Here is a 144179-nt window from a genome sequence, read left to right on the forward strand (position 1 = left end):
ATAAAATTTCCCAAGATTGTAGAATGTAGATGCCCTACATGAAATGGTTTAGCTATATTGGGTGAACTGTAAAACAAAGATGTAAAAGATAGATAGGTACAATGTAATTTGATGCATGAAATTCATCACATTCTACTTAGTTGCAATGTTATTATCCAAATAATCTGTTATTATAATACTTTTGTTCTGCAGAGGATTGGCTGTTTAGATTCTTGCATATTTTTTAATTTTCAGTTTATCAAAAGGCATCAAAATGAATTTTTTTCTGTTTGTGTTTGGAGCCAAATGCTTTCAGAGTCTGTGAGAAGGACTTCAAGTTGAAACAAGCCAACAGTGAGGCTAATGTCCCCCGCAGAAATCCCAAAATAAATAGACGACACATTTATTAATCGCACATTTATTATTTTCAAAAGTATCAAGCAATCAAACTGAAACTACCGGGTATACACTAAGTTTCATCACTCTCTATCAGATAGAATCAAAGTTTTCTTGTCCCAAAGCATCGACCAATGAAATTACTTAGCTCAGCTTAGCTTTAGCTCGAAATGTTTATCATGGAACTCAGTCAAGACAACACCTAATGAACATCTACATCAAGTTTAAACATTCAACCTCTAAAGCAGAGTTGTTAGGTTCCAAAGTTGCTTATCGCTCCTTAGACTAAGAAGAAAATTCTCATTACCGAACTTAGTCAAGGTAATGATATAATGAATGTAGCCTATACTCAGAGTTTCTTCACTCTCACTTAATTATAACCAAAGTTAGCGTGCTGCAAAGCATCAACCAATCAGAATGCTCAGCTCTGCTTACTGTAAGCAGATAATTGTGTTCCAAAGTCTTGACCAATCAAATTGCTTATCGCTCTGCTTACCCTGAATGGAAAATGCTCATTATTGAACTTAGTCATGGTATTGATGTGATAGAACTATACACCAAGTGTCCCAACTCTCACTTAATTAGAACTAAAGTTATCATGTCCCAAAGCATCAATCAATCAAATTGCTTATCTCTGCTTACCCTAAGCTGAAAATGCTCATCTTCGAACTCCATCAAGGCACTGACATAATAAACGCCCACACCAAGTTTGAACATTCTAGCTCAATAAGAAGGAAAGTTATTGTGTCCCAAAAAGTGTGACGGACAGACAGACATTTGGCTAGCTAAGCTGAAGACAATAAACATTATCTGTGCATGTGGATATTAGATTTCATTTAATAGCTGAATTCGTAATATGCACAGACAACGCCATGCTTGTACATATGCTGTTTATATTTTTTATCTTATTTTAAATTTAATAATATATACTCTTCAAAAAACGTAGGGGATATTCAGAAACAATACAAAACTGCGGAAATGCACTGCTGTTTTTATTAGAGATAACCAGTGTATGTTAATAACAGGCCAATTGCCTACACATGAACATAAACAGTTCATATGGGTGGCTTATCTGACGCGCCCATTTCACTCGCAAAGAGATACACTGTCAAAAGTGAAAATGGAAGTTTTTGATTTTTATCTTAATAATGAGTAATTGCTCCACCAATCCTCAGACATTCAGAAATTCGTTGCGGCATGCTCCTAATCAACCGTCCAATCACAATTTGGGGCAATCCGACCCACTCCTCTTGCAGTGCCACGGCCAATTCTTGCAGTGTTGTCGGTTGACGTTGACGTCGACGAACACATCTCCTGATCATGTCCCAGACATGCTCTATAGGGGAATGGTCAGGACTCATGGCTGGCCAAGGCATATGGACAATATGGTGACGCTGGAGGTAGTCATTCACGACACGAACGCAGTGGGCACGGACATTATCATCTTGAAAGATGAAATGTCGACCTGCACATTGAGCAAAGGGCAGAAACATAGGTGCCAGGATGTGGTCATGGTAGTACACACCAGTGACCCTTCCTTGAACAGTTCTGCCAGTCATGGTGATTCCTCCCAACACCATAACAGACCCACGCCCGAATCTGTCATGCTGTCTGACGTTAACGTTAGCATGACACTCATTTATACGCCTCCAAACGCGAGCACGCCTATCGGTGAAATCCAGAGTAAAGCTGGACTTATCTGAGAACATTACATGCGCCTATCGACGATTACCCAAATTTCTATGCTGCCTTCACCATTGACACCTGTTTGCCATGTGCTGGTGAGTTAATGGAGGCATAACAAGCAGTCGTCGCCCATGCAAATGGGCTGCATGTAGCCGATTTCTAATCGTTTGGGGTGTAACTCAAATTCCTGTAACTTGGTACAAGTTTACAGAAAGCTGATTGGCTATTGTCCTCAATTTCGCAGGACCTGTGTACGAATGTATCGATCCTGGGCTTGTGTAGTGGCTCTAGGATGACCTGAACGACATTGTGTGTTTGTTGGTACTGGTTCCACAGTCTGCTGATAAGTTCTACATCTGTGAACATACTCTCAAAGCATGTCAAGTGTCCATGGCTGTTTATCATATCACAAACTCCATAGGTATTTGCATTTCAATATACCCTAACAGAATTTCAATGTCATTTACAGTTAATACAATATACCTATAAGAGAATTTCAATGTTATCTAATACCTATATTCAACAACAACATGTTTTTTTGGAAATTGCAGAACATCATAACCATATCGTTTTCCTAATCTCTGTACAGTGGACAATACTTTCTGGAAATAAAATCATGTACTTTGGGAATAGTTAATATAAAATAGTTTCAATATTTCAAATGAACATAGATCAGAAAAAAAAATGTGCAAATTGATTTGGTTAGAAAATCAGAGGGGTGCTGGGACCTCCACAGGAGGGTAGGCAGACCAAACTTAGGGCACACTGGGGGAGGGGGGAGAGGGGGGCAGGAAGTGTTTGGTTCTGTGGCACAGGCTAGAATAGATTTGACGTATATCTGAGCCATGACATACCGTACATTGACACTTGGTTGAGGGATCATGCTCAAGTCCTGCAGATCTAAACATGAAAAGAGTTAGCAGCAACCAAGAATTAAATGATCTACGAGTACATAAAACGGGACTGATATTCCATATAAAGGGTTTCATTTGATTCTGTTAGCTAATGCGGGAGGAGTAGCACTTAAGAGTAAACTGACAAAACCCCATGAATGAGAAGACCGGCTATGGCATCAGTGTAAAAAGTTAACTTTAGGACTGGCCAAGGAAGTTACTGGTCACATAATAAATGCTAATAGGGTTCGTAGTAACGGTTAGAGTATTGGCCTTCGGATATGCTAACAGCTAAAAATGTTCCCGTCACCCGTGTTGCAATTTCCAAAATATTATTTTTTCATTTTCTAAATTCATTAGCATAATAAATGAAACAAAGACAGATTAATTGATTCTTAATATTATGGAAATATTGATCTGGCTCTGAAATCTAATCTGGAAGCCATCAGCAGAAATCAGGACCGGATTAAGCTTCCATGGGGTCTTGGTCATTGTCCATCACACACATAAATGCAGTTTGTATGTCAGTATGGTTGATAGATAGGTTTATTTGGCACAACATAATAAATAAAATCATCAATTGTTTTTTTTTTTAGATTGGGGCTCACTGGCTGAAGCCCAGCTAGCACTTCACTTAATCCAGGCCTGCTGGAAATGGATTTGATATTTGATCACGAAATAAAATTTAAAATCGCTCAAAATATTAGCCCACGTCATTTCCTCCAGAAATTTGTGCCAAACTCCAACACTTATTGGTCCTGGGGAATTTGTCCTAATGATAAACGTGTACAGTTACTACTCATCTGTTTTCAGGAGTGGATTGGGCCTTGGACCGCTAGACTTGTTCCAGGGGCCCCAATTGGAAAAAGATAATTTGAAATATATTTTTTTCAAAATAACTAAAATTCATCTTCATATGCACTGAAAAATACAATGGCCTCAATCCGAGGCAAAAAATACACCCACAGCAGCTAAGTTGCCCGGGCAGTCAATAAGAGTTGTCACATATTTTTTCTTTTGTCTTTAAGGAAACATTTATAATACACTAAAATCTTATTAAGAGTAACAACTCATTAAGTAATGATCAGAAAATCATTAAAATTTGTTTGGCTTCTAGTTCTATCCCATGCTGATGTTTAGTATACAAAATATTTAATATTTAGCTGTTTAAGTTAACAAAAATCATTGAAAATCAACATACTTGTTCGTCTCAAGACCTTGTATCAATATAAAGTCAATGGAATGATCACTTTGGCTTGTAGAGCATCCACAAAATATTTCAAAGTGATCAAGTACCATAATTCTAGCACTAATTATTGAAAATTGTTGAAAATCAATAGGCTTCTTCGTCTCTTGACCTTAAACACTGTGTATAAATCTTAAGTCAATCAGATATTAACTTTAGCCTCTAGAGCGTCCACAAGATATTTAACCATAGGTTGCCAGGCAAGATATGCCCACATTTTGCAAGAGATGGATAGACAAGCTAAAAACAAAAGCGATTTTTCGTACAATCAGGGGTTATAATCCAGACAGTTATGGTCTGAAATGCGCAAATATCGAAAAGGACTGTGATGTTTGGGATATAAAGATATTTGATCAAAATAGGATAAAAATTGTGACCTCTAGAGGGTCTAGTGTTTGCCTTTGCTAGTATTTCAATTATTTGGTACCTTAGATAATCGACTTTACCACCTGGAGCAAGTTGATGTAATCCTTTCTCAATGTTGACATCGCTCAGTAATAAGCAGTAATTGTATTCCATAGAATTGTGACCTGTATACTCCAGTTCAATTACTAAATGCCATTGAAACAATTTAAATTAAATACTGTACTACTAAATAGATTTAGAATTTTTTAAAAAAATACCTATATTCAAAATCTTTACCTGTATAAAGAATTCGTTGTTGATATTTATTTGAAGCTTGTTGCTTTTGTCAACATAACAATTTTCTATAACATCATCCTGAAAATAGATGATCATTTTGACATATGCTAAACAGCAAAAAAACCTCTGTAGAATTTCAAAATCAGACAGGCACTTTAATCAAATCATTCTAGAAACCGACTTACTAAATGGGTCAAAGCAATTTTTTGTGAACAGTATGTTGCCACATCAGTGATTGATTCATCACAATTCCAAGACATTACGAGAAGGTTTAGAGTCTGTACACAGTCTATACATCATTATCTGGTGTATCCACCGCGAGTGTCAATAACAGCAGTGGACCAGACGATTGATGAACGCCATTGACATCTGGAACCACACTCTCAGAAAAGCCTGGCGCAATCCATCGGCTGTGTTTGGTCTCGGTACAACGTTATTAAATTTCCTCTGAATTTCATCCCAATGATGTTCAATCAGGTTCAAGTCCGGACTAAGGGCTGGCCAGTGCATAACGCTGACACCGTTCTGCTGTAGAAAGACCCGAGTAACTCTGGCAATGTGGACACAGGTGTTTCCATGCTGGAAAACGTTGTTTTGATGATGTGAGAAATGTGGTATGGCGTGGGGTCCGAGAGCTTGATCGATGTAGCACACTGCTACACTGCTGTGATGCCGCCTCCTCTCCCTGGAACAACACAGGACCCACTCTCTGGTTCAGGCTGATTCCACCCCAAACCATTATGCTTGGACCTCCCCGTGAGTCTCTGGTGAGACGTCGGCGCACTGTATCGGTACTGATGGGTCTTCTGTGTGTTCTCACTGTCTGATGTGCTGTCTGAGATGCCTGTGTGAAGGGATTCTGCATGTGCTGACACACAACATGGCGGTCTAGTCGCCTTGTAGTAACCCTTGATCTACCAGCTTGGCGGTGATCATCCATGGTGTTGGTGACCCGAAAGCACTGCTGAAGCCTGTAGATGGTCTGAACATTGACCTGGAAGTGATTGGCAATGGCTTGGGCAGTGTGGCCAGCATCAAGTCTTCCAAGCGCCATGTTCCTCTGAGCTGTCATGACTTGTGGCATGCTGCTGACATTGTAGTGTGAATGATTCAACCAGGTATGGGGGTGCATTTTTATTCAAGCTATAAGATATTGTTAAAACATAAATCTATAAATATTGTACCTTAAAATCTATACTATCTTTATCCAATACAAAACCAATTTCTTTCAATCTTGATCTTGGTAACAGAAACTGAGGTAAATCTGATCTATAAGATAATATAGAGACAAGAAAATAAATGTTTATAAATATCCAATCCAATTCAAATTAAATGTTTTTGAATTTGTTTTGTTTTGTTTTTTTAAATATTTTATTGGACTCTATTTACTCCACATCTGACAAGTTTTATCATTCCTAAATTCACCAATGCCTTGAGCGTAACAACAGTTTTTCTGAACAAGTGTTAGGCTTTTGTAGTGTAGTATAGGGAGATGGAGAATCTAGCATCCACAAATAACAAACTATATCATTTCGGGATGAATATAAAACAAAATTTTCGTCCATAAATAACTAACTAGATCATTTCAGGATGAACATAAGATACAATTTTCGTCCACAAATAACAAACTAGATCATTTCAGGACGAACATACGATACAATTTTATTTCAATAATTCTCTTGCAAATAGGGATCTTTAGCAATGAGAGGAAACTAGAGGCCCCAGGGAAAACCCACATGGTTAGACAGGAGAACCTTCTCCTTGCCAGTTAAATAAAAATACACATTGAATTGGGTTGTTAAATTCCATAACCTGCATATATTGAGAAGATGATTATAGAAACAAATGATCATACTTTGTATTTTTTGAGACAGGGTTGACTTTCAGTAAATGTAACATATCTACTTCTAATTTTTCAATATCTGCCACATTTTTCTCTCCATTTCTTCTTAAAGATCGAACAATCTGTGAATAATTTAAATGATAACAAAATTAACAAACTAAAGACTAATATAGTTACTACACCTGAAAATTATTTCTGTCATATTAAAACATGCAGTAATGTATTTATTGTGTTAATCCTGCTATACTAACTACAGTATATGGAAATTTGATCGTTATCAACACCACATGGAAAGAATTTAAACTTTCATACATACACTAGGCAAGAAATGGTAGAGTAATACCAGTATTTTAGGAAATAACAGTTTTAGTCAAAACATATACGTTACTACCATCTGTCGAATTCTCATGCCTTGAAACAATAGCATCTTGGATATTGGAAGTATCTGGGACTCCCTAACCTGAATGACGAATGACAACCGAATGATGAATGAAAAGAAATTTCTAAACAATAAATTCTCCAGTTAGGACAACACGATTAAATCTTTTCATGGAATAGATTCAATGAATATGGAATTATTAGTACCGACCTCAAGATCTCCGCTCCTCGCCCAATGAAATTTAGATTGAGGAGATCTCAATCAATCTAGAAACTGTGTTCTTGTAACACTAATATTATTTGTTATTTTCCCATATAAAAATAAAGTCAAGTATGATTACATTGGTTCACCAGACAAATGACAAAGAGAATGACAAGGGTCAACCAGACGAATGGCAAGGAGAATGGCAGAGGTTCACCATACAAATGACAAAAAGCATGACAGTGGTTCATCAGACGACTGACAAAAAGATAGGTTGCCAGGCAACAAAACATATGCCCACAGCAGCTAAATCGTCCGAGCAGTCGACAAGGGTTGTCGCATATTTATTGTTTTGTAGGTAATTAATGGCATTTAATAGACAATTTCATACAGATGACATTATTATTTTCGCCGTTTGAGGGTTCACAAAGTTCTAAAAACTAAAATAAGGGCCATAACACTGGAAGCAATCAACAGAAATTGTTGAAATTCAACAGGCTTGTTCGTTTTACTAATTCAAATAATGCATATAAATTCCATACAGATCAGATGATAACTTTTGTAGTTCTAACATTCACAAGGTTCAACAAAGTAAAACAAGGGCCATAACTCTAGAAGTAGGCTTTTTCCTTTCACTAATTTAAATGATGCATATGAATTTCATACAGATTGGGTGATAACTTTTGTCGTTCGAGCGTTCACAAGATTCAACAAAGTAAAACAAAGGCCATAACTCTAGATGTAATTAACGGAAATTTGCTGAAACTCAATAGGCTTGTTCGTTTTAGTAATTTAAACCATACATATAAATTTCATATAGATCGGATAATAACTTTTGTCGTCAGAGCATTCACAAGGTACAACAAAGTGAAACAAGGGCCACAACTCACGGCGTAATTAACGGAAATTGCTGAAATTAAACAGGCTTCTTCATTTCATTAATTTAATGATGCATATAAATTTTAAACAGATCGGATGATAACTGTTGTCATTAGAGCGTTCACAAGATTCAACAAAGTGAAACAAGGGCCATTACTCTAGATGTAATTAATGGAAATTTGCTGAAACTCAATAGGCTTGATCGTTTTACTAATTTAAACCATACATATAAATTTCATACAGATCGGATAATAACTTGTCGTCAGAGCATTCACAAGGTACAACAAAGTGAAACAAGGGTCATAACTCACGGAAATTGCTGAAATTCAATAAGCTTCTTCTAATTTAAATGATGCATATAAATTTTAAACAGATCGGATGATAACTGTTGTCATTAGAGCGTTCACAAGATTCAACAAAGTGAAACAAGGGCCATAACTCTAGATGTAATTAACGGAAATTGCTGAAATTCAATAGGATTCTTCGTTTTACTAATTTAAATGATGCATATAAATTTACTAATGAGATGATAATCAGATGATAAATGTAGTCTGTAGATTGTTTACAGGAAATTGTGGACGACGGACGGACATAACTCTAGATGTAATTAACGGAAATTGCTGAAATTCAATAGGATTCTTTGCTTTACTAATTTAAATGATGCATATAAATTTCATACAGATCAGTTGATAACTTTTGTCGTTAGAGCGTTCACAAGGTGCAACAAAGTGAAACAAGGGCCATAACTCCAGAAGAAATTAACGGAAGTTATTGAAATTAAATAGGCTTCTTCATCTCACTAATGAGATGATAATCAGATGATAAATGTAGTCTGTAGAGTGTTCACAAGAAATTTTGGATGACGGAAGGACCGACCGACTGCCAGACGGACGGGGGTGACGGCAATATATGACCACATTTCCATGTGGGCGTATAAAAATGATAAAAGCCTCAGAAGAGGAATGACACAGGCTAAATAGATGAATAATAAACATAATGACAGTGGTTCACTAGACAAATGATAAGCAAATGCCATTATGTGTCATTCCTTTTATGAGTCTCTGTAATTCACCAGATGAACCTTTTCATTCTCTTTATTATTCACCTAATAATAAACGTCTGTCATTCCCCTGGGGCTTGATCATTATGTTTGACATTCATCTAATGAATGTCTGTCATTCCCTTTGTCATTCGTTCGGTAAACCTCTGTCATTATCTTTGTAATTCATCTGGTGAACCTGTTATTCCTTTTGTATTCTTCCAGTGGGCTCCTGTCATTATCTTTGTCATTCATCTAGTGAACCTGTTTTTCGTCTATTGAGTCTCTGTCATTCCTATATACTTGAGGTGACCATTCTGTATAATCTCCATACATTATCTAACAAAAATTATTCATTGCAATAATTAAAAAATGTTGGCCTAAGGAGACCTTATTGTTTCAAAATTTCTTGTAATTCGTCATTTGGTTTTCAGTCTGATACATTTGTCATTCAGGTTATCATTACCCAAAGATGGATCTATAGTGGGGGGGGGGGGGGGCACACCTTGTGCACGCCCCCTCCTATCTGGATGCAGGGGGTGCACTTTAGAACCGGATTCTTGTTTCCGATCACTGGAAAAGGCATTTCCGGGCTTCTAGTTTTCGAAATTTTCCGGGACAAATGTGGGATCCAGGGGGCACACTTTAGAACCGGATTCTTGTTTCAGATCACTGGAAATGGCATTTCCGGGTTTTAGCTTTCGATTCGATATTTTCCAAGGGAAATGTTGTGATCTTGACGCCTTCGGCTTCACTGACCGTGCCTCCACCCCCCCCACATGGTCTCTGGATCTGCCCTTGGGTACCGACGTAGTTACTACTGTGTGAACCATCGTAAATTTAAAACGCAATTGTTTGATTATGAACAAACTACTTAACTTTCGTTATTATAAACTTAACTGTGAGTTTGAAATCGACTCCCGTTAAATAAAATCCACTGAACAACTAATTATCCCAACGAATAAAATAGTTCTCTCTTGAAAAATTGAATTCCCACAAACTTTGACACAGAAAAATACCAATATGGAAGCTGATAACGTCACTTTCGGGAGATATCATTTCGTATAAGGGGTGACAGCATAGCAAATCGGCACTTTTACGACAATTCAAGTTTGGTTTAAGAAAAAGCTACAGTACAAATCTCGGCTCGGCATCGGGTTTGGGCGTTCACACACAAAACTGTCCATATTCTTTTATTTTGTTGCCGTCTTTTACATTCTAGTAAAATCTCTGCAAATTTTATAACTGTACATCTTTTGAAATATTTTGTTTTAATTATTTGATTAGCTGCTCGGATGAGATAATTTTCTTTTGAACACACATGCTGCACAACAACAATTACATTTGTTTTACGGGCCTTAAATATTACCCATGATTATCTTTAATATGAGAAATTAATAACATATTTTTAGTTTATATATGACTTAATTTTTATGGGTATCAGTGATATTTTCATTGTGAATAAAATTTGATAGACTGGCAATCAATGGTTTCAACATGGACCGTGTATATAGATGCACAGGAAATGTCCACGAAGCCTTTAGAATTCTGTGCCGCAACAAAAAACTAGACCGGACAATAAAATAAAATTGCTACTCTTTTTTTCTTTGCCACCCATACATAGATAGACTACTATAAATGTAGTAAATGTATCAAGACATCGTCTTTGTTTGTGAATTCGAAAAAAACATGTTGAGTTTTCGTTAAAAACAAACCTACTATTACATTCTTTTAATTTTTACTTCTGCACAATTAATCATCATTCCGGACAGTATTATTCCTGAACTTTATTTTCATAATTTTAAAATCATTCGTACATGCGTGAATTTGAAGTATTTAGCAAAACCAAAATGCTTACAAAAACTACGAAAATATTGAAATCGATCATTCCACAATTTTCAACTGCTGCATTTGGAAATTCCAAAGTTATAAACTGGAGAAATTCGGATAGGAATACTTATTGGGTTGAAAAATTACCATGTAACTATAAGAATACTGTAAGTTCAAGAAATTATTCTGTATAAAATCCAGCTATGTCAAATATCACATCGCTTGATTTGCCGTTGACAATTGAGATCTCGTCATGTCCCGAGCGAGCAGCAGAGAATCCAACCAACGGGGCTATACGGTCCATGGTTTCAATATAAATATTCAGTTGATATTTTCTGTCGCCCAAACTCAAACGATCGAGCTTTGTTTTCATTGCAACAAGTGGTTATCAAACTATCTGTCAAAATTAAACCACCCCCAAAACAGCTGCAATGGGGTCGTCCAACACGTGTAACGAAATCATTGTTGTCGTCTACTCAGTCGAAAATACAAGTAAATAGTCAAATTTGTCAAGAGAGAACTTTTTTATACGTTGGGATATTTAGTTCTGCAGTGGATTTTATTGGACGGGAGTTGATTTCAAACACACAGTTAAGTTTATAACGAAAGTTAAGTAGTTTGTTCGTAATCGAAGAAATGCGTTTAAAATTTACGATGGTTCACACAGTAAGTTAGTCTAGAATGGCTAAATCATACCCTAGAGGTCATGCTCAAAGTCAAAATAATATACCCATGACACATTCAATTAAAGTTAATGCGAAGAAGACGCTCATAGAAAAAAAGTGTGAATGTAAATAGTGTAAAGTTCAACTTATTAGAGTTAATTTTAGGCTGTTTAGAGCTCTTTTATGTTTTTCAAACTAAAAATTTACCCGATTAACAATTATCCTTCTTAAACAAGCTGACATTCTTATTTATCTTTTTAAATTCTAATAATTCAATCATTTAAGTCTTAAACATTTTTCTTCTGCAACAGGGCGCAGACATCTTGGGAAGGGAAGTAACTCCAATACTATTGAGTCTCCATCAGGAGGCAGACCACCATTAATTTCCCCATGACTCTGGCCTCTTTGCCTACTTCCAAATTTTCCACAAATTCTCGTTGGGCTGAATGCTTTCCACTATAGACAGAGGAACAAATGGTCTTTGCACTCAAATTTGTATGAGGTTGACCACTAAAATTTTGAGATACAAGAACTTGAAGAAGCATACTAAAAACATATGTAACTAGTTGCCCTACATATCACCGTAGCCTCCCTGATAACCCCGTAATACTTCCGCCTCAAAATCATGAATATTTACCAAAACCTGGCAGAAAATGTTAATTCAAACCCCATTCGTCCATTCTAGACCAAAATATCAACAGAGAGAGAATTGCTATAAATAGACCGAGATGGTGAAAATTAATGGTAACAGTAATTATATGCATGAAACATATGGTATATATAGCTATAATATATAGTGCAATAAACAATTCAATAGGCCCTATTATATACTATTCAAAAAAAGTAGGGGATATTTGATTTTGGGGGCATAATACTAAAATATGCAAATGACTACGAAAAAAGTCACTATAGAACCTAACAGAAGAAACATTTCCAGTTACATGTGACGCCCAAACGCACCAATAGCTACCGCATGGAATGCAGGTGATGCTTGGGATCATCATGGGGGTCCAACCCAAGATTTGCACGACTCTGACTTTGAATGTTACAGTCATTGTGGCATTGAATTCCAGGGTGGAAACATCAGTTTAATTGCTTTAGTGACCAGAAAACAAATTTTGATATGCGTCGGCTTACCCAAAATGAAAGGTTACGTGCCCTTGGCATGCTATAGATCGGCACAACACAGGCGGTTGTGGCGCGGACGATGAATGTTTCTCAGTCTGTCATAAGCAGGCTATGGTCCAGATACCGTGATACACAATCTGTACAGGACAGACCACGCTCAGGTCGACCAAGGGCGACAACTCAAGCCCAGGATCGATTTATCCGTACCTTGGCCTTGAGAAATCGTGTCATCACAGCAAATCAGATCAGCGCTCGTCTTCAAACAGACACTGGTGTGAGAGTGAGTGGCCAGACGATTCGGAATCGACTGCATAGGGGTCACCTTCGCGCCCGACGTCCTCGCGTGATCCCTTGTTTGAGAGATCATCACATTCAGGCAAGACGTCGTTGGTGTAGGGATCGTCAACACTGGGATAATCGACGCTGGAGCAATGTGATGTTTTCAGATGAGTCAAGGATCGTTACAGGTTACCTCCAACAACAGAACATCACCACATTACCTTGGCCAGCACTGAGTCCCGACCTCTCCCCCATCGAGCATGTCTGGGACATGCTTGGACAGAGGTTACGTCAACGTCAACAACGTCCTGCCAATGTCCAAGAACTTGCTGCTGCGTTGCAACAGGAATGGGACAATCTGGACCAAAATGACCTTAGACGTCTCATTAGGAGTATGCCACGTCGGATCAATGCTTGTTTGGCAAACAGAGGAGGATTTACCCGTTACTGACTTGGTTGTGATGCTGTGGTAACTTTGCTGTTTGACCCCGGGTATCATTTTACCCTAATAATGGTCAGTCTGTGCCTTACTTAGTCTAACGATCATTTGGAATAAATCGAAGAATGTGAACTTCATTTCATTTTGTCATTTGTTTCTTCGTCAGTTTCATTAGGTGACTTTAATAACACTTAAAAATCAAATATCCCCTACTTTTTTTGAATAGTATATATATATATATTTAGGCCATTTTCGTCGGTCTGGTCGATTTGTCCGGTTGAATGGCAGGGCGGTGCAACTCTTCCTTGGGGCTTGTTGGTGAGTGTAAGGCCTGGACCATTCTTCCTTCCATTTGGTTTTGTTGTCCGGTATGGTGGTTGATTTCGTCATTATTTCTGTTGTTCATTCCTTTGTTGTTGGTTCTCTGAAGGAAGAATCCAGCGCCTGAAAAGAGAAAGCTAGAGAAAAAAGAGTAGCTGGTCTTGTGATGGTTTTGTTTTTATTTCGTCTAGTAAGGCTTCGGGGGGGGGGGGGCTGGGGTTGGAGGAAGAAGAAAAAAAAATGCATTTATGGCAAGTTAGTATGATATACATTCAATCAAAATTTATTAGGAGTTAATAAATACAATAATACATATATGGTGGCTTAATATGATCTACAATCAATACTTATTTAGTCAAATAAATAAAAGTGTAAAGAATATTTCAGGGTGTGTAGCGTTTCCCTCTTATGGGGACATTTTTGCGCTATCACCCTGATTTATTAATTAATAGTTTTATTTGTGGTGTAGGACAGGTGGCGATTCCCTCTAGGGGACGTTTTTTCGCTTCATCCTACATTGTATAATTTGATTTATTAATTTTATCGGAGTTTTATTAGTAGTGTAGGGCGGTTTACGCTTCCTTCTAGAGGACATTTTTACGTTCCGCCCTACTGTTTAATTGATTAATTTTATTATTTTATATATTTGGTCATCCCTATATTCTCAATAAAATTCCAGACAAGTTGTGATGTCCAGTCTCTATCGTCAGGTTGTGGAGAAAGGAGAGATTTGAGACAGAGAGTTTTTCCCCTCTCTGCTAGATTCTCTATTTAATTGATGACAGTTATGACATTTAGTAAACTTGGATTTAATATATAAGAGTTCATGATGAAGCCATCTACAAAAATTAAATAATAATAACATTAAGAAGTAAAAGATTAAGCAAAAACAACACAATATAATAGACCCACGGTCCAACCAAAGGATAATGTTGACTAACAATGAATGCCTTCAACGGGAGCCATTGGGTGAAACCATATTACAGTTAATGAGGTGATCAAGATCAGACTATTCACCAAGAAATACAAACACAACATAACCCTACATCCATTGTCTAAATAAACATGAAAAATATATGCTTACTAATTAAGCAATCCAGGAAATAAATGATGTTAAACAAATGAAAACCATAACAAAATATGAATAAAACAGTATGAGGTGATTAAACATGTACAGGTTGGCAGGCTGATTGTGAGAAACCAGTAGAGTGATATATTAAGTAATGTAGGCAGTTTGTAATATTTGAGGTAACGACGTAAAGTAAAGCCGCTGAGTTGAGGAATAAGAATCCTTTAAGTGGTATTATTTATCCTGATAACGTGATCATATGACCTTGAAATGTGAAGCCCTGCGTCCCTGTTCAGTTCTGGTGAGTATCTTCTAATGTTAATTGCTTCTAGGATTTTCCTGGTTTTCTTGTTCTGTTGGTTGGATGCAAGAATCTGCACATCGTTCCATTCAACTCTATGCTGCGGGTGGTTTCGAAGATGCTCTGCTATGACTGAGATGTTGGTAGCAGCTTTGGATCTGTGTTCCGATATTCGTTTATCTAGGGGTCGTTTACTTTCGCCAATGTATGAGAAATCACAAGAGCAGTTGACTTGGTAGACGACTCCCTTAGGCTGAATAGGTAGGCTTGGCTTTAGTTTGCCATTCGCTTTCAGTATCTGTTTTAATGTGGTAGGGACAGAGAATGTGGTATCAATGTTGGACTTCTTGAGTAGGTTGCTGACTTGGTATGATAGGTTGCCATAAAATGGTAAAATTATTCTAATCATCTCTTTGGGCTTTTTTTGTTGTTTTTTTTGATGTTTTTTGTTGTTTCTTTGATTTGTTTCATGACTAGTTCTGGAGGGTAGTTGTTCAAGTTGCAAAACACATGACGTAGATGTTCCAATTCATCCTGCAGAAATTCAGGTTCACTAATGCTTATGGCTCTGCGTGTTAGGGTTGATATAAGGGCCTTTTTGATGTAGTGGGGGTGGCTAGAGTTGTAATTAATATACTGATCTGTATGGGTTGGTTTCCGATATATTTTGGTTTTCAATTGATTGTTTCACAACTTGAACATCTAAAAATGGTAGTGCTTCATCTTTTTCGGTCTCAATGGTGAATTTAATTCTGGGATGCTGTTTATTCAGGTGATCTAATAGGGTCATTGGTTCATCTTTTTCTTCCAGTACCACAAACGTATCGTCGACCTTGCGCAACCACGTAATTGGAGTATCAGGTGAGGTTCTGAGTGCGCGTTCTTCGAAGTCAGTCATGAAAATTTCAGAAATTAACGATGTTAACGATTGTATACAGTTAAAAGCCTGATTAAATAAATGTGTTTTAAGTTGTTTTTTAAACGAATATAGAGATGTACAACATGGTCAAGATATAACGCGACAACCCGACATCACGACAACCCGACACCACGACATTTTTATCCGACAACACGACATTTTTACCCGACATTACGACATTTTTAGTGTCGTAATGTCGGGTAAAAATGTCGTGATGTCGGGTAAAAATGTCGTGGTGTCGGGTTGTCGGGTTGTCGTGATGTCGGGTAGAAATGTCGTGATGTCGGGTTGTCGCCTTTCATAACGCGACATTACGACATGATACCAATCAGCCACCATAATGAACGGATCCCGATATACAAGCTAAATCCTTTAGTTTGGTGAAGGGGATCACGTGGCTAAGTGGGTAAGACGCTAGCTCGCTAGCCTGGAGGTCGGGTGTTCGATCCCTGCATTGGCCGAGAAAGTTCATCCAGATTTTCCGGCGTGGTTCTCCCTTGTCAGTGATGCAGGACGGAGGGGCTGACAAGGAAAGCTGTCTAGTCGTTCGGATGGGACGAAAAACCGAGGTCCCGTGTACACATTGGCGTGCACGTAAAAGATCCCTTGGCAGTTGGAATTTGATATAAGAGTAGGCCGTAGTGCCGCTGTCCGGGCAAAATTTCCCTCATAGCACACTGTATGGCGTATGCCCGTCTTCATTAGCCCAGGTTAGGAGCAGAACAGTAGGACGTTAAACCCCATTTCATTTTAGTTTGGTGATTTATCATCCAGTATACCAGATAAAAACAAAATCTCAATTATTCCTTAACCCCTTCATACCCAGCGTATCAGATATGCACACCTACATGAGATACATATTATTGTAATCCATTTGGAATATTTTAATTATTTACTGTTATAATATGAATTATCACTTATTCCCTGTTAAATAAAAATCGGTCACCGGTTGCAGCTGTATAACTTCAAGGACCCTGGCCTCAAGTACCTGGGACTAACTCTACACTTTCTGAAATGTCAATAAAAGCTCTGGAATGATTTCAATTTAAAAAAATAAACAGTAAGCAAAACATCGGAAATAAGTGGGGACACAGTATATCATGTCCCCACCACTAAAAATATTGGTGGGGACGCGTCCCGGTGTCCCCACCGGGATCTGCGCCCATGGTGAGTCGTGTCGTGGAGCGACAGACTGTATAACTGTTATTTCTACTCTCACAAAACAGGCGAAATTGACAGACAGGCCTCAAGATTCTGCCCCATTTCTTGTCCACTCGTTAACGAGAATTTGGTCCCATTTGTCATGACATTGACTAAAATTGTCAGGCCTAGTCCCAAAAAATTAAAAGCTCAGTCACATATCTGAAATGTTTTCGCGCCTAAGGCACTTAGATTCCATTATTCTTCCACTCCTCTGTAATCTTATACTGTCTCAGCGCTATCATATTCACTGTTATACTGAACTGCCCAGTTAGTAGTGCCACTGGTGTGTGGGTCGTGGGGGGGGGGGGGCTCAGACTGTACAAATGTTCTGTCAACTCTTTCAAAACCGGCGAAATTGACCCCGATTCCTAGTTATCTTGTTCACAATATTTTGCTCCCAGCTCCAGGATAGTGATTCACTTTTTTAAAATTTTCTCAGGTTGCTTAGTGTTATAGCCACTGCCCCTAGGGTTCGCAATAAAAAAAAAATCAATAACAATCATCATATTATGAAATGAACTTTATGTCACCTTAAAACTGCTTTCCGATGAGATAACGATCGTTGAACAACTATATACATGTATATAGGCAATACGATCAATGTTCTACCGGACGCTCAGTGTTAAAGTCAGTATTTTGTTGACTCATAGTGGGGTGGGATTGTGGATGGCACCCCCAACCCTTATTCCTAGCTTCTAGATCCGCTATTGGCCCCTAGAAAACTTGCACCTGTGGTGCTCGGCTCATGACTGTGTCACTCGCATTAGAGGCATGTGCATCAGTCGGTCGCATTTTTTGCTACCCCCCCCCCCCCAAAAAAAAAAAAAAATCTTAATGTACACCCCTGCGTATGTCCGTCTTCATTAGCCCAGTTCAATCGGAGCAGTAGTACGTTAAACCCCATTTCATTTCCATTGGGGCTATTGATCACGCTAAACTGTCTTGTTCGATGAATAAAACTATAGCCTCCATCGCGTTCACAAGCCAATGTTCGTTGGAGAGTCAATGTACATTAATCTTTGGTCTAGTTTACCTTCACCTGCTTATCTTGACTTGGCCTATATGATAGATAATGCATATCTCCGAGATTCTGGCATAACATTAACAACACTATGCATTAAGGTTATCACTTAATCGAGAAGTGTTTATAGTTTATGAAGGTCTGTATCTCAAACGACTAGGATATCAAAATGGCAAAAAAGGCCGTCTTGGTTGCAATGGATGGAAGTTCCCATGCTACTCTTGCTTTTGAATGTAAGTAAAATATAGTCTATGTAATGGGATGAGGTTTAACCTCTCGTTGACACATCGCGTTGGTCTGTTTAGACTGACGAACGGTAATTTTTATTTCTATGGTTACGTGTACATTGCGAGCAGAAATTTGCCTGGATTGCGACATATACACATAGGGCCTACTCTTCGAATTCCGACCACCGTGGGATATTTTACGCGCTCTAATGGAAGGTACATTTATCCTCACGCAGACAGTAGCGGATCTAGAAGCTGTGAATATGGGGGGGGGGGGCGCCATCCACAATCCCACCCCACAAGGAATGTCAACAAAATACTGGCTATGTCTGAGCGGCTCGGTGGAACATAAGTATTGCCTATAATAGTTGTTCGCCGAAAAGCAGTTTTATTCAAGTTGACATAAAGTTCATGTCATATTTTGATTATTGATTTTTGTCAACCTTAGAGAAGTGACCATATATTACTGAGCAACTTGAAGGCGGGGGGGGGGGGGATATAATGGAATCTATAATATAATGGCGCGAAGAAATTTCAGACAGCTACGTATAATATTTATGTAACTATGAGGTTTTCGCGCATTTTTTTTTAGATAATATGTAATTTGGACTGGGTCTGAGGGGACTTTGTCTCACGGGGGCGCTTACTTGGTCTCATGCCCCCCCCCCCCTTTCTAAATCCGCGCCTGCACGCAAGGATTCGAATCTGGGATATTCAGGTCACAGGTACTTGAATGGATTAAAATAAAATTTCTTACTACTGTTTGACTCACTAGTATTACTAATAACACAAAGTCAATCACCCACCATATTGTTTTGAATCGTTGAAGATATTTCGTCTGCTATCATCTCAGAATACTCACTAGTTCTAACACTTTCCGTCTTACTTCCGGTCCGTCGAAGATACGAATAGCCAAGTGATCACGCTTCAAGTTTGATTTGTAATTAATAACGCTGTAAAATGACCAATTTAATTACATTGGAAGGTGTATAATAATCAAATAAAGTCTCGTTGGCAATAAAAACGACGGAAAGTGTTAGAACTAGTGAGTATTGTGATACGATAGCAGACGAAATATCTTTAACGATTCAAAATAATATGGTGGGTGATTGACATGGTGTTATTTGTAATACTCAGTAGTAAGAAGTTTTATTTTAATCCCTTCAAGTGCCCGTCATTCAGGTGGAGTAACCAGACATACATCATGGCCCCAAACCTACAAATAGATTGGTCTGCTGGGTAAAATAACAAAGTCAACATTTTGAGGAGAGCTCAATGGAACTGTATAGTTTTCTTGTGTGTTGGGGTCTATAGCAGTGGTAGAAAACAGCGAGGTTAGCTAGCTGACCTTATTATTTGTCATCAACAAGACTAAGATCGAAACTACCCAACTTCATCGAATGAACCAATACCCCCCCCCCCCCCAATCTGGTCTTCTTGAATATGACATACAAGAAACGAATTGTAACCATCCATAAATTAAATTTTTAATGATTATGTTTATCCAATTATCATTTAATATATCAAAGCCCGCGGGAAGGTCGTGTTATAAATATGAAAAATACTATTTGTCGGTCCCACTAAATGAAATGGGGGTTTAGTGTTCTACTGTTCTGCTCCGACTGGAATAATGAAGCGGGGAAAACACCATACAGTGTCCTATGAGATAAATTTTGCCCAGACATATCGAATTCCAACTGCCATGGGTTATTTTACGTGCACGCCAATGTGTATACGAAACCTCAGATTTTCGTCCCATCCGAACGACTGTTACCTTGGCCCTCTGAGAAAGGGGAAGCACGCCGGAAACATAGGGATCGACCATGGGACCTCCAGGTGAGCGAGCCAACGTCTTACTCACTGAGCCATCGCGACTCCCCAGTCCCACTGCTCACCGACAATACTGGTGTATTTATGTGGATTTTTAGGGATTTGAATGAGGATGCATGTAATTACATTCTTTATCGATTTTTAGGGTTTGTTAAAAATATGAAGAATGATGGGGATGTTGTATTTTTGGCATATTGCCCACAGTTTGATTCTCTAACAAGATCTTCTTCGGGTAAGTTTATCCCAGTGCGCGATATTATATAAGTAATTTTATTGTATACCCGCATTTCACATCAAATGCGCCAGTCGGACCACATGGAATACCAAACAGCTCGTTATTCAGCATTCTGCATATTCTACACAATGACAATTGACATATTTGTAAAACAAATATTGATTTTAAGATACACATGTTAATTTTAGAACGGGGGATCACGTGGCTAAGTGGGTAAGACGCTGGCTCGCTAGCCTGGAGGTCGGATGTTCGATCCCTGCATTGGCTGAGAAAGTTCATCCAGATTTTTCGGCGTGGGTTTCCCCTTGTCAGTGATGCAGGACGGAGGGCCTGAGAAGGACAGCTGTCTAGTCGTTCGGATGGGACGAAAAACCGAGGTCCCGTGTACATATTGGCGTGCACGTAAAAGATCCCTTGACAGTTGGAATTCGATATAAGAGTAGGCCATAGTGCCGCTGTCCGTGCAAAATTTCCCTCATAGCACACTGTATGGCGTATGCCCGTCTTCATTAGCCCAGTTCGGAGCAGAACAGTAGGACTTTAAACCCCATTTTATTTCATTTCATTTCATTTAATTTTAGAACACAATAATTATGTCTATATACGGGAACAAATGAAGAAATAAGAATTATAAAAACTGGATAAAGAACTGTTCAGTCTTCAATTGAGTCGTACGATCAACGTTTCTTGTGACGCGTTACACATTTGTTTCAAATTTGCAGTTATTGTTTATTATTGGTTATAAGAAAATTTCACCGCAACTCTATGGGATCGTTCATTAGAGAATGACTTCGTGTCGTAAATTTGGACCGCGATTTGCAGTGTTATCTTTCTTATCAAGTCTTTTTTTTAAATTTTAAAGCTTGTGAAGCAGAATATGCTCCTCGTTGGAATCTTTTAGACCAAGGTGGATTTTACATTTAGGCCCGAGGATTATATTAAACTTCGGAATATTTCTACCGGAAATCGCGGATATAATTGTGTATCCGAACTATCCGAATTCATAATATTTCCACGGCACTGTTGACCAGCCAGTTGTCCAAATGTTTACAGTATCACAATACCCACAACCCCACCCCACCTTTCCAAAAGCTAGATTTTCTCATGGTGAAGCATAATTACTTGATCTAACCAGTGGCTTATCTCCGGAAAATCCTATGGCGAGCACTGCCTGTCATACCGAAAATCTAACATGACACCCGTAACATATCCTCTTGTATATTACAGTTCGTTGAATATTTGTTAAAACATCACTTTGTGTTAAAAGTATAAAACTTGATATCGAGATAAACATAGATGAAATGGGGTTTAACGTCCGAATTTTCTGCAAAAACCGGAATAACGAAAATGGACATATACCATTAGAATTCCAACTATCAAAGGTTCTTTTACGTGCGCGTTGACATGTACATGAGACCTAGTCGGTGTTGCGTCCCATCCGAACGACTAGACACTGTTCCTTGCCATACCCTCCGTCCTGAACCATTGACATGTGGAAACCGCACTGGAATATCCAGGGACGACCTGGTTAGTGAGCCAGAGTCCTTCTGAGCCACGGCTGCTCCCAAAGTAAAAGGAAGTATGCTGAGCCAATTAAAATCTTCATTTTTAATAGCAAAATAGGTGCCAGTATACTGTATCGCAATGTTGCAAGCCTTGGAAAACCCATTAGGGTCAATCAAATGGAAAAAATATTTTATCTCTGAATTTCGACTTAACATCTCGTGATTACGAGTTAATATCTCGTGATTGCGAGTTAGTTGTGGCGACATTATGTCGTCATTAAGATGTTTCTGGGGTGGTCAGCATGCACATGAAGCTGTGTATACTATATAATGTCTGCCAAATTCATACTTTTAACACAAATTGAACAATTTTAGCACATATCCGCAAGACTATATAGTTCATGATTTTGCAGCATTAATGGCCGGTAGTCCCGAATATATGTCTAACATGCTTGATGAAGAAGAAAATGGCGTTAAGAGATTAATCCAATCGTTTGAAGACATACTTAAAAAAAAATCAGTAAGTGAAACACAAGTTCAAAATTAATATGCGTGATTTATCATAAAGAATAATTTCGGCATGGTAGTGTGGCTTAAACTTCCCATTTCGTTTGTGGGCTGAAGCCCTAATATTCCTGTGACCATTCAATTTTGGTAATGAGTGTTCAATTTACAAGCGTTTAATTTCTCGATCACTGTTAAAAAAGAAACAACCCAATTGATTATTGATGTATAATGATTAATTTTTGGACAGTGGTAAGGAAATTAATTACTTGTAAATTGGACACTCGTTATCAAAATTAATCAGTCAGCTTTTAACTGGACACAAGTACAAGTATCTTACATTTTCACGGCAACATAACAACACCAATAATATGAATAGAATTATGGACCAATATTGAGTTCTAATTTGTGTTTTTTTTAATTTCGAATATTATGGAAAATATTGAATTAGAGACTTAGCTCCTTTAAACAATCGTTAATGCGATTTTACCGTCGCATTTATTTTTTAAAACTTATAACAATCGTTAAAGCGATTTTACCGTCACATATTTATTTGTTAACCTAGAACAATCATTAATGCGATTTTACCGGTGCATTTTTTTATAACCTTATATATAGCAATCGTTAATGCGATTTTACCGTCGCATTTATTTCTTTAAACCTATAACAGTCGTTAATGCGATTTTACCGTCGCATTTTTTTTAACCTTATAGTAATCGTTAATGCGATTTAACATTCGTATTTATTTTTAGCGAGAGAGCCAAATCCAAAATAGAAGACTGTAATAAACGGAATATTTATATGCTGTAATCCGGGTATCATTTAATCTTGTGTATTTAGCAGTAATTTTTTTCACATTCAATATCTAATCCTTGTTCAAAAATTCGTAAATATCATTTGAAATCACCAAAATTCATCTAAATGATACCCGGGTTATATATATCTGTGACATTCCTACCAGTCGAAAATTGATAACGGTACCCCTGCCCACACCTTTTGATCATGCGTTACCCGTATTCATGACAAAAGATAATTCGTGATCAGTCCATGATTTAAGCTGGTCATGATTATATGATTATACTTAAAAAAAAATCAGTAAGCGAAACACAAGTTCAAAATTAATATGCGTGATTTATCATAAAGAATAATTTCGGCATGGTAGTGTGGCTTAAACTTCCCATTTCGTTTGTGGGCTGAAGCCCTAATATTCCTGTGAAAATGAGATAAAAAAAAGAAACTACATGTACTTCCATATCTGATAAATGTCATCAAAATGTCGATATATTATAAATTGGACAGATTCGCTGCGGTTAAAAAGATGATTCTTACTAAATAGCTTTTTATTCACAAAGATACTCAATGACTGGACGAAAAGCTTTAATAAATGCATGATAATATTTGGTCGTTTCAGATTAATGGTAGAGTGTTGCGACTGTCTGGATCAAGCCCTGGTCATGCTATCATAAATGCTGCCAAGGAGCATCATGTTCAACTAATTGTAACAGGTTGTAGGGGGGTGGGAAGGATTAGACGTACCTTGCTAGGCAGTGTCAGCCAGTATATCACACATCATTCCCATGTACCAGTATTAGTCTGCAGACATACATAAACAAATATTTATTTTATCATTAATTTTATACTATTTCTTTGAAATAGAAATTTGTTGGGTTTTTTGGCATTTTTTTTTCTATTAATTTTCCCAGAAGCTGTCTCAATCCGGCACGTTTCAATAACAAAATGTTTACTGGGGATCAAATTAGACTCCACGGTATCTCTTACAGGTAGTAAAAGATGCCCGGGGCCACAGTTTTATCGACAAGCTATCTCATTTATAGTTTATGCATCATGACGAATACGACTGACGTATTTTGGATGAGGGGCAAGATCCGTTGTGGGGCACCAACAAAAAACAATATTTATATTGCTGTTTGGAGCACGATATAAGTTTAACGCTGATTGAAATGTGGTAAACAGTCAAGCAAAATTAAATGGCTTGTAAAAAATTCCTGTATCCTAGAGTCATTTTCTGGTATACCTATATACTGGATTACTGGATAGCTACTCCTGGCTACATGGCTCTACGTGTATATGGGGATCATTGGAGAGGCTACTCACATAGCTCTATTTTGAAGCATGCGGGATTACCTATGAACAAAAACTCAGAAAAGCAAAATATACCTTTTGTCGATCACCTTTAAAAACTGATCGGCAAACGGAGTCCCGTGTCACTGCGACCATTTGTAGCACTATACAATAAACAGAACCGTATTAGATTTGATAAACTTATAGCATTATATGAATCTAACCTGTGTTTACTTCCAACAGTGAATCTATATAATATTTTAAAACAAATCATACCAAAAAGCAAAGCCTACCCAAAGCATTGCAAAAATGGTGGCGGTGTTGTATTTGCAAAATAAGAACTACTAGTACTGATTTCGACAAAGGAAATGAAATGAAATGGGGTTTTACGTCCTACTGTTCTGCTCCTATGCTGGGCTAATGAAGACGGGCATACGCCATACAGTGTGCTATGAGGGTAATTTTGCCCAGGCAGCGGCACTATCGCGTACTCTTTTATCGAATTCCAACTGCCAATGGGTCTTTTACGTGCATTCCAATGTATACACAGGACCTCGGTTTTTTTGTCTCATCCAAAGGACTAGACAGCTGTCCTTGTCAGGCCCTCCGTCCTGCATCACTGACAAGGGGGAACCACGCCGGAAAATCTGGATGAACTTTCTCGGCCAATGCCGGGATCGAACACCCGACCTCCAGACTAGCGAGTCAGCGTCTCACCCACTTAGCCACGTGATCCCCTTTCGACAAAGGAAAATTGTTGGACCTGGTTCCGCATGCATACATAGCTTTCATTATAAAGGTGTCGCATAATCTATTAATGAAGTGGTAAACGGGTTATAAAACTTTGGAAGGTTGATACCCAAAAATGTAATCCAAGTAATTAATTAACCTCAGAACAATCGTAAATGCGATTTTACCGTCGAATTTTTTTTTTTGGAACTATAAAGGGGTCTAAAAGCACATATTAATGTAATATGAGGGTATATAAAGTGATTTATATTAAATTTTTAAAAAAAAACCAAGCAAGCCAACAGTGAGGCTGATGGCCACCTCCGAAATCCCAAAATAAATAGATGACACATATTAATTAATTGCACATGTATTTTTTCCAAACAATAACTATACACTAAGTTTCATCACTCTCTATCTGACAGAATCAAGATTATCTTGTCCCAAAGCATCGACCAATGAAATTGATTAGCTCTGCTTAGCTTCATCTCGAAATGTTAATCATTGAACTCAGTCAAGACATTCACGTAATGAACATCTACATCAAGTTTAAACATTATATCTCAATTCAAAGCAGAGTTGTTATGTTCCAAAGTCTTAACCAATCAAATTGCTTATCGCTCCTTAGTCTAAGCAGAAAATTATCACCATCGAACTTGGTAAAGGTAATGATATAATGAATCTATATTCGGAGTTTCATCCCTATCACTTCATTATAACCAAAGATATCGTGCCCCAAAGCATCAACAAATCAGATTGCTTATCTCTGCTTACCGTAAGCAGACAATGTTCATCATCGAACTCCATCAAGGCAATTACATAATAAACACCTACGCCAAGTGTGAACATTCTAGCTCATGGGAGTTATTGTGTCCCAAAGTTTCGACCAATCAAATTGCTTATCGTTCTGCTTACCCTGAACAGAAAATGTTCATAATCGAACTTAGTCAAGGTATTGATGTAAACAAAGCTATACGTGTCCTCACTCTCACTTAATTAGAACTAAAGTTATCGTGTCCCAAAGCATCAACCAATCAAATTGCTTATCCCTCTGCTTACCCTAAGCAGAAAATGTTCATCTTCGAACTCCACCAAGACACTGACCTAATAAACACCTACACCAAGTTTGAACATTCTAGCTCAATTTGATTGGTCGAGACTTTGGAACACAACAACTCTCCTTCTGATTGAGGTCGGGGGGGGGGGGGGGGCGAATGGTTAGCATGGGCGCGCTGTATCATAAGGACTGTCATTGATTCAACTGGCGTGGTTTCGATTCCCCGGTTGTACGTGACAAGGAGTAGGGTCGCCTGTCCAACCTCGTGGGTTTTCTCCGGGTCCTCCGGTTTCCTCCCACTGCTAAAGACCCCTACAATTATTGAAATAAAATTGAACCATATGTTAGTCCCGAAATGACCTAGTTTGTGTCGAGTGGACGTTAAACCCCATTTCTCTCCATCTCTCTCTAATTGAGGTAGAATGTTCAAACTTGGTGCAGGGGTTCATTAGGTGAATGCCTTGATGGTGTTCGAAGATGAGCTTTTTCTGCGTAGAGTAAGCAGAGTTAAGCAATTTGATGCTTTGGAACACGATTACTTAAGTTCTAAATACGTGAGAGTGATGAAATTTGGTGTATAGTTTTATTACATCAATACCTTGACTGAGTTCGATAATAAACATTTTCTGCTCAGGGTAAGCAAAGATAAAACAATTTGATTGGTTGATGCTTTGGGACACGATAACTTAAGTTCTAATTAAGTGAGAGTGATGAAATTTGGTGTATAGTTTTATTACATCAATACCTTGTCTAAGTTCGATCATGAACATTTTCTGTTCAGGGTAAGCAGAACGATAAGCAATTTGATTGGTCGAAACTTTGGGACACAATAACTCCCATGAGCTAGAATGTTCACACTTGGCGTAGGTGTTTATTATGTAATTGCCTTGATGGAATTCGAAGATGAGAATTTTCTGGTTAGGGTAGGCAGAGATAAGCAATTTGATTGGTTGTTGCTTTGGGACACTATAACGTAAGTTCTAATTTAGTAAGAGTGAGGACACTTGGTGTATAGTTTTATCACATCAATACCATGACTAAGTTCGATAATGAGCACTTTTTGCTCAGGGTAAACAGAGCGATAAGCAATTTGATTGGCCGAGACTTTTGAACACGGTAACTCTCCTTCTAATTGAGGTAGAATGTTCAAACTTGGTGTTAGGGGTTCATTGGGTGAATACCTTAATCTAGTTCGATGATAAACAATGTCTGCTTACGGTAAGCAGAGATAAACAATCTGATTGGTTGATGCTTTGGGGCACGATAACTTTGGTTATAATTAAGTGAGTGTGATGAAACTCCGAGTTAGATTCATTATATAATTACCTTGACTAAGTTCGATGATGAGAACTTTCTGCTTAGGCTAAGGAGAGATGAGCAATTTGATTTGTTAAGACTTTGGAACATAACAACTCTGCTTTTAATTGAGGTAGAGTGTTTAAACTTGATGTAGGTGTTCAATTTCACTGGTCAATGCCTTAGGACAAGATAACTTTGATTCTATCTGGTAGGGAGTGATGAAACTTAGTGTATAGTTGATAATCAGTTTGATTGCTTGATACTTTTGAAAAAAATAAATGTGCGATAAATTAACATGTGTCATCTATTTATTTTGGGATTTGGGCGGGGGACATCAGCTTCACTGTTGGCTTGTTTATTATTTGTGAATCAGCCATCACTATTTACTGTCGCATTGTAATTTAGGATATGTTTTTCTTTGTTCATTGATTTTGCATCGAAAAGATATGGTACACGACTCGTGTACCACATATTAAAATGTTCATTGTGTCTTAAATATTGGATATTAGGATGGACCAATAATGAATTCTAATTTGTGTTTTTAATTTCAAATATTATGGACAATATTGAGTTAGACACTTAACTCCTTTAAACATTCGTTAATGCGATTTTACCGTCTCATTTTTTTTAAAAATCCTATAACAGTCGTTAATGCGACTTTACCGTCGCATTCATTTTTGAAACCATATAACAATCGTTAACGCGATTTAACACTCGCATTTATTTTTAGCGAGAGAGCCAAGTCCAAAATAGAGACTCTGATAAGCGCAACATTTATATGTTGTAATCCGGGTATCATTTAATCTTGTGTATTTAGCACTAAATTCTTTCACGTTTATTCATCATCAAATCCTTGTTCAAAAATTCGTAAAAATCATTGAAAATCACCAAAATTCATCTAATTTGTACTTGTGTCCAATTTAAACTGACCATTCAATTTTGGTAATGAGTGTTCAATTTACAAGCGTTTAATTTCTCGATCACTGTTAAAAAAGAAACAACCCAATTGATTATTGATGTATAATGATTAATTTTTGGACAGTGGTAAGGAAATTAATTACTTGTAAATTGGACACTCGTTATCAAAATTAATCAGTCAGCTTTTAACGGGATCTTACATTTTCACGGCAACATAACAACACCAATAATATGAATTGAATTATGGACCAATATTTCGAATATTATGGAAAATATTGAATTAGAGACTTAGCTCCTTTAAACAATCGTTAATGCGATTTTACCGTCGCATTTATTTTTTAAAACTTATAACAATCGTTAAAGCGATTTTACCGTCACATATTTATTTGTTAACCTAGAACAATCATTAATGCGATTTTACCGGTGCATTTTTTTATAACCTTATATATAGCAATCGTTAATGCGATTTTACCGTCGCATTTATTTCTTTAAACCTATAACAGTCGTTAATGCGATTTTACCGTCGCATTTTTGTTTTAACCTTATAGTAATCGTTAATGCGATTTAACATTCGTATTTATTTTTAGCGAGAGAGCCAAATCCAAAATAGAAGACTGTAATAAACGGAATATTTATATGCTGTAATCCGGGTATCATTTAATCTTGTGTATTTAGCAGTAATTTTTTTCACATTCAATATCTAATCCTTGTTCAAAAATTCGTAAATATCATTTGAAATCACCAAAATTCATCTAAATGATACCCGGGTTATATATATCTGTGACATTCCTACCAGTCGAAAATTGATAACGGTACCCCTGCCCACACCTTTTGATCATGCGTTACCCGTATTCATGACAAAAGATAATTCGTGATCAGTCCATGATTTAAGCTGGTCATGATTATATGAGTCTGGATATCACTAAGTAGGCCTATTGAATTATTATGTAATGGACATTGCTGAACATGAACTTTTATTAATTCGTTATAAGTGCTGATTATATTAACTTGAACATGACATGTATTTATTACATGAGATAAATGGGGGTTTATATCTATAAAAACTGTGTTGGCAAATCTTCCTAAACTGGTATATAATTCGCTCCATTTCTGGAAAATCTGGAATTTGTTTTAATCAAAACTGGATAACATACCTACCAGCACCTTACAAATACCACTGATAGAAAATTTAAACTTTGTTTCGACAACAGGGGCGTAAATGTGGGGCCGGGGGTAATCGGTCTCAAAATAAGTCCAGTCGGTCTCTAATATTAATACTAGAATGTATTTACTGTAAAACGATATTGCCAGATGGTCAACTCGGTGAAACACAATATGATTAGAACGCAGCAGTAATCCATGTAAAATGTCAAACCGAAAATTTCTTGAATGTGGAGCAAAACGTTCTCAGTGTAGATGAGCTAAGTTTATTCGAAAATTAACTTGGTAATAATAAGCCAATCAAATAAAGTCTCATCATTAATGGTTTGGATATTTTCATAGAAATCGTTGTAGCGTGAAGCAGTCCAGTTTGTTAATTGTGAATTGTCTTGTACCACTAACGAGACGCAAAAACACAGGGGTCATAAAATTTCGGCTTATTCGTTACTGCATGTTTATTCCTTAAATCAACACTGACGTGTTCAGTCGTTATTTTAATAATTAATTTGCAGTAAGAAAAGCTTCGGCCAGGGTATCAGGGAAACAATCAAGGAACTGCGACTGGGGGGGCTCGTGATAAATGAACACGACCCCCCCAGTGATCGCCCCTTGGACGCTCCCTATACCGCCGGTTAATCCGAGGCGTTTTTGTGAGTCGATTAGATTAGGTTTTGATTTGCTAGTACGATTTGGTATGATTTCGATTTGATTAGCTATGGTCCACAAATGTGAAATTTGATAATTACGATTTGGTAAGATGGCTGCCATCACGGACACCGATCAGAAAAAAAATTGTCTCTGCTAACATGACGAGGGGGGCGTGTGTTTCACGTGTAGTCCAAGTTACCTACAGATTACAGTGACACTGCTGGCACCCAGAGGGCCAAAAATTGCTTAGAGCCAGAGGTGATCCAACATTTTTGTGGACTATAAAGTTAACATTAAACACATCAAATGCGTTTTAAAAATACATATTTTATGGAGAAAAACAACAATAAGCATTAAAAATTACTTACGATGTCGAACATTCCGCCATTTTGAAAACGTCAAATCTAATCGCCTAAACACCTCCTGGGACGATTAGGTCGATTTGCCTAATCAGTTGAGTTAAATCGTCTCACAAATGTAACGATTAGTATAATCAACTTGGTTCACAAATGCGTATAATAGCTAATCGGTCTAATCTAATCGGTTCACAAAACGCCTTAGATCTACTACAGAAAACCGACAAGAAAAACAACCCCACTGCTGCACGTGCTTTCTCTCTAGAACACCTGGAAGACAACTGGCCGTCTGATGACTGGGACCATGTGTACACGGATGGCTCACGCAATCCTGAAAGGGGCACCAGCTCGTTTGGAATATACCTGCCAAACGGGAACAGGGGATAAGCAGGAAACTGCCCAATAACTGTTCGATGTACACTGCAGAGCTTGTGGCCATTCGTGACGCTATATCATGGATTTCCCATCAAAAGACTAGTAAGTTCGTCATTCCAAGCGACTCTCTGAGCAGTCTGATTTCAATCCAAAATGACAACTCGGACTCAAGACCAGAAGTCATTTTGGAAATCAGGCAGCTGTACCAGAGGGTTTTAGAGAAGGGAAGCAAAGTAGAACTCGTGTGGATTCCATCACATGTCAACATTAGAGGAAACGAGGAGGCAGATCGACTCGCCAATGAAGGTCTCAAGGACACAGCACCACTCCGCACCATAGACTACAGCACCACGGAAATCTACAGTATGGTCAAAAGACACGTCAATTCAATCTGGGAATTAAATCTCGTTGAACTTGACACATACAGATTCCGGCTGGATGACAAGATCTACACAAAGACAACACTCAATCACCCTAGAAGAGATATTTGTAGACTTATATCGAAGCTAAGGGTGAAAGAGCGGCTGCGAGACTACAAACACCAAGTCATCATCTGTGAGTGCGGAGAAGAATGTACCGCCAACCATGTCCTGGTAGACTGCGAGGTATACGAGGAGGAGAGAAGGGAACTAGTGAGAACAATGGAGACCAACAACATACCATTCAACACTAAGAACCTACTCTTCCCGAGACCAGATCTGAAACTGCAAATCTTCGAACAAATCCACGCCCTAATGGACACAGTTGGACTAAGTAGAATAGTGAAGTAAGAGGGGGTCACGGTTAGACGGGCCCGGCATCTAAACACTAAACTACATAGGGGATTTATACCAAACTGGCAGGATAGTGGAGTAAGGGGGAGTCACGATCAGACGGACTCGGCATCTAAACACTATTCCACCAAAAACAGACACCAAACCTACAGAGTGGGATAGTGGAGTAAGGGGAGGTCACGATAAGACGGGCCTGGCACCTAAACACAAACCCCACAAAGATGACATCTACCAAACTAGCAGGATAGTGGAGTAAGGGGGAGTTACGGTCAGACGAACTTGGCACCTAAACACTATTCCGCAAATAAAACGGATACCAAACCCAGAGAGTGGGACAGTGGAGAAAGGGGAGGCCACGATAAGACGGGCCTGGCACCTAAACACTAACCCCAAACGATGACATCTACCAATCCAGAAGCAGACGAGATCATCTACCAAACGATATGTTTTGTATTAAATAAAGGGAAGAACTTCCCACTAAACCAAATCCATGGCCTAAGGCCAAATGGAAAGATTGCAAAATCATATTCTAAAAAACAGGAATCAGCTTCGGCTCTCCTATGTCTTGTCTGCGATATCACTTATGTGGAAGCAGACGTTAAACACCAAGAACGAACGAACGAACGTCTGTAAGGGGGGGGGGGTTACGGTCAGACGAACTCGGCACCTAAACACTATTCCGCAAATAAAACTGATACCAAACACAGAGAGTGGGATAGTGGAGTAAGGGGAGGCCACGATAAGACGGGCCTCCACCTAAACACTAAAACGATGACATCTACCAATCCAGAAGCAGACGTAATCATCTACCAAACGATATGTTTTATATTAAATAAAGGGAAGAACTTCCCACTAAACCAAATCCATGGCCTAAGGCCAAATGGAAAGATTGCATAATCATATTCTAAAAAACAGGAATCAGCTTCGGCTCTCCTATGTCTTGTTGTTGTTGTTCTTAGCGTTTAACGTTCGCTTCCACCGAAGGTGATATCGCAGACAAGTTCATTTTTAATGATCTTAGCGCACGCGAAGGGGTCTTTGCTGTGGGAGGAAACCGGAGTACCCGGAGTAAACCCACGAGGTTGAGAAGGCGCCCCTATCTCCAAGCCACATACGCTCACACCTGGGATCGAAACCACAGCCGCAAGCCAGAGGTGACCGGCCAACTAGAGGTCGAAGCGTGACACTCTAGACCACTAGGCCATCCCAACCCCCCCTCCTATGTCTTGTCTGCGATATCACTTATGTGGAAGCAGACGTTAAACACCAAGAACGAACGAACGAGTGGGTATGAAGATCAGATTTATGTTTAACCTTTCTGGTGACAGGGCCATTTTCTTGATTGTCTCTAATCATAGACAGGAACTTACCACATTGTTGTAGAAATCTGTTATAAATAACAAAAATATCTATGGTGGCTGACAGTGGTCATGTTAAATCTCGCCCTTTTCATAACGCGCCAACACGACATCACGACAGTATTCTGTCGTAACATCGTGTTATTTTTGTCGTAACGTCGATATGTCGACTTTTGGGCTTAGTCTTTTTCCACAAGTCACAAAAATACAGCTGTATTCATTACATCATATAAGTAGCAGATTAGAAAAATGAAAATAAGACTCGTGCAAAAGAGATAATAGGAAAACGTTGATTAATTATTTGTTTTCTCAAAATAATGAAACATTTTGCGTCCAAAAGGGAATTATATTTCGTATTATATTCAAAAAATCTAGAATTACAATAGCTGCTTGTCCTGTTATTTTGATGGAATATCAAGTGATAAATATTGGTATTCATCTGGTATAAAGAGATTGTCTAAGGTAAGTCATGCTACCAATGCTGTTGTTCTTAGTGTTTAACGCCCGCTTCCACCCAAGGTGATATCGAAGACAAATTGTATTATTTAAATTTTTATTATCTTAGCTAATCTATAATATGATTTAATATATTTACAGCGAATATCTTTATATTTTTACGTATTAATACAAAATGGTACTCATCTTCACCTCATCATTATCACAAAATTTACAAAATCTGTTATTTCTAACAATACTTTTGTATCTACCTACTTCTATTTGTTATGGGCAGATAAACGGATTTTTGAAATACAATTAGCATATTGACATGGAATGGATTTGGTCAAATAATATTGTAAGTTAAAATTAGGACTGAAATGCTGATAAATATAGGTTCTACACATAATTGTTTTAAAACATCTCAAATTCTATGCCTAAAAGTTTTGAAATATGACGAGTTACAAGATTTTCACCACATATGTCGAGTAGTCTCCATTTAATGATCACAATATCGGATTTACGAATCATATTAAATTTAAATATTGTCATTGTAAAAGGTGACAAATCACACACAATCATAACATAATAAACTATGATAACATGAGAATAATCTGAGCAGAGGCAATCAATTGTCAGCGGTACTTATCTAAATTGATTTCATTTATTTATTTCAAAACAAGTTACGATGTCGATGACCAAAAGTGACAATCGTCACAATTTGCAATTATAAATAAATAAATAAATATAGATATACTATTCAAAAAAAGTAGGGGATATTTGATTTTGGGGGCATAATACTAAAATATGCAAATGACTACGAAAAAAGTCACTATAGAACCTAACAGAAGAAACATTTCCAGTTACATGTGACGCCCAAACGCACCAATAGCTACCGCATGGAATGCAGGTGATGCTTGGGATCATCATGGGGGTCCAACCCAAGATTTGCACGACTCTGACTTTGAATGTTACAGTCATTGTGGCATTGAATTCCAGGGTGGAAACATCAGTTTAATTGTTTTAGTGACCAGAAAACAAATTTTGATATGCGTCGGCTTACCCAAAATGAAAGGTTACGTGCCCTTGGCATGCTACAGATCGGCACAACACAGGCGGTTGTGGCGCGGACGATGAATGTTTCTCAGTCTGTCATAAGCAGGCTATGGTCCAGATACCGTGATACACAATCTGTACAGGACAGACCACGCTCAGGTCGACCAAGGGCGACAACTCAACCCCAGGATCGATTTATCCGTACCTTGGCCTTGAGAAATCGTGCCATCACAGCAAATCAGATCAGCGCTCGTCTTCAAACAGACACTGGTGTGAGAGTGAGTGGCCAGACGATTCGGAATCGACTGCATAGGGGTCACCTTCGCGCCCGACGTCCTCGCGTGATCCCTTGTTTGAGAGATCATCACATTCAGGCAAGACGTCGTTGGTGTAGGGATCGTCAACACTGGGATAATCGACGCTGGAGCAATGTGATGTTTTCAGATGAGTCAAGGTTCACTGTTGATTTTTGGGACAGACGTCGGAGGGTGTGGCGTCGTCGAAACGAGCGCTTCCAAGACGTTAACGTCATCAGACATGATCGATTTGGGGGTGGTTCTGTTATGGTGTGGGGAGGCATCACTGTTGCTGGAAGAACGGCTTTACATGTTGTTGCAGGGCGTGTTACAGGCCAGTACTACCGGGACAACATCTTGGCAGTCCATTTTGTGCCGTTCGCACGACGTCATGGCCGCCGTTTCATCTTCCAGGATGACAACGCAAGATGTCACAGGGCCAGGATCGTTACAGGTTACCTCCAACAACAGAACATCACCACATTACCTTGGCCAGCACTGAGTCCCGACCTCTCCCCCATCGAGCATGTCTGGGACATGCTTGGACAGAGGTTACGTCAACGTCAACAACGTCCTGCCAATGTCCAAGAACTTGCTGCTGCGTTGCAACAGGAATGGGACAATCTGGACCAAAATGACCTTAGACGTCTCATTAGGAGTATGCCACGTCGGATCAATGCTTGTTTGGCAAACAGAGGAGGATTTACCCGTTACTGACTTGGTTGTGATGCTGTGGTAACTTTGCTGTTTGACCCCGGGTATCATTTTACCCTTATAATGGTCAGTCTGTGCCTTACTTAGTCTAACGATCATTTGGAATAAATCGATGAATGTGAACTTCATTTCATTTTGTCATTTGTTTCTTCGTCAGTTTCATTAGGTGACTTTAATAACACTTAAAAATCAAATATCCCCTACTTTTTTTGAATAGTATATATATAAAAACCTAATTATCCTCTTTTTCACTAATCACATTGTAAATCATTGCACCTTGTATACATAACATGTTATTGTCTGCGATATCACCTCGGTGGAAGCGGACGTAAAATACAACTAACTAACAACATAAATGTCATTGTGCTTGATAACGATAAGAGGATACTTGTCGAAACGTCGTGCTATTAGAATAAAACCAGTGATTGTTTCCCATAAAAATTGTGTTCTGTTATTGTGTACCCCAATCACTAAATGCCACTTAAAGATTATTAATCGTTAACATGTTCATAATCTTGTTGTTTATTTATGATTTTCCTAAGGCTAAGCAATCATAAGCAATTTGATTGGTCGATGTTTTGGGACACAATAACCTTGATTCTAGCTAATTCTGAGTTTGATCATGAGAGAGAGAGAGAGAGAGAGAGAGAGAGAGAGAGAGGGGGGGGTTAACGTCCACTCGACACAAACTAGGTCATTTTGGGACTAACATATGGTTCAATTTTATTTCAATAATTCGCTTGCGCGTAGGGGTCTTCAGCAGTGGGAGAAAACCGGGGGACCCGGAGAAACCCCACGAGGTTAGTCAGACGACCCTACTCTTTGTCATGTACAAGCTTGGGCTGGAAACCACACCACTCGACTCAATGACAGACACACAGACAAGGGCGGCTTCATAATATGTTCACATTATGAAATGAAATGGGGTTTAACGTCCCACTGTTCTGCTCCGACTGAGCTAATGAAGACGGTACACATTATGAATGTGGACGTATACAATTGGTTACGAATGCAACTCAAACTGCACTGTGAGTGTCATAGGCGTACGTGGCCGAACTTGTTTGGGGGGGGGGGGCAGCATATTTTCCCGACAAATATATTTCTTTAGAGTCCGCTAGTTCTATTCAGATGGCGTACGTGTTCATCATTGACTGGACTGCTTTCTTTCCGCTTCCATATTATTAAAAATATTCAAAACCCGACAGACGGCACGACGCTTCCCGACAAACTGAGCATTCATTCCCGACAAGACCATAGCCTTCCGAATATCATCGTGGCCGCTTATAACATTGATCATGAAAGTCGACAACCCGACAACCCGACACCACGACATTTTTACCCGACATCACGACATTTTTAGTGTCGTAATGTCGGGTAAAAATGTCGTGATGTCGGGTAGAAATGAAATGTCGTGATGTCGGGTAGAAATGTCGTGATGTCGGGTTGTCGTGTTGTCGGGTAGAAATGTCGTGATGTCGGGTTATGAAAGGCGACATTACGACATGATACCAATCAGCCACCATAGTTCATTTCTAGATTTGCTGCCATACTAAATAAACGTATTTTTAAAGACTGGTTTCTATCTCTCTCTCTCTGGGCAATTAAATCTAAAATTTAAGACTCGAACCCTCTATTTTTTGGAGTACAGTAAGCTTGGCCTAGAATCGTGTACTTATTATTACAAGTAAGTGAAGTTTTTTTGCTGTTTTGAAGATGGTTTAGAAATTTAGGAAATTTATCGGAAAAGACATTTTTTAAAACCTGTCATGTGCCGGCCAGAAAGAAGACAAAAGGGAAAAGAAACGGGCAGAATGGATATAATTAAAGTGTACTGTTCTTTAGTTTTAAATATATTAAACACTTTATTGAATGTTTTTTTTCGATTAGAAAATTGCTCTCTGAACTATTTTGTTATTGGTAAAAACTCCTCAGAATCGCTGAGAATGCATATTTAGACACCATTTTGTAACAAAAATTCACAAAATTGTAAAAGACCCCACCCCTCTAGCACCTCACGCCAGCAGCGTTCGGTTATATAGTCGGTCCTTTTGTTTCACAAACGAACCCGCCCACCTTGCTTCCAGCCTACGGGCACGACTCTGTATGAACAATTATAAATTTCTAAAGAAAATATTCTTTAAATTATTATTAGGATCTATACTATAAAATGTTACATTTATTTCAATTGGGATTGAATATTGATATGTTTAGTAGTGTGTGTAGCTTGTTTTAGTTTGTATAAATTAAAAGATTTGTAGGCCTGTACATTTGTGTATCCAATTGAATACACAATTTGTCAAAGACTTTACGTAGTCTTCGAACACTACTAGGAATGGAGGCGGAGCTGGAATCTCAGTAGTGTAAATTTTTTCTAGTTCTTGTAGTGTACATGAGAGAAAAAATGATGCTGAAAATACCCCCAGAGTGCGTTTTAGAGCGCCTAGTTTTCAAAAAATTTTGGTGGAGGACCCCAGAACCCCCCTCCTTACCAACAGTCGCCCGCGCATGAACTGTCCCTACCACTAATTTTGGGCGATCTGCGCCCAATAGACTCACTAGTGGTACTACTCTGGGGATTCACATTTCTCTTAGACCAACAGAATATGAGTGAAAAACATTTTGTCAAACATGACAAGTTGGCAAGGTTATTTTATACTATAGTTTTGTGTGACGATTGCAATTTAGGTGCACAGATTCACGCAAATTCAGTATTTGACATTTTTCCGTTCTATTCTGGTATTGGTTGTTTACTTCATTAATTCATTTAGTCGCCGATGCATAATTTTGAGACCAACTGCAGTGACTGCACTTATTTTGAGACCGACTATTTCTCTCCCTTTGGGGAATTTTTCCTTTAGACCAAAATACTCACAACAGAATAAGGGTAAAAACATTTTATCAAACATGATAAGTTTACAAGGTTATTTTATACTAAAGGTTTGCGTGAGTAACCAGACGTATGCAATTTAGATGCACGGATTCATGCAAATACATAATTGGGATTTTTCCTTCTATTTTGGCATTGTTTGTTTACCTTGTTAATCCAGTGAGCACTTATTTTGCGATCGACTGCACTTATTTAGGCCTCAAGGCATACGCCATGCAGTGTGCTATGAGGGAAATTTTTCCACTAAGTGGCACTAAAGCCTACTCTTATATCGGATTCCAACTGCCAAGGGATCTTTTACATGGATGCAAGTTGTACACGTGACCTCAGTTTTTTGTCCCATCCGAACAACTAGACAGCTGTCCTTCTCAGGCCCTCCGTCCTGCACTACTGACAACACTGGAATCGAACCCGCTACCTCCAGACCAAGAGAGCCAGCGTCTTAATTACCCTCTGTTACTTTTTTTCCGTATGCAAATGAGCTTCGTCGTAGATTCCATATAAGGTATATCTTCTAATACACTAAGTTCTACGTTTTATGCATTTGTAATGCAGAATGGAGAAGTGTAATGTGGAAAATAACTATTATACTGTATTTGTATTATTGAAAAGTGTATTCTGTATTTAAAAACTGTGACAATGGTATTGTGCAACAATGGAAAATGCAAATTGTAAAACTAAAATATGTATTTTGTACTGCTGACATGTGCAGTTTGCACCATGAACATTAAAATAATATTGGCAACGTTATGATGCTTTAGAGCATCTACTAAGATTTTTCAACATGATCAAGGGCCATAACTCCGAGAGTAATAATCAGCAATCCTTGAAAATCAATAGGGTCCGTCCTCTCATGACCTTAAACACTGTCCATCAGATGATAACTTACGTCTCTAGAGCATCCACCAAGATTTTTCGAAGTGATCAAGAGCCATAACTCTGGCAGTATCCTAATTATATGAAATCGTTGGCAATCAATAGTCTTTTTAGTCTCATGACCTTAAACACTGTGTATAAATTTAAAGTGAATAATAACTCTAGCCTTTGATAGACCAAAGGCTCAGCGGGAGGGGGGGGGGGGGGAGGGTGTCCATCAAATGGGCACAAAACCAGACCCAACTTTTCTAGAGTAAAATTTTGAGAAGAATACTATGCCGAGTGGTAATCAGTCCGCCATTGGGGCGTTTTCGAGATATTCAGGGTCAAAGGTCAAATGAGTTCATTTGCACTGAAAGTGAATGCGCAGTCATTCTTGTATTATGAAAAGAAGTTGAAAATGATCGAAAGTAATCACACTTTCAATAAAAATGCAAACTTGCTAAATTCACCTTTAGTCTTAGTGACCCTGGAGGTCAAAAGGTGAAATTTACCGTTTTTGCACTAGGAAGATTTAAAGCAATAAAATGTCAACGTAAAATATAACCAGCGGCTGCCAGGCAGGATACGCCCACATTTTCGAGAGATGGATAGAGAACAAGCTAAAAAGAAAGTGATTTTTCCTACAATCAAGGGCCATAATACAGGAAATTACAATTCGATATGCGTAAATATCGAAAGGAACCGAGATCTTTGTGTTATAAACTTACATTTCATGTTTCAACAAAATCGGATTAAAATTGTGACCTCTATAGGGTCCACAGCCTTGATATACCATATTTTTACGCTATTTGAGAACGAACAGCGGCCATTTTGTCTGTCAGTTTTGGGCCGATTTTCACGAAATTCGAACTCGGCCATTCTTAGGGTTTAATGGTGATATAATAATACGGTTTTTTAAATCAGATAAAAATTATGACCTCTATAGGGTCCACAAGCTAAAAACGCGATTTTTCGTACAATCAGGGGGCATAATTCAGGAAGTTACGGTCCGATATGCGCGAATATCAAAAGGAACCGAGATCTTTGGGTTATAAACTTACATTTCAATTTTCAACAAAATCGGATAAAAATTGTGACCTCTATTGGGTCCACAAGCTAAAAATGTGATTTTTCGTACAATCAGGGGCCATAATTCATGAAGTTTCGATCCGATACATGCCGAGCTTCCAGACTATGAAGCGTCCAGAAGAATTTTCAATGTGATTACGGGTCATAACACTGGCATTAATTATCAGAAATACACTGTGTATAAATCTGAAGTCAGATATTAACTTTAGCCTCTAGAGCATCCACAAGCAACCAACCGACGGGGGGCGACGATGGTATATGACCACATTTCAATGTAGGCGTATAAAAGTTAAACTAATCCATAAATAATTGTAGCACAAGACGTTGGTGCATACTAAAAATTGCATGAATAGGCCACGTCCGCATCCATATTTCAGACAAAATTTATAGGGATCATCTTCTCAATGCAAAAGACACACAAAATAAAAATAAAAAGAATCCATGGACTGAAAGGGAGATCAAAATGCATTTCAGAAAGGAAGCTTTCTGAGACAGTCTGCCTTTTCGTACAGAAGTAAGGGTGATTTGATCTAACCACTTCATTGCCACTGTACATATTTTATGTCTTTGTTGCCCAAGCCAAAGTGTCTGTTTCTTGGTTAAATAAAAGATCTGACCAAATCAATTGGACACAAAGTTCTTAAATATGTTATTAGACCTTACCTTATGTAAGCGGTAACCTTTTTTGATTTAGAATATGGCCTTTTCTTTTCAATTACAATCAACGAACAACCCATTTTCTGTTTTATTAACTTTTTAAAAAATGAAGCGTATAATAGGCTATGTATTTTAACTACACATATAATAATGCTAAGAAGGTTAGAGTACATAAAACTAACAATTACTTCAAAACATAGTTGAAAGACATAAAAATATGATATGTAAATTACAATAACATCATTTATTATTCATAATTTTATATACATAGATTTAAATGAGCATAGTAAATACTTATGGTGATACATTTGTTCACAGGCTGCATGTGTATATGTTCTTTTCAAAAATGCAAATAATGTTGTTTCCAAAATAAGAGCCATGCACATGCTTTAGTGATTTGGCTGGAGTACATAAAATTATAAATTGATAACATTACTGTAATTAACAAGCCAACATTGATGTCCCACACCGAAATCTCAAAATAAATAGATGACACCTATTGATTAATTTATCTTTTTCAAAAGTATGAAGCAATCACACTGATTATCTATACTGATTATCTAGTCTAAGCATAAAATGTTCATGATCAAACTCCGCCAAGGATAGAATCAAAGTTATTGTGTCCCAAAGCATCGACCAATGAAATTGCGTAGCTCTGCTTAGCTTTAGTGGGAAATGTTAATCATTGAACTTAGTCAAGACATTACCTAATGAACATCTACATCAAGTTTAAACATTCTACCACAGTTAAAAGCAGAGTTGTTATCTTCCAAAGGCTTGACAAATCAAATTGCTTATCTCTACTTAGCCTAAGCAGAAAATTTACATCACCGAACTTAGTCAAAGTATTGATATAGAGAATCTATATTCAGAATTTTATCTCTCTCACCAATTTAAAACCAAAGTTATCGCGATCCTAAGTCTCAACCAATCAAATTGCTTATCTCTGCTTAGCCTTAGTGGAAAATGTGCATGATCAAACTCTGTCAAGGCATTCACCTAATAGACAACTACACAAAGTTTGAACATTTTACTTCGATTAGAGGGAGAGTTATTGTGTTCCAAAATCTTGACCAATCAGATTGAGGTCTATACTTCGCCCAAGCAGAAAATGCTCAGTATCAACCTTTTTAAAGGGACTGATGTAATGAAACTATACACGAAGTTTCACCACTATCACTCACTTAGAATCAAAGTTATTCAGCTTTTAAGTCTCGACTAATCAAATTGCTTATTGCCTGCTTACCCTTAGCAGAAAATGTTCATTATCAAACTTAGTCAAGGTATTGATGTCATGAAACTAACACCTAGTATCATCACTCTCACTTAATTAGAACCAAAGTTATCGTGTCCCAAAGCATCAACCAGTCAAATTGCTTATCTATGCTTAAACTAAGCAGAAAACACTCATCTTCAAACTCCATCAAGGCATTCACCTAATGAACACCTAACATCAAGTTTGAAAATTCTACATCTACATTAATTAGAAGGCAAGTTATTGTGTTTCAAGACTTGACCAATCAAATAGCTTATTTCTTTGATTACCCTGAGCAGAAGATGCTCATTATCAAACTTAGTCAAGGTATTGGGGTAATGAAACTATACACCAAGTTTCATCACTCTCACTTAATTGGAACTAAAGTTATTGTGTCCTAAAGCATCAACCAATCAAATTGCTTATCTTTGCTTACCATTAGCAGAAAATGCTCATCTTCAAACTCCATCAAGGCATTCACACAATAAACACCTACACCAAGTTTGAACATTCTAGCTCAAGTACAAGGAGAATTATTGTGTCCCAAAAAGTGTGAAGAACGGACAGACCAATTTTAATAGTCCCCTGCTTTCTTCGAAAGGTGGGGGACAATAATAAGGAGCAAATATAGACAGCAAATAATATAAACATTAAATTTAACATGGGCTTATCTTGATTAAATCAAAAAACATTCAATGGCTATGTTCAAGAATAATGATGCTGTTAAAATTTAATCCACTATTTGTCTAATTAAATTTAAAGCAGCCATTTACCTGGTTGATTACCAATATTGTATATTTTAAAAAATTATACTATTTATTTCAATGGATCTGCATGTATGTATAGATTCTAAAGTGATTTTAAAATTTATTATCTAGGACAATTTGAAATCTGAATTTAAAATACATTATGCAAGAGATAAATCTGTCTATTGCAGATCTTTCTTTAGGCCTGAAATGTTATCTAACGTATTAATTAGACATTAATTAACCTATCCAGACCATAATCTCCTCTTGATGGCATCGCTAGCCTGCGATCGTTAGTGGATTATGAGCCGATTTAATGAGTAACTTTCCTTCACGATTTAATGATTAAGTGGAAAATCGAGACTATGTTGTTTATCATACTGACTTTAGTAATGATGATCGAGGCTAGGCGGAAATTTCAATCGCTTAATTATCGGTTCATAGTGGATAATTTGAATGAAATTTTCAGCAAATTGACTTTACATTATCTAGTTTTTAACTATTATAGTGAGAACTGCCAACTCGTTATCTAATCTCCCATAATGTATCTTTAATATAAGATTTTAAATCATATATTCAAGTAATAATGCCCTTTATATTGTGTTTTATTTGATGATTTATTCAAAACTAATATTTAGTTGGTATTATGATAACAGTCCAAATTTTCTCAAACCTAATTAACTTCTAAACATAAAAATATTTTTGATTAGTTTTTTCATATATTAAGCAAAAGTAGGTATCAGAAATACCAAGAACATTGATAATACCTACATAATTAGTTATCATTTATGTTTTTTGGAAAACAAGCATAAAAATAAACAATGATAATAATAATAATAACAAAATTAAGCAGAAGCTTCATACATTATTTGTAAAAAGATTAACTGTTTTATTTACAACCTTATTACCATAACAACAAAATCGGTAATAATTCACTAAAACCAAATATACCAGTAAACATGTTTTATATAATATTGTTGTTATAAAATGGGAAAAAAAAGAGCATTTAACATATATACAATAGAAGATTCATGATAAAAAATATCCTTAATGTGATGCACAAATAAAATGTAGTTTCCAAGAAATTTAATCTTCCTCCTTTTTTATCAGAAATCATACGTGACCCCCCCCCCCCCATGGCATACTGAGTCGCAATGAGGATATTGTGAAAATTGAGTTATGGTTATTTTCATATTCTCCAACTCATTACCTTCAATTTGATGTATAGTTTGATTGAATTGGGCAAAAATTGACTGAACTGTGTCCATTTGAAGCTACCCAACTCACAAAAGTAAGTTTTAAGAAAAAGCAAGTTAAAGATTTGGTATGTTCTAAAAGAAAATCCCATAGCAACCAGGACATTTATTTGAATATATCTTTCCATGGGTTTTCAGGGGTGCTGAAGTTGAAAAGTGTAGTAAAAATTTGATCCAACGATTTCCGCCATTTATTTGCTATTTTATTTAGGATTTCAAGGGTGCTGACGACAAAAAACGTACTAAATGCACTCCTTTCGTAACGAAACATCCACAACACATCCGGGATATTCACATTATTGACAAATAATCTATACATTAGTAGTCTGTTTTGTATATTATAACTTTGGTGAGATTAACAGTTAATCTCATCAATTAATGAGCACCTTAGTGCCAGCTATTGGTCATGAAATTAAAATTGTTGATTGTATTATCATCAAAGAAGCCACCACAGCTGTACGCGTGTTAATTTAACATGTGAATTAAAATAATATTTTGCGTGTACGATAGGTCTATTATTACTTTCAGGTACCGTAACGTTATCAAAATATGAGTCCCTATAGAAATGTCAATTTCAAAGTCAAGAAATGCTTACGTTCACTTTCGTGCATTTTAGCTATGATGTAATTAAACAATGGCAGACTTGAGAATCGTCGCATTTCGGCTCGTTGGTCGTTCTCATTATTTAGACCCAAGGTGATACGAGAATTTTAAATAATAATTTCCAAGATGCATTCCTTACTTTGCATGCCGTATGAAGAAGGGACAGTAAACGAAATTCAGCTATCAATAAAATTCTCTTCGAAAAGAAAATTATTGGTTATTTTGTTTATTTCTATTTAAGGCCTACAAATTATTTTTTTAAAGATGATATGAGATATCAAACAATCACCGCTTGGATTAATTATTCGGAGTAAATAATGAGTTATCGACGGCTTTATCATTGACCTGTGACAGTTGATTAGTATTACTTAATGACACACACCCGCTTGTCGATTAATTTACATAATCAGCCACGTGGTTTTAATTAACACTCTACGGCAATCTATATACGATCAGAATTAATTTTTTTCTGCCACTTATCAGCGTGAATTGCATGTAGGTACCCAAAAACATTATCGCCAAAACCAAATATTTATCGCCCGCTCGAGCTAGCCACCTAACCATACGTGTCTGGGCTAATCAGCAAACGAGTTGTGTAGACAGCATAGCAACAAGCGGAGTTTGTTTACATTTTTTAGGTGTTTTAAAACTCAACTGTATCCGTCCAAAATCAATTCATCGGCAATACTTTGATCATATTTGTAAACTAAAGATTCTCTGCTTTACAACAATGCCAATTATTATGCAAGAGGAATGACCGGTTGTCCCGGTGTGAACGAAGAAAAATAACTAATTTTGCCGAGAATTTTAAGAAATAGGACAGATTTAAAAATCCGGTACTCTTACAAAACGTTCAAATAAAGGTGTTTTAAAATCTTTTATTGCTATTTTGATCTTTTGTGCCGATAGATATTATATTTATAGAGTCATTTTTGTGAAAATCTCAATTTTGATCAAAATCAATATTTTCACTTATTTTATCTCTAGTCAAAAATTATATTTTGTGCATTCCGACTCATTTTGATTTACGCGGTCACATATGTTAACCATAGTTTTAGGAAAACTCAACTGTGTAAGTTATAACAGAATCAATAATTAATCCACATATTTGAAAGTGTTTTTATAGGTACTTCTTTGTACTAGAAAAAAATTATGTATGTCATTTTAAATTATAGAATTTGACAGAAGAATTGATAATTTTTACTATAAATGTTCTATTTAGCACAGTAAATAGCATGTAGATATATAATGAGTAACTTTAAGCAATACATAATTTTAATATCAATTATATATAAACAAAATACATGATAGATGTGTAATAAATAAGCTAAGACAAACATTAAAATTGGAATGTTATAGATATTATGTTAGCTTTTTCAGTCTGATTAAAATATATACCAGTATCAATTATTTGTTTCTTTTTATAAGGCAGTATTAACCTAAAAGATCATGTATATTTCATGTATTTTCATGCTTTAAGTTAAGATTATACATGTTAGATATATCCATGGTATAATCTGACTGCCCATTATACATGTATATAATATAACTGCCTGTTGCATGTATATTTCATGGTACATGTATAATCTCACTGACCATTATAGATGTTTATTTCATGGTATAATCTCACTAAACATTATAATTATACATGTACATGCATATATCTGCTAGATAATTTCCCTGGTATACTGATCTACTAAACCATTAGGTGTGATCTACCACTGCTAAACATAATATACATCCTTAGCCCTTAGAGAGGCAATAGACATTATGAAACAAATATGAGAACCCAAATTACAATAAGGCCTATATTTTAACCAGACTGCAGAACAACCAAATTTGAACCTGTGGATACAGTTTTTATGATGACTTTAAAAATTTATCTTTACATATTAGAGACTTAAGCCCTAATGTTATGTAAAAATCAAAATGTTTTTAATTTCATTGAGCCCAAAGTGAAAGTAGGGTTAACTATATCAACTATCAATCAGATCAAATGAAAATATACACTGTCCCTTTCAAAGATTATCTACAATAAAAAAAGAAAGAAAAAAAAAGACCCATTCAATATTATTAATGTTTCAATTTAGAAGTTAGAATCAAACTAGAATAATAGAATTTTATATCATAATATATTACATTTACTTTAATAGTGTAACAAATATGATAAGCAATAACATACCATAATTATTATGTTTTATATTGAATAATGTTAATTAAAAATTACGTATTTTAGCGTCATACTGGACAAACTCAATCTTAGTCAAAATTATCGAGACATAAAACTTTCATGTAAAGAATAAAAATACTTAAGTGCTTGAAAAGTAATGTCATTTAATACAACATTTTGGGCACAGACCCTAATACTTTCAAGTGTTTAAAATCATTACATGTAACTTTCATTACTTTTTAACATTGTATATTAATTTAATTGTGGTATAAGATATTTATTATATACATCATATGGCAAGTCAATAAAAGATAATGTTAACATATTACATATTGTAAATAAACCATATTATCTGATTTATTATCTTATCTGCATTTACACATATCAACAACTTGTAACAAATATATATCAATAAGATATAGACATAGTATAAAGTTATGTAAGTACATGTAGGTGTAACATGTATACATATAGCATCATTTTATAATATAGTACATTAACTAAGAAAATACGAGATTTATGGGTTGGTTTATATCACAGATATTTGGAAAATACACGTACGCTACAATTAATGACATCTAAAAGAGTGGTTTATTTACTTTATATTTTATTCAATGATCACAAATGATTTTGCGTAGTACTGCAGTGAAAAAATTGAAATATTATATATTTTCAACACATGTAAATGCAAATATTTATAAAACATATCAAGCCTCTTTCATTTTAGTGTTGAATTGGGTTCATCCCATCTGCTATTTCAATTAGTGGTCAGACATGATCAAATCAAATTTTTGTTTCAAAATATTAAGCGAAAGTTGTTTATTACTAATTTTAGTTTGGTTTTTGACTTAAACTGTTGACCCTATAACATAAACAGTTCTATCTCAACATTAAAATTATCTGCCGAAAGAAAATTTAATTGAAGTGAGTTTACTCTTTCACTGATCAAATTTCCGGATTAGATCTACAAAATTCTACAGTTTATTTTGATCCAAAGAGTTTTTTCTCCTTTAAACAGATTTTCCTGAAATTTGGCATATGTAATCAGTGCTATGTGTTGTATACAATGAAAGAGTTTTAGCATTCTAATTTTAAAATTACTATATGTCGGCGAAGTTTGAAAATTTGATTCCATACAGATTTTCGATCATTTGAATTTCAAGGGGCACAAAATATTCCACAAAAAAGGTGCCACAAAAAGTGGACGTTGCCCGTTACCATGGCAACAGGCAATAATTGGGTGACAAAATTTTTGCATTCCTGATCAAGTACCCAGAGGGGTTAATAATAGCACAAACTTGCACAAATCCAGACATAAATATAGAATTTGACTTTTCGATGAGTAGGTCCTCTGAAGACAGAACTGCATTTTTAAAAAAATAAACCATACATGTACACACCCATAAAGATTAAGAAGTAGAGTATATATAATACATATGTTAATTTTTAAAATTCAGGGTATAATGCAATTTTTAAATCAGTATATCTTAACCAGTACCTGCTACAGAAATATAACTAGAACCTCACCATAGCACTCAAAACATTCAACATGCTCTAGGTACACATTATTGAATCTACTCTGTAACCTGCCTTCACTCTATCTTTTTTCTATACTGTCACATATTTATTTTAAATTACATCTACAACAGGTCTGTCAATCAAGCATTTAGAATGTGGGGATGCTGTAACTGGATATACTTTAATACAGATTCCAGGGTCATAAAACTTTTCCTTTACTTGAAGTGGCAATGAGTCTAATGAAGCAAGAATAATTTGTCATCATCAGCAAGAGTTTTATACTAAAACTTGAATATGCATATTAATTTTGAAATTCTAACAGTTGAAGCTCTGGCAATATTCTTGATTAATACACATTGTTTATTTCTTGAAAACTTCACTTACTCTAAAGAAACATCATTTTCGGTGCTAAATAATCTTAGAATTATAGTTTTCAAAAGTTATATTTGAGATTTGTGGAGACTCTATAAGTTTGTAGATGGCAATAATATAGTATGTTTTAACTATTGCAAAAGTGGAACATGTTTGATTTTGCAAATAATTATTAACAATACTGCTACTTTTTAAGAATTACACATATTTCTAACTCACCCTATGATTCTACACTCGCTTTTGACTCTAATGACGTAACATTTGAAAGGAAAATTTTGCCATATGTATGTTTAACCTTTAACCTTGAGCAACATATGTCTGAAAATTTTTAGAAAGTTTTATGACCCTAGGCTCACAATCTGACATCCCTGATATATTTTTATTTTATGTAGAATCAACAAGTTTTAACAATTGTTCAGTGATCTCCATCAATAAATGAGATCATTATATAAAAGAGAGAAATATTATGTGTAAATGTATTAATCATCATCTGAACCTCTGCCACCTGTTACCATCACAAGATGACTTCCTGTAATCAAAATCAAACATATGAGAAAAGTCAATTGTATCCCTTAAGATAAAATTACTTCTTTAAGTCTATTAAAAAATACGATACGATAAGTGCCTAATCATAAGGGCTAGAAATTTGTCATATTTTGCGAGAATCTAAGAGAATTTTCATATATGCAATCTGCGCAAATCCTCCGAATCTTAACTAATAATACTGCCTAAAAAACAAAATTGTGTTTATTGTTTATTGCCAGTATCAAAAAATGCCGTAGCCAGAATAAGCTGATATGACACCATGGCATTTTTTCATAACACAATTTGTAGCCTTTTGTCCATCACGTAATGCGGTGGACACACTAGCCAAATGATTCAGCCGAATTAATCGGCGTCGAAATTCGCCTACTGGGTCCACTGTCATTTGACCAAATTTCTATACAGCCGAATGATTCGCTCGAATCAAGCATGTTTGATATATTCGGCCGAATTATATTCACCTAGTGTTTCGGCTTCGCCGAAACATTCACACGAATGTAGAATTCATAAGCAAATCACCACTCATCATACACTTATATCGAGAGATTCGGCCGAACGATTCGGCTAATGTGTCCACCGCTTAACAGTCACGTAACTTGTAAAAGTTTTTATTCATTTGTCGATGATAGACAAATGGCACAATGATCACTGACAACCATAACTGAAATTGCTATAAAATAGAATTCTGTAAGACTATGACATAGCCTTCAATAATAATTTTAAAATTAAGCCTCAGTCAGCATGTGTATAAAATAAAAATTCATAACGGTAAAAGCTATTTAGAACTGGTTTATTGACCTAATTCCACCGATATGTCACGTGTCATTGGAATTTGGCATTGGAGATTCTGTCGGGGAAATATCCACTGTTTCCGTGTATTCAGTGTTCTATCAGGGGATTATATTCAATGAAGATTTAAATCTACCTAATAACTGTTCAGTGAATCCATCAATGTACAATCCCGTTATCATTTTAATATATACCGGTACCTGGAATTCACACGGACAGGGTGTGGACGACGCCTGATTCGAAAACCATCCTGAGATCGTCTTCATTCGCCAATGTGCTAATTACGCGGATTATGAACCACATATGGCCGATTCTCACTAAGGTATGACTGTTGTTGTAGCCGACAAGCAAGTTGATTGACTTCTTAATTAACAAGTAATAATTAACCCGTTTTAATTGAGCCGAAAATAGATTGATACCATATTGGCCGATTCATTGTTTTACCAATTGGCTAGATTAAACATCAATCGGCTACATTCTATAGTCGGACTCGACAATTCTCTGTGATTGTTTGTTTTTTAGAAAAATTTTAGGCAAACCTACGTGTAAGCTCTTGTGAGAATCCTTGCGCAAATTAGATTCAGAGATTCGTGTAAATTTCTAGCCCTGAGGCTGAGTATAACTCCAGTGGGCAGCCCCCCCCCGCCGTAATAAGAGGTGTGTGTTATTTAGGGGAATAGAAATTTGTAATTTTTTCCACCACTTTCAATGCACTAAAGGATAGATGTGCTTTTAGAAACACAGGGATGCAAGTTATATACGGTTATGGAGACATGTTATATGTGGGTGTCTACAGTATTTAATAGTTAGGAAATATTCTGTACAAAACAGCTTATCAAATTTACACAAATATCAATTTCAGTAACATCCAGAGAGACAGAGAGAAATGAAGTTCAACCTCAAGTCCACTCGACCCAAAGTAGGTCATTTCGGGAGTAACATAAATATGGTTCAAATTTTTATTTCAATAATTCACTTGCGCGTAGGGGTCTTTAGCAGTGGGAGGAAACCGGAGGACTTGGAGAAGACCTACGAGGTTGGACAGACGACCCTATTCCTTGTCACGTACAACCGGGGAATCAAAACCATGCCAGTTGGATCAATAACAGACCTTACGATACAGCGTGCACATGCTAACCATTCGGCCATCAATCCCCCCGAATAACATCCAATACCCAACATAATATTGTTACAATCTAAAATTCCACAGTTTTTCTTTTTTAAAAATAAAACCCCTTACGGGAACACTATTACCTTCCACGAACAGAGATTAACAAATATTACCTGTTCCCAAGTCCAACTGATCATCATGATAATTTCTGTCTGTTCCAAACTCAGGGTTCAAATCCAGTGGAGGATCATCATCATCATCATCTCCCAACAGATGATTATCTTCATCATGACGATTACGTAGCATTGTATAACGTCTTACATCACGGAACTTCCTATTAATTAAAATAATATATATTAGCAGGATACCCGGCTTCGCTCGGGGGTCATAACTCCGAAACCGGAAGTGGTAGACTAACGCCACCTGGCCTATGTTACTCCCCTGTCCAAGCTACCCCTATACCCCAAATTTCAGACTCGGGGCAGACCTAGTGTAGCCGCCAACCCCGAACAGACCGGATTCGCTCGGCGGTCATAACTCCGAAACCGGAAGTGGTTGACTAACGCCACCTGGCCTATGTTACTCCCCGGTCCGAGCTACCCCTATACCCCAAATTTCAGACTCGGGGCAGACCTAGTGTAGCCGCCAACCCCGAACAGACAGACAGACAAACGACAGTCACAAATATATATATAGATTACGTTTTTGTAGCATTTAAAATTAACCAGATTTACTGCTCTTGCTGTAAGAACATAAATAGTAAAACAGTCAGATCTTGCAGCAAGAACAAAAACATTAAAACTCTCAGTTCATGCTGTATATAAGAAAAAGAGCAATTGGAATAAATCAAAAAGATTAATAACGTTATGTATAAAAGTGTTGAGTTTAAGATTCATATCAATATTAAAATAGCCTAAGATAAAACATTTATTTTTTATAACATCATATACTGATCTTGTAATTGATACAATAATTTTATTATTAATATCGGTGGTTGAGTTAGGGGGCCTGTAAAAAGTTCTGATTTTGTGTTATTTGAATTGATTTCTAGCCATATACACTCTGTACTGTTGATTTCTAGATCTAATCTTTATTTAAAATATAAATTTTTACAGATATATACTATCGTAATTAAAAGGGGGCGCTATTTCATGTAACAGATGAAAATAATAAAACAGGGAACTTTGTGAGACTGGGTAACAGATGTCAGCTAGGTGACAGTATTGCACTCGCAAAAGAAGGGTCTATCAATCGAGACTATCACGTACACACACGTAAAACTGATCAAAGATGGCTTTGTGACCATGCCGTTACAACATGTGAGTAAAATAGCAGTTGTTTGTATTAAAGGACTCCTGTTACTTACAATTACATGTAATTAATATGAAATTATAACAAGAGTTATATGAACAAATGTTTTGTCAGTAGTGCTGCGATAGACCCCATTCGACATCAAAGGCATGTTAGATGTTCAAGGCTTACTACCATTTGAAGGCGTAAAGGAATAGCTATAAAAACACACAAACTGTTGATAGCATAACAGAAACTTTTTATTATGCTTTTTCAGTTTTATGACTGTCATATGTAAATAATCTCAATTAAATTGAATATCATAATTAATGTATTGGAAGTTCAAATTGTAATAAACAGCAATATATAGTCTTCGTGGCTAATTAGATCTAAATTTTTAATCATGTTATAAAATAGCACTTCTTCTTTTTCTTTTGTTATAAATAGTGTGTATGTAACTTATTTACTTTATATGACTTTTCCCCATTATTTTATAATACCTGATATGTTCATAGCAGATCTGTTTATGATATGTTTTATATTCCTTGTATTAGGAGAGGGGTGATATAGGCTATGGCTGTTCCCTGATTGGTTTTCATCCATTTGAAATAAAATATTCCTTACAAAAAACCCCCAGTAAAACTGTCAGATCTTGCTGTATATAAGAACAAACACAGTAAAACATTTACCTCTTGTAGAATACAAAAACGAGAACAGTAACAATAACCACAGCTATTAGTACTGGTACAGCAATATAAACAGCTCGTAGATTAGGACCACTGGTTGAAGAGGTAGTAGAATCAGGTATTGGACCTATAATTTAATAACATACCACATGTATGTGTAATATTATAGAGGTTAAATAAAATAAAAGACTAACAACAATTATTTTTACTTTTCTTTTCTATCACCATAGGAATACATGTAGATGAAAGAAAATGTAAATGTCAAAAAATGTAATTCTGGAATAGAATTCAATGTTTTATCAACACTCACAGAATTCTTATTGTCAGAAAACATTGATCACAGCTGAAGTTGTAGTCTGGTAGGGTATTGTGAATTCACGTATCTATAAAACTTTGTCAGCTTGGGGTACACAAAAAATTATATATTGGACTTAAAAATGAAATGTTAGTAAGGCTTGTGATAATTATTTATTGATTAAATATTCCCTTTTGGCAACTTAAATAATCGAAATAGCTGAATTGGCCGTAGAAAAAACATTCCAGTAGCTCCAGTAATTACCACATGCTCTATAGAAAACACATTGACCTGGATAATTTTGAGTTGTAATATAATAACTTCGAAATGAAGATAAATATATAATTATCCATGGCATATATCTCACAGGTTTTAGACCATCTCTTACGGCATTACAGACCGCAGAATTGTGACGTAAATCCTTTCGGTTTTCATGGCCAGGTAGCATGCGAACCCTACCACTCACCTGTAATCTGATTGCAGATTCGTAATCTACACAAAGACTTCTTTAAGACTGCCAAATTTGAGCTGTATACCTTCACTAGAATGGTAAAAATAAGACATATGAAACTCAAGTAAATTATTGATACATACTTTGTTTCGAAAATTTTTCGGTAACTCAGATGTCTTATTTTTACCATTCTAGTGAAGGGATATATACAGCTCAAATTTGGCAGTCTTAAAGAAGTCTTTGTAGGGTTTGCATGCTACCTGGCCATGAAAACCGAAAAACATTTGGTGTAATTGTATATTTTCTGGATTTTGTAGTGCTCCAGGAGCTACAAAGTAATAGATATAGATATAAAACTCAAATGCCCGAATCTCAGTCAATTTTCAAGCTACAGACCACAATTTTTACAGTTTCTAGCTTTTACATGTACAATAACAAATATTTTTTCCAGATTTTTTCGAGCAGGTCTATTTCTCAAATTTCTAAAAAAATGACCCACTTGACATGGTACCATTCATTTTCAATGAGAAAAGAATTAATAAAATTTCAATTACCATGTAATCTGGTGGCTTTAGTTATTATATCTGAAATACCATATAATACAACCGACAATGTATGATTATTGGCTCTAGACACCAGATCATCTGCCAACTGAAAACACATATATTTACATAGTAGGTGGTTAAATCTGTTTATTGTGATTTTATGTTGCATTTAATGATTTAATCCTAGATATTGTTTGGAATAAAAGGAGTTAATGCGGTTATACAACCATTCGACACATCTACGTCCTTTCTGAACTTATGGGATCAATATTTATTTCACCATTACACAGCAGTTGGAAAATCCCACATGGTAACATGAGTGACAATCACTTTGTCCAGTATAATCAGTAGAGCGAAACCCACATCATATGGGTGAAAGACCTGTACTTCATCTGGCCAAATACCCCAAAAAGTAAGGTAGTAGTAAGTGTGATAGATTTGGAGAGAAGTATGATACCTGATCTATAGTAGGATCAGTGTCACCACCAGGGAAGAACAGTACATCAACAGTGAATGGTTCTTGGTTAGCTATATGTAAAACGAATCTGTCCTTCTGAATTCCTAAATTCTGTAAAAAAACATTACAAATATTGCGTGAAAAGTCTTTCTCCAAAACATGATAAATGACAATTGAATCAATTTTTAAAAAAATTCAATTGTTATGTGGGATGATAATCATGTTGATGTTATAAACCAGAAACAAAAATTTAATTATTTAAAGCTTGTCCCATCACTAATAAAAATAAAACATTAGATTAACCAATTCAATAATATCTTTAAATATAATTCAAACTCTTTGTATACTTCAAGTACTTACATCAATAATTTCTCTGCGTAACAACTCAAAGAAGTCAACTCGATACTGTATATTCTGCTTCAAATACTTAATACTGTCTGAGAAAAACAGCTTCACTGTTGTTGTATTGGCTGAATCTAAAACACAAAACGAACATATAAACATTATTGTAACTGTAACTTACATTTATAAATTTATACATGCAGATTAGTGCAAGATTCACATTACAAAATAAAATCTGCATGGTCTAGGGACTAGCAGATTCATATTTTTCTCATTTAAGTATCCATATACTAGCTAAAAATGCATAAATAAATTAACACAAAATGGTGATGAAAAGTATTATTCTTTTTAAAATACTAAAATTGACAGATGTCAAATTCAGTTTTGAATGTGCTCAATTTCTTTGCTATTGAGTCATAACAGGCAGATTTGACAGACATGAGAACCCTGGAAGTTGATATATAACTTAAACTTTAAGCTTGATATAATAACTAAAAACTTACCAAAGACATGTATAGTAAGTGGTTTGTAGAGAGAACTAACAGAGTTAATAGCTTCCACACCAAAGTTATAAATTCCTGGTTTTGTATATGTATGATTCACCATTTTATCCCATGTCAGTAAAGGACTGGTGGAATTCTGAAAACATTTTTCATTTTATATTAGATTAAAGGGGCATTATAGTCCAGGCATTTTAACTCAATTTCGCACCATTTCGGGCAGTTGCTGCAATAGAAATGCCGATCACGTTTTATGGTCGATCTAGACGTATGTTATCACCAAAAAAAAGTCCCAGTCCGAAATCCGTGCCCAAATGGGTCAAATTTGCAAAAATCCAAAATGGCCGCCGGTTTTGACTGGAAAATGCCAGTTTTTATCCACTGACCATAATATGATTGAGTTTGGTATCAAAATATATCCTTTCGAGGTAGCTGGACCCATTCCCATACACATTTTGGTGATTAGTTATACCGCGGAGTCAATATTGGGAAATAATTCCAGATGGCGGCCAGTTTTGGTGGGAAAATTCGAATTTTACAAAATTACCACATTTGGTGTCAAAATATATGTTTTGTAGGCAGCTGATCTCATTTTCGACACATTTTTGCCATCTTGGTAATTAACTGGTTCCCCTGGGTCAAAATAATGGGAAATCCCATTGGAGATTTGGGGATTACGAGTGGTCGAGTTCGCCTCAGATCTAATACGATGGCATTCATCAAGCATCAACTAAATTTCATTTAGACGCTCTGGTCGACCACTGCTCACTACGGAAGCAGCGTAGCAGGCATGACGAAAGGGGTCACTCTCAGCCCTCTGTGGTAGCAGCGTCGTGGGCATGTCCGATTTCGATCACCAACCTCGAAAATTGAGCCAAGACGGCCAAACCTATTGAAGCATGTGGCGAATTTATTTCAGAAACTGATTGAAATGTTGAGACACAGATGGATACAATATCGCTTGTTTGTCAGATATGCAGTGAACTACCCATCGTCATTCCCAAAATGACAGAAAGATAACGGGTATTGGGGGCCGACAATAATGAGCCGATTAAGATTCCTGGCTTACGTTCAATAATGAGCGGAGATACCAATTTCAATGGCAGAAAATTTAGAACAGAATAAAATTTGGTGTATAGTCATGACTAAGTTCGACAATAATCCAAGGGCGTGCTAGGGCCTCCGAGGGTAGGCAGGCCAAAGTTAGGGCACTTTAGGAGGGGTGGGGTAGGATCGGGGAAAATTTGAGTTCTGTGGCACATGGTAGAAGCGATTTGACGTATATACCATGGCATACCATACATTGACACTTGGTTAAGGGATTATGATTAAGTCACAAAGATCCGAACATGAACATAGTTAGCTGCAGTCAAGAACTAAACGACCTGCGAGTAAAGAAAAACAAGCATCAAAAGGGACTGGTATTCCTTATAAAGGGTACCTGCCAAGTTTCATTCGATTCTGTTCCCTAATGAGGGTAGGGGTAGGGAGGTAGAAATGAAAGTAGACTGACAACCCCAAGAACGAGACGACGATCAAAATACACTTTAAGCCAGGCCAAGGAAGTTACTGGTGACAGATTAAATGTCATTTGTTGTGACGGTTTGCATATTGGCCCTGAGTATGCTAACCGGCAATAATGGTTCCCGTCGCCCGTGTTGCAATTTTCCTAAATTCATTTAGATAAATAAATAAAACTAAGACAAATTAGTTGATTCTGAATATTATGGAAATATTAATCCGTCTGTAAAATCTATTCTGAAAGTCATCTGTGGAAATCATGGTCTGATGGAGCTTGTATGGGGCCCTTACATCATCAATGAAAAACGGACATTGTAGTATCTCTGGAGTTAGTTGGAACAAGGAAAGGGCAGCAGAAAAAGAGGGCACAATATTCGATGGCACATTTTCGGAAGAGAAGGCACATAGCCACCCCTGATCCCTCCCATATACCTTGTTAGGAATCTCATCAGATTCGAGCGTTATCAACCATTTTGAGTTTCTTTTGTTTTTACATTTATGAGGACAGGGTAGGCGGTTGACTACCTGGCCAGCATGCCTCTGCAATTAGATTTTTTGCTTAGGTTACACAGAGTGAAGAACAATTTCTCTGCTAGATGTTTTATAAATAAGTTAGATGTGCAAGTAATTAATGAGTGTCATCTATTTAGGGACACCAGCGGCGAGCCTCAATGCTGATTTATTAAATACAACTAGATTAATGTCAAGTCGTCATTTGCCCTGTCTTGGCTTGTTTAAAAAATAGGCATTGCGAGTTCTACTGTTTACTGTTGTAACAGTGTTCACCGATTATATATGTTGTAATGGACTGTCTGCTAGTCTTTCCTACAGACCATGTGAAAGACAACGGTCCGCAAAAATGAATTTTGGCACCGCGGACCCTTTAGACCTTGATACAGACTCCTCCACTTCATTAACCTTAAAACATTGACCAATAACTATGGGTTGTTCATCATTAAATGGTTCACTGCATATCTGACAAACAGGTGATACTGTATCCATCTGTGTCTGAACATCTGAATCATTTTGTGCCACGTGCTTCAAAAGGCACGACCAGCTTCCGCAGTGACCTGAGAGTGACACCAGTCGACATACCCCTATGCCGCTACCGCAGTTGAACTGGAAGACACTCCAAATGAAATTTAGTTGATACTGGATGAAAGTCATTGTATTAGGTCTAAGGTAGAAGTATCAATAATCTCCAATCCCTAATCGGAAATCTAAATCCCAAATTAGAATTTCTCCTATATTGACACTGGGAATCACTTAATCACTAAAATATGTACAAAAATAGATTCAGCTACCTCGAAAACATATATTTTGACACCAAACTTGATCCTTATGTAAACTTCGAATTTTCCCTCCAAAACTGACAATCATCTTGAATAACCCCTAATATTGACCCAGCGGTAACACTTATCACAAAAATGGGTATGGAAATGGATTCATTTACCCCGAAAACATATATTTTGATACCAAACTCGATGATATTGTGATAATTGGGTGGAAATTGGAATTTACATGCCAAAAGTGGTGGCCATTTTGGATTTTGGCCAATTTGACCCATTTGGGCACAGATTTCGGACTGGGACTTTTTTTTGGTCATAATATACGTCTAAACCGACCATAAACCGTGATCGGCATTTCTATTGCAGCAACTGAACGCACTTTTGCTATCTTGCCTGGACTATTAGGTAAGATTAGATAAAGAGCTGACAGTTCTTGCTATGATAGTTAAAAAATAGATAATGACAACAGAAATTGCTGAGAATTTCAGCCAAATTGCTTCACTCTGAACCAAGATATTAACGATTAAATTTGCAGCTAGCCTCGATTATCATTACGGTGGTTCTATAATTAACAAAGTCTTCATTATCCATTTTTAAGTTAAATTATGTATCACAAAATGTATTCAAATCCACTAAAGATTGCAGGCTAACAATGGCATCGAGAGTTGATTATGACCTGAATCAGTTAATTAAACAATTTAGATAACATTTCAGACCTAAAGAAAGACCTGCAATAGGCAGATTTAGCTCTTGCATAATGCATGTTTGATTATCAATAGTAAATAATACAATGAAATGAAATTGGGTTTAACATCCTAATTTTCTGGTCTGCTTAAACTTGGCTAATAAGTAGGTTCTTTGTGTAAACTTATTTCACAGATATATGTTCAATTGCTAAATGTCATTAAAAAATTGCATCTCACCAATATACTTCAAACATTTTTTCTTGTTAAATCAATAGGCACTTGAAGCTAATTTTTATGAAAATAGCAGTCTTTTGTTAATGATAATCAACTCAATAACACAATTATACATTTGATGTATTAAAGTTGCTGGTTGTCGTTTGAGAGAGTTTTAATCCCTTGATAATTATACAATATAATGACAGTTTAAAATTTGTCAATATTCGATATCCTTTGCAAACGAAATAAACAGGAAATGGAAAAAGCAAGCCAAGGTCACCTAAAATCTTCGTAACTTTGATGGGCCTCTTCTAAATTCGATTGAATCCAATCCAGGGGATTATCTAGATGGATATTTTGATTTTTTCTTTATTAAATGTTAAACAATCAATATCAGTACATTTTAGCAGCGATTAATAAGCCATGAATAATTAACTACTTTCCACAAAAAAGGCTAATAAGAATAAAAAGACTTTAACTAGTGATTAAGTCGACTGAGTTCGATTTTCGTGGAAATCAGATTGAAACTGCCCAACAATATGGCTACTGAAATGAAATGAAATGAAATGGGGTTTAACGTCCTACTGTTCTGCTCCTAACCTGGGCTAATGAAGACGGGCATATGCCATACAGTGTGCTATGAGGGAAATTTTGCACGGGCAGCGGCACTACGGCCTACTCTTATATCGAATTCCAACTGCCAGGGGATCTTTTACGTGCACACCAATGTGTACATGGGACCTCGGTTTTTCATACCATCCGAATGACTAGACAGCTGTCGTTGTCAGGCCCTCCGTCCTGCATCACTGACAAGGGGAAACCACGCCGGAAAATCGGGATGAACTTTCTCGGCCAATGCAGGGATCGAACACCCGACCTCCAGGCTAGCGACCTCCAGGCTAGCGAGCCAGCGTCTTACCCACTTAGCCACGTGATCCCGCAATATGGCTACTTCTCGTATGCAAATACATGTAGTGTAAAAGTATGTAATACAGACAGACAGGGGCGACGGCAATATACATCTACATGAAAATGTGGGCGTATAAAAAGTAAGCACCATAGATCATTGGAATTGCAGTTCATCACATATTTGTAATTGTTGGACAGAATTGAACCATTTTTGGACTATCAGAGATTCAAATTTTACAATATTGTAGTTAGCAAGGTATTCATATATAATTCAATTCAGGCCCAGAGACTTTAAGATAATTTATATCACTTACCTCATCTCCAAAAGTCCAGATGAAATGAGTATGACCAACTTGATTAGCCATATTAAAACTAGATACCATTGCATCAAATACAGTTAATTTATCTGTCTGTGTTGCCCACGGTATATCCATATAAAGATTTTTTATTTCATCTATAACATACACATGTACAAGATATACTATATAATCTATACTGCTATTGTTTATATATCAAACACATTGAAAGAATTCTCATCACAGGCTTTGTGAAGGGAGATAACCAGGATTTGACAGGATGTTGCTCAGTCAATGAGAAATGGGATTTAATGCCCAGTCAAAACAATCTAGGTCGTTTCTAGACTTTCATATAGTACCCTTTTATTTCAATAATTTAATTGCGTGAAAGGGTCTTTAACAGTGGCAGAGGGAACTAGAGGACCCAGAGAGAACCAACTCATTGTTAAGTATAAGCCAATGGTCAAATCCATGACTCAATGGAAAGACCATATCATCTAAAGCCTAGGTCACAACCTGCCATACTTGTTTTGACTCGGACGGGTCGTAGGGTTTGGTATCTCACAGACCAGCGGCAAGAAACCAGGCATAAATGTTGTATGTGCAAGACCATAAGTCTTTATGGGCAGTCTGTGATGCGTAAGTCTAAAATTTCCCCCATAAGCTGCCTGTAGTAGCATATACGACGTGTTCAGCGCTAGGCTTTAACTTACTTAAAGTGTAGCTCAGACAAAGAACTTGATCTTAACCAGCGGCTGCCAGGCAGGATACGCCCACATTTTCGAGAGATGTATAGCTAACAAGAAACTGATTTTTCCTACTATCAAGGGCCATAATTCAGGAAATTACAATTCAATATGCGCGAATATCGAAAGGAACCGAAATCTTTGGGTTATAAACTTACATTTCAAGTTTCAACAAAATCAGATAAAAATTGTGACCTCTATAGGGTCCACAACCTTGATATACCATATTCTTACGCTATTTGAGAACGAACGGCGGCCATTTTGTCTGTCAATTTTGGGCCGATTTTCACGAAAATTCAAACTCAGTCGTCCTTAGGGTGTAACGGTGATATAATAATACAGGTTTTTAAATCGGATAAAAATTATGACTTCTATAGGGTCCACAAGCTAAAAACGCGATTTTTCGTACAATCAGGGGTCATAATTCAGGAAGTTATGGTCCGATATGTGCGAATATCGAAAGCAACCGAGATCTTTGGTTATAAACTTACATTTCAAGTTTCAACAAAATTGGATAAAAATTGTGACCTCTATAGGGTCCACAAGCTAATAACGTGATTTTTAAATCAGATTAAAATTATGGCTTCTATAGGGTCCACAAGCTAAAAACGTGATTTTTCGTACAATCAGGGGTCATAATTCAGGAAGTTATGGACCGATATGCGCGAATATCGAAAGGAACCGAGATCTTTGGGTTATAAACTTACATTTCAAGTTTCAACAAAATCGGATAAAAATTGTGACTTCTATAGGGTCCACAAGCTAAAAACGTGATTTTTCGTACACACTGGGGCCATAATCCATGAAGTTTTGATCCGATACATGCCAATATCGAAAGCAGCCGACATCTTTTGGAGATAAACCTATATTTCAAGTATCGTCAAAATCGGATAAGAATTGTGACCTGTAGAGTGTCCACAAACAAATTGTGGACGGACGGGACGGACTGACGTCCGGACGGACAGGGGCGACGGCATAATACGTCCACATGAAAATGTGGGCGTATAAAAACTCTGTGTATACCAGGGCCCTGTTTCACAAAAACTTAAATCTCCTTAAAATCGTCCTAAACTAAAATTCCATCACAACTTAAAATAGATATGCCATATAGAATCAATTTATGGTTTTGGGGTTATGATGATTTATAAAGGAGCCAGGGATATTTTATATTGGGAAAAAATCATTTTAATTTAGTAAGATAGATAGGCATTATCCAATAAGGAGTGTGGCACTTTGGCATTTTCAAAGTATTATTGAAAGGGTCCATGGGACTGACATTTCAAATCCAGGCATCAGAACATTGGTTATTTCATGTATTAGTTTAAAAGTTGTTTAGATTAGATTAATCCTTTGAGTCAGAAATATCACATGTTTGTGACAATTCTCAATAGTTTCTGTTATCCAAAATACCATAAAACTACGAAATTCAAGCGATTTAGTTTATCGATACGCATTATTTCCATTGACGCCTGCGAGTAAATCAAATGCCAAGGTCACGAAAGCGACATGCAAGTTCAAGGCCAACCAACTCATACATTTCAAAATGAATAATACGCAATAAACTTATTTATTTCATCTCTCTACGACTGTCTGACCATGTGCAGACATTGTTACAACGTATGAAACTCTCCTCATTGGTATGGTAATGGTTAGTTCAACCTGGCAACAGTTTTCAGTTCCGAAGTGTTTATGCTTACACCCTAAGTGCCGTCGCCGGAATTGTGCACTGCGCGAGCGCAAGCAATTTTAACTAAAATCTATTAAAATTGCATTTTAAAAATGCATTATGCAAGAGCAAAATCTGCTAATTACAAGTCTTTCTTTAAGCCTGAAATGTTATCTAAATTATCAATTAAACATTAATTAACTTATCCAGACAATAATAAACTCTCGATGTCAAGGCTAGCCTTCGATGTTGGCTGGATTAGATTCCTATATGCCGCTTAACGGCCATTGATAATTAAATCAAAACAGTGGATAATCGAGACTGCTGTTTATATCAATGATTTTAGTAATGATGACCAAGACTATGCGAAAATTTCACCCGCTTCGTTAACTATTATAGCGAAAACTGCCATCTCTTTATCTTATCTCCCATAATGTATCTTTAAGTTACAATCGATTTTCGTGAAACACGTAAAATTTCATTTTGATTTTAGTTAAAATCTATTTTAGTGATTTTAGTTTAAGTTTTTGTGAAACAGGGCCCAGGTTTCAGTGACAGGAGCGCTAGCTCTGCCTTTAATTCATGAATAACTGAATTTCCTACAGCTGTCTCCTTATCTAGATAAACAATCCTTGGACTAGAAAAAGGATCTGATCAAGTTAAAAAATATAAAATAAGAAAATTGTCCATCAGATTCTAAATGGTGTCACCGAGTTGATTCTTTATCCTTACTTTCTGCTATTGATGATGATTGAATGTATTGGATTAACAACTGAATGTACATAAGCTTTCACCTACCTTCAACTCGAATGATTAAATAAGCACTAGTAGACCCATTCTTGTTTATAGCTGTAACAGTTATATTATAGGAGCCATGTTTCGTATAGGTGTGTGTAATTTGAGTATGGTTTATCAGGCCAGTTTTTGTTATTTTATTACTACTATCATTGAAATTCCATGTATATACAGTTGACAGCTCTGAACCCTGTTAATAAATATTTAAGTTATATATTTATAAGCTTAGTTACCCAGTGTAACTAATCCCCAGGGGGAATGGCTGAATGGTTAGCACGTGTGTGCTGTATCATAAGGCTGTCATTGAGTCAACTGGCGTGGTTTCAAATCCCCAGTTGTACATGACAAGGAGTAGGTTCGCCTGTCCAACCTCGTGGGTTTTCTCTGGGTCCTCTGGTTTCCTCCAACTGCTAAAGACCCCTACGCGCAAGCGAATTACTGAAATAAAATTGAACGTTTTAGTCCCGAAATGACCTAGTTTGTGTCGAGTGGCCGTTAAACCCCATTTCTCTCTCTCTCCCCTAAAATGCTGAAGATCAACAAGGTCCATCATCTTCGATCCCATCAATATCTGTTACAAACTGTAGCCTCTATTACACTAACAAGGTCTTGAAAAAGGGTGCGTAACTCTTGTCAACACTGACATCACTGTTATGAACAACACTGATTAGACTATGGTATATCATAATTAGTGTATTGTTTTTATGGGTGTTATATTTGACAATACCACTGATTTACGGTTAACAGGATTATGTTACAGGATAATGTGTTTACATGTAGATATTAATGTGAAAGGTTGTATGTCATATTTAAAGCATTAATATTTTAACATTTATTTCTTAAATACAGATATTCATTCAAAAAATGCTAAAAAACCCAAACAAGAATGGATGTTTTGCAAGGACAACCCAATGAACTTTTGATTTATAAAACGCTAATTAAACAAATTTTCAATACCATTGATGTAATTAAGTCGAACCTTTGAAGGACTCAGACCAAATAATGCCAGTATTGTTAGTATGGAAATTTCATCATGGTCCGTACATTTACAATATCTCATTCTCTGTTTTAATTGTCATATAAAAGGCAATAAGTAGTTATTATTGGCAATTGGAAACAAAAAGGTTACTACATTTATCATTTTTATCACGTTTTTTAACTAATATGATAATAAAAAACTTACACCACTTTGTGTGAGTTCGTAGTTAGTTTGTTGATTTGTAGCGACAACATTTTTCTCAGTTTGTAGACGAAGACCATGCGGTGCTACAACAGGACATGGTATGTTTTGTATAGGTTGATAGATATCACTATCAGATATACCACCATGACATTTATCAGATGCAACCTTTCTATACCTATAAATTTGATTAAAAACTATGTTCATGAAAGTAATAACTATATAATACAGTACTAGATATTTATGTCATTATTATTTCTTAACGGAAATTGTTAAAATAAAGGAGTGAGGATTAATGAGCTGGGTCATTCCATGTCAAGTGGACCAAATTTCGGAAAGTTGGGAACATGACCCCCTCCAAAACCAGCGGTGCCAGGCAGGATACGCCCACATTTTCGAGAGATGGATAGAGAACAAGCTAAAAAGAAAGTGATTTTGACTACAATCAAGGGCCATAATTCAGGAAATTACAATTCGATATGCACAAATATTGAAAGGAACCGAGATCTTTGTGTTATAAACTTACATTTCAAGTTTCAACAAAATCGGATTAAAATTGTGACCTCTATAGGGTCCACAGCCTTGATATACCATATTCGAACTCAGCCGTCCTTAGGGTGTAACAGTGATATAATAATACGTTTTTTTAAATCGGATAAAAATTATGACCTCTATAGGGTCCACAAGCTAAAAACGCGATTTTTCGTACAATCAGGGGCCATAATTCAGGAAGTTACGGTCCGATATGCGCAAATATCGAAAGGAACCAAGATCTTTGGGTTATAAACTTACATTTCAAGCTTCAACAAAATCGGATAAAAATTGTGACCTCTATAGGGTCCACAACCTTGATATACCATATTTTTATGCTATTTGAGAACGAACGGTGGACATTTTGTCTGTCAATTTTGGGCCGATTTTCACGAAATTCGAACTCAGCCGTCCTTAGGGTGTAACGGTGATATAATAATACGTTTTTTTTAAATCGGATAAAAATTATGACCTCTATAGGGTCCACAAGCTAGAAACGCGATTTTTCGTACAATCAGGGGCCATAATTCAGGAAGTTTCGGTCCGATATGCGTGAATATCGAAAGGAACCGAGATCTTTGGGTAAGAAACTTACATTTCAAGTTTCATCAAAACAGGATTAAAATTTTGACCTCTATAGGGTCCACAACCTTGATATACCATATTTTTACGCTATTTGAGAACAAAGGGCGGCCATTTTGTCTGTCAGTTTTAGGCCGATTCTCGCGAAATTCGAACTATAGGGTCCACAAGCTAAAAATGCGATTTTTCGTACAATCAGGGGCCATAATTCAGGAAGTTACGTTCAGATATGCACGAGTATTGAAAGGGACCGAGATCTTTGGGTTATAATCATACATTTCAAGTTTAAAATAAATCGGATAAAAATTGTGACTTCTACAGTGTTCAGAAGCTAAAAACGTGATTTTTCGTAAAATCAGGGGCCATAATCCATGAAGTTACAGTCCGATACATGCCAAACCTATATTTCAAGTTTCATTGAAATCGGATAAAAATTGTGACCTGTAGACTGTTCACAAACAATTGTGGATGGACAGGGGCGATGAGAATATACGTCCACATGAAAATGTGGGCGTATAAAAATATATGTTACAGTGCATGGACTTAAGCTAATAAATCCAAAATTATACCTCTCTAAGCCGAAAATTCGTTGAGATATGGCCATTTGAAGTTAAGGTACTGAAACGGATCATAAATTTAGTAATTTTTTCCAGGTTTTCCGGTGCTTTAATCTCACATTTCTAATAGGAGTAGAAATCTCTAATTTTGTAATCTAAGACAACTTTTGTTGTAGATTATGGATTTAGCATCACACGCAATGTGCGATTCACACAGTTCGTGCCACCAGGTGGCAAAATGTGGAACAACTTACACTGTGGAACTGGTATCGTTTATAATGGGGGTTATAGCTAGTTATATAGTTTAATTTCCAAACATCGTTTCATAATTGATAATTATCGTTTGAAAATTACAAAAAAAGTTTAATTAGTACTATGGCTTAATTTAATGGTACAGCGTTTAATTTCTCCGAGAGGGGTTTAGAAATGGCCAACTGTTCACTTATCTAGTGTGTTTATTTATTAGACGAGTAGTTCAATTTCCCGAGATGCGTATAGAAATAAGACCTGCTTAATTTATCTGCTGTGTTGAATTATTAGATGAATCGTTTATTTTCCTGTGAGCCGTCTATCCAATCGGTTCATTTTGATTACGATTATTTGCATATGAAGTGCGAATAAAAATGGTGAATGTTAAAAAAAAAGCACCTTACCGTGGTCCTAGTATTATTATCCATTCCTCTTGGAGAAATTAAACGCTGTACCATTAAATTAAGCCATAGTACTAATTAAACTATTTTTTTAATTTTCAAACGATTATTATCAATTATGAAACGATGTTTTGAAATTAAACTATATACTTAGTTTTTAGCGCTATAACCCCTATTATAAACGATACCAGCTAAGCTAAAAACGCGATTTTTTGTACAATCAGGGGCCATAATTCAGGAAGTTACGATCCGATATGCGCGAATATCGAAAGGAACTGAGATCTTTGGGTTATAAACTTACATTTCAAGTTTCAACAAAATCGGATAAAAATTGTGACCTCTATAGTATAGGGTCCACAACCTTGATATACCATATTTTTACGCTATTTGAGAACGAACAGCGGCCATTTTGTCTGTCAGTTTTGGGCCGATTTTTACGAAATTCGAACTCAGCCATTCTTAGGGTTTAATGGTGATATAATAAGACGTTTTTTTAAATCAGATAAAAATTATGACCTCTATAGGGTCCACAAGCTAAAAACGTGATTTTTCGTACAATCAGGGGTCATAATTCAGGAAGTTATGGTCCGATATGCGCGAATGTTGAAAGGAACTGAGATCTTTGTGTTATAAACTTACATTTCAAGTTTCAACAAAATCGGATAAAAATTGTGACCTCTATAGGGTCCACAACCTTGATATACCATATTTTTACGCTATTTGAGAACGAAGGGCGGCCATTTTGTCTGTCAATTTTGGGCCAATTTTCACAAAATTCGAACTCAGTCATCCTTATGGTGTAACGGTGATATAAATATACGGTTTTTTAAATCGGATAAAAATTATGACCTCTATAGGGTCCACAAGCTAAAAACACGATTTTTCATACAATCAGGGGCCATAATTCAGGAAGTTACGGTCCGATATGCGCAAATATCGAAAGGAACCGAGATCTTTGGGTTATAAACTTACATTTCAAGTTTCAACAAAATCGGATAAAAATTGTGACCTCTATAGGGTCCACAACCTTGATATACCATATTTTTACGCTATTTGAGAACGAACGGCGGCCATTTTGTCTGTCAATGTTGGGCCGATTTTCACGAAATTCGAACTCAGTCGTCCACAAGCCAAAAACGTGATTTTTCGTACAAACAGGGGCCATAATCCATGTGAAGTTTCGATCCGATACATGCCAATATCGAAAGCAGCCGAGATCTTTTGGAGATACACCTATATTTCAAGTTTCGTTGAAATCGGATAAGAATTGTGACCTGTAGAGTGTCCACAAACAAATTGTGAACGGACGGACGGACAGACAGACAGACGGACGTCCGGACGGACAGGGGCGACGGCATAATACGTCCACATGAAAATGTGGGCGTATAAAAACTGCAAAATTATCATAGTTAATGTCAGTTTGTCTTATATGAATTTACAAAATATTTTAAGTCGATGGGATATATACTTTTCCAAATATTCAGTCTCGAAATTCAATGCACACTGAAAACGTACAAAATATACCCATTTTCACCTTCAATTTTGGCCATGTGGGACAGAGGTTAAAATTCTGAAAAAGTTTGAGAATGAAACTTCAATTACCCTACTATAACATACATTAAAGTCTATCTTGTGTATTTGATGGCTTATATTTTTAATTCGCACTTGGAATCTGTGCGGTGATGAAGTTTTAATGGCTATCATCAAAATTGTTGACTTTTCACGTCGATTTTAAAATTACGTCTAAATGACCAATACCCCTCAAATGTGTCTAAGTAGAGTAAATGTTTGCATAGATTACAAATATGCAATCATTTTGGATCTACATTGTATTGTTCTAATTTTTATTTGGCCTCCCAAATGAGAAAAAGATGGTTATTCCGCTAAGTTGTCTTAGATTACAATATTAGAGAGTCCTACTCCTATTAGAAATGTGAGTTTAAAGCATCTGAAAACCTAGAAAGGTAAAATTTCGGATTTCCTAGTTTAAGGCCATATACTATAACATATATTTTTTTGGTAGGGGGTCATGTTCCCACCATTGGTCCAGTTGGCATTGAATGATCCAGCTGCATATTACCCACACCTCCAACATTTGAATAACCAACGTTGTGTTGGTAGCATTTCCCTAATAACTAACATTAGGTCACCAGTTTATTTATATGACATAGTAACCCTAATCGGCACATACCCTGTACTGCGGTTATATTTCTTTCCCTCTGTACACTCAACAATTAAGTAATCCTCATTAAACCAACTGGCCATTTTACATTTAAAATTATTCTGATTCTGATTCTCATATCCATAATCACTGAAAGAAAAAGAAAAGGGGAGAATTAACTACAATTTCTACACATACATATTCTACAGCATGATAAACAACAATATCACAAAATTACATTAATTTCATTGTTTTTATGCAAAAAGAACAGATGTAAATAAACATACCATTCAAAATCTTCATTTGTACAATTACACAGTTTATGTGTGAGGGGCTGTTCATAGTCTGTGCCATAAGAACATTGGGCAAACTGTTTCCTTCTTTCAAATTGCAATGTTTGACCTAAAGTACAATTGTCCTGCAACCAACAAACAAAAATAAAAATCCAATATGTTCATTGAAAATCATTTGTACTAAAAGACTTTCCAAAACCATACATATAATTGAAGAAAGGAAATCTAGATCCAGTCTTCATGCAAACTTGTAAAGGCCACCATTATGGTGAAAAATAAAAGTCTCAGTCAGCCAACAAATTTAAAATTTAGTTTTTGGGGATCGTGATAAATAGTTGCAAGTGAGTTACATGTGTTTCAAATTCTCAAAATTCAAATTGGATAAGATTAGATTTGATGTCTTAATAATAGGGTGCACACAACCCCCTCCAATTTCAATTCTCTCAACCGATTCACTTGTAGATATGCCAGTTTGTTCCACTAGACAAGTAACTTCGATGAGCCAAAAATTGGCAAAATTGATTGATGTTTATGTTGGCAACCACCATCTCAAAAATAGTCACAGATTGTACATATTTAAGGGAGTTGAGCAGTCTGAAATGCACATTTTAAGTAAGAACTGTAATGTCTGTTCATATGATATGACATACAATTTTATTTACAAACTTCATGTATGTTCCAAACTTGGCCCAAAAGCATGATAATGAAGGATGCTGATGACACCAAAAGTCGAATTTTCCCAGTTACCAGTGTGTGACTGCAATCACTGCATAGATTTTTTTTTATCAAAGTTGGCATGAACAATGCTAATTACAATTCCAAAATAGCCACAGAACAATTTTTGGAAACACCAAAAAACCATGAGTTTTTTTGGAACTTCTATTAGTACATGCTTAAAAGAGATATAGATAATCCCCTCCATGGATGGAAAGTGGAGACTATAAGCTACATTTCGACACCAAAAACGTTGTAAAATATCAACTCAAAGTATTTTAAAATCTTTGTTGATTATATACCTTCAAACGAGATTTAGTGATTTTCGGGTTAATTCTTTGGATACGTCCTCAACAATTCGGATGTAAAAAGTAAATATTGCACTACTCCATTTTATACATTCAAAAATGGTAGTCCTCGACCATCAAGAAATGAAATTCAGCCATGTTCCAGTCGCGATAGATGGTAGACCTGGATAATTGCGTTTTAGAGGCAATTCCTTCTGACGTCATATATAGATAGCTGTCAATGATCCAGCGTGAAACTGTTGCTGGAGCCGGCCATGATTGTTAACTGTACAACGTCATAATTTATTCAAGAACTGATCTAGGTCAGGGAAATCTTCTCAACGAACGGTCAAACTGCTAATTGTCCTCTGCGCTATTTTACACATGGAACAAGTGTGCAAAGTTTTAATAAGATGGGTGTTGAAAAGTTAGTGCATATCTTAGACTACTCAACCCCCTAAAGACAAAATGAGAATTTAAAAATTGGCACACAAATGCTTCCGAGGGCCATTTGTAATGAAGCGACTCAATGAATGAAGATAAACATACTCCACAGGAGAATATTACTGGTGTAGACTGTAATAACCAGATACCAAAGACTGCCATTCAATTTGGACTTTCCGCGTATTACAGTAAAAACAGAAACGATTGAATGTAAATCTGTTTATATACATTCACAATACATTATATGCGTTGCAACCCATTTGTGTCCATTTCTAGGTGCCAAAGAATAGAGTTTAGCTCCTTTCATTCATGTTTAGTGATGGCAAAAGATCTTTTGGTTCGAGATATAAGACAGAGGTCTGTTTGCTTACAAATATTAGTTTCATTTACTATAAACTGTCAAACACGAATTCAGTTTTATTTCAACATTTTCTTTAATCAATGGAATTTTCCTTTTTAATGAATATATATTTTCACCTTGAGAAACCATTCAATATACAAAATTCATTTTGACACAATTCAATGGTCATGCCGTTTTAAATAAGAGAGAGAGAGAGAGAGAAATGGGGTTTAACGTCCACTCGACACAAACTAGGTCATTTTGGGACTAACATATGGTTTAATTTTATTTCAATAATTCGCTTGCGCATAGGGGTCTTTAGCAGTGGGAGGAAACCGGAGGACCCGGAGAAAACCCACGAGGTTGGACAGGCGACCCTACTCCTTGTCACGTACAACCGGGGATTCGAAACCACGCCAGTCGACTCAATGACAGACTTTATGATACAGCGCGCGCACGCTAACCATTCAGCCATCCAACCCCCCTTTTAAATAAGAAACCTTGTAAGAGTATAATGCTTTAAGTGTAATATAATAAACCGTACCTGATCATCATCTTTGGGAATCCACACTTCATAATCTAATTTATTACAAGTTCTAGACAAAACTGTAGAGAAATTTAGAGTAACTAACGTCCAACCATTAGATGCATTGGAATGACCATAAACACTGTAAAGACAAAAATATATATACTACAGTTTTTTAGTATTATACAATTGAGCACATATGAATATATAAAATAACTTGATGAAGATGGCAGAATTATTATTATTTTATTTATAAAGATGGCAGTGCAAAATTATTAAACTTCTTTAAAACTCTTTTGTCAACATTTATGATGTTACTGTTAAAGGGACAATAACACTCTTGCTGGCTTGAAAGCTCCAGAAAATAAATAATATCTCTATCTATGTACTAGATGTTTAAGTGTCCTACCTGTAAGGCTGTGCAAAAATATCGATATAATCGATAATCGGTAGAAGTTATTTAGCGATACGATAATCGATTATCGGTATATTTACCTTCTGATGGCAAGTTACGGTCACTTTCACATGACTGAACTTGCCGTAGTCTGGCATGCAGATGAATGAACGAATACACAACGTCAACACAACAAATATTTTCCCCCTCTGCTTACAAACTGGCACATTTTAAATATATATTATTGTAAAAAAACTAAACTTTAAGATTAAATACATTATTTTAATATTTTCGTTGTTTTTGTTGTTATTACTAGTTGAAACTAAAATAGGTCACGCACTTTGTGAACAATGACGATCGCACGTGATATAGTAAAATTAGAATTATCTCCCTTCTTTGCTCTTGATAGATTTGTAGAGAAATTGTCTGCTTTCACGATAAAACTAATTGTATTATTAATGATCAACTCAGCTTTTATTACTAAATCATGTCAGATACAGCCCATACAAAACACGTTTTTGACTTCCCGGGAAAATATCTATATCTCTTGTAATTTCTTGGAAGAATTCTACTTTGGTTTTCGTCAAAATTAACCAATCATAAAAATTCTACTTTGAAAGCCGGTAATTATTTTTTTCGTCAATCAATAGACGCCTTCTATTATATTTTATTCTATTATTAGTAGCACTGTGTGATCGCCAGTAACTTGCAAAGAGAAACCATGTATTGTCTTTGTATTTATCGGAGATATTGGAATAAAAAAAAGGTTCAAATGAATCAAGAACAAAACTTAGAATAATACTCAAGTTAATCCTACATTTAGCAACTAATTATTTTACATTAATTGATTTTTTTACGTACACCGGCACAGTATTAGACTAGGATAATAATACTACTGTAACTCGATCAACACAAATAACAGGTCGGTAAAGTTCGGTTTTTCCGGAAGAATGATTGATAATCGATTATTATCGATAATCGCTGACAAATTCTTGTCGATAATCGATATTGAAATTTCATATCGATTCCCAGCCTTACCTACTTGTTGTGTAAATTATCCATTACATCCTATTTTACTTGTCCAGAGGGTTCGAAAATATTTTTAAATCGAAGCTTCATTTGAAAAGGTTTACGTTAGACGTTTCAAACCATTATGTTGAATTTTTCAAAATTTTTAAATAAGGTGTGTTAAGATGAAATTAGTATCATCAATTAATTGAAATATTCTAAAATAGTACAATTTGTTGACCAGAATAAAGATTGAGACATATTATTCAGTTACAATAAGAGTGGTATTGAGCCTTTAACCTGTTACGTACCAGTGTTCGTTTTACGACCAGAAATGTATTCCTTGTATTATGTCATTAAAATATCACAACACAATCACATGATTTTACCTAACGCTAGATGTCAACTCTTGTAAGCCGGCCATCTTTGATTTTCTCGATCCTTCAACACAAATTTCTTTCTTTGGTAAGTAAAACATGCTGTTTTCACAACATTCTGATGACAATTTTGATTGCAATGCAGAGTCATGTTTTATTATAGAAGAGATCCATTTTGGATTTCAGTTACATTTAGTTCTCCCATTAAAATTTGATCCAGCCTACAGTCCTAATGGCATACAGACCACACCATATATGGAATTTGTTCGTTTTACAATCACTGGTAACAATGGTTACTTAGAAGTTTTTCTGTTTTATGTTCGTAAAACGAACCTTGGTATTATACAGTGCTGATATTATTTGTATTTGTGGTTGAAAATTTTGAAAATAAATATATATGATACCCCACCAAGAATACGTATATCAGGTGAACAATGTTATGAACAGGCTCTGATATAATTCCAATACAACAAATATTCCAATTTTCGGGTATAGCCGAAATGCCTTATCACAGAACTAGAAAGTTATTTAACCTAGAAGCTGTCCTTGACGAAATAGATAATGATGACATTGACGTCAACCATGTTGTTATAGTTCCACCTGATAATTTAGGAAACCTATCTGATGAAGATGAAAATGCTGATGTTATGCCAGCTGACGTACCCGGTGAATTGGAAGTGGAGTATGATGGCAGTGCCAGCGATTCAAGTAGTGGCTCCAATAATACAGACAATGAAACCGAGGTAACACCACCTGTTGCTAAAAGGGCAAAGAAATCCAAATCAGTTCCCGTTAGATTGAAGAATTGTGAAGACATGTTACTTGCTGATACTCGCGATAAATTGACCCGCTTGAAAAAAAAACATGCAGAGCTTTGCGACATAACCCCGTATGAACTATTTTTGTTGTTTCTAAATGATGGTATGATAAATTTGATTGTAGATGAAACAAATAGATTTGCAAAACAGAAAAACAATCATTTGTTTGAGTTAAAATCTGTAGAATTTTTGCGCTTTATTGGCATCTTGCTGTGGAGTGGCTATCACTCTCTCCCTCAACAACACTTGAACTGGGAAACAGCAGATGACACTAGAATACCCATAGTTGCTAACGCCATGTCGAGAAACCGATTTTGTAAAATAAGAAGTACATGTATATTCATTTAGCTAATACTGAAAGTATAAATGTTATTGTCCCCCGCCTTTCGAAGAAAGCAGGGGACTATTAAAATGGGTTCGTCCGTCTGTCTGTCTGTCTGTCCGTCTGTCTGTCCGTCACACTTTTTGGGACACAATAACTCTCTTCCTAATTGAGCTAGAATGTTCAAACTTGGTGTATGTGTTTATTAGGTCAATGCCTTGATGGAGTTCGAAGATGAGCATTTTCCGCTTAGGGTAAGCAGAGATAAGCAATTTGATTGGTTGATGCTTTGGGACACGATAACTCTCTTCCTAATTGGGCTAGAATGTTCAAACTTGGTGTATGTGTTGATTAGGTCAATGCCTTGATGGAGTTCGAAGATGAGCATTTTCCGCTTAGGGTAAGCAGAGATAAGCAATTTGATTGGTTGATGCTTTGGGACACGATAACTTTTAATTGAGCTAGAATGTTCAAACTTGGTGTATGTGTTTATTAGGTCAATGCCTTGATGGAGTTCGAAGATGAGCATTTTCCGCTTAGGGTAAGCAGAGATAAGCAATTTGATTGGTTGATACTTTGGGGCACGATAACTCTCTTCCTAATTGAGCTAGAATGTTCAAACTTGGTGTATGTGTTGATTAGGTCAATGCCTTGATGGAGTTCGAAGATGAGCATTTTCCGCAGAGATAAGCAATTTGATTGGTTGATGCTTTGGGACACGATAACTTTAGTTCTAATTAAGTGAGATTGATGAAACTTGGTGTATAGTTTCATTACAGTAATACCTTGACTAAGTTTGATAATGAGCATTTTCTGCTCAGGGTAAGCAATGCGATACGCAATTTGATTGGTCGAGACTTTGGAAGTAAAGATATACTGTTTGATTGTTCAATACTTTGTAAAAGATAATTTGTGATAAATTTATATGTGTCCTCTAATTATTTTCCTATTTCGGCGGGGGACATCAGCCTCACTGTTGGCTTGTTGACAAAGCTGCAAAGGTAAGGCCATTTATTGATACAATTAACCAGGGATTGGTGCAGTTTGGTGTATTCAGTAAAGATTTGAGTAGGGATGAACAAATGGTGCCATATTTTGGTAAACATAGCGAGAAAATGTTCATGCGTAACAACCTTGTCAAATTTGGGTACAAATTTTGGGTCCAAGCATCTGCTCAAGGTTTCCCTTACAAGACTGTTCTTTATTGTGGTAAGGAAACCAATAAATCAAAAACTGGTACAGTTGGTGCTTCAGTTATTTTCAATTTGTTGACCGTTGTTCAAAATCCCAAGGCACACACCATTACGTTTGACGATTTCTTTACTGATTACGATTTGCTCAAAAGTCTGGCAGACAAAAGAATTCCCAGCAGCGGGAACAGTTAGAGAAAACAGAACGAGGGGGGCAATTTTACCTAAATCTAGCAGCATGAAGAAGAAAAGTGTGGAATGTGGAACAACAGAGTGGCATGTTGTTGGAAAGATAATAAAGCGGTATACATGTACTGTATGAGTAATTATCTTGGTGTAACCCTAAGAGAGAAGAAACAGTGTTATTCTCAACAGGAAAAAAACACATTTACATCGTATGTCCACAGATGATAGCCAGTTATAACAAAACCATGGGTGGAGTTGATATGTGTGACAGATTCCTCAGTTCATACAGACCAACCATAAGAGGTAAAAGATAGGTTGCCAGGCAACGAAACATACGCCCACAGCAGCTAAATCGTCCGGGGAGTCAACAAGTGTTGTCGCATATTTTTACTTTTTTTGGTAATGAAACATTTATAATACACTAAAATCAGATTAAGAGTAACAACTCATGAAGTAATTATCAGAATACCATTATAATTTGTTTGGTTTTTATAAAGTTCTTGCTAACGTTTAGTATACAAAACTTTTAATATCATGGATTTAGCTGTTCAAGTCATAAAAATGCATTGAAAATCAATATACTCGTCCGTCTCAAGATCTTAAACTCTGTGTATCAATCTGAAGTCTATCAGATGATAACTTTAGCCTCTAGAGCGTCACAAAAATGTTCAAAGTGATCAAGGGCCATAACTCTAAAAGTAATTATTGGAAATTGTTGAAAATCAATAGGATTCTTCGTCTCATGACAGTAAACACTGTGTATAAATTTAAAGTCAATCGGATATTAAACATGCATTATGCATCTGCCTATTGCAGGTCTTTCTTTAGGCCTGAAATGTTTTCTAAAGTATTAAGTAGACATTAATTACCTGATCCAGGCCTTAATCAACTCTCGATGGCATCAGATTTCTCTGATATTAAATAGATTAGAATGGTTCAGCGATACTTTGATTTAATCAAATATGGAGGACCGAGAGTTAGCTTCGTTCAAACAGTAAAAGTTGAAATTATTGCACACGTCTGTCAAACCTTCAAAGGCTAATATCTTTGCTTGCAATAGAGTAATTTGAATGAAATTTTCAAATTATTCATTTTACATCTACTTTCAAACTATTATAGCAAGAATGGCTAGTTTTTTATCTAAATCTTACATAATGTATCTTTAACTTTTGCCTCTAGTGGCCACAAGATTTTTTGAAGAGATCAAGGGCCATAACTCTAGCAGTAATTATCGGAAATCGCTGAAAATCAATAGACTTCTTCGTCTCATGACCATAAACACTGTGTATAAATTTAAAGGCAATTGGATATTAACTTTAACCTCTAGAGCTTGTGGACGCCAGACATACTGACAGGGGAGACGACAATATACAACCACATTCCAATGTGGGGGGGTCCGCCCCCCCCCCCCCCAATTGTTTTTCTGGGGGGGTCTGAATATACTTGGCCCCCCCCCCCCAATTTACATATTAGGCCCAAACTCCTATTTATTTACAACAATTATTATTATTATTTAAGATTCTATTTGTATAAAACCTGTACATATCCCAATATGGTTTATACTGCTAAAATAAAACACAGAGATAATCATCCTGGAAACATGTGTGAAGTGAAAAGTACCTGTGTTCCATAAAATTGTGTCTAGTTAGCCTGTCAGTAATATTTTGTTAATTTTTTTCTGCCACTTGTCAGAGTGAATCGCATGTAGGTACCCAAAAACATTACCGCCTAAACCAAATATTTATCGCCCCCTCAGCCAGCAACGTAACCATAATGCTTTTGCACGTGGTTTCTTGGTAGACAGCATGGCCACATGGTGTTTGTTTATATTTTTTAGGGGTTTTAAAAAATGGGTTAGGGTTGCGGACCCCCCCCCCCCCAATATATATTTCACGGCTGCGCCTCTGAATGTGGGTGTATAAAAATTATAATAAAACAGTGATATGTCTAAGCCTGTACAGGGGGGTTGGATGGCTGAATGGTTAGCGAGCGTGGTTTCGAATCCCCGGTTGTACGTGGCAAGGAGTAGGGTCGCCTGTCCAACTTCGTGGGTTTTCTCCAGGTCCTCCGGTTTCCTCCCACTGCTAAAGACCCCTACGTGCAAGTGAATTATGTACATAAAATTAAACCATATGTTAGTCCCGAAATGACCTAGTTTGTGTCGAGTGGACGTTAAACCCCATTTCTCTCTCTCTCTCTCTAAGCCTGTACAAAAATGTTCTGCTAATGACGGATTGCCGTCCTTATTGAATGATACTATGACAGTGATTCAGATTTTATCAGTGGTGTAGATTTTGATAGTTTTGTGTTAGAGCGTGATAGAAGACGGACTAATCAACAAATTATTTGATTGTAGTCTAAATAATTACCAGCGGCTGCCAGGGAGGATACGCCCACATTTTCGAGAGATGGATAGAGAACAAGCTAAAACAAAAGTGATTTTTCCTACAGGAAATTACAATTCAATATGCTTTGGGTTATAAACTTACATTTCAAGTTTCAACAAAATCGAATAAAAATTGTGACCTCTATAGGGTCCACAACCTTGATATACCATGTTTTTACGATATTTGAGAACGAACGGCGGCCATTTTGTCTGTCAGTTTTGGGCTGATTTTCACGTAATTCGAACTCAGCTATCCTTAGGGTGTAACGGTGATATAATAATACGATTTTTTAAATCAGATAAAAATTATGACCTCTATAGGGTCCACAAGCTAAAAACGCGATTTTTCATACAATCAGGGGCCATAATTCAGGAAGTTCCGGTCCCATATGCGCGAATATCAAAAGGAACCAAGATCTTTTGTTTATAAACTTACATTTCAAGTTTCAACAAAATCGGATAAAAATTGTGACCTCTATAGGGTCCACAACCTTCATGTACCATTTTGTCTGTCAGTTTTGGGCCGTTTTCACGAAATTTGAACTCAGCCATCCATAGGGTGTAAGGGTGATATAATAATACGTTTTTTTAAATCGGATAAAAATTATGACCTCTTATAGGGTCCACAAGCTAAAAATGCGATTTTTCGTTCAATCAGGGGCCATAATTCAGGGAGTTATGTTCCGATATGCACGAATATCGAAAGGAACCGAGATCTTTGGGTTATAAGCACACATTTCAAGTTTAAACCGAATCGGATAAAAATTGTGACCTCTACAGTGTTCACAAGCTAACAAAACGTGGTTTTTCGCACAATCAGGGGCCATAATCCATGAAGTTACAGTCCGATACATGCAAATATCGAAAGGAACCGAGATCTTAGGCTGATAAACCTATATTTCAAGTTTCATTGAAATTGGATAAAAATTGTGACCTGTAGACTGTTCACAAACAATTGGGGACGGACGGACGGACAGGAGCGACGACAATATACCTCCACATGAAAATGTGGGCGTATGAAAAGGGATTCACGATGAATGACTTTTAGTTTACAACAGCCCCCCAAAATAGAAATCACCATACATGAATTTTGTATGAAATGTCTAAATTAGAGTATTTGCCATCGTAATTTGTGGCATAAAATTAATATTTATGAAAATGACGTTAAATCTAGATCATTACCAGTGTTGCTATTTCAAAATAGCGTATGAAAAGGGATTCACGATGAATGACTTTTAGTTTACAACAGCGCCCCAAAATAGAAATCACCATACATGAATTTTGTATGAAATGTCTAAATTAGAGTACCGGTATTTGCCATCGTAATTTGTGGCATAAAATTAATATTTATGAAAATGACATTAAATCAAGATCATTACCAGTGTTGCTATTTCAAAAAATTTCCTGTGCACCATGTTAATTTTCATATTTAATTCTGGTGCGGTTTTCAATTTATGACAGTTATATTCCAACAGAATTAGCTGTCGTAATACAAAAGAATGAAAGCGTGCCGACTACTGCCGACCCGTACCTGTTTCAAATTCACGCACATATTTAGTTCCCGTGCGGTATTCAATTTATGTCAATGTTATTCCTACATAATTAGTTGCTTTTGTAATACAATAAAATGAAAGCATGCTGATGACTGCCGACTGGTACCCGTTAGTTTCAAATTTTTTTGGAAGTAACTGTCACTCTATGACGCGAGCGAGTGATATCATCTGTTAACTTACTTATGAGTTAACATCCATGTGTGTGTGTAGCTTTATAACAAACAGAAGGAGAATTGGGATTCAACATCCACTCAAGAAAAACGAGTGCATAGTGGTCTTTAGCAATGGGAGGAATTCATATGGTTGAGCATTCGACCCTACTTGCCATGTACAACTACAAGCTTGGGAACAAAACCATACCACTTGACTTAATGACAGACCTTATGATCTAAAGCATTTACAGTAGACCACATAACCCACACCCCCTTTTAATGACAGATTAAGATATTGTATTAAAACTCCAGTATTTACCTCAGAGATAAAGAGTTAATCTCTGGTTCATTTAAAACACCATCAACCTGTATCTTTCTATTAGATGGTAAAAATGTCTTAGAATGCCAGGTATGTCCTTGATCATACGAAAATCTGTAAACAAAGAAAAGTAACATTACAACCAATGATTAATACTCTTTAAAAATTTCTTATACTGTTCATACATTAGTCTAAATTCATTTTCTTATATTGTTTGTACATCAGTGTACATACATTTTCTTAAATTGTTCATAACAATAATAAGGCAGGACACTACCTAAGAATTTTACTTTAATAACAGAAACTTGCCATTTAGTGTAATATTAGTATATGATGTCCCAAATCAGATTTGATAATTTGAGTGCAAAATGTTTATTTGTTGCCATGGAAATGGTGGCCATATTGGATTTTTTTTATATATTCACAGTGGCTATGTTAGGAAAGCAAAACCTTCACCAATTTTATTGAAACAAACTATTTGTGATTTGGAATAATATATATAGGCATTAAAGAGTGCAATAAGGCATAAATTTGACTATTTGAATGTTAATAAAGAACATTATGCATCCCAAATAAAACAAGTGGGTGTTGTCAAACACACCACTAAAAAGATTTTGTACAATAAAATGTTCAAATGTATAACAAACACTTTGAAAATCACCTTATTGCACACTGTAGCTATAGCACTAATCGTGTTCCAAAGAAGAGACCATTATCTCTCATAGATTTTGAGAATTTGATTTTCTAAGACCTGATATGGGTGAAAAATTGAGTACGGAAAAAAGCAAGTTAAAAGTTAAAAATTTGATTTACCTATATAAATCACTAAATATTTAACACTATAATATAAAGGCTGGACACGACTTGAAAAATCAACAAATTTTAACTATTTTGGACAATTTTAGCTGATATCAAAATTTGACAGATCAATCTATACAGAGTGTTTTATAAGGTAGTGTCCTGTTAAAAGTTATATGGGTGCGACCATTCAACTCAGCGAGCTGCTCTCGGGTGCTTTACATAAGTACAACTAACATAAAATTACAACAACCACAACATATAAATCCATAAAAAAGACATAAACAAAAAAACAGAAAAAATTATTTAGTAAACATGGTAAAAAGTTTGATGAAAAAGTTCGATTTTGAGATACTTTTTTTTAAAACCTTTAATAGAATTTGCACTTTTGGTTTCGTTTGATATTAAATTCCATAACTTCGGTACACCGACTGCAACAGATCTATCACCGGAATTGGTTTTTGAAAAGGCTTTATTAAGAGGTTGTCTGATCGTAATCAAAGGGTTCTGCAAGGTTTATTTGTGTTGAGAAGGTCTCTAAGGTATTATGGTAAAGAATTGTCCTTATGCAGAATACGTAAGAGACAGTATTTTAAAATTGAAGTTGACGGACTAGAATTGGTGTCATACATTAGTCCAAACAAATTTTTCTTATATCATTATACATACTTTGGACCAAATAAATGTTCTTAAATTGTCCATATATTAGCCCAAATGAATATTTTTATATTGTTTATACATTAGTTCTAACAAAATTTTCGCATGAAAATAACATAAAAATCATAGCAACTTTTACACTGGACAGTATCTTTAAATTATTTAAATTTGTTCTTATTGTACACTTCTCTGAATAACATGCTTGATATAAAATTTGTAAAATAGCATTTGAGTTTGGAAGTTCTTGGCCAGTTTGAAGAAAAATAATATAAGATTTGAGATAATGTGACTATAATATCGTAAATATTCAAATTCAATCATACACAAAATCTGTGAAAAATCTGATAATTTACTAGTTGTACATATTTTTTTCTTGGAGAGATTTATCATATAATTAAAGAAATGTGTTATTTTTTGATAAAGTTCTACAAGCGGTCGCCAATCTATAATCTATGAATTTACGCTCAAGACATACAAAAAATATAACAAGAATTTCAATAGTACAGGACTTACGAAACAATGTTTGTCATTCCATTTGATGATTCCAGGATGGCTGTTAAAACACTACCTTGATCTAATATATTAAATCTGTAGAAGCCAACTAGTCCAGTCTACAAATATATAGATTAAAAAAACTGTAACACAAACTATGTCTTCTAGCAGGGTTCAACCTTATTTTAAATAGCAGACTGTCCAGCTGGGCATATGCCACTGAAACTTGTAACCAAGAAACTGGCTTTCCCATTATTAGGCTAACTACAGAATTTTTCACTTGCCTAACTGTGAAAGTGACCAGTGAAATCTTGCTATCCTTTTACTTGTCCAAGGCAAGCATGCTATAATTAACAATGAGCCATGGTTGTGACTAACACAGTGTATATTTATTTGATAATGTGCTTGTGTGTCTTTAGCAGTGGGGCAGTTAGCCAGGTAAAACCACTCCCAGTCACATACAGATGTGGGATGAAATTAACGACTTGAATAGATGACAGACCTTATAATGATCTACAGCACACAAGTTTGACAAACGATATTTATGTTTGTTTTGGGGATACGAAGACTATAAGATACTAATTAAGTGACTTACATTTTGCCAAGTCCATCCACCGTCACGACTAACAAAGACTGTTGAATTGAAGGAACTGAGTTTATTACCAACATTACCATGTGCTAATATAAGACCTGGTGCTTTAGCTTCTGATAATATACCTGGTGCTTGTAGAATGCCCATATCAAGATGTAGATGTAAATAACAATCTTTAACCTGGAGATAAACACAATAATAATGATAAATCCAAACTAAACCTAGCCCAGAAATACAAGATAATATTTATTCAAAACTAAAATGTATGTAATTCTTCGACTCCAGCTCATTAATTTGCTAACTTTGTAGTTTAAAGCAATAATACCCAATCATTATTTACATTTTCACAATTTCTCTTTTCACTTGGTGGTGTTTCAATGTTCTTCCATTCACCTCCCTTGTCAAATGAAATAGATGTTTTGATCTCCATTCTTTTAGAGCTATTTCCCACTTTATGATTGGCTAGGAAGGTACCTTTCATAGATTTTACCTATACAAAATATACAATTAAAGGATTAATTATTAAGTCAAGATCTTTTTATACATTAAATGTTGTAGTCTATCACATCACACTCAAGTACCAAAGAATTCAAACAAGATATACACCTATTTATTGCCATTGCAGACAAATTTGAGCTTTGTGGTTTCGATTCCCGGTTGTACGTGACAAGGAGTAGGGTCGCCTGTCAAACCTTTATGGGTTTTCTCCGGGTGCTCCGGTCTCCGCCCCCTGCTAAAAGACCCCTACGCACAAGCAAATTGTGGAAATAAAGATTGAACCATGTGTTAGTCCCGAAATGACCTAGTTTGTGTTGAGTGGACATTAAACCCCATTTCTCTCTCTCTCTCTTCACAAAATTTAAACTCAACAGTTGTAAAATCGGATAAAAATTGTGATTTCTAGAAGGTCCACAAGCTAAAAATGCAATGTTTCGTACAGCAATGAAATGAAATGGGGTTTAACGTCCTACTGTTCTGCTCCTATACTGGGCTAATGAAGACGGGCATACGCCATACAGTGTGCTATGAGGAAAAATTTTGCCCGGGCAGCGGCACTATCGCCTACTCTTATATCGAATTCCAACTGCCAGGGGATCTTTTACGTGCATTCCAATATATACACAGGACCTCGGTTTTCGTCTCATCCGAATGACTAGACAGCTGTCCTTGTCAGGCCCTCCATTGTTTCGTACAGTTAGGCAATTTTGGTCAGATTTTCACGAAATTAAAACTCAACAATCATTAGGGTGTAATGGTGATATATTTGAACGGTTCTTAAAATCGGATAAAAATTGTGATCTCTAGAAGGTCCAGAAGATCATAATCTAGGAAGTTACGGTCCAATATGCACCAATATCATTATCAAAAGGAATCGAGATGTTCGGGTTATAAACATACATTTAAAGTTTCATCAAAATCAGACAAAAATTGTGACCTCTAGAGTGTCCACAAGCCAAAAACATGATTTTTGTACAATCAGGGGCCATAATCCATGAAGTTACAGTTTAATACACACCAATATCGATTATAACCAACTTACCTCATGTAGATCAATTGCAATCAATCCAGGAATAGGAGCAAAGAAAACATTAGTCAGTGATGGGACATAAAACTGACCAGTAGTATCTGACAGATATAATGTTACACCATCCTTATGACTTACAGCAATAAATACTTGTCCTTCATCAGCATTTACTATTATAAAATCCTATAATAAACACAAGCAATTAGTATAACTAACACAATTAACAGTAATATTTACTGATATAAAATCCTACAAATATCAGTATTTATTAGTATAAAATCCATTCTACAAATATCATTATTCACCGCTATAAAATCCATCCCAAAATATATATCAGTACCGGTTTTTGGTATTTACCAGTATAAAATCCTGCAAATATCAGTATTTAGCATTTACCAGTATAAAATCCTACAAATCAGTATTAACTGGTATAAAATCCTACAAATATCAGTATTTACCAGTATAAAATATATTGCATATTTGACTGTATTTAGATGGAAGAAAAGATTGTAAAACACTGACCTTTGGGGCCACATCTGGTGGAAAATAGGCTCTATTAAATTCTCCTCGATTATATGATACATACATTTCACTTTTTCCATCACCAAGTTTCTATATAAAAAAAAACAGTGGTTGCCATGCAAGATACACCCATATTTTGCAAGAGATGGACAGAGAACAAGCTAAAAAAAATCGGATAAAATTTGTGACCTCTAGAGGGTCCGCAAGCTAAAAATGTGATTTTTCGTACAATCAGGGGTCATAATCCATGAAGTTATAGTTCGATACATGCCAATTTCGAAAGGAACTGAGATCTTTGGGGGTTAGTCCAGTATTTCAAGTTTAGTCAAAATCGGAAAAAAATTGTGACCTGTCCACAAACAAATTATTAACGTACGGACAGGGGCGACGACGACATACTTCCACAAGAAAATGTGGGCGTATAACAATTATTGTGACCTGTAGAGTATCCACAAACAAATTGTGGACAGACAGACAAGGGCGCCGACAATTAAAAATGTTGTAAATTCAGTAGAAAGTAATGCAAACTTAAGATGGGTATAACTTCTGTTAGGACTGATCAAAAGGAAAAATCGCTCCTCCAATATGCTTTTCATTAAGACTATTGCCTTTGTTCGGATGTCTATATTAGTCTGGAATTCATATTTCCTATTAAATGATATAATAGTCTTATTTCAATGAAGCAAAATATGTTATTTTTCTTACCTCTACAAATATATATTCTTTCACAACTAATAAACTATTAGAAACAAAACTTCCCAGCTTCTGTATTTCAGCTGGTTTTGTCATACATGTGTCTAATTGACATGTCTTATAATGTGCACTATCTGTAAGGTAAACATACAGTTTTTTAGTATAGCTGTCATTCAAGGATCTTCTTTCAGTCATATTTGCCAGTAATGCGTGTTTGACAATGAAATTTACCTTTTCTAATGCCATACACCATAAAGTTTTTTATTTAAACATACATTATGCAAGAGCTAAATCTGATTATTGCAAGTCTTTATTTAGGCTTCAGATGTCATAGAAATTATAAATTAGATCTTTATTTACACAACAAGCACAAAATCAACTCTGTAGACCAACATATGGCTTGGATTCGGCTTGGATTTAAACAGGATTTCATTGATTGATTGATTAAATCTTTAAATGGCGTCGTAAATAGAGATTAAGTGTACGAAGCGAGGCCGCTGTTGAGCAAGGCCGCATGTCAGTCAATTTGATTGAAAGTTCGATATATAAGGCCTTGATATTATTTTTAGTTGTGGTTAAAATGAAAGTTTGGATGTCGGTATTATACGCTCTTTTGTCACTTGCGTTTACAGAAAAATTATGGAAATTGATAAACATCGCAGCTAACATCACCGCAGTTGAATTGCAGCCCCATTGGATCACTGTTTCCTATTTGTCTGTTTCAGGAGTTACGTAGGCCTACCAGTTACAGTACAAGAGTACATGCAAGCTAACAAGAAGTCGGCTATAATTATGCCTCATTGATTTGGTCCATTCCTTTCAAACTTTCGCTTCTTATCTATATATTAAAAGTCTTATTTTTAATTTATAGTAAAAATAAATGTGATAGGAATTGAATTGCGACCCCGTCTCAAACCGAATAGGCTAACGGTACCACAGCCATTGAAAACGTTACTTGATAATCGAGATTATGTAGGTGGAGTTAACGCGTGTCAATCAAACAATTGGCCATTCTCGGAGACGGTGAAGAGAGAATTGACTCCTATATCTAGTCAAAAAATTACAATGCTGATAACTTTGTTCAGAATAAAGAAATTTGACTGAAATTTTCAATAAATTCTTCTTTCATCATCTATTTTTGATCTGTTATAGCAAGAATGGCCAACTCTCTATTAAATTCTCCCATAATATATCTTTAATGTTTAACCAGCGGCTGCCAGGCAGGATACGCCCACATTTTGCAAGAGATGGAGAGAGAACAAGCTAAAAACAAAAACAAGTTTTTGTACAATCAGGGGTCATAATCCAGAAAGTTATGGTCTGAAATGCGCAAATATCAAAAGGGACTGAGGTTTTTGGAATATAAAGATATGTTTTAAGTTCCATCAAAATTGGATAAAAATTGTGACCTCTAGAGGGTCCATAACCTTAGAATTACATACTTATATACAATTTGCATACAAAGAGCAGCCATTTTGTCGGCAGTTTCATTTCGATTTTCCCAAAATTCCAATTCAACCTTCATTATGGTGGAATAGTGATCTAAACGGTTTTTAATATCAAAAAAAAATTGTGACCTCTAGAGAATCCACAAGCTAAAAATGTGATTTTTCAACCAATCAGGGACCATAATCCAGGATTATAATCGATATGCACGGATATCGAAAGGAACCAAGATCTTTGGGTTATAAACATGCATTTCAAGTTTGATCAAAATTGGATCAAAATTGTAACCTCTAGAGTGTCCACAAGCTAAAAATGCAATTTTTCGTACAATCAGGAGCCATAATTCATGAAGTTTTGATCCAATATGCGCGAATATCCAAAACAACCAAGATCTTTGTTTATAAACATGCATTTCAAGTTTCATCAAAATTGGCAGAAAATTGTGACCTTCAGAGGGTCCACAACTTTAATATATATACCAGATATATACACTATTTGGTCCGATTTTTACGAAATTGGAACTCAACCTTCATTACGGTGTAACGGTGATATAATCGAACGTTTTTTGAAATCGGATATTTAAAGTGACCTTCAGACTTCAGAGGGACCACAAGCGAAAAAAGGCGATTTTTCGTACAATCAGAGGCCATAATTCAGGAAGTTACAATCCGATATGCGCAAATATTGACAGGAACCAAGATCATTGGGTTATTAACAAGCATTTCAAGTTTCATCAAAATAAATCGGATTAAAATTGTGACCTCTACAGGGTCCACAACCTTGATATACCATATTTTTACACTATTCACGTACAAGCGGCGACCATTTTGTCTGGCAGTTTTGGTCTCCGATTTTCATGACATTCGAACTCAACCTTTACTACGATGTAACGGTGATATAATCAAACGTTTTTTTAAATCGAATAATAATTGTAACCTCCAGAGGGACCACAAGCTAAAAAAAAGGTGATTTTTTTAACAAACGGGGGCCATAATTCAGGAAGTTATGATTCGATATGCGCAAATATCGAAAGGAACCAAGATCTTCGGGTTATAAATATGCATTTCCAGTTTCATCAAAATCGAATTAAAATTGTGACCTCTACAGGGTCCACAACCTTGATATACCATATTTTTACACTATTCGCGTACAAGCAGCAGCCATTTTGTCCGTCAGTTTAGGTCCGATTTTCACGAAATTTGAACTCAACCTTTATTCCGACCTAACGGAAACGTTTTTTATAAATCGGATAAAAATTGTGACCTCTGGAGGGACCACAAGCCAAAAACGCTATTTTTCGTACAATCAGGGGCCATAATTCAGGAAGTTACAATTCGATATGCGCGAATATCTAAAGGAACCAAGATCTTTGGGTTATAAACATGCATTTCAAGTTTCATCAAAATCGGATCAAAATTGTAACCTCTAGAGTGTCCACAAGCTAAAAACGCGATTTTTCGTACAATCAGGGGCCATAATCCATGAAGTTATGGTCCGATACATGCCAATATCGAAAGGAACCAAGATCTTAGGGAGATAAAGCTATATTCCAAGTTTAGAGAAATCGGATAAAAATTATGACTTGTAGAGTGTCCACAAACAAATTGTGGACGGATGTCCGGACGGACAAACAGGGGCGATGACAATATACGTCCACATGAAAATGTGGGCGTATAAAAACTATTGAAATTTGTTTGTATAATTAATTCAATTTTTTTCCTAGTTATATTTTGCAACAAAGTGTTTGACCAACCTTTGGTTAACGAAATATGCACAATAAATGGCTTACTGCAAATATTTAAAGATAAGATAACGAGATGGCAGTTCTCGCTATAATAGTTAAAAACTAGATAGTGTAAAGGTAATTTGCTGAAAATTTCAGTGAAATTGATCCACCATGAGCCGAGAAAGAAGCTTGTGAAATTTTGGCATAGTCTCGATCATCATTACTAAAATCATTAATATAAACAGCAAGTCTCGATTATCCACCTTTATTGATTTAATTATCAACGGCCGTTAGCGGCATATAGGAATCTAATCCAGCCAACATCGAAGGCTAGCCTTGACATCGAGAGTTTATTATGGTCTGGATAAGTTAGTTAATGTCTTATTGATAATTTAGATAACATTTCAGGCCTAAAGGAAGACTTGTAATAAGCAGATTTTGCTCTTGCATAATGCATGTTTAATTAAGATCCCTGAGATGGTTTACTACGGGAATATGACTGTTTGATACATTGAAACACATTTGTTTTTAATAGTGTAAGAATGTGTTATCTTTGGCAATGCTGATTCATGGACTGCCATGTTTTGTTTAAAAATTCTTCATCGAGTTGGATTAAACAAAGAAAATCTGATCCAGATTATGTGGGAATAGAGAGTGAAGTACTAAAAATTTAAGCTATAACAAAATGATTAAAACAAAGAGATTTTTACCTCCAATCGAACTCTGTAACTCTAAATGAACTGTAGCATTATCTGTGTCATAGCCTGGAACACTCCTGGAAATAATATATCATCAGTCTCAACATTCACACATTCATGAAATTCAGATACTAAATCTAGTTAAACAGACATTATGCTAGACCTAAATCTGCCTATTGCAGGTCTTTCTTTAGGCCTGAAATGTTATAAACACTATTAATTAGAAATTTATTTAACAAAACAGGACCATAATCGAGTCTCGATGCCATCTGATGCTTCCGATTTTCATTAGATTTGAATCCGATCTACCGCTCAGCAGCCATTCATGATTAATCGCAAAAATAGACAATCAAAGCTACAAGGTTTTTAAAACGAGTAGTTCTCAGCTGTTACATTATTTGTTATGTAAATATTATAGTGAGAACTGTCAGCTATTTATCTAATCTTCCATAATGTATCTTTAACTATAGAAATATTTCATGACAATGAGAAAGTATCCATAAATAATGTGACAAAAATTATAATAAATAGTAGTATCTTTATTACCAGAAAAATCTTGATGAGACACTCCCATCTACCAATAATTTCCAATCATTACCAAAGGTTTTAGAATAATACAGCTGAAACAAGGACAGAAATACAAATTAAAATTCGGAACCACTTTAACCTACCCGACTATTTATTCTTTTGGAAGTTATTTAAAAGGGTACATCTCACTTTGACAATCCTCGACAATCACATGATATTTTTTATGTGACATAACAGTTTTAATTGGGCATGTTCAATTTAGTTTGTGCGTTAAATATGAGACAAATTTGTTTTTTTTAAGATTCACTTGATGGGTTGTGGTTCAGCGAACACTCAATGCAAAATGCTTTACTCTACATACATGGCTTCCAGAGTGGTCCCCCCTTGTCAGTGATGCAGGACAGAGGGCCTGACAAGGACAGCTGTCTAGTCTTTCGGATGGTACGAAAAACCGAGGTCCCGTGTACACATTGGCGTGCATATAAAAGATCCTTTGACAGTTGGAATTTGATATAAGAGTAGGCTGCAGTGCCGCTGTGCGGGCAAAATTTCCCTCATAGCATACTGTATGGCGTATGCCCGTTATCTTTAGCCCAATTCGGAGCAGAAAAGTAGGATGTTAAACCCCATTTCATTTCATTTCATTTCTAGTCTACATACATGGCAGAAAAATAGCAGATTTAGATTTCAGAGGAGGCACTTTTGATTGGGGTGGGGTGGGGGGAGAATTTTGTTGAAATTCCCAGGCTATACATATACTAAACAGCAAAAAAAAAAACGTCAGTACGATTTCAAAATCAGAGAGGCACTTTAATCAAATCATTCTAGAAAATGACTTACTAAATGGATCAAAGCAATTTTTTGTGAACAGTATGTTGACACATTAGTGATTAATTCATCGCAATTCTAAGACATTACGAGAATGTTTAAAGTCTGTACACAGGTCTATACATCAGTATCTGGTGTGTCCACCGCAAGTGTCAATAACAGCAGTGCAGCGTCTGTACACGGAGTGGACCACTGGAACGACACTCTCAGACAAGCCTGGCGCAATCCATCAGCTGTGTTTGGTCTCGGTACGACCTTATAAAGTCTCCTCTGAATTTCATCCCAAAGATGTTCAATCGGGTTTAAGTCCAGACTAAGGGCTGACCAGTGCATAACGTTGACACCGTTCTGCTGTAGAATGTCCCGAGTTACTCTGGCAGTGTGGGCACGGGCGTTTTCATGCTGGAAAACGTTTCGATGACGTGAGAAATGTGGTATCACATGGGGTCTGAGAGCTTGATCGATGTAGCACACTGCTGTGATGCCGCCTCCTGTCCCTGGACCAAGATTTTGGAACACCACAGGATTCATTCTCTGGTTCAAGCCGATTCCACCCCAAACCATTATGCTTGGACCTCCCCATGAGTCTTGTTCCATGACACATTGGTCAGAATAATGCTGGCCACGTCGACGCCATATTCTGGTCCTGCCATCTGCAGTTGATACGCAATACCGACTCTCGCCTGTGAACAGTACAGTTCTCCATTTCCTGTGTTGCTAGTTCTGGTGCTGTTGGGCAAACTGTAGACGTTCACGTCGATGGCGAGGGGTGAGGATCGGTCCACACTAAGGTACGGCAATGGATGTTCTCTCTGGTGAGACGTTGGTGCACTGTATCGGTACTGATGGGTCTTCCATGTGTTCCCACTGTCTGACGTGCTGTCTGAGATGCTGTCGCACAACATGGTGGTCTTGTTGCCTTGTGGTAATCCTTGGTCTACCAGTTCTGGGGTGATCATCCGTGGTGTTGGTGGCCCGAAAACGTTGCTGAAGCCTGTAGATGGTCCGGACATAGACCTGGAAGTGATTGGCAACGGCTTGGGAAGTGTGGCCAGCGTTGAGTCTTCCTCGGCCCTGGTTCCTCTGAGCTGTTGTGAGTCGTGGCATGCTGCTGACGTTGTAGTGTGAATGATTCAACCAGGTATGGGATGCATTTTATAGGGCTGGTCCCGGTGAACAGCACGTGCAGCATGAGTTACATGAAAATCATGGAGAACACATTACCATCTCAGAAGTCAGGTTGCGTTTTTGAGAACATTTCCTGGGTTCAATTCTGTGTTTGGGAAGGAGCCTTATTGCTCAGGTAAAGTTGGGGATGTGGTCACAAATATACAATAATAACATTTGGCAAGTTTTATGCAATGTGTCTATTCAGAGTAACATACCAAACTGACATTTCTTTTGCTGCTTAGTATAGTATGAATGTGGGTACCAGAGGTTAGGGCCCTGTTTCTCGAAATCTTAACTAGAGATAAAATCCAAATTTTAGTAGATACTTCAATTTCGATTGGCTAAACACTAAAATCAATCTAATATTATCCCATCAAATTACTAAAATTTGGATTTTATCTTAAGTTAAAATTTTGTGAAACTAGCCCCCGATGATTCTAGTAAGTGTCTTTGGTTAGCATATATAACTAGGTGGACCATTTCCTTTAAACCACAGTAATCTATGAATTTATGACAAATGATTGATTATAGAAAAACAAACCTTTCTATCAAAAAAACTATAGCCTAATAACCAATCTTCTACTCTAGGATGAGGTTTGATTAGATCCGCTTTAAAAGGAATTGCTACTTGTGTCCTGTTTGCTAACTCATCAGTTGTAATATATATGCTTTGATTAGCATAATCCACAAATATAGCCTACAAGTACAACATATATCATTAAAATTCTCATTTATAAAACATTTAATGGAAAACGCATAATAAATAACTCAAGAAAAAACATCAAAATATCCTTTTTGGTTTAAATGTTGTAGATTATACACACGCACCAACAATGTAATACTTACATGTCGTGTACTACCCTGTCATATTACCATCATCTAGTTGAGGACAACCCAGATTGATAGATTCTGGATTATTGGACAAGGAACTGGTCCTAAAGCACAACTCATTTCATTGTTGTTGTTCTTGGGGTCTATGCTCTTCGAAAAAGTCTAAGTCTCCGCCAATTCAAGTATGATAGACATGAAACTTGGCATGCTTGGTCCTTGGACAATTGAGCATTGATTGAGAGACTTCAATTTTTGATATGACTTCACAATTCCAAGGCGGCTATGATGATGTCCTATTAGGTTCCTTGTCTATGGTATGCTTGTACTTGTTGACCACAGCAGCCAAGTCATACCCAACTTACGTCACAATTCTGCGGCCCGTAATTCCGTGAAAGATGGTCTAAAACCAAAAAAATGTGAGATATATATGCCATGGATAATTATATATTTATCTTCATTTCAAAGTTATTGTATTACAACTCAAAAATATCCAGGTCAGTGTGTTTTCTATAGAGCACGTGTTAATTACGTGTGAGCTACTGAAATGGTTTTTCTCCGGCCAATTCAACTATTTCGTTATTTAAGTAGCCAAAACGGAATATTTAATTATTAAATAATTATCATGAGCCTTACTAATATTTCTTTTTTAAGTCAATAATTTTAGAAAATAAAAAAAAGTATTTGTGATACGTTTCGGTAATCAATACCTTCTACGGTGAATAAATCCCACATCCCCACTCAGTCATAAACTTGCATGTTGTAGAGCATTTCCGACAGTCTATTTTTCAAAATTTTCTTGGCGAGGTCCCCAATGGACTCGCTACTTTGGCGCTCACAAGGGGAATTCGTTGAGGTTCGCAAGTCCGTTCGTTTGACATTTTGTTCTCTAGTTGGATAAACTAGTGATCAGGCGACGAACGGTATCTGGGCAGATCTATTTATCTCGACGATCGGTGCCTGACAGAATACTGTAAGACACGTTTTCGGCAGTCTATTTTTCAAAATTTTTCAGGGGGAAGACTCCCTACATTGACGCTCGTGAGTTGGCTTCGTCGGGATTCGCAAGTCCATTCGTTTGACACTTTACCTCATCGATCAGTGCCTGAAATACTGCCAGGCTGCATTTCTGGCAACCTGTTTTTCAAAATTTTCTGGGGGAGGACCCCTACCCCTAGTTGAAGCTCATGCCTTTGCCCCCTTAACCTTGGACTTTGCCCCAGCTTTGCCCCTCCAATCACAATTCCGCTACGTACATGGTCCTCCCTAATAAACAAACTATACATTTTTGGAAAACTTATAACACCAGGAACACAAATCCAGGCAGTTCCAAGCAAAAAGTCTGCACAAAATCGATTTAGGGCCAGATGAATTGTCAAGAAAATGCTATACATGTATTTATACTAATAATTGTAAGTTGACCTAAAATTAAATATTGGCGAAAACACCCAATGCCTTCATCCTAGGCAAAGAATATGATATTGGTTAAATTTTGATTTATTCCAAAATGCAGAAAACATAATGGACAAGGATACATACAGAATTTTGGAGTTATCTCCCTTTCTGTTAAATGTCTGAAATTGGTAAAAGTATTTCAGGAACGTGTTGACTGCTGATGCTGTATGACGCACAAGACCATGTGTGAGCACCAGGGCTTCCACTTCAAAATTTTCACTGCCGGTCATTTTTGATAACGCACGAAAACTTTTCAAAGTAAATTCATATTTCATGTTTTTATTCATGGTAGGGTATTGTGAATTCACGTGTCTATACCACTTTGTCACCATGGGGTGAACAAAAAAAATATATTTGACTTAAAAAAGAAATATTATTTAATAATTAAATATTCGGTTTTGGCTACTTAAATAACGAAATAGTTGAATTGGCCGGAGAAAAACCATTTCAGTAGCTCACACGTAATTAACACGTGCTCTATAGAAAACACACTGACCTGGATAATTTTGAGTTGTAATACAATAACTTTGAAATGAAGATAAATATATAATTATCCATGGCATATATCTCACATTTTTTCATGGTAGGGTATTGTGAATTCACGTGTCTATACCACTTTGTCACCATGGGGTGAACAAAAAAAATATATTTGACTTAAAAAAGAAATATTATTTAATAATTAAATATTCGGTTTTGGCTACTTAAATAACGAAATAGTTGAATTGGCCCGAGAAAAACCATTTCAGTAGCTCACACGTAATTAACACGTGCTCTATAGAAAACACACTGACCTGGATAATTTTGAGTTGTAATACAATAACTTTGAAATGAAGATAAATATATAATTATCCATGGCATATATCTCACATTTTTTTGGTTTTAGACCATCTTTCACGGAATTACGGGCCGCAGAATTGTGACGTAACTCCTAATAATGTATAACTAAATGACTAACGGATAACTAACTTCACGGCTAGTGACACTATCGCCCCCTAGAATATGGTCGTGTATAAGAGTAACCGTATATACACGACCTTTCTTCTACACGTGGAATTATCAATATTGCTGCACAATAGAACTGGAATACGTATTTTTCTTAATTGTTCGGTAAGCAAGTTAACTAATCTCTAGATTTTATTTCAACAATTTCCACAAGGCCGTAATACCGCTATAAACATTTTTAAATGCATTTTTCTCCCAACACGTACGTTGTTGAGGACTTACGTAATTTCTATGCTTTTTTTATGACGTTGAAGGTCGATCATAGCCATGTATGAAATTTTTTTTTTTTTAAAAAAAGACCCTCTTTCCGGCGTGCAAAATGACCGTTAGGTCAGATCTAGGAACGGTCATTTTCCATAGCCGTAGGTCTCGACGGGCATATACGGCCGACGTGGAACCCATGGTGAGCACACAAGCCTAATATTTATATCGTTAATGGGGTCACAGGGGACTGCAAGGGTTGGTGAGCGGGTGTTTACCCAGAAATTATGGGCTGAGCAAGGAGATATGTTTGACATTGGTTGAGCAATATGTCTATGAAGTAATGGAGACCAGACTATGTTCGTAGTTTTGTAAATCGCATTGAAACCACGTGATATTTTCCACTAAAACATAAACTCACACCAACATACCCTTTCGATTAGACCCTACGTTATTTTTACTACAGGTAGCTGTAAACCTCTAGTTCAGATATTTAAGACCGAATTACAAACATTTAAACTGAAACTGTATCTATAATTGTGTAATTTGCTAACAAATATAGATTTAAGACAAAAATTATATAGTGAAGTAAATCAATTATTGAAAATCAAAATTACGGAGTTACCCTACACTTTAAATGTCATCAAATTAGTCGTTATCATCATCACTGTCACTACATGTATCAAACATCAAGTTCGATTTCTTTTTGTTTCATTTTCACATTTACTACATGGATACAGATTAGATATGTACATCTACAAGACAGCCCCGGTGCGGTATCCCCCTGTCTGTGGTACAGTATAGGGAGTGGGCTGGAAGGACAAAGCATATTTATCTTTTTCAAAAGTATCAAGCAATCAAACTGATTATTTATATATACTTAGTCTAATCATAAAATGTTCACCTTTAAACTCAGTCGAGGTTTTGAAGTGAAATTATACACTAAGTTTCATGACTCTAGATAAGTCAGAATAAAAGATATCTTGTCCGAAAGCATTGACCACTGAAATTGCTTAGCTCTGCTTAGCTTTAGCAGAAAATGTTAATCATTGAACTCAGTCACCTAATGAACATCTACATCAAGTTTAAACATTCTACTTCAGTTACCCCAGAGTTGTTATGTTTCAAAGTCTTGAACAATCAAATTGCTAATCGCTACTTAGCCTAAGCAGAAAATTCTCATCATCGAACTTAGTCAAGGTATTGATATAATGAACCTATACTCGAGTTTCATCGCTATCATTCAATTAGAGTCAAAGTTATTGTGTTACATGGTCTCAACCAATCAAATTGCTTAGCCTAAGTGGAAAATGCGCATGATCAAACTCTGTCAAAGCATTCACTTAATAGACACCTACACCAAGTTTAAACATTCTACCTCAATAAGATGGAGAGTTATTGTGTTTCAAAGCCTCAACCAGTCAGATTGAAGTCTCTACTTTGCCTAACCAAAAAATGCTCAGCATCAAACTTTGTTAAGTAAGGTATAATGAAACTACACACAAAGTTTCACCACAATCACTCAATTAGAATCATAGTTGTCGAGCTCCACAGGCTCGACCAGTCAAATTATTTCCCTTTACTATGGCTATGGTTTGATTCATTATTGAAACTGGTTGATCAAGACGAAAGCGTCATAGGTGTCGCTTCTCAACAAAATGGTTGCAGACGAATACACGTCCATTCCCACGAAATGATTCTGCTTCTATGTCTGTGGTGCGTAGTTTTAAACATAACGACGATATTTTCAAATATTGTCAAATATAAAACCTTCATTCATAATTAATTTTCTCAAGTGATACAAAAAATATTAAATAATTTAGTTTTTATTGAGATCTAAATTTTATACATTAATTTTGTTTTTAAAAAAAGAACAAAAAAGTGTGAGAATTATTTTCATTTACGTAAAAAATATGTGACGTCATTGATTAGACGCGTCATAGAAATAGTTCTATGAGGCGCGTAATCTCGCTTGGGCGAGATTTGGTGGATAGAATTATTTTTGTTAGTTACGTGATCTCGCTTGGACGAGATTTGGTAAGTTGACATGCGCATTGCCTGTTTTGCCCAGTGTATCCGGTTCCGGCTGAATTTTTTTTTAATCAAAAGTCTGTGGGTGACATTTTCAATTACGCTCCTGTGTTACCGAAAAAGAGCTTTGCTCAAGCACCGCGCACAGCGCGGTGCTTTAGAGCTTCGCTCTATATTAAGCTGTCAAATTAGCTCTTAAGTTTAATAAAAAGATTTTCAGTTCGTTACTTTTTACGTCAGACCCCAAATTCATTAAACAAAATTAATGAATCTGTAGTATACAGCTAATAAGTTTTCTGTATTGATTTCTCTAACTTTAAAAAAAAAAATCTGAAAAAAAAACCGACCTACCGACCCTTCTCCTCGATTGTGGGTCGGGTTTGGTGAAACAAAGATATTTTTAAGGTCAGCCTTATCTCTGTTTACCCTATGCAGAAAATGCTCATCTTCAAACTCCATCAAGGTATTCACCTAATAAACACCTACACCAAGTTTGAACATTCTAGCTCTATTAGAAGAAGAGTTATTGTGTCCCATAAAGTGTGAGGGACAGACAGACAGATAGACAGACAGACCCATTTTAATAGTCCTTCACAAAATGGTCTGTATGCTTAAGATTTAGAGGGGCAGTCTCATATTTCACTGACATCCTAAATAAAAGTGGGTTTTCCTTTAGTGAGTAAATCAAACTATAATATATGATGATACATCCTATTTAGTTGTCTGAAAACTTCAAATCAAAATATCAAGGCGTTCTGAAATGATCACTAGGTCTGCTTAACAGGGATATATATCTTATTTAAGAAATTTCATTCTAAAATTGCATGTGTGACTTAATAATCCTAATAATCTTTTATTTCGCACGTACATGTATATTGACACAGCTATCCAGGCATTAACATAGTGTGGAATCTAGGGTCGACTGCCAACCCACAGGCCTATATGTACACTGAAAGAGGTTTTTTTTAAAAAAATATCAATGATCTTCACATATTTGAACATCACAAGGAGTAGGAGTAGGAAGCATTCATTCTGAATAAATCCAAATGTCACTAAAATATATATGGGAATTGTCCTTAAAGAGTTTAAAGATTAATTCAAAGCAATTCCTAAAATTGTGTTTGATAAAAGTACACAGAATTTCATTTTTCTACAACAGCTAATATATCTAGGTCAACAGCTATATGTAGATCAGGCACACATATCATAGATGTCATTCTCTTGTTACTATTAATACTTCGCTACAATATGTCATAATAATAACACAACTGACAAATGCTTTTTTTCAGGGCAATAACACATCTTACTGTATTACTTTGTCTAAAGGAAGATGACTGTATATCATGGACCTATTTTAACTACATTAAATATGAAATTACATGAAGCCTACATCCTGTTCGGTATAATATAAAAATACTTCTTACCTTCTTAAAATTAACAGGGGACACATAAAAGAAGGTAATTACTGCACCGGCGGGGAAGCTAACCAAAGTGTAATTATTACCATAATCTAGTGACCTGAAAAAAAATTATGAAAATGTACCTAACAATTCATTACGAATATTATTATCATCATAAGCTTATCAAAAGGAAACAAGCCAACAGTGAGGCTGATGTCCCCTGCTGAAATCCCAAAATAAATAGATGACACATATCAAAGACCTACAAGGTTAGACTGGCGACTCTACTAGTCCTTGCCACCCTGCATGAAATTATGACTGGCGCAGATTTTTCATTCTACAGTAAATGCGCTGAACCAAAGCTATAGAGTTAAAACTATTCACAATTAAAAGAACTTGGTGCAAATTATTCGAATTGATCAATTCTATCTTAGTTTATGGTCCTTTTGTAAAGTGTACACTGGTTTCTATTGATTTCACAATGGTATCTTTATTTCACTCAAGACAATTAAAATATATTAAGGTTCCATTTGGTAATCTTTTTCTTCTTTTAGTACTTGAGGCGACACTCTTTAAAAAGAGCCCAAGTGTCCTTTCTGAAACTTAGCCAGCTTGTTCTTTGGACAACTGTGTCGATTGACAGACACATCACAATTCAAAGATTGCTGTGATGATGTCATGGCTGGTTTCTGGTTCATATAGTACACTCATACTTGTTGACTGTGATATCTGGATTGTTTGTTGTGTCTTTAACTTTTAAGCATAAATAATTTGAATTAATGCAATTTGTGTAGACAATGTGTTGTAATTTAACTACATTTGTACATATAGACTTCATTTTGATGTTTAAAATCCGCTTGCAGTATGGATAATGCCTATTGTATCCGAATAGATTTCTATTTTACTCTTACCTCCAAACTTTGCTGGAAATTACTTGATGTGTTGAGCGACTCCTCTGCCTGGTCAAGACAAAAATTGCCTAAAACGAAACATTGGAAATAATTTTTCTACTTATTATATCATAGTTCGTAAAAGTTTATCATTACCTAATTTGAGCACAACTACATGTATATGCACAAATAACAGAATTGACCATGACATTTCGAAACCAAGCTGATTTGGACCATGGCTGATTCGGACCAAAAGTCAAAACTGATTCGGACCAAAAGTCAAAGCTGATTCGGACCAAAAGTCAAAGCTGATTCGGACCAAAAGTCAAAGCTGATTCGGACCACATTCTGGGTCGATTCGGACCACCATGAGGCCGATTCGGACCACACAATAAAAAAATACCGGTATTAGAAACTGAGATTTTGATATGGAATTAAATTTAAAAGGGTTTTATCTAGGCTATAGCGTGTCTATAATATGATCTTTTATGAATGTCTATTTATGTTTATATTCCATTTTTTGATGTCACAGTGACTGTATTATCAGGGATTATCTCTTTAATCTTATGTAAAATATTATACGCAATTAATTTTGCAATTTAAGCATGCCATTTTTTTTTTATTTTATAAACTTCATAGCTTGTTTCCGAAACCATTATATATTTTGTTTGTAATATATGTTATAAAAATACTGTTTAAACCAATTTATGTTAATTTCAATAAGTCATCCAAATTTTAAAACCAACACGAGCAATACAGCAGCATAACAGAAATCTGGTATTACGAATAAATGATGTATAGAAAAGCATAGAAAAGCAATCAAAATATTTATCTTACCTTGTTCAGAAAAAAGACATTAAAAAATATATTTATACTATAAATATAGACTTGATGTTAACACAAGTAAACTGGTAGTATCGTTGAAAATGTACTATATATATATTACTAAATGAAAATTACTCAGATCTCACTGACAGCCACAACAGCGGAATTTGTGTGATTGGATCCGATTGTTAATTGGATTACTAGGCTAGTCATTAATTACCAATGTATTGCGTGATTAGGTTCTTGTATATTGCTAACTGAGTTTTATAGTGTAAAGTGTGACTTAATTAATAATATTTGTCAACCAATTTAGTGCATTGGTTTCAACATTTGTCTAGATCAGACAGGTCTCTGTCTCGGCTACTTGGTTACATTACATTTATCTGATTATATAAATATGATGGAAAATGAGCTCACACAATTGCTCCTTGAAACTTATTTCAGTATCCTACTAAATATGGCCTCGTGTAAATTTCAAGAAACAAAAAACTATAATGGGGACATCTGTAATAACTTTTTGTTATTACCACCACCTAATGATATCCATATAGAGCGGTTAAAATAGTTATTTTACAGAAAAAAACTCATTTAAAATCCAACTGATGGCCTTCTTATATAATAATACTGTATACATTTTAAGAATTATTTGATTTCGCACCAATACCAGTGGTTGCCAAGCAGGATATGCCCACATTTTACACATGGATAGAGAAAAAGCTATAAAAAAACAATGATTTTTTGTACAATCAGGTGCCATAATCCAAGAAGTTATGGTCTGAAATGCGCGTATAGCGAAAGGAACAAAGATCTGTGGGATATAAAGATATGTTTTAAGTTTCATCAAAATCGAACAAAAATTATGTCCTCTACAGAGCCCACAACCTTCTATACAATTTGCGTACAAGGATCGGCCATTTTGTTAGGCAGTTTCGGTTCGATTTTCACTAAATTCGAACTCAACTGTCATTAGGGTGTAATTGTGATACATTTTAAAGATTATTAAAATCGGATAAAATTTGTGACCTCTAGGGGGTCCACAAGCTAAATATGTGATTTTTCGTACAATAAGGGGCCATAATCCAGGAGTTACGGTCTGATCTGCGCAAATATAGAAGGGAACCAAGATCTTTGGGTCATAAACATACATTTCAAGTTTCATCAAAATCAGATAAAAATTGTGTCCACCCATGGTATTACATACTTTTACACTATGTGAATACAATGCGCAATAAATACTATCGATGTAGACTGAAATAACCAGACACTAGAGATTGCCATTCGATTGAGACTTCTGGTGTATTTCGCCAAACATAACTGATTTGAAATTAGGGTAAAAACAGAAACGATTGAATGTAAATCAGTTTATATACATTCATATTACATTATTTTATGTGTTGCGACCTATTTGTGTCAATTTCTAGATTCCAAATATTAGCGACTTAGCTCCTTTAAAGTAAATCATAAAAGTAGGCCTTCGAGTTTTCAAAGTGAAAGACTCAAAATTTAACAGCATTTTTAAAATTTATTTCCTATATCACGATATTAATCGTATCATAGACTATGAATCGTGATGCGCTTTGTATCGTGGCCTGGCGTATCGTTGCAGCCCTACTGTTTGATGATACTGGGTTATTCGTTGCAGTAATTATACTAATTATTTGATATTGGGTTATGATTTGCTAATACTGGTAGTATTTATTGTCATAATATGTAAACATATTTTAAATACTCTCGTCATTCAAATATCATGGTCCGAATCAGCCAAGAATCTGGTCCGAATCAGCCACAATGTGAAGCACCTTTTCCTTGATTTAGCTCATTGGTATTGAAGTAATCAATCACTAATTACCCTATTTATTGTCATTTTTGTCATATTAGCAAATATATGTAAACATATTTTTAAATACTCTGTCATTCAAATAATGGTCCGAATGAGCCTTGTCATGGTCCAAATCAGCCAAGAATCTGGTGGGTGAAAATGTAAAAGATTGATATTGTGTGCAACAAAGAAATATGGATATTAATTGTCTAACTTCGATTGGTATTAAGTACATGTATGCAACATATCAGCATCAATCAGTGAACTGGATCGATCGCTGATCAGGGAGACTGATCGCACAATACTGGATCTTCAAAATCGTGCGAAATATTTTGATACCAGGATTGTGGGTGTGGGTTTGGGTTTGGGTAAGGGCTAGGAACCTTACCCTAACCCTAACCCACAATCCTTATATCAAAATATTTCGCACGAATTTGAAGATCCAGTATTCAAGTATTGTGCAAGACTGATCATTCTAGGCTGTATTATAATTTATATTTCGTACATCACTCTTTTCTTTTCCTGACCAATGAACAAACGCTTCATTGCTGTTTTCTGTGCCATTCAAATAGAACTCATGGGCCTTAGGCATTGGATTGTCTTCGGCGTCTCTCCTGTTTCTGAAATTTGGTTCTTCGACTTCACTGTTTATGAATCTTTGGACAGACTGCAACAAATTGTTCTTATTGCCAGTATCACTAACTCCGAGCGACACTTTCTTAGGACTGGCTAAATCTACATACTGTTCATTTTTTAGAATAGATAAATGTCCATTTGCTAACACAAAAAATTCAAAAATAATGAAAAGTGTGTTGAACATAAACATTTTAGCTTATTGTGATATTATGTTTTCATTTCAACATCAGCCATTAATTTACTTTACTTCCGCAAAGGTAGTCTCGAGTAATGAGACCTAAATTCCTCAAGACTCCAAAACTTCGAATCAACCCTAAGTCCAATTCAAATAGTCAGTCGAATAAACTAGTCGATGGCTGATTAAAATTTTGGAATAGTTTGTAATAAATATAATTTAAAGAAAAAACGCACTAATTCATATATCGTTTATTAATGTTTTTGTCTATTTTTTTTTATTTTCCCTCATGTTCAAATTTGATTGTTCAAATTAAAATCTTAAGTAGTTATCTTAGTTACTGCCACCGCTGCTTAATAAAGTCATGCTTTACCTTTTCCCTCGTCATTTTGAGCGACGGGTTTATTTGACTGGATTATTCGACTGTTTTTTTCGACTGGATTATTCGACTGAATTATTGACTGATGTTATTGACTGAAGTATTTCACTGATTTTATCGACTGAAGTATTTAACCGATTTTATCGACAGGACGAGGCCACGAATGTCAAAAACCTCATCCCAACTAGTTTCAAGTCCGATTTTGCGGGCAAAAGTAGTTTGATAATATTAAGGTACTTTTTTCGGCTCCCACATCTAAATAAATAGAATCGCTACATATTTGTGATACGTTTCGGTAATCAATACCTTCTACGGTGAATAAATCCCACATCCCCACTCAGTCATAAACTTGCATGTTGTAGAGCATTTCTGACAGTTTATTTTTCAAAAAAAATTTGGCGCTCACAAGGGGAATTCGTTAATTCGTTGAGGTTCGCAAGTCCGTTCGTTTGACATTTTGTTCTCTAGTCGGATATAAACTAGTGATCAGGCGACCAACGGTATCTGGGCAGATCTATTTATCTCGACGTTCGGTGCCTGACAGAATACTGTAAGACAGCATTTCCGGCAGTCTATTTTTCAAAATTTTCTGGGGGAGGACTCCCTACTTTGACGCTCGTGAGTGGGCTTCGTCGTGATTCGCAAGGCCGTTCGTTTGACACTTTACCTCATCGATCAGTGCCTGAAATACTGCCAGGCTGCATTTTCGGCAACCTGTTTTTCAAAATTTTCTGGGGAAGGTCCCGTACCCCTAGTTGAAGCTCGTGCCTTTGCCACCTTAACCTTGGACTTTGCCCCAGCTTTGCCCCTCCAATCACCGACGGCTGGCGCCGCCACTGGTCAGGGGGTGGGGGATATTGGACGAGTGGCAGTGAACTAAGATAATACACAGTAGCCAATCATGCTCGTAGCCATAGCTGAAGGAGCCGGGGGTACGGGGCAGGGATCGGGGGATTCCCTACTAGTTTCAATTCCGATTTTAACGGCAAAAGTAGTTTGATAATGAAGGTATTTAGGCGATATAAGCCATAACCGAAGGAGTCGGGGACTCGAGAGGGAAGGGGGGGGGGGCTTAATCCAGCTTAGGTGATACGTGTACTTAAGTAGATACTAATATAGTCCCTTGATGTGACCGTAGAAAGGGGATGAGGTGGGAGGGTTTCCCTTTTTCCACCGTCAAGTCAAGTGTCTAGTCGTTTGGATGGGACATTGGCGTGCACGTAAAAGATCCCTTGGCAGTTGGAATTCGATATAAGAGTAGGCCGTAGTGCCGCTGTCCGGGCAAAATTTCCCTCATAGCACACTGTATGGCGTATGCCCGTCTTCATTAGCCCAGGTTAGGAGCAGAACAGTAGGACGTTAAACTCCATTTCATTTCATTTCATTTAATGTTAGCCTGGGTTAGCCACAACATTGTAGTGATTACGCCGAGATCAAGCTGCCATAAATGACTTCAGTGAAATCACGTGCCCCGTATGGGCTAATCCGAGCCTTCGAAAAATAAAATAAACTGAAAGTAGTCTATTTTTAGTAACTAGACAAATCGGCCCCGTTTGTCGCGACGCAGGAGCGCCATCACGTAGTGATCTCTAAAACTATTATGGCCGCTTCCGCCTTCATTTCTATCGGGTTTGGAGCTCAAAGTACGGCAATAAACTCGCTCTAACTTGACTGAATGAAAAATCTAACACACCTTTCGACTTTGTGGAATAACAATCTATAATTCTACTGATCTTTTTTTTGAAAATCTTATCGGATTCCTGAGAACAGATGTAGGCCTATTTTCTTCATGATCACCATCAAAACATTGAAGAATCCATTATGTCGTAAATTTTATGTTAATTAGATTGCCATTACTTAGATTTTCCTTTTTCTCGCTGTTTTATTGTCGATTTGGGATGATACGAATATTTAGTATATATTAAAGACGTCTCTATTCATTTGACCTCATTTGACGTTTAAACCTATATAATGTACATGAATTTTAGGTACTATTTTTTTTGCGGATGAATACAGCTGTTCTGTAATGCTTAATATTGATCTGTAACATTAAGAGTTAAGTGGATTTATCTCCCTTTCATGATTAATAATAATGTTCTCATGAGCCGTTTTTTTTTCGGCATGAAGCCTTAGTGCATAAGGTACTTATATGTGTATCTCCCCTGTTGGGAACTATGTATACTATTATATTTTCTTACTTGACTGTCATTTGGGTTTTCTCTCTTTGTTTGCTCTGTACCATGTCCCCTGTGGACCCTTGATTGGAAATAAAGCTATTATTATTATTATTTATTATTATTGTATTCTGTTGTAGACTGTGAACATTTTGGATCCATGTGTCGACGCTTTAAATCACATGGATCCATTAAACCTTCTAACTGTTTAATTCCATTTTTTTCATTGAAGATTCTTATATTACAAATCTTTCCTTACACTAGAAACGTAATCACAGGGTTATTGTCTGATGGCGACGAATTTTTTGCTCAAAATAAAAAGGGTTTTATCTCTTCTAAAGTGTGTTATTATGAATGTGCCACAAAATAACAAGTATATTCAAAGAGCCATTGAAACTTACTTTCCGGTGATGTATGACACGATAACTGGAATTTCGTATTAAGACCCTTATTTTGACATTAAACACTCGCCCCACCCCACCACTCGAATTCAGTTAGTGCAGGCTAACTAACTTTGATCAATTTTAAAAAAAAGTATACAGGCATTGTGCCTTTAAAACAATAAGGTATAAACTAAACAAAGGATTGACTTTAATTTTCAGTATAGATATAATTATTTTGGATTAAGTCCCGCATTCTTACTTCAAATACCCATTCATGGTTCCTTTCAACTTGGTTCGTTTTTTAAGGTAAGTAAATATGAATGTGCAAGAAAATTATTTAAAGAGAGCAATAAACAAGCTTTTCTGTGATATGTAACATCATGGCTGTTGGGTGGTACTAAACTCTATTACTATGATTATGAAGCGGGGTAAGGTGGGTATTCAATGCCAAAATACGGTTCTTAGTACGAAATTCCAGCCATGATGTTACATATCACTGAAAAGCTTGTTTATTGCTCTCTTCAAATATATAAATAATTTTCTGGCACATTCGTATTTACTTACCTTAAAAAACGATCAAATTTGGGTGGTACTAAACTCTATTACTATGATTATGAAGGGGGGTGAGGTGGTTATTCAATGCCAAAATACGGTTCTTAGTACGAAATTCCAGCCATGATGTTACATATCACTGAAAAGCTTGTTTATTGCTCTCTTCAAATTTTCCAAGCTTTAAAATACCCCAGATAGAACATTCCCCAGGTGATGACCAATGAAGACAGTCATAAAATGCATTTGTTTTTATAGGAATTTCATTGGATATGTTTTATTGGATATTCTCTGTTCGTATTTAATAACCAAAGGTTGTCTTGCACTTAGTCTCTATAGCCCACCCGGTCTAATTTAAACTAATATTACAAACCCGTTTCGTTTTTTGCGTCTGACGTTTGCATTGGATTATACTACAACATCGAGAAAATACGCAAAAAAGGGAAATTGACATTAATTATAATCCCAGAGAATTACTTCAATTAGCGTTGTTTAATTAAGACTCATAACTGCCCAGTGAGCTCCAATTTCGCCAACAAGATCCTACAACGTGCAAGCAAGTCCCTTGTCCGGGAACGTATCCAACACCACCGGAACACCAAACACCGTCTGTTATGTCAAATCAATGGATTACATGAGGTTCTCAAAGACCAACTCACAAATGAAGATTTTAACTCTATCCGACACATTCAGACATCTACCAACCTAGCTAAATCGGAAGGAATTAAACAACGTCAACTCAAGAAACTTGAACAGCTTAAGCAGGAAAAACCCCAGAAACACCAATGGAAACTCAGCCCACCACAAGACAGATTTCTTCACCAAGACAGTAGTGAACCTAAGTAATAAAGAACTCAGTGATGACCAGATCAACCTGCTATCTAAGGGCCTGAAGTATGCTCCCTCCCTACCACCCAAAAACCACGATGATCTCATCGCCAATGTAGAGAAGGGCCTTCGACAACTGGCACCGGGCGGGAAAGTCGACTTTCTACGGCACCAAATAGCTAATTTGATAACAAAATCCCAAACCAAAAAGAACTCTAAGAACAACAGCAAAGCAGATAAAGAAGCAATCCAGGACCTGAAAGGTGACAAATCAATAACCATAATTCCTGCTGATAAAGGGAAATCTACAGTTATAATGAACACCAATGACTATCACAACACAGTAAACGTTCTCCTTCAAGACAATACCACATACAAGAAAATTAGGAAGAACCCGACCACCCACGCCCTCCGTACGCTAGAGCTACGATTAAAACTCATAAAAACCCTATCAAGGCAAGGTTACTAGTCTGCTCAAGGGACTCGGTGTTCTACAATGTCTCCAAACACCTCTCTAAGCTGCTTTCACCATTAGGAACAACGTCTTCTTCATTTATCAAGGACTCTACTCAATTCTGCCAAAAAGTCAGAGACGTCACTCAACCTGGAAGAATGGTCTCGTATGATGTAACAGATCTGTTTACCAACGTTCCCCGCCATGAAGCTACAGAAGTTCTCCGCTCCCGAATTGACAATTTAGAAGTTCCACTTGATACCAAATTAACAACTAACAGCATCATCGAACTTATAAACATGTGCCTTGACTCCACTTACTTCACCTGGGGGGATGACATATACCAGCAAATACATGGGTTACCAATGGGAAGCCCCCTCTCACCGATCATGTCCGAAATCTTCTTGACACATTTTGAAGAACGCACCCTCAGCACGTCCCCCATTACCCCCTTGGTTTGGCTTCGCAAGGTAGATGATACTTTTGTTGTTTTGAAAGAACAAGATGAACCCATGGCCCTGCTTGATCACCTAAACAACCAACACCCCAGGATCAAATTCACCATAAAGACAGAGGAAGAAGACACCCTTCCATTTTTAGATGTCCATGTCCACAAACAAAACAACAAACTGAAAACTAAGATTTATCGTAAACCAACTCACACAGACCAGTACATTAATTATAATTCTAGCCATCCCCACTATATTAAAACAGCCCTGATATCCACCTTAGTGCGCAGATCTATCAACATATGTGAACCAGAGTATCTTGATCATGAATTAGAATACTTACGCAACGTTTTCTGCAACCTAAATAATTACCCTCCAACCATAGTTAATAGACAGATTGAGGCCACCCTAAAAAAACAGCATAAGCAACCAACAGAAACAAGAAAATTCCCCTATCAGAATCACCCTACCTTTCCATGGAAATCTCACTTACCAGATCAGCCGATTACTAAAGAAATCCAACATTGACACGTCCTTCTCGATCCCCACATCCCTCAAACAGATCTTAAACGCCAGTGGAAAACTGCAACCTACCACTCCTGTGCAACCAAAAGGGGCCATCTACAAAATTAGCTGCTCATGTGATAAGACCTATATCGGGGAAACCAAAAGACCAGTGGATAAAAGAATTTCAGAACACAAGTCCAAAGCCCCAACCAACATATCAGCCATAGCCGAACACTTGAAAGACCATCCAAGACACAAAATAGACTGGGATAAGGTAAAAATTCTGGCTGCTAACCAAAACAATAAGAAAATTAGGAAGTTAAAAGAAGCCATTAACATCAAAAGATTTTCTCCAGAATTAAACAAAGATTTGGGACTATTTATTCCGAGGGCATATGATGAAGTTATCAAATCAGTCAATTAGCCTACAATGGGTAACCATTAACTCTCAATAATTATTTTTGAACTTACAACACGTTAATCGCACATCACTATGTTAACCTAGTCCAATCAGTTTTAGCCCGTTATCAACCTACAACACCTTAGCTCGCGATTTCTGTGTTATCCTAGTGCTATTATGCTGTGTTTTAATACCTTTTAAGTTATTGTGATGTTATGCTGTATTACTTTTCAGTCAAGATCCTGTGTTATAAGCCCTTATCAGTTACATACAAGTGGTCTAATGGGTTTTTCTCCCCCCCCCCCCAGTTATCACTTTTAATTATGTATATTTTTGATTTCCCCCCCCCCCCAATTATTAACTTTTAATAACATATATTCTCTGAACTTTAACACCTTGAATCGTGATTACTATGTTAACTTAGTATATTATTATTAGCCTATATTAGATCCTTCAAACCCTTGGATCAGTTTATTGTGTTATCTTAGTGCTATTATGCTTTGTTTTCATAACATTTTGTGAATGTGGTTTTATTTACAAGACCGTGTGTTTATAAGCTCTATCTGTTATATACTGTTTGTTTAATGTATGGTTTCCCCCTAATCATTTTTCTTTTTCAATATCAGGGTCGTTTTAAGGTTCATGTACAACTATATCCTTGTCATCACACGGTGCTTTTCAGGTCTTTGATGTTAAATATGTCTGTTAATTGGTTGAACTCTTCTAATGATTAGTAATAAGAATGGTTTCACATTGTACATATATATAGACCCTCAAGTTTACAAAATGTCATTGTGCTTGATAACGATAAGAGAATACTTATCGAAACGTCGTGCCTGTGTATAATAAACCAGTGATTGTTGTCCCATATAACGGTATAGTTTTGTTATGTTTCCAATTGCTAAATGCCACTAAAGGATTATTATCATAACTGCAAGGTTGTAAACTAAATTCAATTGATATGCATGCCATGATATAGGTGTACTTAGATATAATAAGTTACTTATATCTATATAAGTTATATGATTTGAAACGACATAGGTCAGGGGAGGTAATTATCGTGTGTTGGCAGGTTGATAAACTTCGACTTGCAACAAGCTGGATAAATCCAATAGTCTTTATATTTAATTTCAATGGTGTATTAGAGGCCAGTCATTTTATTTACAAATACAGAACATTGGAGAAAAAAAACCAAATAAGTGCATTGACTCATGCACCAAGAAAATTTTTTTCGTATTTTCTCACCGACAATGAATAATCTTTTGTATGGTCCAATTTTACATCCCAGGAAATTGTCCCCATCGTTTCCCCGAGTCGGTGCTCTACTTTAACGGTATAATCTAGTATTCTAAGTATACTTGGCTAAGTGTACAACTTGAAGGAGGCAAGTCACTAACTCAATATCATGCACAGTCTTCGACATTGCAAACACGACTTTTTGGTCAATTTAAATCAACATTGGTGTTTTATCTTACAGTGTAAAGATGGGCTTCTGATATCCAATATTTAAGACAAATGAAAATTTTAAAATTGGCACACCAATGCTTTCGAGCGTTATTTGTAATGACGCGACTCGATGAACGGAGGTAAATATATCCCACAGGAGAATACTACTGGTGTAGCTAGAATAATCAGAAACCAAAGACTGCCATTCAATTTGTACTAGAAATTACAGTGAAAGCAGAAAAGATTGAATGTAAGTCAGTTGATGTACATTCATGTTACATTATTATATGCGTTGCGACCCATTTGTGTCCATTTCTATTTGCCAAAGAAAAGAGATGTAGCTCCTTTGACAACTTGCTTCATTTATGACATACCCTACACCGTCAAAACTCGCGCATTTCCATATAATATGTAATGTAGATTTTCTAATAATATTCTATGATTGGGTTTTTTTCTGTTTACAGCGAACTGACCACAAGGTTAATTGATTGGTTCAGACTGTGGAGCGGATAGCTGTGACAGCTATTCCAAAATACACATAGCTGATTGCTGTGACGTGTGTAATTACATACTAACACCAGCTGTAAACGTCTTTGACACATTCCTTAGACCTAGCCAATGTTACTGGTGTCGCGCAAAAGAAAAAAGGCTACAGAGGAAAATAATGTCGAAAATACAGGGATTAATTCATAAGCTTTTCACATTGACTAATTTTGTCTTTATATGATTACAACTCTATATCGCACTTCGACCAACTTTATTATTTCTCTATGTTGTATGTGACGGTATATTGTATTCACCCCTGCCGGTCAAGTCACAATTCTGGAAAACATGCCTGATGTCAGAGATTTGTTTGGAACTGTTTGGCTCGTCATAAAAAGAGGAATCCTATTGGTAATTGCTCCTGTCATTGGAATCTTATGGCATTTTGAAAGCCGCTTGTGGATGTATATTTATTTTCTGGCAAGAAAGAGCGAGGAATAACGGAGTTTAATACCACATCCGGTTCCAGGGCATTTCTAGTATAATGACCTCGACTCAAACTAGGCCATTTCGGGACTAGCGTGATACATAAGGGTCTATAGAGGTGGGAAGAAACCGTAGGACACGGAGAAAACTATATTACTCATTGGGATCGAAACCACAACATTGGTAGAGTTAATGACAGACCACATTAGGACACACGCTAAATCACTAGATCACCTCCTCCTCTTATTAAAGACTGAGATTGATGTTACTTGGACCTTTGAATCCTAGAAAACTCTTATTGTTTGTGGACCGAAAGGCGTTGCTTGAACAAAATCAAAAGAAGTAGTTGAGATCGTGATTAAACATACATTATGCAAGAGCTAAATCTGCCATTTGCAGGTCTTTCTTTAGGCTTGAAATGTTATCTAAATTATTAATTAGACATTAATTAACTTATCCAGACCATAATCAACTCTCGATGGCATCGCTAGCCTGCGATCTGTAGTGGATTATGATGCGATTTACTGCATAACTTTCCTTCACGATTTAATGATTAAATGGATAATCGAGATTATGATTTTTGTCGTACCAACTTTAGTAATGATGATCGAGGCTAGGCGGAAATTTCAATCGCCCTATTTCTTGGTTCATAGTGGATCAATTTGAATGAGATTTTCAGCAAATTGCCTTTACATTATCTAGATTTTAACTATTATAGTGAGAACTGCCAACTCGTTATCTAATTTCCCATAATGTATCTTTAATTTTATTCTATTACCCGGTTACATCGGTTACCAAATAACGCCACGACTAGGTAATAAAATCAGAGAAAGATAGCCACACACAGTCTGGAAATACACCCACACGACAGCAAAGCGGGATGGTGGGGAGTAATTCTTGAAGAAAAGCGTTGGTTCTCCTATGACTCCAGGGCTTCAGATCAAATCTGAAGAAAATCTGTTACAGACTGTAGCTGCTATCGGGTTTGAAAAACATCCCCTACAAACTGTAATAGTACTCTGGACATAGAAGGTCGTGAAACCCTGCATTTTGATAGCGTTCATCCACCCATGACCTCGATGTTTCAGACCAAATTTGAAGAAAATCCACTAAAAACTAATTGCGTTAACAAGGACTGGTATCCACCGCCGCAATCCCAAAATACACATTACTAATTAATTGCACATGTATCTTTTTGAAAAGTATCGAACAATCAAACTGATTATCTATACTAGTCTAAGCAGAAAATGTTCACAATCGAACTCAGTCTAGGTTTTGAAGTACTTGGTAGTGAAACTATACACTAAGTTTCATCACTCTCCATCAGTTAGAATCAGAATTATCTTGTCCCAAAGCATCGACCAATGGAATTGCTCAGCTCTGCTTAGTTTTAGCGTGAAATTTAAGGTTATACATGAAGTTTCACCACTCTCGCTCATTTAAAATCAAAGTTATCGAGCTTCAAAGTCTAGACCAATCAAATTCCTTATCGCTCTGCTTACCCTGAGCAGAAAATGCTCATTATCAAACTTAGTCAAGGTATTGATATAATGAAACTAAACACCAAGTTGCATCACTCTCACTTAATTAGAACCAAAGTTATCGTGTCCCAAAGCATCAACCAATCAAATTGATTATCTCTGCTTAGCCTAATCAGAAAATGACCATCTTCGCGCTTCATCAAGGCATTCGCCTATTTAACACCTACACCATGTCTGAACATTCTAACTCAATTAGAAGGAGAGTTATTGTGTCTAAAAAAGTGTGACAGACGGACAGACGGACGTGCCCATTTTAATTGTCCCCGCCTTGAAGAAAGCTGAAGATCGATAGGGTTTGTCCTCAAATGACCCAATGCTTCACACTAAATTTTTAAAAAAAAATCCGTTAATAATGGTATTCTCTATCGAGTTTACAACCCAATTGTTGACGGACGGACAGACATGGGCGACGACATAATATTATGTGGGCGTATTAAATTCGGTTAAAACTTGTAGCCTCATCGCGCCATGGAAACCTCGCCATCTGGCTAACTAAAATGGACTTTCCAGGCTATATCCACGTCTGAATAAAATAGATCTTTGCCGCGAAGAAGACAGACCGGCCAGGAAGCAGGCCATAGAATTTAACGGATAACATATCTTTCCTTGGAGGTCACTTTTTACAATACGTTTGGCGCTACTGACAAAAGACACGCAGTCTTGTCGGTTGTTGTCGTTGATAAGAAGGACCCTGATTCCTTGAACTTTACATCTCCGAAATCAAGCGGTGCTTGCATACATCGTTTTTCACTATATGACTAACAAATGAATGAGAAACAAGTGTCTAAGCAATTGAAGCGGTAGTTTCGAATTGGTTTTCAGAAACCAAAACCAATAAAAAGAAGATGACCCTGGAACTTTGTATCAATATAGGAAGGTGGTGATTCAGGCGACGACCACCCCAATGGAACGACAAGAAGAATAACATGCCATGTTCCGACATACTTAACTCTAACAAAGACAAACATTAAATATTTTAATAATAAAACCATAACAGATTTTCAAATATCTTCGCCCCCTATTTTCTCGAAAGACCGGGCTACTTGTAGGACTGTTGCTTCGTCAAAATGTCTTCCTACAATGCTCATTCCAACTGGAAGCTGCTTACTATTTCCAGCCGGTATAGAAATGACGGGATGACCAGTAACATTGAAACTTTGGGTAAGCTTACCAACCGGTAAAATTGTCTCAAAGTAACCTGAAAGAGAGAGGGTGCGAGAATGCTGCTTATTTCAATTAATGAATATCAAATAGCGTCAAGTAACTAAATTCGATTTATTGTTTGTGGGTGGTGGGGGTGAAGGGTAATTTGAGCCTTCGAAAAAGCTAATAAATAAAGCTAATTGATTAGGTATAAGATTTTCACGAGTAGTTTGGCTTGAAAAATAAAACTAATGTTTTGTTTTAGTTATTGCATTTTCGCAATGAAATCAAACTAATTATATTCAACGATATTGGTACGGATAGGCAGGAACTTTAACTCCAACCGAAATCAAGATTACTCACCAGCTACTGAACAATCGCCAGGAGGAAGTTTGGAAGCTGTGTGAGGTGTTGTGGGTAGAATCAAAACATCATACTCTTCTAGTACTTTATCATATGCATGCGTTAATACCCTTGATAAATTTTGACCCTTAGCGTAGAATTTATTACCGTACATCTTATACATATATTCACCGATTAAACAGAACAATTTTACAGTCTTTGAGTAATCATAAGGCCGGGTCGTTCTTCCACGGTAAAAAGCTTCTTGAAGACTTGTAGCATAATAACCTTTCCAGTTATATCCGTTACCTACAATGCAAGAGTAAGCAGAAATATACAATGTTGTGTACTAGTTTTACTATTTGTTCAGTAGGGTCGTGAAATATTTCACCAGTTTTTCTTTTATACCGTAAATGTCCATACGTTGTTTAGCTATAAACTAGTTTTGTAACCACCAGTGAGAAGCACGTTCCAGGCTGTGACTGTTATAATGGAAATAAACTTCAAATTGGACCAAATCCCATGCATATATTTAGAAACATTTGTTGGTAGTTAAATGTAAATATTCATTGAATATGACAAAACACGGAATACCCCGTTAACAGTGAATAATGAAATATTGTTCCTGTACGAACCCCCGATAACTCATGACATGTAGGCTATGTATCATCTGTCTGGGTTACGGTTGGAATTAGGTTAACAAGACAATGAATCAATATTTACAGTTACGATTATGGCTGTCACAAGAACTCGTGAGCATTGGGGACAAATAACTTCAATGGTTTCCTATAATACATATCATAGAGACATAATTAGTACCAGATTAATTGACACAGAAAATCATTGTACGGATGTTTGTCTATCATATCTGTTGTATTTTGTATGAGTAAGCCAGTACAGCAGAGTAAGATGAGCTTGTTAATTAAGTACAACACAGAGTTTGCATTCACTAATCAATGATCGAATATATATATATATATAATTTGCAAATTCCGTGATTGGGCCCAACTATGAATTCAATGCCCCTATTACAAAAATAAGAAATGCCGTGGTGCCGTGGAAGCTCATTTTAGTTACGCCTTTTTTGTGATAGGTGGTACAGGTTGACAAAGCTCGCCTGACTCTATATATTTGAGGCTATATGTCAAAATGATTTTTGTTTGGTTCAGCGCTATCAACTACTAACCATTTCCTAGAATCATATTGTTATATGCGCCTAGTCTTACACCCGTCCAAATAGCACAAGCTGGAATATAGAATTGTTTTAAAATAGTAAATAATATCTTATATTAAGAATAATGTTTTTTTTTTTAAATTATGTAGTTGCGAATAAATAGACGTACACGTGACAGGGTAGTAGCGAGCAGCAAATAGATACAAAGGGCATTCAATACAAATGACAGTTAACGAAGCATTGTGTAAGATTTAGATAAAAAAAAAATAGCTGCCCATTCTTGCTATACTAGTTCAAAAATAAATAATGCAAAATTAATATATTGAAAATTTCATTCAAATAGATTAGCCTTTGAAGGTTTGACAAGATGTGTGTACTGATTGTAACCACCATACTGGTTGTTCAGGGCTTAGCCTCGCTTCACCTGTTTAAAATTAAATCATTAAATGGCCCATATCCGATAGCATCGAGAGTTGATTATGGTCTTGTCATGTTAATAAATGTCTAAATAATAGGTTATATAACAATTAAGGCCCAAAGAAAGATCTGCAATAGGCATATTTAGCTCTTGTATAACGCCTGTTTAACTATTAGTAATGATTTCATATTTTCTCTTTAGAAAAGACTAGGAATCGCGTCATTTCTTCATCTTTCAGGACCGACTACTTTATATCTATAAAATCGGTAGGAACAAAACGCACTCCACATTAATATCCTAATCTTCTATACTAATATTTGTGACTGTCGTTTGTCTGTGTGTCTGTCTGTTCGGGGTTGGTGGCTACACTAGGTCTGCCCCGAGTCTGAAATTTGGGGTATAGGGGTAGCTCGGACCGGGGAGTAAAATAGGCTAGGTGGCGTTAGTCTACCACTTCCGGTTTCGGAGGTATTACCCCCGAGCGAAGCGGGGTTGGCGGCTACACTAGGTCTGCCCCGAGTCTGAAATTTGGGGTATAGGGGTAGCTCCGACCGGGGAGTAACATAGGCTAGGTGGCGTTAGTCTACCACTTCCGGGTATCCTGCTAGTCTGATATAATTAAACAAAAAGTCTGAAAGAAAGGTAGATTATATAACGCACCACTTATTGGATTGGAAGTGCTGGTTAGACAAAGTACAGCTGTGATTTTTTGATTGTAGGTTTGACGGTTATTGACATAACAACTTTACAGTGAAACATGTGTAAAAATCAAAACCCAGTAAAGTGCAAGTCCATATTTAGGTAGGAGGAGTCACACATATCGCGTAGAGGAAATACGCCTCTGAATGGCTACCTGTTAATCCGCTCGCCAAACCCAATATTTCGAGTGAACCTGGAAATTGTATACAAAGTTTTTTTTTTATGATTGATTTTAGTAGCATAGAGTATCCTCTTTCAGTATCTGACGGCTCACCCTTGAGCGTTTTGAGAAATTCAAGATGGCCGCCATTTAAAAAAAAAACCAAACCTATAACTCCCGTAGTATTTAGTCTAGGATGAAAATTTTCGTGTCCAAACTTATGTTTCTGGAGTCTTGAATGTTTCAAAACACTCAAAGGTGACCGAGGTTCACCCGGCAGATTCTGAAAGAGGACAACCAAGGCTACTAAAATAAGCCATAAAAAACTTTGTATACAATTTCCAGGTTCAGCCATACTTCTGCCGGACAATGTGGGATTTATGACAAACGAAATCCAATATTGGTGAGAGATTAGAAGAGGGGCTCAGTACCGAAACCCAACGCACAACCTCAGGATCAGTCAGAACCTGCTTGCCACTGTCCCCTTAGAAGTTTCCATTTTAATATTTTTTTTGTTTTAAGGGGGCGGGGGGCATATCACCGAGGATGATTGATGTTTGGGTAGAGAGGTGTTGTTCGATATATCTTAGGTGCCAAAATTAGAATATTATTTAGAAACATAATAACTTACAATCTAAGTGAAGAGGTACTGAAACATATTCCACTGTGGCTCCAACCTTTACTAAACTCATGGCAGCTCTTTCTACTATATCAGCAACATCCCTTTGAGTACACATTGAAAACCCTTCTTGAAGTAAACCAATCTTTTTTCCTTGGATACCCATTTCCAGCTATAAAAATCATGGTAGATTTTTGATTCCTAATATTGTGCCCGGGATTTGTATATAAATACTGTTTATTCAAATTGTCTGATACATGTATTTGTAACGACACATTCATTTGATTGCCGCAAATGCGTGTTTGTGAAATCGAAAAATATTCGACCGTAAAACACGCGTTTCGTATAATTTTCCAATGAGGTACATCGTCATAGTAGACTGGTTGACCGAGCGTAAGTTTAGACTCGAACCACCAGTGACTACTGGAGACGGTCAGAAGCTTTAGCTAAATATTTGAGAAATTGTAAATGGCCATATCTCTCGTCATATTGAGTGGCATGTAGTGTGTATTGCGTGTATTCTGGAGGCATGGTTTATTAACTATTTGATAATTACTAAATTATATTGCTGTATTTATGATTTAAATCAGTTTTTGATTTTAACGTGAACCACCCTACCTTATAATTATTTTATTTGGTACAACTTACTAGGCTTGTATAAGGCTTTACTTTCAAATCTCGTGGTTGCCGGGGATCTCTTCCTTCATCGTAACCAGCAAGAACCTGAAATTGAACAGTTGTGCTGGGGCATGATTCTGATATAAAAATTGAGCGCATGTTTATTAAGTCATATAACGGTTTCTCTATAATTGTCAGTATAAGTTAAATTTAGATGTTTATTTCATAGTCTTTTAATAAAAATGATGTAACGAAATTTTGAACGTCACTGTACGTCGTGAAATCTCAAGAACATGGATCTGTGGTCCTTTTACAGGTTTGTATCGCGAAAATATAATGTATAAATTATACATGATTACCGGGGGGGGGGGGGGTAACGCGCGTTGGATCATAAGGTCAGTAATTGAGTCAAGTGACGTGGTTTTGATTTCCCGCTTGAACGCGACAAGAAGTAGGGTTGCCTGTCCAACCTCGTGGGTTTTCTCTCGCTGCTAAAGACCCCTACGGGCTTGCGGATTATTGAAATAAAATTAAACCATATATGTTAGTCCCGAAATGACATTGTTTGTGTCGAGTGGAAGTTAAACCCCATTTCTAACTCTTTGTGATTAGCTGAACAATAACATCTTTAAAAATCTGACCTGTAGAGTATTTATAAAAATTGTGTGCCGTCGGCCATGGTGACAATATACCCTCATGGAATAATAACTTATAGTAACATTCAGAAATAGAGACTTTACATAGAATGAGCCAATTCCTCAATTGCATTCAGATATCCTGAATAAAATATTGTTAATAAAAACTTAGTAATTCATCCCCTCATTAAATAATTTATTGCAGTTTTCATAATGAATTTACCTCTAAGAGTAGAGCACAGTCGTAAACATTAGCAGCCATTGGCCCAAGGTGGTCGAGCGTTATTTCTAAAGACATGGCGCCAGTGTAAGGTATCAAACCATAGGTTGGTTTTAAACCAACTATACCAGACCATGATGCTGGTACTCTGATAGAACCACCTTGATCTCCTCCCAATGCCATGTCAATCTTATTACCGGCTATCTAAACAAACAAACAAATGGTTTCAAAATTTACAAATTCCAACTAAAGTTTTGGTCAACCATGCAGTACATTGTTCAAAAAATAACACTTCGAAATAACGCTTCAACTCATGTAATCTCTAGAAATCAGCACACTAACCAAGGCAGCACTTCCTGAACTGGAACCGCCAACATTTCTAGTTTCATCAGCAGGATTTCTAACAGGTCCAGTGGAAGATGTAAAACTACATGCGCCTGTACAAAGATCCTCACAGACAGTTTTACCCACAATTCTTCCTCCTATAAAAATGATAGGATAATTATAACAAAGTATTTACAGTGATGGCTCTGCTCTCTTGGCCATTGATTTAGGATATGACGTGTGTAAAATAAGAAAATTGATCACTGCACAACGATACTACGCGTTATGCTTACATATGATTAATGATAACTTTTATCGCTTAAGTCTTAGATAATAGCATCTACCACAAGGCAAGACAATGAGGGATTTCATTTAATTAAGATTGAAAAAAATATTTAAAAACGAACTATTTAGTAAACAATATACAGTCTAATGCATGGTTCCAGATAATGTCATTTAATTATTGTGCAAAGTGAGGATGATCACTGCACATTTTGGGAATTAATCTTATACACTGCCTGACGTAGGTGATATGAGGGCTAGCGTGGTTTTTGCCGGGGAGGGGGGGGGGGGGCGTGATAAACCATGAGTCGATTGGTAGCACATCTGATTATACAGTTTCTAATTTGAGAGGGGGCACGAAAACTCAAAACCTTGACGCAAAACGCATTCACTTAGCACCTGATATTTTTTCAGGGATGATTTTGGTATCGAATTGTTGTTAGTTAGTTGTATTTTACGTCCGCTTCCACCGAGAAATGGTATCGAATTCTTGCGATCCTGATTAAGTTACTTTAGTTCAAACTGTTCGCGTAATTGGATAGCGGTAGTGTAGACCTACTGATAATGGTTCATTAGTGTATTACAATTATATTTTCTACAATGACATTAATGGTTTGTATAATTAATGTAAACCAACCTACCAGCATCAAGAATTCTGGTGACAACGGTAGCATCAAGTTGCGGCGTATATCCCTCTAGAATCTTTGACCCATTCATCATAGGTATTCCAGCTACAGCAATGTTATCTTTTATACCTATTTTCTTACCTACTAATTTACCCACATTTGATCCTTGAATATCACATTTCCAACTCCTTAAGTAAACAGACGGAATGGGTAAAATTGATAAGCGACCAAATCACAGTTTAGCCTATTTTTATTGCCGTAAACATTTTTCATCGATGTCTGCCTGGCGGAGTTTCATTTACTAGGTAAATATGGTGCAAATAAGCTAATAACACAAGAAAACGCCGTGCATAAAGTGCATAAAATAGTATTCTTAATGTCCAAATGAACTTTAATATATTGTATACTGCAGTGGGGCCTTTCCAATGTTGTCTGCTGCCCTTAGCCAATCATTTACATGAATACATTTAAAATTCTTTGGGCTTTAAGATTATTCTGTACGGAAGATTAATACCACCGTAAAAATAGAAATTGGAATCTAATTTACCAAGCATTGTAAGGATTGTCGTCGACGTTTGGCCTATGACCAGGAACCCTGTGATATTTTACAGGAAGTGATGGTTCTGGAATCTGTGATAATCTTTGGTACGAGCTTGAAACATTTTTAAATTGTGCTAAAATTTAAGACAGTATCAATGTTAGTTAAACATCTCATTTTATCACAAAAGTAACGACTTCTTAAATACATGCCTTACATTGTTACGACAGCTATGAGGATATATTCAGTCAAATATAAGTTTCAGTTTCACAAAATCACAGCATACACAGATAACAGTTAATGGATGTAGTATGCTTACTCTCTAGAACACCTATAAACACACTGTATGGCGTATGCCCGTCTTCATTAGCCTAGGTTAGGAGCAGAACAGTAGGACGTTAAACCCCATTTCACGTTGTTATTTGTACTTTCATCACATTCTCTAAAATCCAGGTACTATAATATATTTACATTTGCCGTAAAATCGAATGTCCGGACATAGAATCTAGTTACCCTTTAGGGTTGATACTGTATTTTATACAAACCTTACCAGCTATGGACTTGATTTCCTCTGATGTACATTTTAAGTTTAACTCATCTGATAATTTCGTCAAATCTTTTTCTGTAGGCGCACATACAGCTGGTGAACTGTAATACTCTGAATTACCAAAGTGAAAGAACCGTGGTACATATCGTTTGGCAAAACTAATTTACAATGTCATTCGTAAGTGTACAATTCGCTGATAAAAGGTGACTATAGAGTAGTACGCGTCCCACTTATTTTTGTGCCTCGTTGGATCGGCCTTTCTTTGTTATGTTTAGTTTATATTGACCTATGCGTGGTTTTGACAAGGGCTATACAGATTAGTCTTTTTAAAAAAAAAACAAAAAAACCCCAAAAAACTTCATGATGCCCCGAAATCTGTGGCATGTATGGTGAAGACTGCCGGTTAAGGTGACTGTAGGAAATAATTGTACGCTGTACAGGCTAGTCACCACGGTGAAATTATGGTAGTGTTAAGGAAATGCTTGGATGCTGTAATTATTTTAACAATATCAAAGGGTGTCAGATTTGGGGAAAGCATTTACAGTTAATCTGGGATTGAAATCACATCACAAATGTTCGACATGGAGCCGATTGGGTTAATTAGCTTAATTCAAAAATGTATGAACCATATAAAAGTAATGGGGTAACTAAATTAGAAAGTGCAGGGCATAATGCAAATCCACGTCAGTAATAAACTTCGGAAACTAAAGAAAAAGATACAAGAGGCAAGAGATAGATGGTGGAAACAAGAGGCCAAAGACCGAGCATCACACGTCCACTCGACACAAACTAGGTCATTTCGGGACTGTATGATGTATATTCCCGTATTCATTATCCCAGTCGGAGCAGAAAAGTAGGATGCGTTTAAGATGAAAGCGATAGCTTTTATATATTATTTGAGTGGGTAAATGTGCACACTACAATTACCTCCCATTTATTATCGCACAATATTTGGGAATATTGTTAAAACCATGCTTCAAAACCCAACGAAGGGTGATTAAATATTAAAAGATTACTAAAAGTACAAAAAGACTGTTGAATATCAATATATGACACACTTACCCGTGGACGCCATGATCCTTGTATATGCGAACAGTAATGTGAGTATTATAGATAATATTTAAACTATATTTAGGTCACTAACTTGTAAATAATGACCTAAATGCAGTGTATAAAGAGATATGCTGGTAAGTCTTAAATATAGACCAAGACAAGTAATTGCTTCCCCTGATTTCATGATAGGTATAGTCAATCCATTTATAGCAATTCTTTATTTTTGCCCCACCCTACCCTTTGCTATTGCATGGCAGTTTTTGTTGATTTTTTGGGCTAGAATGCAAGAAGGGTGCTTCAATTTACATTTTCTGTCAGGTTTTGGTGGAATAACCAAACAGGCCTAGAATTAAAAATCTAAACGGTCAACCACCTTTAATATTTTTATCGGAGGATTGAGGCATCTTTTAAAATTATTGTTATAGGCTAAGAAATGTCATGGATTTATCATTGAGGAAATATGAAGTGATGTTATCTGGATTCAATGAAAATCAATACACAACAGATTAACATTATATCGATGTTAATAACATAATTTTAATATACAAAATAATCTATGATAAAAATATATTTATTCATATATTATTAATACCATTTACAGTAACAATAACACACATTGCTTTCACATTATTATGTGAAATAACTGAAATAACAGAATATAAAGAGATAACCCACATTGTTTCACATCATTTTATGAAATAATTGAAATAATGAATTATATATAGATAACATACTTTGTTTTCACGTTATTTATAAATAAATAACATACTTTGTTTTCACGTTATTATATGAAATAACTAAAAATATTATATATCTTGACTTCAAACAAAAACCCCAGAATGAAATTTGACAATGTTCAATTTACTTATCGCAAAGACATACACCTAATCTGAAAAGCTTTTTTTATTTTTTATATAACTTCATTTTTGTCGTCAACGACAATATGAACTGTGACACAAAAAAACCTCATATATATGGCTTTACGTAATGGTTGTCGCAATTTTTGCATCGAAGAAACGGGCACACATGAAAGGGGTAGAGTACGCAACCATCGACGGGATTGTAACATTGAAAATAGACATACATATTTAAATGTGCACAACACCTACAAATAAAATTCCTAATTGTCCCGCTAATATAAAACGAAAGTCAATAACATAACAAAAAGAAAAAAATAATGGAAAACCATTTTATTAAAAAATACATTCCTCGACTTAATAGTCAATAAGTAACACTTGTCATTAAATATATCCCATTAAAGTAAATAAAGTACAAGCATAAATAAATGCATAAATAAAATTAAAAAATCCGTCCAGATAAAAAATTCTCCACTTAACTTCATTCTGACATACATTAAATCATATAAGCTAGCTGTCTGCCTTCTATGGGCGTCTTCAGATATTAATAATGTATACAAAATATTACAAATACGATACATATATACATTCTTAGAATAATAGATTTCCATGACAATGGATTATAAATAATATTAGATAACGTACAACAAAAGGTTTAAAAGTATATAATACATAACATGACATAAATCTACATAGTCTTCCTGGTATAGTTTGACAATGGCCAATATAGGAACAATGAGATGAAATAAAGGTTCATAGACCAATTATGTAATCTGGCTATAATAAAACTTAACCTTTCATTAATTTACATAATCTTCCTGGTATAATTTGACAATAGAACCATACAGAAGTAAAGAGATTAATTAAATGTCAATAGATCAATTAGGTAATTAGGCTGTACATTTATTTATATCCATCTTATTCTCTAATAAACCGATTATAGAGAAATAAAGGTATACAGGGTTTTAAAATCCCCTTAAATAGTGTTGAAGTAAAAAGTGTAAAAACATATATTAAGATTATATTTAAATATTATTAGAATAATAATAGGGTGGGAAGGGTGCAAATCAAGCATTTAAATCTGGTTTGAACCGGTCAATAAAGTAAGCTTCCATATTCCGCCTCTTGATAGTATTGTCAATATTGACTTTATAAAAAGGAAAAATACTAAATTTAATATTTAAGTTCTTAGCACAAGTATTTAAATGTTTAGAGACTTTCAAAACAGGATTAATTTGTAAACTCTGTTGCCTATGAACTCGGATGCGTGCGCGTAATTCAGTCCCGCACTCCCCTATATATATATATATTTATATTTTGTAATTTCCGATACTTCACGTAATAATTTGAAAACAATGTGGGTTATATATATTGTTTTCAAATTATTACATGAAGTATAGGAAATAATAAAATATGAATAGACAACACACATTGTTTTCACTTTGTAATATAAATAACGGTAATAACAAAATAATAAAATATAAATAAATAACTCACAATGTTTTCACATTATTATATGAAAAAACTGAAATAAAGTAACACAATATAAATAGAGTATAGGAAATAACAAACAAAAATTATAACCCACATTGTTTTCACATTGTTATATGAAATAACTGAAATAACAAAATATAAATAGATAACCCACATTGTTTTCACATTATTATAGGAAATAACTTAAAGATACATTATGGGAGATTAGATAAAGAGCTGGCAGCTCTCACTATAATAGTTAAAAACTAGATACTGTAAAGGGAATTTGCTGAAAATTTCAGTCAAATTGATCCACTCTGAACCGAGATTTTAGCGATTGAATTTTCGACCTAGCCTCAATCATCATTACTAAAGTCTATAGGCTAGAAAACATAGTCTCGGTTATCCATTTCATGATTAAATTATGAATGGAAGTCGAGCAGCAAATCGGAACCTAATCCAATAAACAGGTCTTTCTTTGGGCCTGAAATGTTACCTAAATTATTAATTAGACATTAATTAACTTATCCAGACCATATCAACTTTCAATGTCATCGCGCTAGCCTGCGATATTTACTGGATTAGGATCCGATTTGCTGCTCAACTTTCATTCATGATTAAATCATGGATAATCGAGACTATGTTTTTGTCGTACCGACTTTTGTAATGAAGATCGAGGCTAGGCCGAAAATTCAATCGCTAAATTCTCGGTTCAGAGTGGATCAATTTGACTGAAATTTTCAGCAAATTCCCATTACATTATCTAGTTTTTTTTAACTATTATAGGGATAATTGCCAGCTCTTTATCAAATCTCCCATAATGTATCTTTAATTTGTAAAATTGGACATTGAGACGACTAGACATCCTCTTTACATTATCTAGTTTTTGGGTTTTTTTTTTTAACTATTTTAGTGCGAATTGCCAGCTCTTTATCTAATCTCCCATAAAGTATCTTTACATATACATATACATATTTGAAGTTAGCTGCGGATTTGCAGTAGTATTGTTTGCAACATGTTCTATATAAATTTACAAATATGTGATGATGACTGCTGACCGCAGGGTGCCACCAATGTTTTACAATTAATTTCTTGTATTACTTATTGCGTTTTAATCAGCAGTATTTATTCAGGTAGAAAAAAAACGTCACGTGCATCTTCAGTACACGCAATGTACCATCAACGCCAGGCGTTTTGGGATTCTAAAGTGTAGCTGCTGACAGACTGTCTGAATTTCTCAAATGATATATTGATAAACAATATTGAATGATACGTTCAGTCTAACTTTAAAGCCAAAAGGCTCTGCGTATTGCTAAGATGTTGGTTTCTATTCGTTATACATTTTTAAAATAATAAAGTTTACAATATCTGCCATTATACTACCACCATTCGATAACTGCAATTTAATCTATTGAAATTTTTATAAAAATCTACGAAAACAACTGTTCCTGCAAAGGATGCGTTCTATCATAATTTATAGTCATAATTTATTTTCATGCGTTTCAATATAATATTTCGACAGATATTTTCCTAGTAATGACAACTAAGATTTGAATAGAGTATGGTGCATTCTGCACACAGACAACTATCTACTTCGAGAATAGAGCGCTGCCCTAAATGTCCGCCATATCCAAAAAGGTTCATACTATATTTTGTAATGCTTCTATCTGCGATACACACAGAGACGAAATAAACCTTTTCAATGATATTAAATTAAAGCGGTGTAAATATTTCTCAAAAGTATCCAAGTATACTTAGAGTTTTCGACTAAAATCGTCCATTTAGGAATTAAAATGTCGGTAATTGCAGACAGACCGTGTAGGTTTAGTATGAATATTACCGGTGCTCTTTAGGGGACATAATTTGCGTGCTAAGTTAGAGATTCGTGATTTTCGGCAGTGGAGGGTATTCCATAAGTTAGGAATTCATTCTTTTAAGCGATTGAGGGTATTTCATAACGTAAGTGTGCAGTTAAGTTTTTCACACAGCCAAAGACATGTAAAATACAGTCTTTGAATACCGAGTTAAGGTAACACACTTAGTTAAATGGAAAAATGAAGTATGTTTACGGACTCAGTTCATTAGGTTTAATATCTCACTGAAGAACACCATAGCTGTTTTTAGAATGACTGTATTTTCACGTTAACCATTTAGGAATTTGGTGTACACATGCTGGTGGTTTCATCAAATCCGTTTGCACAGTCCGCGTTACCATCACATAATGTAAGAGCATCTTTACATGATGAATCACTGTTTTTACATTTATACATCCCAGCTGAACACCCATCTGATAAAAAAAGATTATATTTTAAATGTTTATATTTAACGACTTTAATACATGTCAAAAGTATTTGTCTCCAATTGTGCTTATTTGAAATACACAATATATTCATTATGGTAAAATTCTCAGTACAGCTATAGAAAATATGATAAGAGACATCGTTTTCTTCTAACACATTATTTTAATTCTAACACATATAAACATAGGTGTCCAGGGAACGAAACACGCGTCCATCATTAGCTACATTATAATTAAAACATCTGAGTTGCTAACATGATTTTTTAGGAAAGGGTATAACCCTAGAAGTTATCATCGAAACATATACAACCGATATACATTTCAACATTAATAACTGCAGCTTATAAAGTGCTAACAAGATGTAGTGACAAAAGGGGATTAATTCTTAACGGGATTATCTAAAAACACTGAAATTCTATAGGTTTCTTCTTTTCCACGAGATTGTCAACCTATATCAATTTCAAATATGTGTGTGAATTATTATGACCGCTAGTGTACTAACAAGAAAAGGAAATGACAGACGCAGCAGAGATCGTTTTCTAATTATCATAGGGAAAATGTTTAGCCAAGTTCAGAAAACGGGGGTCATAGTTTTATAATTCCTCCGGCGCTGTGATATTCAGACATTGCTTTCTTTCATCCCATTACTATAAAATTAAACTTACTGCAATTCGCATTTTTTTCATCTTGAGCATTTGGTGTGCAGTCAATATTGCCATCACAAAACACGCTAACAGGAAACTGAACTCGTCCCGATGTTCCGGTTACATCACAATAAAAGACACCTACAATTAATAAATGAATTCAAAAACTAACATAACAAGGAATTGGGAAAACTTCAATTGAATCCTTGTGAGGAAACAAGACTAATTATTGCATGTCCATATATTTACTTACCAGTCATTGGCGAGGTGGTTGGAGATGTAGTCGGAGAAGTTGTTGGAGAAGTGGTTGGCGAGGTTGTTGGTGAGGTTGTCGGAGACGTAGTTGGGGAAATTGTTGGTGAGGTTGTAGGAGAAGTTGTTGGTGATGTCGTTGGTGAGGTTGTCGGTGATGTAGTTGGTGAAGTAGTTGGGGACGTTGTTGGAGACGTAGTCGGAGAAGTTGTAGGAGACGTAGTTGGGGAAGTTGTTGGCGAAGTAGTTGGAGATGTTGTCGGAGATGTCGTTGGAGATGTCGTTGGTGAGGTTGTCGGAGACGTAGCTGGGGACGTCGTTGGTGAGGTTGTTGGTGAAGTAGTAGGAGAAGTTGTTGGAGATGTGGTTGGTGATGTAGTCGGAGAAGTAGTTGGTGATGTAGTTGGAGATGTTGTCGGGGAAGTTGTTGGTGAGGTTGTTGGAGAAGTTGTTGGTGATGTCGTTGGTGAGGTTGTCGGTGATGTAGTTGGCGAAGTAGTTGGTGATGTAGTTGGTGATGCTGTCGGAGACGTAGTTGGGGAAGTTGATGGTGAGGTTGTTGGTGATGTTCTGGGAGACGAAGTTGGTGAGGTTATAGGAGAAGTTGTTGGTGATGTCGTTGGCGAGGTAGTTGGTGAAGTTGTTGCGGAAGTTGTAAGAGACGTAGTCGGAGAAGTTGTTGGGGACGTGGTTGGTGATGTCGTTGGAGATGTCGTAGGTGAGGTTGTCGGAGACGTAGTAGGAGAGGTTGTCGGAGAAGTAGTTGGTGATGTAGTAGGAGAAGTTGTTGGTGAGGTAGTTGGAGATGTTGTTGGAGATGTTGTCGGAGACGTGGTTGGCGAAGTTGTTGGTGAGGTTGTTGGCGAAGTTGTTGGTGAGGTTGTTGGCGAAGTTGTTGGTGAGGTTGTTGGCGAAGTTGTTGGGGAAGTTGTTGGTGAGGTTGTAGGAGAAGTTGTTGGTGATGTCGTTGGTGAGGTTGTCGGAGAAGTTGTTGGTGATGTCGTTGGCGAGGTAGTTGGTGAAGTTGTTGGGGAAGTAGTTGGAGAGGTAGTTGGGGATGTTGTAGGAGACGTAGTCGGAGAAGTTGTAGGAGACGTAGTTGGGGAAGTTGTTGCCGAAGTAGTTGGAGATGTTGTCGGAGATGTCGTTGGAGATGTCGTTGGTGAGGTTGTCGGAGACGTTGTTGGTGAGGTTGTTGGTGAAGTAGTAGGAGAAGTTGTTGGAGATGTGGTTGGTGATGTAGTCGGAGAAGTAGTTGGTGATGTAGTTGGAGATGTTGTCGGGGAAGTTGTTGGTGAGGTTGTAGGAGACGTAGTTGGGGAAGTTGTAGGAGACGTAGTCGGAGAAGTTGTTGGGGACGTGGTTGGTGATGTCGTTGGAGATGTCGTAGGTGAGGTTGTCGGAGACGTAGTAGGAGAGGTTGTCGGAGAAGTAGTTGGTGATGTAGTAGGAGAAGTTGTTGGTGAGGTAGTTGGAGATGTTGTTGGAGATGTTGTCGGAGACGTGGTTGGCGAAGTTGTTGGTGAGGTTGTTGGCGAAGTTGTTGGTGAGGTTGTTGGCGAAGTTGTTGGGGAAGTTGTTGGTGAGGTTGTAGGAGAAGTTGTTGGTGATGTCGTTGGTGAGGTTGTCGGAGAAGTTGTTGGTGATGTCGTTGGCGAGGTGGTTGGTGAAGTTGTTGGGGAAGTAGTTGGAGAGGTAGTTGGGGATGTTGTAGGAGACGTAGTCGGAGAAGTTGTAGGAGACGTAGTTGGGGAAGTTGTTGCCGAAGTAGTTGGAGATGTTGTCGGAGATGTCGTTGTAGATGTCGTTGGTGAGGTTGTCGGAGACGTAGCTGGGGACGTTGTTGGTGAGGTTGTTGGTGAAGTAGTAGGAGAAGTTGTTGGAGATGTGGTTGGTGATGTAGTCGGAGAAGTAGTTGGTGATGTAGTTGGAGATGTTGTCGGGGAAGTTGTTGGTGAGGTTGTAGGAGACGTAGTTGGGGAAGTTGTAGGAGACGTAGTCGGAGAAGTTGTTGGGGACGTGGTTGGTGATGTCGTTGGAGATGTCGTAGGTGAGGTTGTCGGAGACGTAGTAGGAGAGGTTGTCGGAGAAGTAGTTGGTGATGTAGTAGGAGAAGTTGTTGGTGAGGTAGTTGGAGATGTTGTTGGAGATGTTGTCGGAGACGTGGTTGGCGAAGTTGTTGGTGAGGTTGTTGGTGAGGTTGTCGGAGATGTAGTTGGGGAAGTTGTTGGTGAGGTTGTAGGAGAAGTTGTTGGTGATGTCGTTGGTGAGGTTGTCGGAGAAGTTGTTGGTGATGTCGTTGGCGAGGTAGTTGGTGAAGTTGTTGGGGAAGTAGTTGGAGAGGTAGTTGGGGATGTTGTAGGAGACGTAGTCGGAGAAGTTGTAGGAGACGTAGTTGGGGAAGTTGTTGCCGAAGTAGTTGGAGATGTTGTCGGAGATGTCGTTGGAGATGTCGTTGGTGAGGTTGTCGGAGACGTAGCTGGGGACGTTGTTGGTGAGGTTGTGGGTGAAGTAGTAGGAGAAGTTGTTGGAGATGTAGTCGGAGAAGTAGTTGGTGATGTAGTTGGAGATGTTGTCGGGGAAGTTGTTGGTGAGGTTGTAGGAGACGTAGTTGGGGAAGTTGTTGGGGAAGTAGTTGGAGATGTTGTCGGAGATGTCGTTGGTGATGTAGTTGGAGATGTTGTTGGGGACGTAGTTGGGGAAGTTGCTGGTGAGGTTGTAGGAGAAGTTGTTGGTGATGTAGTTGGTGAAGTTGTTGGTGAAGTAGTTGGGGACGTTGTTGGTGAAGTAGTTGGGGATGTTGTAGGAGACGTAGTTGCAGAAGTAGTTTGGGATGTTGTTAGTGAAGTAGTAGGAGAAGTAGTCGGGGACGTTGTAGGAGACGTAGTTGGGGAAGTTGTTGGTGATGTCGTTGGTGAGGTAGTCGGTGATGTAGTTGGAGATGTTGTCGGAGATGTCGTTGGAGAAGTTGTTGGAGAAGTGGTTGGTGAGGTTATAGGAGACGTTGTTGGCGATGTCGTTGGTGAAGTTGTCGGTGATGTCGTTGATGAGGTTATCGGGGACGTAGTCGGAGAAGTTGTCGACGCGGTGTTTGGTGAGACGTGGCCAAATATATAATGACATATTTGTTTTAATTGTCGCAGTGACTGGCATACTATTTCACTGGTACCGGCGGTGCATTGCTGAGCGGCATCTCTTACATTGGAACATAACTCAGCAGTTATCAATTTTTTTAATCTCTCTAGGTCGTCCGGAAACGGAAGTAGAAAATCACAGATGCTGGAACAATAATCACCAAATGTAAACAATGAACAACATACTGTCTCATTATATGTGCAGGATTTTCTTGTGGCAGTTTGAATGTCATGGCAATTGTAAATCAATTCTGTAAATTCCTTCTGCAGCCATCTAGGATGTTCGAAATAAATTGAACTAAATGTAGAAGTACCCGATATGCCGGCTATCATCACCAAAGCAGTAGTCCAGAGCATACTTATTCTAGTCTTTGCTTCAAAATGTAAAGAGTCATTTTCTCTTCTCAATTTATAAGTAATCCAAGTTATCTTGTGATACAGATGATTTGACAGATATACCGTATCAAAGAATTATCAGATTAATATGGCAGAAACTGCGTTAATCTGATTAGCGATAGTGATTTGTCTTCCTTAAGCCGGTCAAGCAGACATAGATTACTATCATTTGAGACAGCCGTCATGCTAAACACTATAACAATTACATCACTGTTAAATGTGCGGTTTCTATTATAATATCATTTATGTGCCACGAAAAGCAGTTCTTCTAACATACTCCTTGGTCAGCTGCTAAACTACCCCACTGGAATCTTTGAGATATTTAAACAGTGTTTAAAATAGACCAGCTTTATAAAATACGAACATTATTTCAAAGCGTGGTTTAAAGATATACAAACTGTGTAAAGTTGGACTAAATACATATTCAAATTAATTTATCTAATTTATATAATATTTAAGGTCTGCAGAAAGACCTGTGATAGTCAAATTTAGCTCTTGAATACTTTAAGCGGGAAGTCTGCAATACGTTTAAGTCTTTCACTGTTCTATCAAAACCTCCTTATATTTTTCCCGTGCGCGCCTCATTGGTATTTTTCAGCGAATCCAGTATTTTCTAGTAAAATTGGGTGTCTCCACTTTCCTTATATACCAAATTTACCATACTTTTAATGGATATACCTTATTACCGTATAAATACCTGGAATACATCTTTAAACACTGGTTATCCAAAACTAACGTTCTGCTGCATAAAGTATAAAATTTCGATAAGTGCCATATAATGGTGGCTCATAAACGATATGAAATAGGCTTTAATGTCCTACTGTTCTGGGGACCACGTGGCTAAGTGGGTAAGACGCTGACTCGCTAGCCTGGAGATCGGGTGTTCGATCCCTGCATTGGCCGAGAAAGTTCATCCAAATTTTTTTCGGCGTGGTTCCCTCTTGTCAGTGATGCAGGACAGAGGGCCTGACAAGGACAGCTGTCTAGTCCTTCGGATGAGACGAAAAACCGAGGTCCCGTGTATACACTGGAATGCACGTAAAAGATCCCTTGGCAGTTGGAATTCGATATTAGAGTAGGCAAAATTTCATTAGCCCAGCATAGGAGCAGAACAGTAGGACGTTAAACCCCATTTCATTTCATTTCATTTCCTACTGTTCTGCTCCGACTGGGTTAATCCGGCTCATAAACAATAGCACAAATAGTAAAGTTATAATAACTCCTTAATAGAAAAATCCAACATAGTTTCAAAAATTTATTACTGCAAAGTCACATGTGTATGGTGGCTGATAGTGGCCATGTTAAATCTCGCCCTTTTCATAACGCGACAACACGACATCACGACAGTATTGACGCAATCATACGACACTTTATTCTGTCGTATCATCGTGTTATTTTTATCGTAACGTCGAGATGTCGACTTATTGTCCTAGTCTCTTTCTACAAGTCACAAAAATACAGCTGTACTCATTACATCATATATAGGCCTAAGTAGTAGATTTGATAAATATAAAAGAGATAGTAGGAAAACGTTGATTAATTATTTGTTTTCTCAAAATAATGAAACATTTTGTGTCCACAAGTGAATTATATTTGGTATTATATTAAAAAAATCTAGAATTACAATAGCAGGACCAAAGTGAGTTAGCTAAGTTAATTCCTTGAAGAAAAAGTGGTGTCGGGAGGTATCGAACAAGTAAGCATTCATTGCCATGTGTACGACACCCACCAATATTTATAGATGACTGGAGCGATAGGTTAAAAATCATTTCAGAAGACAGGGTGGGAAGGGGATTGTAAAAAAACCAAATCGGGTCACATTCTTTAAAATCACAGCATTATCATAGTGCAGCACGTCACCCCAATAGTTGCAGGAGTTTTTTTGAATGAGGTGGAGAAAACGATTCGCAGCCTGTCATTGAGTCAACTGGCGTAGTTTTGAATCCCCGGTTGTACGTGACAAGGTGTAGGGTCGCCTGTCAAACCTCGTGGGTTTTCTCCGGGTCCTCCGGTTTCCTCCCACTGCTAAAGACCCCTACGCGCAAACGATTTATTGAAATAAAATTAAACCATATGTTAGTCCCGAAATGACCTAATTTGTGTCGAGTGGACGTTAAACCCTCTCTCTCTCTCTCTCTCTCTCTCTCTCTCTCTCATTTGACATCACTAATGGGATTGAGGCCTAGATGAGTAAAAATAGGCCCAGTAATATCTTCAACTATGAACACACTCTAAAAGCCTCATACAACCCCCCCCCCCCCCATTGTCACCCAAATAGATGCAGGAGTTTTTTTATGAGGTGAAGAAAACGATTCGCAGCCGTTATTGACCTTATCGCATATAGGCTTGCATCCGTTTGACATCACTGATGGGATTGGGGCCTAGATGAGTAAAAATAGGCCCAGTAATATCTTCAACTACGAACACACTCTAAAAGCCTCATACCCCCCACACCCCCACGTCTCTTATTTAGTTTTACAAATAATTCCAGAATCAATAAAATGGTATCAATGATGTTTGATACAACTGGAAAATAATATGTCAAAAATTGATTAAACATGAGAAATATTATTACATATTAAATTCGTATCAGTGATAACGTACATTTACTCAATATGTTCCTTCCAATGGATCATCATTTAACATGAAACAAGGAAAGCAGCGATCGAAGAAAAAGATTTAAAAACACACACATTTCAATATGACAGTAGTGATTCGGTCATGCATTTACATTCGAGAGTGTCATGCTTTCTTTGAAAGTAATGATTGTGCCAAATTTGAACAAAGTCAGTTTACATTCGCGGCCTATAGGTAGAGTGTTGACAGATCAAACGTAAAAAAAAAACAAAGAAAAAACCAGACCTATAAAAATATATTTCTAAAACTCTTTTAATTTTGAAATAATATTGTTTTCGCGTGTGCTAAGTGTTTCAGCGAACACGTGTAGTTACAGAAAGGGTCTTGTAGATTAAGACTATAGCGCATGTGCAGTTTCAAACTTCCGAGACGACAAGTCGATGATACGACAAAACCAAACTGTCGTATCATCGACTTGTCGACTTGTCGTCTCGGAAGTTTAAAACTGCACATGCGCCATAGTCTTAATCTACAAGACCCTTTCTACAACTATTCGCTAAAACACTTATCACACGTGAAAACAATATAATTTCCAAATAAAAAAAGGTTTAGAAAATATATTTTCATAGATTTGTTTTTTTTTTAAGGTGTTATCTGTCAACCCTCTGGTATAACTACAGACTGCGGAACTAGATGTTCAAATTTGGCATAATCATTACTTTCAAAGACAGGATGGCATGAAATGAAATGAAATGGGGTTTAACGTCCTACTGTTCTCTCCTAAGCTGGGCTAAAGACGACGGGCATACGCCATACAGTGTGCTATGAGGGAATTTTGCCCGGGAAGCGGCGCTACGGCCCGCTCTTATATCGAAATCCAACTGCCAAGGGATCTTTTACGTGCACGCCAATGTGTACACGGGACCTCGGTGTTTCGTCCCATCCGAACGACTAGACAGCTGTCATTGTCAGGCCCTCCGTCCTGCATCACTGACAAGGGGGAACCACGCCGGTAAATCTTGATGAATTTTGTCGGCCAATGCAGGGATCGAACCAATCTGTGAAAAAGTCGTCTAATATCTCTGTAAAAGATGACTGTTTTCAACACATGCAATCACGTCACGCGGTGTCAATCATTGGACCAATGGCTCGTGCATTGTTTATATAAGACGTAACTGCTTCGGGTAGAATGATGCCTTTTACTCATTTTAATACCCATTTACGCTACATAGGAAATATTTTTTACCTACAAATACTTCAAATGTCTTTATGTATTTTTCTAATACATAAAAAAAAATGTTTTAGAATTAAATTTGTCGGAGGAATAATGTTAATATTGGGGACTCATTAAGTCGCATCGATGTCATCCTTATCAGAGGCCTAGCGAATATTCACTTCTGATCAGTGTGGGATCGAACACCCGACCTCCAGGCTAGCTAGCCAGCGTCTAGCCCACGTAGCCACGCGATCCTCTGAAAGGATGATACTCTCGGGTGTAAATACATGACCGAACCACTACTGTCATATTGAAAACGGGCATACGCCATACTATGAGCGAAATTTTGCCAGGACAGCGCACTATGGCCTACCATTATATCGAATTCCAACTACCAAAAGATAGTTTACGTGCCAGGCCCTCTGTCCAGCACAACTGACAAGACCTCGTCGGAAAATCTGGATGAACTTTCTCGTCCAATGAAGGGATCGAACACCCAGCTTTCGGGTTACCGAACCAACGTCTTACCTGCCTACACACTGCGACTCCCCCGCAAAATATCAAGCACCAAAAACAATGGATCGAGGCCTAGATGATTACACACTATGAAAGCCTCATACGCCCCCCCCCCCCTCCCCCACGTCTCTTATTTTGTTTTACAAATAATTTCAGAATCAATAAAATGATATCAATGATGTTTGATACGACTGAAAAATAACATGTATAACATTGATTAAACAACATAGGTAGTAATGAGAAATATTACATATTGAATCCGTATTAGTGATAGCGTAGATTTACTCAATACGTTCTTTCCAATAGATCATCATTTAACTTGAAACAAGGGAAACAGTCGATGGAAGAAAACAGATTTAAAAAAAAAAACAGGTTTCAATGTGACAGTAGTGCTTCGGTCATGCATTTGCCTCCGAGAGTGCCATCCTTTCTTTGAAAGTAATGATTGTGCCAAATTTGAACAAATTCCATCTAGATTCGCGGCCTGTAGGTAGAGTGTTGACAGATCAAATGTAAAAAAAAAACCCAACCCCCCCCCCCCCAAAAACCCCAGACCTATAAAAATATATTTTCTTAAACTCTTTTAATTTTGAAATTATATTGTTTTCACATGTGCTAAGTGTTTTAGCGAATATTTATAGAAGGTAATATAATCCTTTAGTGGCATTTAGCAATTGGAAACATAACAAAACTGACACAGTTATATGGGACAACAATCACTGTTTTATTATACACAAGCACAACGTTTCGATAAATATACTCTTATCGTTATCAAGCACAATGATAACGATAAGAGAATACTTATCGAAACGCTGTGCTTGTGTATAATAAAACAGTGATTGTTGTCCCATATAACTGTGTCAGTTTTGTTTTTTTATTTATAGAAGGGTCTTGTAGATAAAGACTATAGCGCATGTGCAGTTTTAAACTTCCGAGACGACAAGTCGACAAGTCGATGATACGACAGTTTAGTGTTTTGTCGTACCGTCGTATCATCGACTTGTCGTGGCGATAAGTCGATGATACGACAGCACGACAAAATAAGGTCGATGATACGACAAAATCAGACGATCTTACGACAGTTTGTTCTGTCGTAAGATCGCGTGATTTTGTCGTAAGATCGTGTGATTTTGTCGTGTCGTCGTATCATCGATGATACGACGGCACGACAAAAAGCGAAACTGTCGTATCATCGACTTGTCGACTTGTCGTCTCGGAAGTTTAAAACCGCACATTGCACATGCGCTATAGTCTTAATCGACAAGACCCTTTCTATAACTATTCGCTAAAACACTTGGCAAATGTGAAAATAATATAATTTCAAAATTAAAATAGTTTTAGAAAATATATTTTTATAGGTCTGTTTTTTTTACGTTTTATCTGTCAACACTTTACCTACAGGCCGCGAATCTAGATGGACTTTGTTCAAATTTGGCACAATCATTACTTTCAAAGAAAGGATGACACCCACGGATGTAAATGCATGACCGAACCACGACTGTCATATTGAAACTTGTTTTTTAAAATCTTTTTTTCTTCGATCGGCTGCTTCCCTTGTTTTCAAGTTAAATGGTGATCCATTAGAAGGAACATTTTGAGTAAATGTATCATTGATACGGATTCGAAATGTAATATTTACTACCCTATGTTGTTTAATCAATTTTAGACACATTAATTTCCAGTCGTATCAAACATCATTGATAGGGACCTGCCATTTTATTGATTCCGAAATTATTTGTTAAACAAAATAAGAGGGGGGGGGGTGCGTAGGGGACTTTCGGAGTGTGTTCATAGCTGAAGGCAATACTGGGCCTATTTTTAATCATCTAGGCCCCGATCCCATTAGTGATGCCAAACGGATGAATACGCGATAAGGTCAATAACAGCTGCAAATCGCTTTCTTCACCTCATAAAAAAACCTCCCCTACACCAATGCAGTGATTTTCTGTGATCTGATTTGAGGTTTTATATAATCCCCTTCCCACTCTAATAAAATAAATTGGAAATCTTCTGAAATCGCTTCTAAACTATCGCTTCAGTAATCTATAATTATTGGTGGGTGTCGTACACGAGGCAATGCATGCTTGTTCGATACCTACCGAGACCACTTCTTATTCAAGGAATTAACATAGCTGACTCACTTTTGTCCTGCTATTATAATTCTAGATTTTTTGAATATAATACCAATAATTCAATTTTGGGCGCAAAATGTTTCATTATTTTGAGAAAACGAATAATTAATCAACACTTTCCTATTATCTCTTTTGACGAGTCTTATTGTATCTAATCTGATGTAATGAGTGTAATGAGTACAGCTGTATTTTTGTGACTTGTAGAAAGAGACTAGGCCAATAAGTCGACATCTCGACGTTAGGATAAAAATAACACGATGATACGACAGAGTTAAGTGTCGTATGATTGCGCCAATACTGTCGTGATGTCGTGTTGTCGCGTTATGAAAAGGGCGAGATTTAACATGGCCACTATCAGCCACCATACATGTGGGGCAATACCGATGATGTTTTCAATCAAAAATCTCACGCCAATAAGAAGTGAGATTGTAATATTTGTGTCGAATTATGCCACTGATTTCTAGATTGATTTCTAGCAACCGTCGCAAAATTGAGAATTATGACACTGATTTCTAGATTGATTTCTAGCAACCGTCGCAAAATTGAGAAGTAGTCAAAAGATATTTAACTATATAAACTACTTACTCCAAATAGGCAATATGCTTGAATCACGACTTAGAAAGATTTGGCACCAATTTAAAGATACATTCCCGCGTAAAAACTTTGTGATTTAATGATATATTTGGACTAAAAACATATTCAAAGTAACCAATCTATCAAAAAATTGAGAATTTTGACACGTTGGCCAACTTTCGAGTAGTCAAAAGATATTTAACTATATAAACTACTTACTCCAAATAGGCAATATGCTTGAATCACGACTTAGAAAGATTTGGCACCAATTTAAAGATACATTCCCGCGTACAAACTTTGTGATTTTATGATATATTTGGACTAAAAACATATTCAAAGTAACCAATCTATCAAAAATTTGCTTCAATTCCCTCTCAAAACTTTGTTTTCGTCGGGATACCTATAGCTTTAAGTAAGCTGTTGTTAGACGCAGTGTCTGTCAAAGGGTCCATTTTTCAGAATGTATTTATCATTACTTACTGTACATTTACCATACATATTGAGGCAGGGTCTTTTGTACGTTGACACCCCTCAATGTCCCCAAAACCCACTAACAACCGCTTCCTTACTTAAAGATACATTATGGGAGATGAGATAAAGAGATGGCAGTTCTCGCTATAATAGTTAAAAACTAGATAGTGTAAAGGTAATTTGCTGAAAATTTCAGTCAAATTGATCCACTATGAGCCGAGAAAGAAGCCGGTGAAATGTTTGCATAGTCTCGGTTATCATTACTAAAATCATTAATATAAACAGCATAGTCTCGATTATCCACTTTTTCTGATTTAATTATCTTTGGCCGTTAGCGGCATATAGGAATCTAATCCAGCCTACATCGAAGGCTAGCCTTGACATCGAGAGTTTATTATGGTCTGGATAAGTCAATTAATTTCTAATTGATAATTTCAGGCCTAAAGAAAGACTTGTAATAAGCAGATTTTGCTCTTGCATAATGCATAAGCTGGCACACAATAAGCTGGCAGATAATAGTCGGGTTGCCAGTTACTGATACCCTGACAATTTTGCCCAGTGCTTGCCCATGGGCGTTTTTCGGGTAATCCAGTATTTTTCTAGTAAGATTGTGTCTATACGTTCCATATATACCAAATTTGACATACTTTTATTGGAAATAATCACCCGATAAATACTTTTCTGGGAAAGTATCTTGAATAGAACATAAGACAAAATCTTTCGATTTCTACGCACTGCGTCGGTTATGATGTGTTTTGAGTATTTTGACTGGAGCCCAATGCGCCGATTTCGAAATCTTCTTTTGGGTTTATGGTATGCTGAAAATTAAAAATCTGCTTGTGCCCAGGTGAAGCACCCCCACCCAAATGCTCCAATGCTTAAGATTCCTTTTTAAAAAGGACAGGGACACAGTGACGGCAGAAGGTCGCCAATACAACTGAGCGTAACTGGAATGAAGTCTCCAATTTGGCCAAATGCATCCAATGCTTCTACGCCCTTCGACATTATGTTATTTTCATTGGCCTATTTGGAGCATCGTTGATATAATTTAGAAACAAAATAAATTGTAACTGATTCTCCGACATTATCTTAAGGCTATGTTTACATGAACAAACGAAAACTATTATAACGTTTAATTTATTTAACAGATATTAAGAACGGGATTGCTAGTCAGGTATATATGCATAATAGAAATAGTTCCAACTGACGCCAAACATGTTACCACCTCTTCCATAAATGCCTGCAATGAAATATAGCATTTCTTTAAAAAAAAACAAAAAAAACTATGACAGAGAGTCAATCTTTTTAAAAAGAAGACAGAATAGGTTTTTAGATCAATTAATTACAGCATTAACCGGTTTAACGAAACATTCAATTTCCTGAAAATTATACTTACACCAAAATTATTTTTTGTAGGATGTTCATATCTGGGGGAACTTTGGTCGGTATTAAAAGTCCAACCAAAACCATTCAGTCGACCTCCATTGTACAATAAGAAAACGGGGAACATTTTCTGGCAGTCCGTATTTTTGCTCAGTTCATACCAATAGTGAAAGCCTGGAGGAAACGATAAGAAGTAGGAAGAAGATTATTATCAACACTTTCCTTCAAATGACAAGTAATTCCAAAGACGAGTTCCACAGACAGGTAAGCTATTATCACCATATAAGTTCAGTTGAGTTTGCAATACAACCAACTTTGCATTATTTTGTGAGCGAAGTGCTCCATTTGGTTGATACGACTGGTATAAAATTGGAAAAATCATGTAAACCAATCTAAGAATCCTTAAATTAAATTATCCAGACTTTTGTGCGTAACCAATGTAACAATTTTAAGATGGCACATGAGGAAATAACTTACCCATAGTAGGGAAACATTTCCCCTTAACCCATCTAGTTGTTCCCATATCTGACTGCTTACTTGGAATCTTTATAGACAAAGACGGGTTTGTTCCATTTTTTAAAGATCTGTACCTGTACCGGAGAGCTGAACGGAGAGCTTGATCTTCCCTTAGAACAAATAGTTGCCGTCAGAAGAAGACGTACCCGGTAAATTAAGAGTTTAAACAAAAGAGTATATAGGGGTGGGGTGGTCTGTTTATTTGGTGGTTACCTTTATTTATTTATTTATTTATTTATTCAGTCTTAAACGTGAAATGTATATACTTACATAGATTTACATAATAGGCAGTCATAAAGTAATGGTTGCCATCAGCTAGAAATTGAGGTTGGATGTAACGAGAAGGGTAGTTAGAGTTTGTTGGCAACTGAAATACATACATTAATATCTATTAATATTTTCCGTCACTTATGACTCAACTTACATTGTGCTAATGGTTTCAATACATATATACTAAACAGCAAAAAAAAACCAACCTAAAAAAACCAAAAAAAACCGTCAGTACGATTTCAAAATCAGAGAGGCACTTTAATCAAATCATTCTAGAAAACGACTTACTAAATGGATCAAAGCAATTTTTTGTGAACAGTATGTTGACACATTAGTGATTAATTCATCGCAATTCCAAGACATTACGAGAAGGTTTAGAGTCTGTACACAGTCTATACATCAGTATCTGGTGTGTCTACCGCCAGTGTCAATAACAGCAGCGCAACGTCTGTACATTGAGTGGACCAGACGATTGATGAACGCCATTGGCACATGAAACCACACTCTTAGAAAAGCCTGGCGCAATCCATCGGCTGTGTTTGGTCTCGGTACGACGTTATTAAGTCTCCTCTGAATTTCATCCCAGAGATGTTTAATCGGGTTTAAGTCCAGACTAAGGGCCGGCCAGTGCATAACGTTGACACCATTCTGCTGTAGAAAGTCCCGGGTAACTCTGGCGGTGTGGGCACGGGCATTGTCATGTTTCGATGACGTGCGAAATATGGTATGACCTGGGGTCTGAGAGCTTGATCGATGTAGCGCCCTGCTGTGACGCCGCCTCCTCTCCCTGGACCAAGATTTTGGAAAATCACAGGACCCGCTCTCTGGTTCAGGCCGATTCAACCCCAAACCATTATGCTTGGACCCCCCCCACCCCATCACTCTCGTTCCATGACACATTGGTCAGAATAACACTGGCCACGTCGACGCCATATTCTGGTTCTGCCATCTGCAGTTGATACGCAATACTGACTCTCATCTGTGAACAGAACAGTTCTCCATTGCCTGTGTCGCCAGTTCTGGTGTTGTTGGGCAAACTGTAGACGTTCACGTCGATGGCGAGGGGCGAGGATCGGTCCACGGTAAGGTCTACGGCAACGGATGTTCTCTCTGGTGAGACGTCGGTGCACTGTATCGGTACTGATGGGTCTTCCGAGTGTTCCCACTGTCTGACGTGCTCTCAGATGCCTGTGTGGAGGGATTCTGCACGTGCTGTCGCACAACATGGCGGTCTTGTCGCCTTGTGGTAACCCTTGGTCTACCAGTTCGAAAGCGATCATCCGTGTTGTTAGTGGCCCGAAAGCGTTGCTGAAGTCTGTAGATGGCCTGAATATTAACCTGGAAGTGATTGGCAACGGCTTGGGCAGTCTTCCAAGCGCCTGGTTCCTCTGAGCTGTCGTGAGTCGTGGCATGCTGGTGACGCTGTAGTGTGAATGATTCAACCAGGTATAGGGGTGCATTTTATAGGGCTGGTCCCGGTGAACAGCACGTGCAGCATGAGTTCCATGAAAATCATGGAGAACACATTACCATCTCAGAAGTCAGGTTGCGTTTTTGAGAACATTTCCTGGGTTCAATTCTGTTTTTGGGAAGGGGCCTTATTGCTCAGGTAAAGTTGGAGATGTG

At 36.6% G+C, this 144179-nt stretch overlaps 4 protein-coding genes and 1 long non-coding RNA gene across 15 annotated transcripts in view; 1 reads left to right on the forward strand and 4 right to left on the reverse strand.

Moving 5' to 3' along the window:
• LOC126815595 (uncharacterized) overlaps window positions 1-12030 on the reverse strand; it is a 32252-nt gene extending 20222 nt beyond the window's left edge. The window contains exons 1-7 of one of the 4 annotated variants that reach the window (XM_050541310.2): window positions 11886-12015; window positions 9383-9522; window positions 6698-6807; window positions 6027-6111; window positions 4843-4920; window positions 2575-2663; window positions 1-66 (exon numbers count right to left, since the gene is read on the reverse strand). The exon at window positions 1-66 is cut by the window's left edge and continues 74 nt beyond it. In XM_050541310.2, coding sequence (XP_050397267.1) covers window positions 1-66; window positions 2575-2663; window positions 4843-4920; window positions 6027-6111; window positions 6698-6741 — 362 coding nt within the window. In that variant the 5' untranslated portion in view covers window positions 6742-6807; window positions 9383-9522; window positions 11886-12015. Of the gene's footprint in view, window positions 67-2574; window positions 2664-4842; window positions 4921-6026; window positions 6112-6697; window positions 6808-9348; window positions 9523-11885 lie in introns of all 4 variants that reach the window. The other 3 variants (XM_050541309.2, XM_050541308.1, XM_056099747.1) reach the window with 3 other exon arrangements.
• A 3001-nt stretch (window positions 12031-15031) lies between these two features.
• LOC126814962 (uncharacterized) lies at window positions 15032-24201 on the forward strand. 2 transcript variants are annotated; one of them, XR_007677816.2, is made up of 4 exons: window positions 15032-15215; window positions 20561-20647; window positions 22569-22675; window positions 24071-24201. It is a non-coding gene; the product is annotated as an uncharacterized LOC126814962 (long non-coding RNA). The 2 variants fall into 2 exon arrangements; XR_007677815.1 differs by lacking the exon at window positions 15032-15215 and adding an exon at window positions 18467-18591.
• Window positions 24202-41481: 17280 nt separating this feature from the next.
• On the reverse strand, window positions 41482-104428 carry LOC126814883 (VPS10 domain-containing receptor SorCS3). 2 transcript variants are annotated; one of them, XM_050540319.2, is made up of 27 exons: window positions 104062-104428; window positions 100934-101001; window positions 100047-100140; window positions 93647-93802; window positions 91126-91199; window positions 90592-90656; window positions 86722-86843; window positions 86017-86106; window positions 85510-85677; window positions 84310-84459; window positions 83973-84149; window positions 83399-83496; window positions 81431-81544; window positions 72744-72867; window positions 70409-70539; window positions 70152-70271; window positions 65644-65818; window positions 64464-64650; window positions 61272-61411; window positions 56340-56475; window positions 55855-55970; window positions 55495-55605; window positions 55047-55143; window positions 54508-54582; window positions 53750-53873; window positions 51944-52104; window positions 41482-49856 (listed from the first exon to the last, which is right to left on the reverse strand). In XM_050540319.2, exons 1-27 carry the CDS (start codon window positions 104380-104382, stop codon window positions 49807-49809), a joined length of 3444 nt encoding a protein of 1147 aa, XP_050396276.1. In that variant the 5' UTR covers window positions 104383-104428; the 3' UTR covers window positions 41482-49806. The 2 variants fall into 2 exon arrangements, with proteins under 2 accessions (XP_050396276.1, XP_050396277.1); XM_050540320.2 differs by lacking the exon at window positions 54508-54582.
• Window positions 104429-115409: 10981 nt separating this feature from the next.
• On the reverse strand, window positions 115410-123936 carry LOC126814891 (amidase). Of its 6 annotated transcripts, XM_050540334.1 has the most exons (11): window positions 123854-123936; window positions 122795-122902; window positions 122254-122380; window positions 121722-121894; window positions 120817-120956; window positions 120478-120678; window positions 119650-119724; window positions 119014-119173; window positions 117118-117177; window positions 115953-116240; window positions 115410-115644 (listed from the first exon to the last, which is right to left on the reverse strand). In XM_050540334.1, exons 1-11 carry the CDS (start codon window positions 123864-123866, stop codon window positions 115448-115450), a joined length of 1542 nt encoding a protein of 513 aa, XP_050396291.1. In that variant the 5' UTR covers window positions 123867-123936; the 3' UTR covers window positions 115410-115447. The 6 variants fall into 6 exon arrangements, with proteins under 6 accessions (XP_050396291.1, XP_050396292.1, XP_050396293.1 ...); XM_050540335.1 differs by lacking the exon at window positions 117118-117177; XM_050540336.1 differs by having other exon boundaries at window positions 121722-122902; window positions 123854-123882.
• A 5426-nt stretch (window positions 123937-129362) lies between these two features.
• Window positions 129363-133560, reverse strand: LOC126815230 (mucin-2-like). Its single transcript, XM_050540788.2, has 2 exons — window positions 133549-133560; window positions 129363-132515 (listed from the first exon to the last, which is right to left on the reverse strand). Exons 1-2 carry the CDS (start codon window positions 133558-133560, stop codon window positions 129363-129365), a joined length of 3165 nt encoding a protein of 1054 aa, XP_050396745.2.
• Between the last annotated feature and the right edge of the window lie 10619 nt (window positions 133561-144179).

Source organism: Patella vulgata, chromosome 3 (genome assembly GCF_932274485.2).
Source record: "Patella vulgata chromosome 3, xgPatVulg1.2, whole genome shotgun sequence".
Classification (NCBI taxonomy): Eukaryota; Metazoa; Mollusca; class Gastropoda; family Patellidae; genus Patella; species Patella vulgata.

Bases quoted from the DNA above. Each gene is read 5' to 3' on its own strand.
- LOC126814883 (XM_050540319.2), bottom strand. From the start codon at position 104,382: ATGTTTATGTTCAACACACTTTTCATTATTTTTGAATTTTTTGTGTTA. The intron at 83,497-83,972 runs GTAAGTCACTTA...ATATATTTGTAG, and splicing joins GTGGATGGACTTGGCAAAAT to ACTGGACTAGTTGGCTTCTA. The intron at 54,583-55,046 runs GTAATTGAAATT...TTACCATTCTAG, and splicing joins TAAAGCCACCAGATTACATG to TGAAGGTATACAGCTCAAAT.
- LOC126814891 (XM_050540334.1), bottom strand. The intron at 119,725-120,477 runs GTAAATTCATTA...GTTCAATTTCAG, and splicing joins ACTGTGCTCTACTCTTAGAG to GTTCTTGCTGGTTACGATGA. The intron at 119,174-119,649 runs GTAAGTTGTACC...TGATTTTTATAG, and splicing joins TAAAGCCTTATACAAGCCTA to CTGGAAATGGGTATCCAAGG.